The sequence below is a fragment of the Canis lupus genome, chromosome 22 (genome assembly GCF_048164855.1).
Source record: "Canis lupus baileyi chromosome 22, mCanLup2.hap1, whole genome shotgun sequence".
NCBI classification, from domain to species: Eukaryota; Metazoa; Chordata; class Mammalia; order Carnivora; family Canidae; genus Canis; species Canis lupus.
Genome location: NC_132859.1, coordinates 34,849,777 through 34,993,955, shown reverse-complemented (window position 1 = coordinate 34,993,955; position 144,179 = coordinate 34,849,777). Strand labels below are relative to the sequence as shown.

At 38.2% G+C, this 144,179-nt stretch overlaps 1 long non-coding RNA gene across 1 annotated transcript; it reads right to left on the bottom strand.

Moving 5' to 3' along the window:
• Positions 1-42,635: 42,635 nt before the first annotated feature.
• On the bottom strand, positions 42,636-133,324 carry LOC140614478 (uncharacterized). The gene is made up of 4 exons (XR_012015333.1): positions 133,201-133,324; positions 128,837-129,077; positions 74,682-74,786; positions 42,636-43,430 (listed from the first exon to the last, which is right to left on the bottom strand). It is a non-coding gene; the product is annotated as an uncharacterized lncRNA (long non-coding RNA).
• Positions 133,325-144,179: the final 10,855 nt, after the last annotated feature.

Sequence of the window (144,179 nt, the reverse complement as noted above, 5' to 3'; positions counted from 1 at the left end):
TACTGTTGACAGAAGGACTCTATTATTCAAGTAGACTGCTTGAAGATCCTCACAACATGGTGCTGGCTTCTCCCAAAAGGAAGGAAAAGACAGAATGTCTTTTATCATCTGTCTTTGGAAGTCACACGCCATTATCCCATTGGTTCTAGAAGGCCGTGCCACTCAGTGTGGAAGGAAATTACATAATAGCAGGAATACCAGGGGGGCAAAGATTATTGAAGGCCATCTTGGAGAATGGGTACAATATCAACAACTAACTTCCATATGCATGTATTTTGTGGTCATCGAACACTTCTGTGGGTTACTATTTCATCTACAATTTCCAAGATTACAAATGTATCCTTGTTTAGAGAAGTATTTTCTAGGGATGCCTGGGGTGGCTCAGGGGTTAAGCGTCTGCCTTCAGCCCAGGGCGTGATCCTGGAGTCCCGGGATCGAGTTCCACATCAGGCTCCCTGCATGTAGCCTACTTCTCCTCTGCCTATGTCTCTGCCTCTCTCTCTATGTGTGTCTCTCATGAATAAATAAATAAAATCTTAAAGAAAAAAGAAAAGTAACTTTTAGATTAGAATTTAGGAAGACACTGACCTAAAGCTTTGTATGTACAAACACAGCAATAAAAATGGGACAAGTTGCTTACATTTAATAACTCTGAACAACCGATTTGAATACACACATGGCTAAAATAAATTTTCTCCCTTGTCCCAAACATTTATATTTATATTTACACACCTTTCATTTTGTTTCTTATATTAGTGTGTGTGTGTGTGTGTGTGTGTGTGGCAAGGGTTGGTATATAGAGACTTAAAATCATGGGTTCTGGTTTCATCTTGCTACTTGAGTTTGAGTCCTTATGGGAACTAGAGATCCCACTTCGACTTTTGTAACCTCTTCTTTGTCATTCAAAGTATGGTCCAAACAACTGCAATAGCACCATCACCTAGAGAATTTATTAATATTACAAATTGATGGGCTTTTACTTCAGACCCACTGAATCAGGATACACATTTTAACAAGATGTTCAGTGATTTGTGTAGGGAGTGCTTATCCAGGAACTACTTCACAGACTGTGAAGGCTGTTCTGTCAATTTTTTTTGCCTCTCTGAAGAAAAACACCTATCAGGATTCTCTACATAGCAGATGTTTCAGAACACTGCTGATTGAGTGACATCATTATGACTTCCCCTGCTGGGTAGCCTTTGTCTCTGGTTTTCCCAGTGAAAGAGGAGTAACTCATTGCACATTACCTCTGTAAAATGTAAATGTGCACATAAACAGAACAGAATGTGGGAAACATATTTTTTCATTTTTGTTTTGCTCTCTTCTAATGTACTAAGTACAAAGACATTGGGCTCATAATTAATGTCATGGTGAAAATCTTCCCACTTTTCAAAAGATAAAATTGCAATTCTCACTGGATAATGTAGATTCCCCAGCTCCCATAATGAACTGGGGCAAATTGTCACTTACTTCATTACTTCAGTCCAGGTATCTCCTCAGCAAAATATGGGTCATAGCTCAGTAGTTTTTCATATTTGCAGTCAGTAAAATGTACAGATTTTAAGTGTACAATATGAAGAGTTTTTACATATGTATATACCTGTGTAACTACCACACCAATTAAAATATGGGACTTGTCCACCACCCACAAGTTCCTTTAGCCCCCTTTCATTCAACCCTACCTTCTAGAAAGGATGGATAGTGAGGAGTTTTCAAGATGATATTCAGAAAATTTGAGCTAGAAGGAGACTATTTTATAGTCCAAAGACTGAAATATACCTGAGGTCTCATAGCTAGGGTGGCAGTGCTGAAAATTGATTCTAGGATAGTGAATCTTTCATAGTTTTCTGTAAGTTAAGGTATAATGTGAAAGAGTATATACGTGTGACTTTCATCACCATAAATTATTGTTGCCTGTTGTTAAATTTTATATAGATGGAATTAATCCACTTGTGGCCTTTGACTCTGGCAGCTTTCACTCAACATAATGGTTCACGGATGCATGCATGTTGTTGCACATGGGGTAGTTCTCACAGGACTGTGTTGAAACATAAATGAAACATAGGGAGAAGTACATGTTTCCCTACTTTAAATTTGAAAATCAACTGAGGACATTTGGAGGCCCTAAAATTTCCATCTTTCTCTCCCAGAAACTAGGAGTGAAGGGATAGAATGTCCTCTCCCATTAGATGACCTACTTCAAATTCTGCTGTCTTTACTCAGATTTGCTGATATGTTCCTGAGATTACTACTGCAAATAAAAGGGACTCAGTTCTCCTTCAATCAGATCATGATAACTGATAATCTTTTAGGTATTCTTTCAACCTGGGGAAAATGCTTGGCACTGATAACCACCAGTTCCATTGGGAATTTTCTGGGAAAGCAATGAGCACCTGGAAAAGTCTCCTCCATCTGCCCACTGTCACTATGGCGACATGTAGTTATAACTGCCCCAAATGAGAATGCCTCTCTCTATCAATACAATACAGTTATGCTACTTCGAAACCATTCATTTTCAACAGGATTGCTCAGCATAGACTGACAGAAGAATTATGTCTCAGCCATAATAACGATGAAAGGTAATTATGTGAGTCCTACCAACACTTTGACATTGAGATGAAGTTTTGTCTATGAGATCATTAAGCTGTGATCCAGCGGGAATCAGGAATAATTGTCCTGGCCAAGATTCCATGGCCAATGCGAAGCAGATAATTGAGGCAATTATTTGGCAAATTCAAACCCAAAAGTATACTAGAGTAATAACACTGTTCAACACTAATGGTGCTCTCAAGTAAGATAACCATAATTATGTGTCCCTGCAGCAACAATGCTTAAACATTTTTCCCCACCCGTCTTAACTTCAGGTATTTATGAGAATGCTCATTTTCTGAGAGCTTCCAACATTGAGTAGCCACTTCAAATGCAGTTTTAGGGATGATTTTTAGGTATATAAAGATTGAAACCTAGTGTCTTTATCATTTATACATTTTTAGACATCTAGTGGATTCTAAAGAAAATTGGTGAAATATTATTCCTGATGTTGAAGCCAAGGCAATATGTCCAAAGGAAAATATCTTTTGATTATGTCTTACTGTTAATATAGTAGATGGCTAGTTTAGAGCTGGCACTACTAAGGTTAAATGTATTGAACAGGATTATAGCAATAACAAGATATAAAATTCATTTCAAAGTGGCATATGTCATGAAAAGTTTAGAGGTAGGTACTGCTGGATGCTAATGACATGTTTTGATCTGTGTTATCACAAATTTGTCTCCTTCCTCTGTGATGGCTTTATTTTTCCCCATTTGTGTTAAGATGCAATTGATATATACATTTAAAGGTTCATAATGTGACAATTTGATATATGTATATGTTGCAAAGTAATCACCATAATAAGATTAGTTAACACATCTGTTAACTCACAAAATTACCCATTTTATGTGTGTGTGATAAGAACTTTTAGGATTTAATGTTTTAGCAACTTTCAGGTACACAATACAGGATTGTTTTTGATGGCTTTATTTTCAGGTCAAATCTCTCTAAGTGGCAAAGACAGAAATAGCAGACCTACCCTTGCTTTCTCTTAACTTAGCAACCCCAATGGAGCATTAGAACCTATTCCTGATGGTTCCAGCAAGAGTCTCAGGATAATCCAGGTGGTCCGAGAAGGTCACACATCCATCCCGGAAGGAAAAGAGAGAGTCTATTACTGTTTATGACCACCTGAAACACATCCAGTGAAACAACTTTACAAATACATCTCAAAGAAAACTAAAACATAGAGTCATTGTGTTTAATGGAATGTTATTAATAAAACACATAATAATAATCCAACAAATAATTATGATATGACCACAGGCCACTGTTAAGTTTTTTTTTAAGTTAAAAAATAAACAAATGGGGGGGGCACAGGATGGGATGAGTACTGGGTATTATACTATATGTTGGCAAATAGAACTCCAATAAAAAAATACAAAAATGAATAAAATAAAATGCTGTGTGTTACAAAAAAAGATCAATCAATCAACAATAATGACTTCTGACTCCTACCATCTGACAGTTTATGATCTAGCAGAGAGTCAGGACTTAAAATAAATGTGAAATTAGGGAATATAAGACAATATACAACCCTATGCAATTTTGGAGAATTTAGATTATCATAGGTATGGAAATTTATTGAAATGAGAGGTAAAATATACTTGCTCTACCTCCCAGTAGTTCTAACTCCTAAGAGTTACTAAAGAGTAATAAAATAATATATTCACAAAAAGACTGTGAAAAGAATACTTATAGTGGCTTTGTTTGTGGAACAAGAGATAAATGGATAAGTTGTGGTATATCCATACAATGGAATACTACTCTATGATAAAGAAAAGAATGATCTATTAACATAGATGAATATCAAAAATATTCTTAGACAGGGATGCCTGGTGGCTCAGCAGTTGAGCATCTGCCTTCAGCTCAGGGTGTGATCCCAGGGTTGGGAGGTCGAGTCTTGCATCGGGCTTCCCTCAAGAAGCCTGCTTCTCCCTCTGCCTATGTCTCAGCCTCTCATTCTATGTGTCTTTCATGAATAAATGAATAAAATATTTAAAAAAATATATTCTTAGACAAAGAAACAAGGCAAAACACAGTATACCATTATGATTCCCTTTAAATGAAATACTAGAATAGGCACTAGAGTGACAGAAAAGAGATCACTGGTTACTTGGGGTCGAGTGTGAGAGATTAACCTCAAAGGGACATAACGAAACATTTGGAATGATAAAAATATTCTATGTCTTAATTAGTTACGTGGGTATAAATATATGCAAAAAAATTCATCAAACTGTATACTCAAAATGAAGGCATTTAGCTCATTTAAATTATGTTTCAATAAGTTGATTATAAAGCAGTTAAGAGGGGTTCATTAAGGCAATGGGTCAGTGTTAATAATCAAGGAGGTAGTAGATGAAGATTTTATTATTAAAAATAGTCATAAATTATACAGTGTGTATGTGTGTGTGAGAGAGATTATTACATTGCCTAACATAATGTGATGAAAAGAACCTGGGCACTGAGTCCAGACACATCTACTTCTACATGTCCTCTTTGCCATCAGCTGTCAGGAAGCTGATCCCAGTTCCATCACCTGAAAAACTGGCCACACCTACCACCTTGGAATATTAAAAGATATTAAATGTGAAGATTAAATGAAATTAAAAGGATCTGATGTAAAAGAATAAAATCTATTTGATGCATCAAAATTATAGAACCAGGAATATAATAAAGAATAGTGAAATATGGATGGAAGATAGATTGATTTTAACTTGGCAAGAGGTTTCGCCAAGAATAAGGAGGCAATCCTGTGCCCAGAAGTACTATAGGAATTTACATACTTCACAGAAATTCTTTATTCAGAAAAATAAGGAAGAAAAGGGGCTACAGAATAATTTTAGTGCTTTGACCACAGGAGTAGGCAATGTTATATCAGGGCCATGTGAGCCAGATACTCACAAAGATTAAGGGATTCATTTCCTACTCCTCATTACCATGATTATAATAATATCATACCTGAGATAAACAGTGAGTAAATGTCTACTGCAAAGTGAGGTATCAGAGGGGTCGCCTTGAGTTTGTAAATGAAAGAAAGTATACTGAGCCTGCACTTTGGGGAATGCCTTGGTACCACTTGATCTGCAACATCTCCACATAATTTGATGAGTCTCTGTAGATAAATTAAATGCTCTCTAGGTACCAATCATGGAATTCCCCCTTGCATAAACCCGCAGCTTTAGGACCTCCGGTAAACTAGTTAGAAGTGCAGGCTCTCAGGCTCCACACAAAATCTGCTAAATCAGGATCTGCATTTTAACAAGATCCCCAAGTGATTCCTGTGCACACCAAAGTTTGAGACTAAACAGCCTACTCCCTTGCTTCATGAAAGGAAATCTAGGACAAGAAAAGAAAGCTTATTTTCCTGGTACGAGACTTATTCTGAGGCCTGGAATTGCTAACTCAGAAGCTCCTGGAGACAGGCTACCAGGATCCTACTAAGAAAGAGAGAAAAATCAGAAGCAATAATGTAGACAATGGTATTAAGGAAATCAGAAGGATGACATATGCCAAAATGCTCAGCCTCAATAGTATTCAAAGACCTCAGTATTTAAACGACATTGAAATATTACTGCTTACCATCAGATTGACAACATTTAAGAGAATGATATTAGATTATTGGTAAAGCTATGGGGAAACTGAAGCTTTCTATTTACATTGCCGATGAAAGGGAAGAGCATTTATTTATTCATTTTGAAGAACATTCTGGCATTAGGTATTAGGTGAACAATGAGTATCCCCTATGATCAGACCATTGCATCCTCAGTGGGTATCCAGGGAAACTCTTGCACACATGCCCAAGGAGAGTTATGTAAGGTTTGTTGCATGAGGCTACTACAGCATTGTTAAAAACGAGAAAATATGGGAACAATCTAAGTGATATCCAAAAGAAGAGTGTTTAAAACAAAATATGTTATTCCAATACTCTGAAATACTAAAATACCTGTTAAAATGAATAAGTAATTATATGTAGATTCACACAGGAATATTTCCAAGACATATCACCAACTTAACAAATTCAGTTGAAGAATATAAAAGATGTGATACAATTTCTCGTTTTAAAAGAAAACATGTATAAAAAACCCTCTATATTTCTATAGATGCCTCCTTATGTACACTATACATATTTATTGGGCAAGCACACAGACAAATGACCAGAATATACCCAAAATCTTTTAAAGTTGTTATCTCTGGAAAGGAAGCTGGATCACCATATGATGGGATAGGGGAATTTGAAGTGTGTGTGTGTGTTTGTGTATTATTTTATTTTTGTTAGTGAATATAATAAATAAAAGAAAATAACCTGAAAGAGAACTATTTATATAAACCTAATGAGTTACTTTGTAATTTTCACTAAAACATCCGTAGAAAATAACATTTTTCTCTGGAACTGACCTTTATATTCGATGTGAAAAATACAGTCTATAGAATTATCACTCTTTTATAGGATGTTGTCTAGGTTTTCTAACTGAAAAGATCTTTTAGCCTCTTTACACATAAAAATTAAAACTCTTGAAAAACGTTTTACTATAAAATCCTTGGCATTTTCAGAGTGACTTGTAATCAGTTATTGGTTATTTCCTTCCAGAAAAAGACTATTAAAACACTTTGAATAATATATAAGATTAAATTTTATCTTAATCAGAAATTTTAACATTTCCCAGAAAATATAACATTTGCATAAATTGTTATAATATTTTGTTAAGTATGTTTCTATTTATAACTCTTATTACTACATCCATCTCCTCCCTATACCTAGGCCCACATAACCTGCCTTCGCTCCTATTTTTGCACACATAAACTTATTTAATTCTTACTACAACTCTATGATGCACTATTATTACCCCCAATTATATATAAGAAGCAGAGATTCATTGGGTTAAGTAACTTGCTCAAAACAAGATTTTATATACCAAATATCTCAGTTTCCAAATTAGTTATGACTATTATATACCCCCAGTATACATTTTATGAGAACTTCACTTATTCTACATCGTCACCAAGATTCTGCATTATTTTTTTCATTTATAAAATATTTTTGTGCTTATATAGTGGCTTTACATTGTGGTTTTAATTTTCATGTCCCCAGGGCCTAAAAAATTGAGCACCTTCTCGTATGTTTATTGGCCATTTAAAGAATATCTTTTGTTAACTGCCTGTTCACATCATTTGCCCTTTTTCTAGTATTTTAAGTGGTAATTTTATCTGGGGAAGATTTGGGACTCAGATTCCCCAAAAAGTTTCCATTAGCAACATCCTTTCCTTAATTAATCATCTACCTCCATTGATTTACAAAGTGCCTGACTCTCCTACAAAGAGATTTGAACCCTGGGAATTTCAAGAAAAAAAAATTCCCTTCCTTCAAAAAGCCCAATAAAATAAGCAGAAACAAACAACTTAAAACCCAACAAAAATGCAATCCATGGTTATTTTATTGATTTTTATTGATACTTTCCACTCACTGTTATGGAAGAAAGATAACTTTCTCAATAGGAAATTTTCTTGACTTCCTAATGCTTGAAAAACACCACATCAATGAGTGGTACAATGTCTCAAGGCTTTGATTTCATTTTGCTTCATGATGGGTGATATGGTTCATAATTTTAATATTCTAGGTCATAATTTCTCAGCAATCCAGACTCCCAAATATTCTCAAATATAATACTTTAAGGATCCCAAATTAACTATAATTAATACAACCAATAATGAAACCATACATTCTGATGAAAGGATTATAAGAACGAGTGTGGAGATAAAGGCAGAATTATTCTGAAATAATTTACCAAGGCCATGAAGATCTATAAGATCTTTGTCAGATTTTTTAAAATTTTTATTTATTTATGATAGTCACAGAAAGAGAGAGAGAGAGAGAGGCAGAGACACCGGCAGAGAGAGAAGCAGGCTCCATGCACCGGGAGCCCGCTGTGGGATTCGATCTCGGGTCTCCAGGATCGCGCCCAGGGCCAAAGGCAGGTGTTAAACCACTGCGCCACCCAGGGATCCCTCTTTGTCAGATTTTATATGTAAAAGTCTGTCCTTTCAGAAGCACAGGAAATAGTGGTTTTTGAGAAATTTAAAGTATATTTGCTTGCCCATTGAAGTGGCCAAAATATATCTAGTGATAGTTCTTTTCGTTTTTTTTTTTTCTTAAAAAAGAAAATCCCCAATTCTTTTCAAAGAGCCATTAACATTTCAAATCTTATCTCTCTGTTGAGTATTAGAAGGGCATTCACAATTAAGTCATAAACTTTCAGGAAGCTTCTTTTTCTCACTCCAATCTGATTGTTTTGTGTATAACTGGAAAAAAAATCACTTAAAAATATAACCAAAGCCTGAGGAAAATTCTCATTAGTACACAAGGGTACTAGTGTATACTAGTTATTTCATTCTCGGTTGGAGTATTTTAAACTAATTTGTGCAGAACTATTTTTTGTTTCCCTAAAGAGTTTTCCTAATTAAAATTTTCTGGGGAAAGAGGCCCTTCCGTTGACACAATTCAAATATTGCAGGAAACTTTGGTGTCACCTTGATTCTCAAAAATGATAGAAAAGATGAAGTGAGGCAAAAGTAAGTAATTAGGGCTCAAAACGAGGTTCCTTCACCTTTATCTCAGCTTCAACTAGAAGTGCAGACATGTGGTTACTGAAATAAGCCAGTATTAAATTAACATCCCATTTTTAAATCATTTTTGACATTTAGGTAATTTCCCTATCTTATTTTTATACAAAGATGCAATACCACATAATATATTTTCAAATATTTGGCTTCCAAATGCTCTCAACTAAAAGAATGAGCCTATTTCTACTGGAAATTAGGAACCAATCGTTTTCTAGAAAGCAAATTACTCCGTCTGACTGATTTCAGCTTCACAAGATGCTTTACCAAGTCTCAAGTCTCTGAAGACAATGTCAAGTTAAAACAAAGGCAATTAGATCAGATCTAGATCTATTTTATGGCTAAATTTCCAATTCCAAAAGGTGAGGCTCAAGAATACAGACATGTCTATTGTGTTCTGTTTGATTTTTGTTAGTTTGTTTGATGAAGAATAACTTTGACAAGTCTAAGAATGGAATCCCCTCTCAGCTAGAAATCAAAGGTAATTTATATCAGGGAATGAACTCCGGTCCAGCAATCATTAAGCAGCTGGATGGTCTTTGGAAAGACACTTCATGTTGCTGGGCTTTAATTTCAGCATCTATGAAATAAGCCTCTGAACTCTACAATTTATATCATCCCTTCTAGCCCTGATTTTCTGTGACAATACTTAAAAATCCCTTTAAGCTAAAATAATTTATATTTTAGTACTGATCCCATAAGAGACCAATCAGTACAGTACCATCATAACTAATAAAACGAAGACAAAACAATAGCAGTCTGGTGAAGTAATCATGATAATAACTATTTCAGATTTGAATCACGCTGTGCAATTTACAAAGAGCTTTCATGCTTATCATATCAGTGCCATTTCTCAGCTCCCTAAGACTCCCTAACTTGCAAGTTGTAATTCCAGAACAAATCATTTGGTTCAAGAAGCAGGGAGTTCTAAACTCAAAGGAAAAAAGATCAGACTTGTGGTCGCCTTAAGTGGAGGTGAGGATGGGGGAACTGGAGGAAGATGGTCGAAAGGTACAAACTTCCAATTATAAGATAAATAAGTACTGGGGATGAAATATACAACATGATGACATTGCTAACAGTGCTGTAATGATGTATGGGAAATTTGTTACGAGAATAAATCCTAAGAATTCTCAACACAAGAAGAGTTTTTTCCTTCCCAATCTTTCTCTCTTATTTTTATTGTATCCGTATGAAAAGATGGATGTTAGCTGAGCGTATTGTGGTGATCATTTCATAATATATGTGAATAGAACCATCATGCTGTGTACTTTAAACATATATAGTGAGGTGTCAATTGTTTCTTAATAAAACCTGGAGGAAAAAAAGAAACAGAATATAATCCATATTTTGCCATCTTTACAGTCATTTTGAAGGAGTGTGTAGAATTGGCTATCAATGTCAAACTTCAACATTAAAGTAGGTTTTTTTTAAATACTAATGACTCATTCTTTCCCTCCTGATGACATGGTACTCGACACATAAGAAAGCAGATCCTAGAACTGAAATGATATGTTTTCCTAGAACTACAACCAAATAAGTACTCCTCCTCCATCTCTCTTTTCTTAGACTTTCGGGGAGAACCAAATGATATCATAGTCAAAGAATGAGCTCAAGAAATGGTCATGCTTCAGATCAACTATTTACTATGAGTGTGGTTAGGTAGTTACATAAGCTCTCTGTGTACAGAGAGAATAATAATTCACCTCAAAAGAATTAACAAAATGAATGCATGTGAATGTGTGTGCATTTCAGAGCCAGCATACATTAAGCAGTCCCTGTATATTGGTTTCCTACCTTCTCCCTAAGAAGCATGACGGAATTTCAACTTTTAAATGCCTCACATCCCTGAGAAGAAGAAAAGCATAAATCCAGTTCAAAACCCAGGCCCATCTTTACAAACTGGATGACCTTGGGGGAAATTACATAAGCCCTCTGAACATTAGTTCTCACTATGTGTGAGTGTGTGTGTATGTGTGTGTGTGTGTGTGTGTGTGTGTCTATCTACCAAAAAGATTTATTCTAAAAATTATAGTCTATTCTGCTATAATGCTTCTTTTTAAAATGGGAATTAGCTGATATGTGATTATTAAATAGAGGAATTATGCCAGTGTGATTCAGAAGTCAGGTTGTTTCACAGACCTTTTTTCCTGGTCACATGCTGTTTTGCACCAAGCGACTATAGCTATATGCCAAGTCCACCCACACGCTAAATACAGCAAGTGGCCCAGGAATAGAGTAGTATACATTAAGCTCATTGGCCTCTATATTCCACTTCTTGGTGTAGTTTATCCAAGTTTTCTGTTTGAGGGTGTTTATTGAACAATTTTCTCTGATCTTTGACCTAAACTCAGCAGCTGCAGCTCTTCTTTATACCTTTTTACATAAATCTATCTTGACCATTCTTAAAAAAGATGAAGATTGATAGTGCTTTTGTTATAAAGTTGAATAGGTTCTAAGTGGTCTTCCCAAAGTGTATTTTCCCATTATTTTGTTATTTCTAAAGTACAATCTTATAAAATGTGTTTTTTAATTTTAATTTTTAAGTCACATTATAAAGATACTAGTAAAACAGATAACATATATAAAATACCTAGCCCAGTACTCAGCAGATAGATTTTAAATATCAGATCCCTACTCATTTGAGATGGTAGTATTTCCTTTCAAAAGACAGAGAAATGGGCAGCCCAGGTGGCTCAGCAGTTTAGTGCTGCCTTCAGCCTAGGGCCTGGTCCTAGAGACCCAAGATCAAGTCCCACATCAGGTTCCCTGCATGGAGCCTGCTCTTCTCTTTCTGCCTGTGTCTCTGCCTCTCTCTCTACCTCTCTGTGTCTCTCATGAATAAATAAATAAAATGCCCTGGGAATTATTCATGGCTCAATGTAAGGAAATCACAAGGATCAGACTAAGAGGGAGAAAAAAAAGGTATATCCAAGGGTTACATTGCACCTCATGTAATTTTTCAATCCATTTGATTCCTCCCAACCAATAAGAGATTCCTCTAGACACCTATGATTTTTCATGCGGCATTAGTAGTTTTATTCAAAGCTCTCCTAAAAATTAAAATGATTAAGAGGTGCCTGTGCTTTTGTAAAGCTCTTATGGAAGCCTCTTTCTTAACACTATTCCTGAGACCACACACACATCATGTAGCAAATGATAAAGGGTGGCTGACAGAGAGGTATTTGGAGCAGTAATCAGCAGAGGTCATTGGACTCCAACTTGTGTCTGGAGAGGCAGAAGCCCAAACTAGGTCATTGGATTTGGCCTCTAATGGAATTCCTGCTACCTTATTCCTTTTTCATTGGAAACCATCCTCCAGTTCATGAAACTCAGATGTCAAAAATCAAACCCGAGTTGGCAATGTAAACCTTCCAATTCAAACTAAAACTCTTGAACATTGGGCATTTAGTTAGTGTTAAAGCAGAAGACCAACTGGATAGTGTAACTCATTCAGCCAGGCAGAGCTGCTGCATTTTCCAAATGTCACACCATACTTCCCCAGCCAGTTACTTCCTTGAGCCCACTTACCCAACTGAAAATGCAAAGGAAATTTTGGGCATGTCAAATTTGCTCCCTAAGCAAAATCAAGGATTGTTTTTCATCAAAAGAATATAGCTAGCACAGAGTCTTAAACATAGTAGGTGCTTAGTAAATGGGAACTAACTTTTGCTCCCTTGCCATGGGCCAAAAAAAACAACAACCATACAAATCTCTTCTAGTTATAATGCTGGTTTCCCTCAAGACAAAAGCAAAGAGAGAATTTAAAACTCAGGTAATCGCCCATTTGATTTCTCATAGGATATAAAATTTTACATTCAATTTGGGTCTCTACTGGCTATATTAAAGCATGCTTTTCTCTGAACACTCTTCCAAAATGTCAGGGACTGGACACAGGGTTTTTCAAAAACTGACTATTTTTAACTTCCTTTCTTTCTTTTTATCTCTCCAAATAGTGCTATTCACTTTGCCCAGCAATTTTCTTAATAAATGCCCCTAAGTTCCCATGTACCAAAGATATGAATGTGAATCAGGCAATTATGTCTGCCCACTATATTCACAGCCACAAAATGACCATAGAATTATTAGCAAAAAGGAGACTAGAATGAAAATTAGGTAGGGTTACTGCCCTGACACACGAGTGGCCTTACAGGCAAATGTTCACACATTCGTACAATAAATGCTTATTATGAAGGGTGCCTGGGTGGTGCAGTCAGTTAAGCATCCTTAGCTCAGGTTGTGATCTTAGAGATATAGCCTCGAATCAGGCTCCACTCTCAGGGTAGAGTCTGCTTAAGACTCTCTCTTCCTCTGCACCCCTCAAATTGAGTACATAAGTCTTTTTTTTTAAATTATTATCATGGGCCCCTTATATACTTGGCACCAGAGAAATAATGGTGAACAAAAAGTAGACATGGTCCTTGTTCTAATATGTATTACTGCTGAGTAGAGAAAACCGATAGTAATCAAGCAATCACATAAATGGATAAATAAACTAAGACAAATTCAGTGAAATAAATGGAGTACAGTTCTATTAGAGTATATAATAAAGGAGTCTGATTAATATCAGAAGAGAATTAGGAAGCACTTTTCTGAAAAAGTAACTTGTACTGAGATCCATACAATGAGCAGGACAATCCAGGCAGGAGGCTGTAAAATGGAGAGAAGTGATGATCATACAGAATTTGCAGAAAGCATGCAAGGTTTCATAGGTCATGTTGAAGATTTTGGTCCTTATTTTCAGAGTTAGGATGAAAGAAGCAATGCTTTGAAGAATGGGAAAGCTTCGAAGGAGAAAACCCAGAGATTATGCAAAAAACATCCAGATTGTAGGCTATTACTATAATCTTAGCAAAAAATGATGATATTTTTCCCTGGGATAATAGCAGTGGACATTGACAGACGTTGATATATACAAGAAATGCCCTGGAGGTAACAATCTGCAGGACATGGGAAAAGATTGATTGTGTTAGGTAAGAGAGATCAGGAAGGGAGAGGAAGATGTCAAGGAGGACTGCTAGTTTTCTGATGTGTTCAGCTTATTCTGTTATCAGAGGAATTCTGAACAATGACCAGGTTTGAGAAGTGGTGCCCCAGAGTTTGGTTTTAGGCTTGTTAAACACCACAGAGTAATCCAGATGAAGAAATTGAGCAGGCAATTGGGACATATGAGTCTGGGCGTCAGAGGAGAATTCTGCACTGTGATTATTTGGAAGTCGGATTATTGGTGATAATGGATGTAACAAGGACTGATACTACCACCCAGGAAAGGTTACGATATAAGAAGAGAAAAGGACCCAAAACTCAGCTTTGAGGAAATTCAATATTCAAAGGCCCAGACAAAGAAAATGAGCTAAAGGAAGGAGTGACCAGAGAGAGGCAGAAAATTAGGTGAACCAGTGTCTAGAAAAATGGAGGACAAGATGGCTTTAAAAAGGAAATCTACAAAGCCAAAAGCAGCTACCAAGCCAAAAACATGATGACTGACAAAAATGTTATCTGGATAAAGTGACATGCAAATTATCAATGACTTTCAAGACTCTGCTGTTCTGCAAAGCTGTGAGCTAAGAGTCAGGTGAGATGTTGAGAAATAAGTGAGGAATAAGAGAATGGAGATGACTTTTGAGAAACATGGCTTTGAAGGGAGATAACACAGAGTTATGGAAGAAGAATGACATTTATGGTGGGATTTGTCTTCTAAGATGTTTTAAGTCCTAGGTAAGCAAAGTATGAATGGGAAGTATCTGGTAGGAAGAGGAATGAGTGAATACACAAAAGAGAAAAGGAATATACAAAAGATGGTATGTGGCTCCTGAGAAGGTATAGGGGGAGACACAGGTAAAGAGACTGGATTCACATAAGGCCCTTTCTCTAATGTAGCAGATGAGAATTAGGGCAAAATAGCATAATTGGAAGCAGTCTGTTTTGCCGATGTGATGGCCAGAAGATAAGGGTGCCCATAACATGGCTTCATATTTCAATGGCCGTAGGAAATGAACTCAGTCCTTAAGCATGGTGGGTAGAGATAGTGGAGGTGGAGATTTGAGGATACGTGGGCAGTTTTGAAACATGTGGACTGAGACGGTTAGAAAAATGGTAGACAGTGTTTAAAGCACATGTGATGTTGATGATCATGAATTGTCAGTGATACCAACCTACGCTGGCTTCCCCCAGCAGCACCCAATTGCTCAGCAAACTTAAAGACAGTGCATTGGAAGATTCTTTTTGGGATGGGGTTTTGCCAGACGGATACTATCTAAGGACAGAGGATAAGGGACTTTAATATGGTATTAAGGAAAGCTGGGATGGTCATCCCATTTTTTTCTTCTCAACATATGGTTGAGATAATCATATGATCAAAGAATAATGTGAAGCAAGCCCTCAGCCTACCGTTGCCAGGTTTTGATGGGTTAGATAAATGAAAGAATTTACTTCATTTCTGTTAGAATTCCCCTGTAAGAACTCAGCCCAGTCTCTATTTGGAGCTTTGCAGTTTTCTCCAATCTTTCAGTTGTCTTCTGTTAACACTGAGATTTCTATGTGTGATGAGCATTGGGAGGTGATTTTTTTTACCAGCCACACACCAAGATGACTCTAAATACCCTCTCATTCTTCTCTGGTTTACACTAATAATAGCTTCCAAGTAGGGAATGTGCCAATCATTTCACATGTATTATTTCATCACCATTATTCAGACACAGAAATTGAATCTCAAAAGATGAAGCAGTTTGTTCAAGGACACACAACTAGTAAATGTCAGAGTAAGAGTGGCAACCAGGCCATTCTCTCAGGAGTATACTACTCTGTCTCCCTTACTAAATATTTACAGATAAATAGAATCTCAATTGGACAAACTCATAATATACTTCTACTCTCCTGGCGCAATGTTTGAATATGCTAAGTAGAGTTTTCCTCTTGGCCACAGAAGACCACTATTAAAATGATAATCACTTAGTACAGTGTTTCCCACAGTGTGATGCAAAGACCGCATTGGCATCACCTGCAATACAGTTGAGGCTACCAGGCCTTTAAGTTTCTCTCCCCCCCCAAATCCTACCATCACCTCCTATCAAAATTCAGTTTCAGGAGGCTGAAGTAGAGGCTGGTCATTCACAGTTTCAATAAACTTTCACTTACTGAGTTTTCTTTTGTATATTGAGGTTAAGCCGTCTTTTGCACACTGAAGTTTGAAAATCATTGACTTAGCAGAACTCAGTCCTTGCCAATGGAACTTGTAAGAGTACTACATTTGGGTACCTTTATTAGTAAAGGTCATTTCTAAACCACAAATCTGAAGACATAAAACACAAACAGGTTGATCTGACAGGGTAAAGGAGTCCAGAGATTAGTATTTGAGGAGGAGGCCTAAGTTATGTTGTTTGTTTTGTATTGTTTTGTTGGGATGGCAGAGTAAAACAAGCTTTGCCTTTTAGTGATTTTTGTCTATTCATTCCCCTCTTCCCCCCAACATTTCTTGAGAAAGCCAGATTTAGCCACCTGTGTTTACTGGTAAATTGCTTCTGCCGCTTGTTGGAAAACCCCCTTAGAAACCAGGGGATGGCAATGGCCTCTGCAAATGATTACAGATAGCTAAGATTCCATCCCGAGGGCAAATGCCAAGAATCGTGACCAAGAGCAACATTCTTAACCACAGGGGAGTCTTCCCACTGTGCTCACGTATAGTTTCCAAAATGCATCATTATGTCTCCAGAGCAGCCACAAATGCTGAACCCAAGGCATATTCTGCTACAGCAAAAGTGCCTCCCTGGCTGTGATGAGGGAGAAAGTTCCCCTTCTTCCTTGACCTTTGTTCCATTAAACTACCAAGGTCACTTGGAATTTCTCCAGTTACTTCTTATTTTTTTAAAGCGTCTACAAAATACTTTGCAAAATGATCCCTGAGTGGTGCGAGAATGTGAAAGGGTATGTCTCAGTTCCTGGTGCAAAGAGATAATGAAGCCAGAGGGGCAAGAGGACCAGACCCGATTTTCAAGAAGTCCATGTATAGGCCTAGGATTCACTAAACACTTTGACAAGCATTGGTATAATCACCCACCAGTTTTGATGCAGTTGCCCTAAGAGCTTTACCACCAACCAGAGAATGACTTGGCCTGGAGATTTAAGAGTCATCCTGAGGGCTTCCCCCCATCCAGAGCCCACACTTCTCCCTGTATGAACTGGATATTCCCTCTTGATGATTGGCAGAGCCCAAAGAGCTCAACAAAAGCACTGACCCATATAGACCTTGTCAGTCAAGTTAGACAGGCATACATGGTCCTGGAGACCTCTGGGTGGGGAGAGAGGTAGAGGTAAACTTAATGTTGCTTTGACCAGCAATGCTATGCCCCATTTGGATGCCCCTGTAGCATATTAACTAACAAGAGTCCAAGCTGTCAGCTTCCTCATGGGTGAATTGCCATCCTTTTAGTATGTGGAAGGGCCCTTTTTTCATTTGAGCCTTTGAACCTTAAAAAAATTTCATTACTCTTAAGAACCTAAGTGTTTAGACCAGGACCTCTCTCTTCCCCCCATGTATGAAATTTAATCCAACTCCACAAAAATATATTGATTTCTTACTCTGGCCATATAGTGGGAATATTCTGATTTTCAAAACACTGTGTGCCCCCAAAATCACTTGGAAGTTTTGTTAAAACACAAAGTGCTGGGTTCTACTCCTAGAGTTTCTGATTCAGAAGGTGTGGAGTGAGACCCAGAAATGGCATTCTTAACAAGTTTCCAGTGAATGCTAACGCTGCTGGTCTAGGAACCACAGTTTGAGATCTACCATCATAGAAGGCTAAAATATAGCTCTCGGTTCAAAAGGTTTAGTATAAAATACAGTTAATATGAATACAAGGTAATTTGTATACCTGGCAGGTAATTAGTGTTCAATAAATAGCTGCTGAATTGATGAATAAATAAATGAATGAAAAAATGGAATGGAGACAGTATGCCAGGACAAGGAATAGGGGAATTTATTCTGGTTACAGGGCTTGCCATTTGAAGAAGCATCAAGCAAGGACCTAGTGGCATTGTGCTTTGAAGGTCAAATGGGATTTATAGAGAGAAATGGTTGACTGGAGGAATTTACAAGCTAAGAGGACAGCATGGTAAAGGCACAGAGATGGGAATGGAGCTGTGCATGGTGGGGAGTGGTGTGGAGGTGGGTATGTGTGACATTTCATACGCCCGCACTCAAGCCTTGACCTCCAGCAGAAGCCACTTTGCTACTGACTGATTCTCCTTCCTCTACCACCTAGAAAGAATCTACTTCTCCTTTTATTATTTCTTTCTCCTCTACCCTCAGTGTTCTCTCCTCTTTAGGAAATCTGAATATCCCTTATCTAAAGAGCTTTTGGGTCTGGGGCAGGTGTTTTGGGGGCCACCGTGCATCCATTTAGCCCATCTCTTATTTTGGGGCAGCTATAGTACAGGTACATGCATATGACCAAGACCCACATCAACCATGCTCTATAGCTTCTCTCTACCTTTCTATCTAAGAACTTTCAACATTGAGAAACTGTGTCATCCCATATGTGGGATCAGTCAGAAGGGTAGTGCAGTTTATATATTTGGGGCCATTACTAAACAGTGGGGGAGAGGATTCAGTGGATGCTTCACCCAGCATCTTGTCCTTTGGAGGTGGGTTCCCCAGAGGGTCTGCCATGGTCTTCAACCTAATTGCCACAGTGATAACCATGTCAAGAACACAAACTTTATTCATTATTGTTGTTGTTATTAGCTTATCCTCCCCTCTCTCACTCTACCTCTACCTCAACTCCATTTCCTAGGATCACCTCCTAAATAAACTACTTGCATTGTATCTTTGTTTCAGGAACCCAAACTGATATCTGCTCAAGGCAAACACACAGCACTGTCCTAGCTATGCTTTCTGCAAATGCTTGTCTGAAGAGGCAGTGTAATTTCAAGAGCAATGACCTTCCCTTTGGCAATGATGAATTTGCAGAAGACATATTAGTTTCCCATGAGACCACAAAGGCATTTACATCACTAAAGACAAAAAAGACTGTTCAGTTTGAATGAAAAATTTACTTACTTCACATTGACTCTTGATTTTTGTGACTTTAGTCTTACAGTTTCAAATGAGAGTCCTCTCCAGGATAATCCAGATGTTCAAAACCCCATCATCCCTCAAAGACATCCCAAATGATGTAAAACTTATGATGTTATAACTTAGGACATTAGAAAGTGAGGTACAAAGTACCTACTTTGCATCTGAAGTGGCAACCTTATGAACCTGAGGGACAGGACACATCGCCAACCATAGGGAAGCTCCAGAATCAGAAAGTCAACCATGTCTTCAGCTGGGTAGGGGAGGGGGCTAGAAACAACTAAAAGGATTACAGGAAAAGCTCTCAAAGCTTCATCTAGGATTAGTTCCAAGCATCTGATTTAAACTGGAAACCTGATTTTGTGAACTCTATCTGGATTTTTGTGGGGTTTTTGGAGGGTTTTTTTTTTGTGGGGTTTTTTAGGTTTTTGTTTTTTTACAGAAGCACAAGCATATTTAGCAGCAAGCAAATTCCCCAATTCCCTTTCAAGAGGATGATAGCAGAGGCTTTTAATGGAGGGAAAATGAATGGTCACCAGCATGAATAGTTCATCATTCACTCCCCAGGCACCAGGAGATCAGCATATACAAATTACACTGATGTGGTGCCAAGAGGAGGCTGCCCAGAGTTTTCCAGGTAGGAGGTTCCGGAAAAGCACTTGAAATTCCAACCACCACATGATATGATTTGAAGACAGCTGGAAACCTCCATAGGCATTTGAGGATCTGAAAAAGCACTCTGAATTTCAGGTGTCTTTACTTTTTGCTAAAATCGCTGAAGATACACACTGGGGAATAACTGTATACTCTTTCAGCCCACATTCTGATCTGAATCAATTAGTGAAGTTGTTCCCTTCTCGTTAAAATTCTCAGAACTCTCCCTGCCCTCGAAAAAAATTTTTTTAAATCCTTTTACTATGGGGTAGTATATGGTACAAATAAAAGACAATAAATCATAAGGTAAGAGAGTGAAAACTAGAATAGGTGGAAAAGAAGGTCACAAAAGAATCTTCCTTTGTCCTAAATAAAGAGCTCAGTTATCTCAACATAAATAATTTATCCCCTGACCCCTCTCCTTTATTATTTGCAGAGAACCTAATATTTCATAGCATAGTTTCACACACATTACACCAATTGATCCTGATATCTACCCACTAAAAATGGACAGGACAGATGTCTTCAACCCTATTTTAGGGATAATGGAATCATGTTTCAAAGAGTGAAATTACTTGCCCGAAGTCTTAGGGCTGATTAGTAACTTGGGACTGGAATCCAGGACTTGGGACTCTCAGTCTAGTGCTTTCTCTGCTACACCGCCTTTCCCAAGCCAAATGACAGATGGGCCTTCAACAATTTCCCTAGAAAATTGCCCTCATTTGTGGGTAAGACATGTCTCAAAGTGAGCTCTGTAGTCTGTTGTATGTTGATCTATCCTCTGAGAACCATATCTTGTTCAGACCACCTAGGCTTGAATCCTAGATCCTCCATTTGCTAGTTGCATGGCTTTGGGAAAGTTACGTACCATTGCTGAGTCATGCTTTTTCTATCTTTTAAACCAGAATAAATACAGTCCTTTCCTGATGAGATGAGAAAATAAAGTAAAAAATTCAAGTAAGTCATCTTAACACAGACCTTGGGATTTCGTTGGTGCCATAAAAATGAGTTGCTATGATGAAGGTAATAACACTGATGGTGATTGTTATTATAAAACCCAACAGGAGCCAGTGAATTAGGCACCGTCTGTGAATTAGGCAAACTCTTATTTTGGCAACACATGCCTCTCTTTTGGGTTACCTTTTATATGCACGTATTTATTCAAACTTTATGTAATGCAGGTTTTATGGAAAAGGAAAACATAGGTAGATGTGAGTTGCTATGGAATTAGTTTTGGGGGATATGTCAGTCCTGTAGATTTTTATTATCTTATTAAACAAATACACAAAAATACCACTATCTATATTTCAATGTTGATAGTATGTAGTCAATTAAGGGTGTTAATTCACCCAGTGTTTCAGGTCCGAAATATTACAATTAGAATGAAAAAGTACAAGATCAGATCAACATAATTTAATATATTTTAAAGAATATACAAAGAATTATACAGGGACACCTAGGTGGCTCAGTTGGTTGAATGTCTGCCTTTGGCTCAGATCATGATCTCAGGGTCCTGGATCCAGGCCCACCTCAGACTCCCTGTTCAGTGGGGATCCTGATTCTCCCTCTCCCTCTGCCCTTCCCCCCGCTTATGCTTTCTCTCTCATGCACTCTCTCTCAAATAAATAAAGTATTTTAAAAAACAATTACATAAGATATATGTATAAAGGTATATATTTATAGAGAATAATAGTATTAAGCACAATAAATTATTCTCAAAAAACTTGAAATTTAATCCTTGGGTATATCTCAGTCCTAATTCAACGGTCATATCACTGATGTTGAGTCTTTTCATCCATCTCAGTGATGTTATGACCAAGAATGTACTTTTACAGTCGAGTGGGCTCATATATGGCTAAAAATTTGCCCTCCATGTCAAAACAATTATGTGAATTCTGAGATTCAAAACTCTCATTTCTAAAATTCCAAGGACATTGCACTTTTTTCTGTGAGCATGGCATGCTTGGATCAGGCTCTTTGAATATAGAGGCTTAATAGTTTAGCCTAAAGCAGCTACAGAAACAGAAATCTGTGAGTTAATATTTGTAAAGTACTTTGAAGTGTGGTTGGCAAATAGTAAATGCTATATAAGTGTTTGTTAAATAAATAAATCTCTTTGGAAACAATGACTGCCTTTTCAACAAACTGCTATTTAACTCTTCAAAATTCTACAATTTGTTTACCCTGAGACAATTTGCCAAAGAAAATGAGGACAGCCTCTATCCTGCACTTTGTTGAACATGTTAACAGTTTTTCATGGCCTCCTGCATTTTCAACTCCAGTGTATCATATCGGTGACAACATTCAACTTTATAAAGTCCTAGGAAATCTACCAAATTTGGATTTTGGCAGCTCTTATATTCCAAAATGTTAATGTCTGAAGGCTTGGCTTACTTAGTTAACCATTTCAATGAATGTTTGCAATACATATGTTTAGCCATTTCACACACCGAAATAAATTAAATCTAGATACTTTGCTCTGTAGAAAATGGTATGGTTACCTCTCCAGCATTCATTTTATGCCATCCCCATTGCGTAGCAGAATGTGATTTTTCCAGAAGACTAACCCATCGCTAGCTCCAGAATGTATCCTAATGGGTCTAAGCCAATTAAGAGAATCTCATGCCTCTTGCCAAAGTGATTGAATTCAGAGAAGATAAGAGAGAGGATGAAAACTTTTGTTCAAATAATTGTAGGAAGCCATGCTCTTCCCACCCCTGATGTAAACATAGAAGCATATATTCTGAGTTCTTGCTGGTGGCCATCTTGTGATCATAAGGAAGCCAGGCTGGGTATGAACTCAAAACATAGAGAATTTCTGAGAAACAGATGCAAGACCTCAGTTTAACTAAGGGCTAACTCCACTCTGGAGACCTTAATTTAACCAAAGCCTGCTCCACTTTGGAATTTTAGATTAGTGAAACATAAATCTAATTTGTGAATTGGTGTGAACTGGGTGCATTTCAGTATTCAGATTTCGACAACAGAAATGATGAATTGGCTAAATTGAAGTAATAAAGGACCGTGATGAGGGTTCTTTTATCCATGACTGGAAAAGTGATAATCCTTTTTATTTAGATTCTTCAAAAAGTGAGTAAATCATGAACAAAGGAATAAGGCATGCAGAGAAATATCATCTAGTCTTTGGTGATTTCCATCATCACATCACTCTGACTTGCCAAAGTGATAACTGATAAAATGGTAGCTACACCATTTTACATCAGTAATTCCTTTTACATCAGTAATATCAGTAATATCTACTAAATACCTCTGTTTTATGCTGAAAGAATATACAAATTCTGTATTACCAGAAGGGTAGGTCCCATCGATTTATGTGTGCCAGTTTGTTAGCTTAAAATTTTCACTCCAGTACCACTTTAGTGATATTCCCATGTTAGAGGTATTCTGAACTAAATAGAGCTATGCTTTCTGCCCCTGCCTCGGTGCAATTGCTTCACTAATGGGGATACATTAAAATTCAAAAGGGAGAGTAATTTGCATAAAACCACCAAGATAGTGGCAGTACAATGATAAAAGTTCAAAACTCTGCTTTCTTTACCCAGTGCTCTGTGCATACGCAATGAAAATAGAAATATATTGTTTCAGTTAACTATTGCTATGTAATGAATCACTTAAAAATTCAATTTCTTAAAATAATTATTTATTCTCATAAATCTGTGGGTTTGCTGGGATGCCTCTACCTCAGGAGGCAGATGTGTAGGCCTGCTCCACTTGTCTCTTACCTTCCTTGTGTTCTTCTCATGGAGATGGCAGGGGTGCAAAAGAGATCACCCAAGTGTACAGGTATATTTAAAGCCCCTCCTTATGTTGCATGAGGCAACTTCCCATTGGCCAAGACAAGTCACATGATCAAGTTCAAAGTCAAGGAGAAGGAATTGTAAAGTTACAGGCAACCTGGAAAAAAATGAGATAACTGAATCTACTACAAATGTAAATAGACTGAAGAGTATTAAGTAAAAAATAAAAAAAAAAAATGTACTTCCTAAAGTCAACCAAACACAAAATGTTTGCTATGAAGAGAAAAGCGGTCATTGTAGCTGTGGGTAATGAGTGCAAAGCAAAAACCTCATCTGAATCAAGTTCATTTATTTAACTTGAGATGAGGATTAATGCTATAAATTTCTCATTAAATATTTAATAACAGCTCTCTCATCCAGGTAAATTAGTCTGTATATCACTAATGCCAATAAAACTCCAACCAGGCCCTAATTTGAAAGGTATAGATTTGAACACAAACTTGTGTAAAAATAGGAGGCTTTACCAAAGGCAGATAAGCAAAATGTCCTTTTCTCCAATCTTTAAGTCATACTGCAAGCAGAGTTTCAGATTTTATCAAGACCACTGAATTTACTGTGGGTCAGAAATAACATGGTACTTATGTTGCCCACATTTCCAAAATGCCACCCATTTCTAATACTCTAAGTAGTACCAGTCCTCAGGAAGAAAGGGTTTATGACAGGAATATTCAAAGAACAAATGGCCAGCCTCAAAAATTTTGGTTAAGAGAAATGCAGTGGGGTCAAAGAAAGGAGGAGCAACAGGAATATAAGCTGAGGTCATATGAAATATAAATTCCTCAAAGTGAGAACTACAAAAGCAACAGGCAGATCAGCAGTAGGGTGGTGCTCCTGGGCTACTCAGTACATAGCAGGGGGTTTTGAAGGGAGTACCTCTCGCCCCATGATCAATGGAAACTCTACCAGGAGCTGATGTAGAAAGAAACAATGATCATTTATCAGTTTTCCCACCATGGACAAGTAACATAGAGTACAAGTCACATGGTAAAATTAGAATCTGGATTCAAGTCTGGAGGCTACTACAGGAACAAGTCTTAACCCCCACTGCTTCACTAGCTGTGAGGATTCCTGCAACCCACTTAGATTAACCAATGTAAGCCTTAGTTTGTCATCTGTAAAATGGAGAAATTAATAATACCTATCCCTTGGTGTTGTCCAGACAGCTAAATGGAGGTAATGTACATCAAGCAACTAGCAAGATGCCTAGCAAGTAGCAAAGGTTCTTATAGGAAGGAAACTTTATCATGCTGGGAAGACCCAATAATATCCAGTTCAAGATCCTCATGGTCATGATAGTGGATCACTAAAGGTCAGAGACAGAAAGTGGTGCCATAAACCACTTCATTTATTAATAACTGGGCTAGAATGAGATTATTATTTTCAACTGGTTTCTTTTTGTTTTTCCTTTTATGCTAAATCAATGATTTTCAGCTTAAGGTTCCAGATCTGTAAAAGAGAAAAAGCACAGGCTTATAAGGTAGTTTCAGTATTTCTGGAAATCTGGAATTTGGGAATTTACTCATAAGCTATGGAAGAAAAATTTTAAAATTGACTTTCTTTGTTTTATATAAGCTCAGGATAGTACCATGGATGCTCTCATGCTGCCCAGAAGTCTGAAAAGATTCTTAAAAGATTCCAGAAACTATTGCAATATAACAAACTACCTCATCATAGGATTTTCTGGGACATGGACCTGACTCTGACCCAAGTCCAGAAGACATCCTATCTAAATAGAACCTACTCACTCAGACCCAAATGCAGAGAGACAGCTAAAATAAAGTTACCCATAACAATGAATGGTGTTTACTGCTATATTCTTACTTAATTTCATTATGTAGTAGCATTATAACAGAAGTAATGAGTTCTGCATTTTCATAATATTATGATAAACTTGGATAATTGGTCTAAATCTGGATTTATGCATTTAAAAACCAGTAATAACACAAATGGAACTAATTAAAAAGGATGCAGTTTAGTTAAAAAAAATCTTTCAAAATACAAGTCTTTGGTAGCATTAAAAAGAAAAAAAAATCCTGAAATTACTGTACTATATCAAGCTACTTCTTGCCACAAATTTACATTTTAGGGCTACAATTTTAAGATTTCAAAAGTGAACAGATCTCCAGGAACGAATACCTAAATTTGTCTTTTCCAGATTTGCTAAATTCATTTTTTATTCCAGTGTGGCAAAACTTATGAATCTCTTCTTGGAAGCCATTTGGCCTTACCTGACTTGCTTTCTTGTAGGATTCATAAAGAAGTACTAGGGAACCTTCGACAGATGAATGGATTAAGAAGATGTGGTATATTTATATACAATGGAATATTACTCAGCCATCAGAAGATATGAATACCCACCATTTGCTTCGAGGTGGACAAAACTGGAGGGTATTACGCTGAATGAAATCAATCAATTGGAGAAGGACAATCATCATATGGTTTTATTCATACGTGGAATATAAGAAATAGTGAAAGGGATTATAGGGGAAAGGAGGGGAACTGAGTGGGAAAAAATAGAGAGGGAGACAAACCATGAGACACTTCTCACTCTGGGAAACAAACAAAGGGTTGCCGAAGGGGAGGTGGGTGGGAGGGATGGGGTAACTGGGTGACAGGCAATGAGGAGGATGCTGATGGGATGAGCACTGGGTGTTATACTATATGCTGGCAAATTGAATTTCAATTTTAAAAAAGTTTTAAAAAAAAGCACTAGGGAAGAGACATTGTGCCAATAAAAAGAAAATGTAGTAATCTGTTAAATATGAACCTCATAGGAAAACTGAAATAAACTAAAAAACCAAAAAATGAATCAAATTGCCTACCTTTTATCTAAAAGCTGCATGTCTCATGGAAAATCGAAGTTTCTGACAACATATTGGAGATTAGGAGTTACTACTCAACATATATGGTCAACTCTGTCATTTTTTCAGAAGAAAAGCTCTACATATTTGTTTGGCTGTGAGCAAACACAAGTTTTGTAGATTTTGACCATTTCAAATGTTCTACATTTTCTGTAACTTTCCTCTCAACTTCTGATAGTTCACAGTAGACTTCTTTCTGAATTTCAAGACTTGTATCCAAAACCCCAAATCCCAAGAATATCCTACAACGAGTACCCAAGAAATGCTCCAAAGCATTTCCTTTAAAATGAGTTATTCCTTAGTATGCAAATGATGCAAAGGAAGGGAATTTACATTCAATAGGCATTTATTGTATTCCACACATCATCTTCTGCACATTAGATATAGTATTTCAATATCTATCATCCATGATATTACTCTACTCCCTTTCAAGAAAGAAACTGGGGGATCCCTGGGTGGCTCAGCAGTTTAGTGCCTGCCTTTGGCCCAGGGTGCGATCCTGGAGACCCAGGATGGAGTCCCACATCAGCTCTCAGCATGGAGCCTGCTTCTCCCTCTGCCTGTGTCTCTGCCCCCACCCCTCTCTCTATCATGAATAAATAAATAAAATCTTTAAAAAAAAAGAAGGAAACTGAAGCTTAAAGAGACTGATTAGTCTAAGGGTAAGAGCAACTAGATGGCATACTAAAACAACCTGCCACAAGAGAAGAGACTCAAATTTGGCTGCATTATCCTCACTTAATTGGATGCAAAATTGCACTCAGTACACATGTCCAATGTATGAGACAAGTGACAGAAGCCCAACTTAAACTAATCCGAACAAAATAGGAGAATTTATTTAACTCCATAAACAAAGCCTAAGAGGGCAGAATTGGGACTGGCTTTTAGGAAGACCGGAATAAAGGTCGTGAACAAAGTTAAAACTCCTTTTCTCCTCTCTACACTGGTTTCTCCAGAGGGTGAAGGGCATGGTTCCAGGAACATCACTCTCAGATATAACAGTCTTGCAATATAAGAATCATATTTAATTCATCTCACTTAATATTCACAATGGCCCTATCAAATAGGCACTATTGGTATGTCTGTCTTCAAAAAAAAGATGTATTTCTTTTTTTATTTTAGAGAGAGCGAGAGGGTGAGCATGTATGAGCCAGCCAGGGAGGGGCATGGGAGAAAGAGAGAATCTCAAGTAGACCCCCACTAAGTGGGGAGCCTGATCTCAAGACCCTGAGATCCTGACACAGGCTGAAACCAAGAGTGCTCAACCAACGGAGCCACCCTGGCACCCAACTATCTCTATCATATAGAAGGAAAAAATCTTGGAAAGGTTAAGTGACATGCCCAACGTCATCTAGCTGGGATTTCAATCTATGTCTGTTCAGTATTAAAGTTGATGTGCTTATCCACAAACAAATCTACAAACGCTTTTGCAGGACTCAAAACTGAAGAGCCGGGGGGGAAAGAAAACAGTAGAAGTAAATCTGGTTCTTCTTTTCCCTTTTCTCCAGTTACTATCTCCCTATTGCCTACAATCTTCTCCTCACCCTCTGCCATGTCTTTCTTTTAGGAATAAAGAAAAAGTCACTGAGATATTTTTCAAAAGTAAATTGCTAATAACTACAGACAATCAATTAACTCAAAACCTAAACACTACAAAAGGTAAGTGAGGGTTAATCAGCATTAATTCCTATTCAGTTATGGCCCATTTCAGTTGATGTTTATGAAGCAAGAGGGCAAAGAGGTGCCCGAGATAATTGCTCTGAAATATAATATCCAGATGATCAGCATCATAAAAGGCAGAATTCTTTTACAGAAATTAGTAGTTGCAGATCCTACATATTTCAGAATGTTGCAAGGAAATCTAAACCAAGCAGAGACTAGGGGAGCTCATCAACATCACTGAGTTCATGGACAGGATGGTTTGAACCTCAGAATAATTACAAACGGAGGTTTCCTTACTTTGGACAGGAAGCCCTGTGCAGAAATGGGGGCAGAGAGAGAACAGTTGGTGACTCAAGCTCTGCCCTCAACAATTTGATTCATTTTCATCATTCATCTGTTTGGTTTTAGTGTCTTTGAGCCTAAAATTGTGCATTATGTTGTGCACTGAACCACTTTTTCCTGGTATATGCTACAGTCCAGGGTTGAGACTGTGGTATTACTGCCAAAAGACATATCTTAATTCTACTTAGTCTAATCTAAAGAGATGCTGAGCATGTCTTTTGGCAACTCCAATCAATCTGGGCAGGAAAAACTCTACATGCAACTCAGCACTCTATCTGCATAGAAGAGGTTTTATACCAGCAGAAGCCCGCTCCACAGCTCGTCATTCCACAGTTTAGTGTTTTACCCCATTATTTTTATAAGACCAGGTATGACATGATCCTACTAGAGTCTTCATGTTTAATTAGCTATGTCGTGTCCTTCAAACCAGATATGGAAATCATCTTGAGCCACATTGCATACATCATAATCTTGTCACTTTGTCCTTTTGGTCCTCTCTTCCACTGTCTCCCTAAACTTGTCTATGATGAAATTGGGGTTAGCTTCTCTTAAACAATCTTCTCCAATGTTATTTGAGTATTTTTCACAGTTCTTTTGTTTTGTTTTGTTTCACAGTTATTGAAGCAACCTCAACACAAGCATCAAATTTAACGCAAAGCATGGGACCTTTCAATGATACACCTCAGTGTGCCCAACGGTTTTATACCAGCCTATAACCCAGCAGACTGATTAATCAGTCTCTAAGGCAACTTCCAATTGTAACATTCTATAATGTCATGGACACTACAGCAGTGACATTAAACATGTAGCATATGTCAGAAGAGGCTTGCTGCCATAAGTAGCAGTTAAAGGACTAGAACATGAGCAAGACTTTACAGAGTCCTACATACGGGGCCAAATTGTTTCAGCTTTCCCAGTCTCAAATAACTACGTGATTCCAGTAGTAGCAATCAAAGGAAAGACATGGAGGTCTATGGCCCAGACATATATAACAAAACTCATATGTCTCTTGTGGCATTGAGATGATTTGGAGACTGATAGAAAAATGCCTAGGGTCCCAAGTAGTTTTCTGTATTCATATATAATATGAAGGGAGTTCACCTATATGGACTTTCCTTGCAATACATTGATAACCATGACTATCACTTTACTGAACTTTCTTGTTTTACTTCAGATAGTGAAGATGATGTTGGGGTTAGGATTGGAGGGTGGTGAGATGCTTTTGAAAAACAGCTAAGGACAAATAAACGCAAATCAATGCACTTCCTAAAAGGGCATGCCCCTCTACAATGCACTCATGGAAAGCTATTCTTTGGTATACATTTTTAATGCCAGTTTATTAACTACATTTTCTTTAAAAAGACTCATCTCTTTATATTGCATTTTATATTTATAAACAAAACAAGAAAAAAACACGTAAAAAGAACCAACTTGATTATCCAACTTAATGAGCCATCCAGGTTAGCAGGCTTCCCCATGAAATACTTTGGGCTTTCTCCAAAAACCAAAATGACCCACAAAGTCTTATGACCATGGAAAATGTTTATACACTGTGCCAACATCTTTGGGTAAAATTCTAAAAGAGAAGTTTCAAAGATGTTTTCATCTGTGATAACATCGGTTGCAACTAATTTATGGTCTCTCAAGATAAATATTTTGAAGGTGTCAATACTCATTAAGAAGTATAACTTAGAGCTTGTATGTTGTATGTTTATTATTTTTTATTTAGGCAAGGCCTATACTATTTATTCATCTTTACCACACTTTGTTTCAGAAATAACTGAAAAGGGCTTATAAGAAGAAATTACACAAGAGATAGCAAAAATTAAAAGTGAAGGGAGAAGAGAATCAAAAAGAAAAACACATCAGAGACATAAACAAGGAAGAGGAAAGGAATTTAAAATGCACAGCATAGTGTGAGCCTGTGACCCACAATGTGGCTGGCAGCCAATGGGAAAAGGAAAACCAGGTCAGCTACACAATTCACAGTGTTCAGAAGAGAGGAAGCAAACCAACTGCTTGGGAAGAATTGTGTAATTTAGAGAGTTTCCTTTTTTCCCATTAGCCCAAAGGCTGGGCCAGTCAAGCTTTTCCTCAGAAAACAGTTTTGAATCAATTCTATGTCACAGGTGACCAAGTGAATGAGGCCTCAAATTCTGCTCCTTATTGAATTACTCTATGGAATATGGGCATAATATTCATACCTTTAAAAATATTGAAGTATGTATAACAAGAATCTTGCCTTTATCAAAATAAGATTTTAAAATAAAATGTATGGTTTAGAATGGCATTAATTCCTACAAAGGAAAAATATATATATTTGTAAATGCTTCTTAAAGCTATTTAATTATTTTCAGTGCTGTATAGGATTGTTCTGTAATAAGTAATCACAATTTAAGAAATGTTATCACAAAATGTCTTTTATCAGAATAATTGATATGTCTCCTCTTTATGAAACATATTTAGCGGGGAAGCCCCCGTGGCTCAGCAGTTTAGCGCCTCCTTCAGGCCCTGGGCTTGATCCTGGAGACCGGGGACCGAGTCCCATGTCGGGCTCCCTGCAGGGAATCTGCTTCTCCCTCTGCCTGTGTCTCTGCCTCTCTCTGTGTCTGTCTCTCATGAATAAATAAATAAAATCTTAAAAAAAAAAGAAACATATTTAGCTAGTTGATGTTTTAGTGATGACAGTATCTTCTCACATTTCTCTGAAATTATTTATTATACTCACATACAAGTTTGAAGAGGCTTATACAAGGATCATTTTTGCATACTACCTACAATAATGGAAAATTGGAAGTAGTATTCCGATGCCTTCAACAAGATAATGGTTAGATAAGGTGTGGCACATTTTAGAATATGATACATGTATTTAAAATAACAAGGTAGAGTTAAATTGACTCATGAGAAAATTCTAAAACTTGTGTTTCTTTCTCTGTGTGCTCTATTAATTCTGAACATTTGTGTTCATTCTTCCATTTGTTGGTTGTGCTGGCTTTCTTTCATGATGTTAGCTTTTCCAAACTATTTAGTGATTCTTGGTAGTACCCGCATTCTTGACTTTGAGATGCTTTATTAGCCTTCCTATGAGTACTGGATTTATCATTGTTCATTGTGAGGAAAGAAGAATGTGCTGCCTGGTAGGGAAGACTTGCCATTTGTCTTTTTATCTTTGGGACCCTCTCCTCCATGAGATGTCAGCAGCTACCCTGGACACTGGCCTTTCTCTCAGGCCCAAGTGGCCCTACTTATCACTTCTACTAGTAACCATACATTTCTGCCATCTTCTGTTTGACAAGATTTGGAGGAGGGAATAACACTGGGCCTCCTGGCTTCTCCACCTGTGGCACCCCACACAGTCATTCTGAGGATCATTCCTGCGCCTCTCTTCCTTCTCCTCTATCTACCTCTCCTGACTTTGAACCTCTCTTGAAACTGATCCTGCACTCTGTTGATGTTGTATTCCATAGATTTCCCATTTCAATCCAATCCTCTATCTAAAGGATTCCTTCTGATTTCCATCATTGTTATGGATTTGTTTTTAAATACTATGTTTCATGTCATTTTTAGGAATTTGGAGTGGGAATGGGAGACAGGTGTGTGTGCTCAGCTCATTCTCATAATCCAATCTCCACAGGTGGATTGTGGAAACACTGTGTTCAGTCTTCTCCTGCACTCACCTACATAAAAATACAATTGGGATTTCCATGAGGATTAGGTTGGCAGAACAGACTTAATTAAGGAGAATTTACATTCTTACAATAGTAATTTCCCCAATACATGAACAGACATTTCTTTGTCTATATATATATATTTTTATATAGAATGTTATTCTGTTCACATAAGTCTTAGAAACTTATTATTTATTCCTAGGTAGTTTACGCTTTTGTTGCTATTGTGAATGGTATCTCCTTTTCCATTAAAATTTCTAACCAGTTCCTGCTGGTATATTAAGAAAGCTATTGATTTTTATATATTCATTTTGTAACTGACCACCTTGCTCAGCATTTTTATTTTTTTTAATAGTTTTTCAATAGATTCTCTTAGGCTTGCCAGGGAGATAATCATAAGACAATGTGCTACCAGTATTTTCACTTCAATATTGTTTGTAATGGAAAAAAAGTAGAAAATAATATGAATCTCCATCAATAGAGAAATAAGAAATAGAATAAGTTATAATGCATAGTGATGATAGAGCACATGTAACCTTTGAAAATAAACATATCTAGAAAGAAATCCACATATGAAAAAAGAAAAAAGAATATAAGATAGCATAAATATTTGATCGAATTTCCTCATTCCTACAAAAAACTCCTTGTGTATTTTTGGGTATAGAAAGTAAGGGAGGGAAGGAGGGAGGATAGAGAGAGAATGAAAGAAAGAGACAAGAAGATAGAAAAAAAAACTAAATGTTTAAAATAGCTGTCTCCAAGTGGGGTGCCTTGGTGTGGGTTTTTTCCTTCTTTTTTTTTAAATTGTATTTATTTTTTCACTAGAGACAGAGAGAGAAAGGCAGAGACACAGGCAGAGGGAGAAGCAGGCTCCCCACAGGGAGTCCAATACAGGACTGAATCCCAGGACCTTGGTATCGCAACCCGAGCCAAAGGCAGAAAGTCCACCACTGAGCCACCTAGGCGTCCCAAGGGTATTTTTCCTTCTTCTGAAAGACCCGTAATGACAACATATTACTTTTGTATAAAAGTTATTTTCAAATGCACATTACTAGTGGCTCATTATCATTCACAACATTTTCTGAGGTGAGCTACACTCTTCAGCTGACCAGCCACCCTGTTCTAGCCTACATAGAGGCAGGATCTGTGAAAAGATGAATGAGTAAGCTAGCCAAATGTGGCTCTTCTGTTGAAGTGGAGAACATAAGAGAGAATGGTAATGGGAGATTCTCAGAGTCATAAAAGGGAAGAGCTAAACAGAGTGTAAGTTGAGGAATCAGTTTGTGAAGTCTTACTGTAAAGTCACATCCAATATGAAATAAGTCCAGCTAGGTTGATTAAGCTAAGGGAATCTTAAAATCCAAAAAATGCCAAGTATGTTTCACTTAAATTATTTATGCCATGTCAACACAGTCTGGTGCAAGTCTTAAAATAAAATTTTGATGGAAGAATATAACTAATTGTAAACTCTAGGATATTAGTTTATGTAAAGTTCTCTGCTTTTAGAAATGAGCCAGATAATATGAGTAAACATACCCCTAAAAGGTATTATTCATACACTGGATATTAATCTTTATCTATGCCTACAATTCTATAACATAAATATGAAAAGATCTCAGATAATCAAATATTTGCCGTTATTAGAGTTAAACTTAAAAGATCACAAAATCACAGACTCTCATGATTAGAAAGTGCTTATTGCTGTTGGATGTAGTCAAAGCCAGGTAAAGTTAGCATCTTTCTATAAGACCCTCACATATTGGGGATCCCTGGGTGGCTCAGCAGTTTAGAGCCTGCCTTCAGCCCAGGGCGTGATCCTGGAGTCCCAGGATTGAGTCCCGCATAGGGCTCCCTGCATGGAACTTGCTTCTCCCTCTGCCTGTGTCTCTGTCTGTCTCTCTGTCTGCCTCTTTCTCTGTCTCATGAATAAATAAATAAAAATCTTTAAAAAAAAAAAAAAAAGACCCTCACATATGGTCATTTAGAGAAAGTCAAAATCTTTGCCATGGTAGAAAAAGTACTTTTTTGTCAATATAAGGAATGTCAATAAGTATGCTGTAAGGAAAAAGAAGACATTCATTGATTGCACTGTCACAAGGGCTTTATATACAACACCTCATTGCATCTTTACAATAGACCTCTAAGGTACGGATCATTATATCTGCCTACAAAAAGAAAAGTTGGCAATAAGAAAGGATAGAGCATGGGGATTTTTTTTTAATTGCCCTTTTATGTGATTCTGTTTCTGCTGCAAAAGGAAAAGTGGGTAGGCAACCAACAGGGCTAAATAAATAACATTGAGGAAACAAGTCCATGATGACTCCAGCCAGACAAGTTTACTAATGGTCCCGGGCATTTGCCTGCCAGACTTTATCTTTGTATCATGTTGTTATTAAGTACTTTAGGAATGGCCATTTACTACTTCTCTAGAAATCTAAATTTCACCAAAGATTTCAGTTACAGTTCAATCTCACCTCTAGCCTATTGATCTTTTTCTTTGTAGTAGCAGTTCCCACATAAGGGTAACTTGACATCTGACTAAAGACCTTGTATAAGATACAAACCCCATTGACTGCCTACCTCTCAAACTATGCTACCATGACCAGGAGCTGACCAGTCACTCATTCTGGAAATGTTAACCCTCCCCATGGGTTACTGCCATGCATTTGGCCCAAGTGGCAACAACCCTGGAGTTTCTGGCTCTCCACCATTTTTGGACTTATGTGAAACCCCACTCTGGAGATGAGAAGAGCTGCCATTCCAAGAAGATACCAAAGGGGTCACATTATGCAATTCAGGAGCATGGGGAAGTTAACTTTCCATGAGATGAATTTGAACCAATGAGAAACAGAGGAGATGGGTAAATAAGCTTCACCTCCTTTATGTCTCTTATAGACTTTCCTGAGCCAGACTTTCTCCAAACTAAATAATTTTTCGCCTTTCTCTTTACCTCACTCTCCCACCCTAGACTATATCTCCTTAATAAAGTACTTGAACCCTTGCCTCAAGCCTTTTAGAACTCAGGCTATGACAGACTCACAGACAGGATGGGATACATGTCTTTCTGGACCACCAGTCATTTGTTCCATCTAGTGTAGAACATTATTGTTTTAGCTCCACTGGTGAAACTTGCATAAGGTATACATAATGAGTACATATTTTCAGGCCACTTTTGGGGAAGATTTAATTTTGTTTGTGGACATCTCAACAGCATAAATCATTAAACTGGATATAAATATTTACCTATAAAAATCTAAAACTATTCTATAATATGAAAAATCAATAAAGCATATAATAATACTTCGCTGCAGAGGCAACATTAAAATCTTCCTGCATGTGTATCACTTGCTGACATGCTGACATTTACACTAATCCATGGGTACCACCTTACTTCATTGAATCAGGATTCAGAAGCACTCTGAGCCCCTAGGGTTACTTGTTAATATCAGCCATCAGAACGCATTAACTAACTTTTGACAGTAGGTATATAGAATTTGGAAGCTATAGAAATCTACTAAAAAAGTAAATTTGCCATGGATAATGACTAATAGTCAAATAATCATAAAAATGACCATAGTCAGAGAAAATGTGACAAGGGTGGAAAAGTTCAATCAAATTAGGCAAAAATTATTTTTAGTTGGTTGGCTTTAGGATGAATTTTGTGTCTTGTGTGACATTTGCCTGAGCTCTTCTTACACCTAGAACCAATCTCCTTTACCTTCCTGAGTTCCATTGCCCTATGACCTGTTGCCATGCTTTTGTCCATGCTTTCCCATCTGCCTGACATCCTTCCTTATCTGGTGGTCTTCTGCCTTCTTCTAACTTAGTTCCTGTGTTACCTCCTTTAAGGGTCTTTTTGCACCACTAGACAGAGATTGACACACTATATCCCATGGGCCAAATCTGGTTATTGCGTAGCCCATGATCTAAGAATGATTTCTACAGTTGAATATTTATAATCAATCTAACAATAAGGAATACTAACTTTGAATCCTAATTAAGTGAAATGTTATTCAACCTTAACAAAACAAAACAAAATGGTAAAAGAATTCCATTCTCCTCATTAAAAAATCTGCAATTAAAAAAAATTGTATGTGATTATTATTAATGATTTTCGAAATACCTCAATAAAAATTACGGACATTTCTTTTCTCTCATTGTATAAATACCTATATAAGATCTTGATTTTGTCTCTCGACCTACAAAGCCAAATATATTTACTATCTTTATAGAGAAAAATCTGTCAACCCCTGCACTAGAGTCATGGAGCCCAAGGCAGCCAGAAAAATTTCCTAAACAATGTGCAGAGAAGGGAAAGGACTTGCCCTTCCCATTTCCCAGCAGCATTAGGCCTGCCCCCCAATCCTCTGGGCTGTGCTCTACTCTTCCCCAAGTCACAGCTCAACAGACATTTGTTAAGTGACTGGAAAGAAGCAGGATTTCTCAGAGAACCTATACATCAGTGTGCCCAATCTCCATCAAATATACCTTTCCCCTCCTGCCTTTTGCTCCTTGTTTAATTTAATGGAAATCCAATGCCTGGATGAAATTCAAACTCCACTGTCTCCAGCAAGTGCTCGAGGATGTTATGTGAGAAGCAGCTGTAAAGACCGAGTGTGATCAGTTAAATGTGAGCAGAGCTGAAAGCCTGGAAAGAATTCTATAGCCTAATAATGGTTTATTAAAAAGCCCTGGCAAGGCTGCCCTGGATTGACAGTTGGCCCTCACCTTTCTCTTCCTTTTGAAACAGCTCAGTAAAGCCAATCTGCCTCTGCCAGAGACCTGCCATTCCACACTGCAGAACTTCACCAGGGCACAGTGTTTACACTAGAATTCGATTCATCATATTTACAAAAAGGTCAGACACAACTGAACAGCCTGCCTGGAGATTTTATTTAAATCTACTGTATTTTTTTAAAGGCTTAAAAAAAAACAAAAACATTCAGCCTGTGCTTGGAATGAAGGAACCATTTGATTTGGGTGATTTGTGTTTCAAAGGTCATCAGCTATAAGAAACTCAGAGCCTGGGATGAGAGGAGTTGAGAGCTGACAAACAGTGGGACAATTTTCCCTCTGTGTTCACGAAGGCTTATTCAAAGGCATTGTTTGTACACGCTTCCAGAATATCCACCTTTTTAGCAGTTGTGTTTGGGGAAATTAGAATCCCAGTTTGTCTTAATGAATCAATTCAAGTCCAAAGAAATTAGGTAGGCAGGTAGGTAGGTAGGTATATCAACAGATAGATAAAAGGACAGATAGGCAGGTGGTAAATGATAGATAATTGATATAGCTGAAAAAACATGACTCTAAGCAATTGCTTGATGATATGGGTTATATATTATCCTAAGTTCAGAGAAAGGATATACAGACACACACTCTGTGCTTAATTTATGGGGAATTCTTTTTTACAAAGAATTTTCATATTACATTATTGGTTGACTAAGGGGTTCTTTGTCTATATTCCTAACTGCATTCATGTGACACGCAACTTATTATTCATTGTTGCCTGCAGTAGGAACTTGTGAGGGCAAAGGCATGGTGGTCATGTTTGTTGGAATTATTTCTTGAAACAGTGTCTTTCCTTCCAATCCATTCAGGTAAATTCTGCACAGACAAATGAAGCTCTCAATTAGCCACAAAAAATATTCCTAGTGTTGATTTGAAAACAAAATCAAAGATCCAGGAAACTTTTGACATTTTAAGAAATAAAGAATCCTATCTTAAGAATGAAAGAAACATGTATTTCACTAATGTGTCAAAGGAAGAATGAGGTACCTGTAGAACTGACATAAGTTGGAGAAAGGGGGTAAAACAAGAGGAAGGAAAAACAAGAGTATATCTCTCATTTAGCATTTTCCAGCATTTTCTAGGATCCATATCTAATACACTTTTGTTTTCAGAATAGCATTGCGGCAGGCAGAAGTCCAAATCAGTGCAGAGGCCAAACTTTACCTTTAGACTTCAGACAATCTGGGCTTGAATCCCAATTCTGCTACCATGTCATTCTCTGAACCTCAGCTTCCACAAGTATAGTGTGATTCTAACTGTGACCTGCCTCATTTGTTTATTGTGACGATTAAGTGAGATAATCTGTGTAAACATTTCACCAAGGTGCCTGAGTTTAATAAACCCTCTACAAAATCTAATGAGATAGAAAGCAAGTGCAAGTTCACACAGGTGCTGTTGGGACTTTGACCTTCCCCATATGATCTTATCTTCACTTAGAATCACGAAACTAAAGAGGCCTCGTGATTCTTAAATTTGACTTCACATCTGAATCATCTGCATAACTTTCTATTTTAAAAATCTAGATTTTTAAACCCTTCCAAACATCTATCCCATTAAATCCTCTGGTATGGATTCCTGACATTGGCATGTTTAAAAAAATAGCTCCCAGGTGATACTGGTAAACATCCATGTATGTGACCTTCTGATATAATCTAACTTCCCATCCCTTCTTCAAAATCCATGCTCTAATACCTTCAGGGTCCTGCAGTGCTCTCAGGTAGACAGAATTTTCTCCAGTGTCATTTCAATAGTTGGATAGTGTTTTCTATAGGGCCCCAAAATCTTATAATTTCTACACCTTCATCTTTATTAGTAGGGAACAACTTTTCTTATGTAATAACTTCTCCAAAATCTTATGGAAGCCATTTACCAATCCTGCTGTACGTTTTTTGTCTTCTCTGTCTTCTTCAAATATTTCTCCTAGGACACAGTTTTTAAACCATCTCAACATCATTTTCCTCCCCATTTTAAACACTAGCTCAATCATAATATTCCCCTTAAAAATCATACTAGAACATAATAGATATTCTACATGGCCTCATTAGCATAAATAATCACTTTCGTGATCTCTCACTAAGCAGTCTGTTTTGTTAGTTTCTATCATTTAGTTACCTCATATTGTTCAGGCTGTGGTCCATTTCAACCACTGATGTTCTTCAGAAACTGCTAGTAAACCAAATCTTCCTTATTTTTACATCCATGTTTAACTATCTTAGGAAAATTAAAGACCGTGTATTCATCACTCCTAAAATTCTTTTTGGAGATTTTGGAATCATCATTCCAATTTGTTGGGGCAAAAAGTAGAATTTTTATTAGAATCAATATATGTGTCATTCTTCCTTGCTTTGCATCATCTCATTTAGCCTTTGGGAAAAAAAAAACAAAAAACTAGTACCAAGTGTTGAATCCTGTGGAAGTCCACTAGAGATCTCCAGATGGGTGAACATAAGTCCACAAAACTAGCTACAAGTGATGCCACTGAATGCTTTCCGGACCTCAAGAACAATTGTAGTTGGAGAGCTCCTTGGATCTACCATCCTCATAAAGGTATCTATAAAGGAACTAAAGATAGCTTGAGCTATCTTCCTTTTAATGAAATACACAGGTGGCTATGGATCCTTGCCTTTTCTAAACATACATAAACAATTTAATGATCTATTTCAGAATGTTGCATGGTTGTAAATGTCAAGATTGCCAGTTTATATCAACCAGAAGCTAGCCTTTGTGAGAATAATGGAATTATTTGACTGTCTCCGTTTTTCTGGAACTTATTTATGAGCCCTCAGAGGTTATTGACAATGATGCTGAGACTCAGAAATCACATTTCTAAGTTTTGTTAGCATTTATAAGTTTTGTTAGAGGCTTGGTTCTTTTCTCAGATGCTTGAATTCTTTTAAATTTACTGAATCTTCTTTTACTCACTTGTCATATTTCTTCAGCCACACTATGCTTTATTTTGATTTTAGTTTTCCTCTGTTCAGTCAGAGAATGCTTTCCATTTCAAGACAATGGAAACAAAAATATAAATTGTGGATTCTCTCTTCTTTTCATCATGTTAACACAAATCTTTCATTCAGGTTGCAGGCTTGATACTTCCCCCGATGTAGGGACTTATAAAGATCAATGAAACAGCTTTCTGAGCCACTGTACTTCAGGGAATGTTCCTCCACACATAATCTTCACTGAACTTTGCCCTGCTTTCACAGGCAGCCTTGACCATTTGACATTTGAGGACAGATAATTCTTTGTTAGAGGGTAGAGGGAATGTCCTATACATAGGATATTCAGCAGCATCCCTGGCCTCTGTCCACTAGATGCCAGTAGCATGCACCTCCTACCCCTCAGTTACCATAATTTGAAAGTATCTTCAGATATTGCCCCTAGTTGACATTCTAGTTTTTGGAAATTTTCAAAATCATATATCAAAACTGTTAGATTATACTTAACCTTCCTTGATGCCTGTTGGCATCTCTAGACTAGTTCATACTTATATTTGCTTTTAATACTTCCATGCAGTTGGATTGCAGGTGGCCATACCAGGAAACTTCCATGGAGGACCCAAACTCCCAAGTTTATAGTTCTTAGAAATTCTTTTTCACATCTGACATCTCCCTTATTTCATTTACAAATCTGCCATTTTTTAATCCATCAAAGAAAAGGTGAACACCTTTCTTCCCTCAGGGCTTCTCAGATTACAAAATTCAGACTTAAAATAGTGAAATCATGAGATAATATTCTGATGTTCTTGCTGCTTCTAATTCCAATACCTATGCTTATTCTGGGAATGGAAGAAACCAACCAGTTTGCTTTGGGCTATTCTTTGCAGCCCTTTCCAAGAAATACTTATTTATACCAGAGATAATCTTTTTCCCTTGTTTATTTCTAGCTACTTTCCAACAAAGTCCCCACCCCCTTAACTAGTGTACACTAGATGTACTTTTAGTGATGTGTCCTTGTAATAAAGTCATCTGAGCAAAACGCAGAGGGGAGAAAACTTTCAAATCTTTTGAGAAAAAAGAAAACAATCCACAAGAAGAAAGGCAACACTGTTCTTTTAGAAATAGCCTGCTGTGGTAAAAGAAATGCACAGAAAAGGACAATTGTCTGATTCAAAGGGAATGTAAAAGTCAGAATTCCTGCCAATATAGAAGGACAGAAGTGCAAACACTAAAAAGGCAAAGTCTCTGTCTATGCACAAAGAATTTCTTGTCTCACTCTGCTCGGAAACACAAGACAATGGATATTTTGCACATATTTCCCACCTAAAGCTAATGGCTCTCTAATATTAATTTGAATTTATGTTCCCAACACAAGTTCTTTCCAAGAGATTCTTGGGAAGCTTCCTGGGACAACATCCCCTCACCCCCTAGAGACATCTACCAGTAGTGTTCGACATCTGCCAGTAGTTAGTGAACCAAAGGTTTTCAGATTTCAGTGTGCTTAAGGATCAACAGGAGAGGGGTGCTGGTGGCTCAATCAGTTAACTATCTACCTTTGGCTCAGGTCATGATCTCAGGATCCTAGGATCAAGTCAGGTGTGTGAGCAGGGAGCCTTCTTCTCCTCTGCCCCTCCCCTACTTGTGCGTGTTGTGCGTGTGTGTGTGTTCTCTCTCTCTCACTTGCTCTATCTCTCTCTCTCTCAAATAAATAAATGAAATCTTAAAAAAAAAAAAAAGAATCAATAGGAGAGCTTATTTCAAAATGTAGCATCTTGGCACCTGCCCACTAGAGATTCATCATGTGGGCTGGGGCCCAGAAATTCAAACTTCTTTAATAAGTAACACAGGTGGTTCTGATGCATAGCTGAAAAACACCATCCCAGGTGGGCCAGAGTGAAATTGGAAAAACCCTGATACTGGAGCCTGGTCATGTGGGTGCAAGATGTGTTTTATCATGGCATTCAATACTTCTCTCCTCCAGGAAAGAATTGGCAGATAAGCAATAGAAAATAGTGTTACAAGAGCTTGTATGCAAACTGTTCCAAAAAGAGAAGAAACATTATAAATGACTTGTTATTCACCAAAAGAAATGTGTCTAGAAAAAATATGCTGTTAGACTGTTAAGCTTAATTTTCTGTATAAATTAAGATTTCTTTCCTCTAAGAAAAATTAGGCCACAAGTACATATTTCGTCTCCCTTAATAAACCATGAAGTTTGCATATGTGGGTGAATGTGCAAATGCCTCACCAATATTCTCCATAAAAGCTGTTCATCTGTGAGCCCAATGAGACAGCCAAGCCCTTGCAGACCTAAGCTGGGACCTAGCTGTCTGACCCAAGGATGGCTGTGCTCCTAATCGATGATCGAGAACAGTCCCCTGCCACTTCTGCTTCTGTGTCTAGGCAAGACAAACTGCAGGTTGTCCACCAGCTGACTTTCATTTCTCTATAAACCTTATTTTTAAGTCTGAGAGACATCCTACACAAGCAAAATTTCTCTTTTCCAAGGTATGTGGAGCAGATGGCATTTAGTGGAGGTCATAATAACATCATCACTATTTGAACCCAAACTGACATTGCTTTTACTCTTGTTCTACCAAAATAAACAAGAGAACACAAATGAGATTTTTTTCTTTTATTAATAAATAATATACAGGAACAAAAGCCCACAGCTTGTAAGTACTCAGATGCATGAATTTTCACAAAGTTGAACACACTTCTCTAACCATCCTCCAGACCTAGATACAAAATTATCACAGAATCCCACAAATCTCCTCCCATATTTTGTCAGTCAATTCATCTTCCAGGATAGGGGTAAAGGTGTGATTTTTCCTTATTTAGGGCCCTTATTAAATGTAGTAATGTTTTTTTACAGATTTTATTTATTTATTTGAGAGAGAGAGTGAGAAAGAGCATGTTTGGGGAGGAGGGGCAAAGGCAGAGGGAGAAGCAGACTCCCTGCTACACAGGGAGCCCAATGTGGGGCTCGACCCCAGGACTCCGGGATGACCTGAGTGAGCTGAAGGTAGACTCTTAACTGAGTCACCGAGGCACTCTTAAATGAAGTAATATTGTATGTGCTCTTTTGTGTCCGGTATCTCTCAAAACAAGTATTTTAATATATGAATGCCCCCTGTTCTCCTGAGATACGGGCATTTATCAAACATCTGTAAGAATCCTTAAAAAGTATTCAATGGAGCAAAGTAATTAATTGATCTCCTGGGAAAACTCAAATCAAGCAGCAGCCCATAGCATGAAATGAGCAGATATTCACCATAGAAATCACTGCTCTCTTCCCATCAGACAAAAAATTCATACAAAATGCCTACTGTGTGCTCCCCACTGGGTTGCCAGATCCACTTTAACTCTGTGAGGCAGGAAGTCATGGCCCATCCAGAAAGCTCTCAGAATGTACCTGGAGAGTTAAGACACAAAAGAAAGAAAGAAAACTCAAGATGTATGCATATATTTACAGTACTGTGCTGTGTGTTTTAGACAATTAGAGAGAATAATGATTAGGTGCTACCTGAGTTACAGATACTAATTTCTCGAGTGACAGGCAGTAACTGCAAAGTGAGTTATGGAAGAAGGAGCCCCATGCATGGTTGTCACTAAGGGAAGGGCTCACAGGAGAGATGACATTGTGTCCTTTTTATTGCAGATATGGCTACAAAATTTGTGTTATTAATGTCACTAGGGTAGGAGCAGGCAGCTCTGGAGGGAGATAAGGACTAAGCCAAGGTGGGGAAAAAAAAAAAAAAACAGGTAACCTGGAAATAGGACCCTATTCATCAAAAAACAGAGACATCAGTGTTTAAGAATCAGTGATGGTTTGCCTCTGAAGCACTTTTCCCTCCTCAGGGAAACTCAGCACCTTTTTATGGAATCACCGTTACTTGAGCCAAGGATAGAGATTCCATAATTGAATTTCATGTCTTAGCAATAGTACTCGCTGCCAGATAAGAATTTGCCCTATATAGTACCAAAGATTTCCTTCGGAGTTGGCAATAGGCAAAAAAAAAAAATTAAAAATAAAATAAAATAAACTATCATTGATTGGGTGGCAGGAAGCCTTCTGTATATATGTTAGCTATAATCTTCACCACATCCTAAAAGGCAAATTTATCAAAACAAAGATTCAGAGGGCTCCAACTCATTTCATAGAATTGAGTAGCTTGTAAGGGGAATCGCCTGGATTTGATCCCAGGTCTATCTAGATACAGAAATAACCTAGAGCAGAGAGTAATCCCTTTTAGTTGGAGTGCTGCTATTGATCACAATGGCCCAATATAATCGATGAGCATGTGGTATTTTCTATCCTATAAATTCTTTCTTTGGATTGCTCTCAATAGTCTCACAAGTAGATTTGTCTGCATCTGACCCTCACAATGACCATACTGAGTAAGCAAAACCAATCTTAGCCTATGTCACAGGGGGGCTCAGCTAGATTGTAAGTGGGAGGCCACAACTGAAGGCCAAATCTTCTGATTCCATTATCAGTATTGTTTCCACAGAAGAGAAATGTGCAACGTTAGTACTTCTGTATGGATGCGGAAGATAAGACACAATATGGTCTTGAGGCCAGGGGTGAAATAAAAATCCATGATATATTTACTGATAAAGTATCTTTGTAACACTATAGCTCAGAATGCCCTTCTTAAAAGAGACCTAGAGAGGGGATAAGACTCAAACAGTCCTGATGATTATTTATTTCATCACCATCCCAGCCTTGTTCAGCAGCATAGAAACTTCTACAGAAATGGCTTTGCCTGCATCTGTCTGAGAATAAGAGAAGCAGAGGAAGGTTAAACATGCAAATGATGCTACAAAATTCATGACTGTGGTTGCATCTGATTCCCAGCCCGCAGCTCTAGGGGGGCACCTGGCCACCCTGGATAATGGAAAGTAAGCATGAGAAGAAGCTGGCAGGCTGTCCCAGAAAATATGCCACCCTTGGGCACCCTGCCTGAGAAGGAATCCGGCAACACAGCCAGATGATTTAAATGCTTAGCTGCTAACCTCAGCCTGAAGGAGCTTTGTGTTGGCAGCCTTCACTAAGAATCTCAGGCTTAGCAAATGAGCCCAGGCATCCCATACCACTAAGAGTCACAGGAAAAGAGCTTCTTAGGATAGTCTAGGCCAGACAAGCCCCTCCACCTCAGAGACACACATGAAAACAGTTTCCCCCGCAAGTGAGATGAGTTGTCATCAAAGTCAAATAAACATACGTCCTTGAGGATTCTCAGCCCCCCCGCCCCCCTGCCAACCTGCTTTCTCTACTTGCTGCTAAAGGTCTCCCTAGATTCCCAGGATGGCTTTTGACCTTGTCTGTGCATGTACCTCCTCCCTTTGGTGTGTTTTACATACCAAGGGCCAACAGGTGTCTTTAGGACTACTCTCAGGCTACTGGAAGGGAGAGCCTGAAGCACCTCAAAATTCATTTGCCCCCTTTAAGAGCCCTTAATCAATGCCTAAGATGTATCAGTGTATGAAAGACCCACCCCATTTGCCCCAGCCCCAGAACAAGTCTGTTTGTACCTAGGATGCCACAAAAATTTCTATTGAACAGTTCTTTTGCCTTCTTTTTTAAGTTTGTATGTAAATTCCATTTAGTTGACACACTGCTATATTAGTTTCAGGTGTACTATATAGTGATTCAACACTTCCATACAATACCTGGTGCTCATCACAACAAGCGCACTCTTGAATCCCCCTCACCTATTTCCCCCATCCTCCTCCCCTCTGGTTTGTTCTCTATAGTTAATAGTCCATTTCCTGGCTTGCTTCTCTCTCTTTTTTTCCCTCTTTGCTCATTTGTTTTGTTTCTTAAATTCCACATACGAGTGAAATCAAATGGTATTTGTCTCTGACTGACTTGACATAGCATAATGCTCTAGCTCCATCCACATCATTGCAGATGGCAAGATTTCATTCTTTTTTCATTCTTTTTTATGGCTGAGTAAATTCCTGTGTATGTGTGTGTGTGTGCATGTATGTGTATCACATCTGGTTTATTCCTTCATCAGTCGATGGACACTTGAGCTGTTTCCATAATTTGGTTATTGTATTCATTGTTATAAATATCAGAGTGCATATGTCCCTTGAATCAGTATTTCGTATCCTCTGGGTAAATATCTAGTAGTGCAATGCTTGATGGGAAGGTCGTTCTATTTTTAACGTTTTGAGGAAGTTTCATACTGTTCTTGAGTGGCTGCACCAGCTTGCATTCCCACCAACAGTGTAAGAGCCTTCCCCTTTCTCCACATCTTCTCTAACACTTGTTTCTTGTGTTGTTGATTTTAGCCATTCTGACAAGTGTGAGGTGGTATCTCATCATAGTTTTGATTTGTATTTCCCTAATGATCAATGATATTGAGCATCTTTTCATGTGTCTGTTGGCCACCTGGATGTCTTCTATGTCTTCTATTCACGTCTTCTCCCCATTTTTTAATTGGATTATTGATTTTGGGGGTGTTGAGTTTTATAAGCTCTTTATATATTTTGGATACTAATCCTTTATCAGGTCATTTGCAAATATCTTCTCCCATTCTGTAGGTTGCCTTTCAATTTCATTGTTTCCTTTACTGTGCAAAAGCCTTTTTTTTTTTTTTTTTTTTTGATGAAGTCCTAACAATTTATTTTTGTTTCCCTTGTCTCAGGAAACATATCTAGAAAGAAGTTGCTATGGCCAATGTCAAAGAGGTTACTGCCTGTGTAAACCATTTTTATGGTTTCATGTTTCACATTTAGAATTTATTTTTATGTTTGGTATAAGAAAGTGGTCTAGTTTCATTCTTCTGTGTGTGACTATCCAGTTTTCCCAACACCATTTGTTGAAGAGACTCTCTTTTTGCCATCAGATATTTTTTCCTGCTTTGTTGCAGATTAATTGACCATATAGTTGTGAGTCTGTTTCTGGGTTTTCTATCTGTCCTTTTGTTCTATGTGTCTGTTTTTGTGCCAGTACCTTACTGTTCTGATCACTACAGCTTTGCAATATAACTTGAAGTCCAGAATTGTGATGCCTCCATCTTTTCTTTTCTTTATCAAGGTTGCTTTGGCCAGAAAAGGCCCTGAATAATTAGCCTTCTTAAAACCTAGGCTCAGGAGACAGCTGGAGAAGAGAGAAAAGGCCACTCCTCTTAACATACCCCTTTTCTCTTGAGAAGCCAACCTGCAATAAATGTCTGTCTTCTTCAGTTACATAAAACAGAAGTCTAGTGTGCATGGGGCACATTAATGTATGCACAGAATTACTGGGGAGAGTTCTGGACATCCAATGTGTACCTGCAATTCTAAGGTGCAGACTGGCTAGTCGGAAATGCCTCATTGTAGAATAAGTGTTTGGAGAGGAGTAAAATTTTGAATATTTGTGTCTGAGCATGCAAAGAGAATCTGAAAGCTCCTATGCACTGGAAAAAAAGGTCTGAGCAGCTGAAGATAAAAGAAAGGTGTGGCTGAGGCAACAAATAAGGCTGAAAGTTCAGGAAACATGGGCCTCTTTCTCCTACAGCAATGGTTCTTCAGGTGTGGTTTCCAGTCCACCAGCATCAGCAACCCCTGTGAGCTTGTTAGAAACATAAATACCCAGGTACCTCTTAATATGGGCCCAGCAGTCTGTGTTTTACAAGTCCTCTGGTGACTCTGATGATGTTAAACTTGAGAGTCACTAGTCTAAGGCACAGCTCACATAGAAACCCTGCCACCACCAAAGAGGAACTGTTGCCATTCCACAAACACTATGTGCTATGGGGTACAAAAATGGTTTAGCCTTTTGAAGCTTATACCCATCTGGCAGAGCTTGTTCTTGGGGTCTTTTTTCACTGTAGCTTTAAGGCCTTACAGAGAAAGGTCAAAGTTCTCACCTCCAAACATATCAGTCCCTAGTGTGAGCATAAGGGATGTGGTGGTCCCAGTCTCTGCCTCATGGGTGCATGTTAGCTGGAGTTTGCCCCTCCTATAAACACATTTCCCTATTGGTTGGAAAAGTCTTCCAGTGATAACATGCTTCCTGTTTGGAAGAGAAACCTCTTCACCTAATTCCAGGTCCTGTCCTTGTTAACTTATCTCTCAGAAATTGTCAAGAGATAGGATGAAGGTAAGAGGCGGCGATTCAAGAAGGAGATTCATAGTCATGGACACAGGCCAGACTCCACTCCCTAGTGGAGAATCTTTGCTAACTTTAGGTACAGGAATGAGGCAGTGGCTGCCAGCAAAAGGTTCATTTATCTGGAATACCTGGACTACAGTCACCCTTGCAGGGTCCTACAAAAATCCCAAGAGATCCAAAGGTAGGAACCAATTTATGTAGAAGCTCCAAATGTTTGTACCAATCTACCATGGGAAGCATTCAAAAGGATGCAAAATGAAGCTGAAATAAGGAAGATAAATAGAAGAGTGAAAAGTTAAGAGTGATGTGCTGTAAGTGAAAGTACTACAAGACTTCATGGACATGAGCAACCTCTCTGGACTTCCCTTCTTCCCCTTCTTTAAAATGAATGAGTCAACAGGATGACCACTAAGACTAATTCCAGTTCTATAACTGTAGTCAGTGCCTTTCTTCTCTTAGCTGTGCTGGGTCCCCGTGGGTCTAAGCACCACTTGCTAATCTCTGGGTACATTTTCCTGCTGCCCTTCCCAGGGGCAAACTTCTCCAAATTTAAAAAAAAAAAAAAAGAGTCTCCCAAAGTTTCTGTTCTTGGGTTGGGTATATAATTGATGTCTACAAGGAGAGTAGCCAAGGTAAGCATATTTGGGGGAAAAAGCATTTCAGCAGTGGAGGAGGGCATAAAATAGATATCAGTGAATATTAAGACAAAAATAAAGTTTAATAAGTATTAAGATAAATGTCCTCTTTCTTTTCTCTTAATATGTATCCATACCCTTTAGTTTTTAATGCCTGGCTCTTCTTTAACCTGCTGTTTATTAAACTCTGATTTCAGACTTTGCATATTCCTCATTTGCATGAATAAATCCTTCCAACAACCAGATGAGTCAGATACCATAATTATCTCCATCTTACCATCAGGAAACTGAGGGTTAGGGACATTAACACTCCCAAAATGGCATACAGAGTGAGGGGCAGAGTTGGAACCTAAATCCAAGAGGAGCTGGGTCCAGAGGCAGCATATAACCCTCCAGGATGCTTCATCTCTCAAGTTCCCCTTATAAACTGTTGGGATAAGAATGAACTTTAGGACACTTCATAAAGGTTTATCTGTTTTTTAAAGTGAGCCTGACTGGCTGTCCCACATTTTCTTAGGCAGAGCAGTGGACCTGACACTGAATCTCAATAGCTAGCTGAAGAGCACTCATTGTCCCCAACAAGGGATCAATGTGAATGAAGACAATCCCAAGACATCAGGGTCTCATCAGCAAAGCCTGAGTATTACTCCAGATCCCATGCTGAAAACGCTGTGTGACCTTGGGAAAGTCACTGGATGCCTTCAGGCTTTCATCTGTCTCTAAAGTAGGGGGAGAGTCCTTTCCACCCGCCCCCCCCAAAAAAAAAATCTGGGGACATTTTCACATCACCTGAATCTTCAAGGAGATCTGCTGACTTCCAGCCCAGCTCCTTTTTATGTGCAGAACAAATACGGTAGTAAAGTTAGACAAGTAATCAGATCTTAAAAGTTGGCTTCTGGAAATTGTGACCTACAACATCTAAGTCTTCTATCAACCTTACATTTCTACATTTACATCACATGTATTGGTCACTGTGGGGTTTTTTCCTTCCTTCCCATGAGTTAGAACATTGTAAAAACACATTGACTAGTTATTTTGGAAATTAAGAGCCTTTGCTTTAACATAGAGCAGTTATCTTAACTCACACTCTGGGATCTAGCCTGCTCACATTATTGCTCCAAGTCTCATCATTTCACTAGAGTTTGCTTTTTCTCGTCTAAACCTTCAATAGAAGAGACCTGATCCTGGGGTCACCCCCTTTGCCCCTCACTGTTTTCTTCTCCACCTTTCTAGAAACACATGCTTCAGAACAGGGTAACTAATCATTTATCTCTCCTCTACTTTGAGGCATGCCGACTAGCTTTCTGGGCTGCCTGTATTTCCAAACTTTGTTGTTGTTTTTAATTTTCCTTTTTAGACTTGGTGAGTCGCAGATGAAAAGGAGTGGCAGAGAGGCAATCAGAGTTACTCTGGCATTTGAACTGCAACAAGGAAATGACAGTGTCGGTGCCCCCACTGGGAATAGATTTGCTCTTCCTATCTTTTCCCAGTAAGTTCAAACAGAAACCCAGAATATGTAAAATGACATCTCTGCTGGGAACTTGTAATGAGTCTCTCTCTCTTCCCTATCCTGAAGTGCCCAAGTTGTGGTTCAATTTAGTTGTCAAGTCATGTCAAGATTAATAACCCTTTAGAAGAGTAATCATCTTACCCAACTAACTGAATGAATCTCCCTCAGTGGGAATTCTGACTCTTGTAACCAAATCATAGTCTTAGGAATCATGGACCTGGAAAGAACCTTCTGAGCCATTCTAGGTCATCTTCATGTCTAGGTAAAACCAAGTTCAAAATAAAGAGAACAATGTGATCTGTACCTAAAACAGCCAAAGACTCACTAATCTTTTTCAGTCACACAGTACTTAAATCAAGAGACAAACAGGAAAATTAACTCATACTCTTCAGAGGGAAAGAGTAAAAGAAATGGTTTTAACTATCAGATTTTCAACATAATTTAAACTGTAAGTGAAATGTAGACTTTAATTCATTAAGAATCTTAAAAAAAACATGAACTAATATGTTGACAAGAAATTGCTGAAATAAAGGGTGGGCATTTCTAAAATAAGTATACTGTTGGCATGGATAAGCACGGCATTCAGAGCAACTAATTCAAACTGCCAGAATTATACTAAAATAACTCTGCACATTAACAAAGAAAATTCTAAAATTAATTTATATATTGTGTTACTCAGGAATCTTATTTGCAAGGATTACATTCTGGCTGATTTAATCAGAAAATGAATGAATTGAAATTATATCAGCTACGTGCAGAGTTGAGTCACTAGGAAGGTTGGAAATTGGTCAGGAACCAGGGATACTAGACCACACCCCAACTGGGGCCAGAGTTATACCACAGACTTATCCAGTGGGGACTCTGCTTCTGATGTCCCTGAAAACCAGGCAAAATAATTTACAAAAATGTCTACCAATGACCCCAGACCCCAGATGTTGCTCTTGTATCTGTTAGCACCAATTTTCCCAGAAATGTACATTGCTACTACCACTATTCCTATTTCTTTGCATTTCTAGCTCCCAATTTATATACTTAGGTGGATGTACTGATTTGGATCAAGTGCCTATAAGAGAGGTGACAAAGGTATCTATCCCTTTCTATTTCCAGGATGTTAATGGGGCTCTGCCAATACTCAGGGTAGGGTGATGGGAGAGACCAAATTATGCTACTAAACAAACCACCCCAAAAAACTCAGTGGCTTAAATGAAAATTTTTTTTGTTTCTTTTTCTTTCCTTTTCTTTTTTTTCCCCTTAGTCGTCCTTCATATCTTGCCACCTGAGACCTCTTCTCATTCTCACTCAAGGACCTAGGCTAACAGGACAGCCTCTATGTGGAAAGCTGTAGGTCATCATGACAAAGGGAGAGTGTGGTGAAACACATACCAGTACATAAAGCTTCTAACTGGAAGTGACACGTCATCCCTGCTTAAACTTTAGTGGCCAAAGCAAGCTACATGGCCACACCCAAACTCAGGAGAAAGTGGGATGTAGGGAAATACAATTCTGTGTGTTCAGAAAAAGATCCAGAAATACCTGACAGACAACACTATGAATAGCATATTGATGAGCTGCCATATATATAAAGGGGAATTCAAACACTAGGCCGTCAGAAACTGACAAGCATCTCTTATATATCAATGGTAATTAACATTCATTGAGCTGTTATTACCATGTTCCAGGCACCAATGTTACTGAATTGCCTTATATACTTTATCTCATTGAGTTGACTCTGGGACTGAGCTTTTAGCATTATTCTCATTGATGAAGAAACTGAGTTTCAAGAGATTATGCAACTGGCTCAAGGTCATACTAGGGAATAGAGAGTTAAGAGTTCAACTTAGAATTATCAACAACTATGAAAAAACGGGGAAAAAAAATCAGAGTTTTTCCTGAATGGACAAGAGCCGCACCAAGCGCAAAGAGATGGCTGAGGGTTCTTAGGGCAAGTAAAGTGTTATCTCCCTCAGCTTTCGACTTCTGTTGCTCTTATTTTTTCCATTCCCCTGTCTTCTATTCTTGCCTCTGGCTCTCACTAAGCCTGTGAGCCTATCCCAAGTCTCCTTCACAGAGGCTCTGATCATAAATTGTGGAGGGAGAGACGACTGTACCAGAAGCAAAAGCTCTGGGCTCTGATATCAGGCTTTGGACTGGAAGCAGTTCGCAGCCACTCTGCACTTCAGTCTTCTCAACCGTAAAATGGTTAACAGTAATCTTAAATTATAGGATTGTGGTAGAAATAAGTTCAAAGTAGTAATTTTTAAAAGACAAAATTACATATGTAGAATATTATTAGTAGGAAGATGATCTGATAAAGAATGTCTGCTGTAATAAGATATATCTGAAAAAAATTTCAAAATCCAAAAGGATGAACAGCAGAAGAAATTCCTAGCCAATAGGTAGATACTTGGGTGAATTATCTTTTTCAAACTTTTTCTGGAATAACATCAGGCTAGTGCCCACTTGCAAGGCTTGTCTTGCTCTCCCAATATACTAGGTATGTATATATATCACATACCTAGTATGTGAGAGCCTCTTTAGCATCCTCCTTCCAAAATACAGATCGCCCCTGCTTTTTGAAAGTAGTGTTTCTGGGTGCCTGGGTGGCTCAGTGGATTGACTGTCCAGCTTTTGATTTCAGCTCAGATCATGATCTCAGGGTCATGAGATGAGCCCTATGTGGGACCCTTCGTTTCCATGCCCAGCGTGGAGATTCTGCTTGAGATTCTCTCTCCCCCTCCTTCTAACATGCCCCCTCCCTGCCCCGCATGCATGCATTTTCTCTCTCTCTCTCTCTTGCTCAAGAAAAAAAAAAAAAAGTAGAGTGTTCCTATGAAAAGTTTCATAAGCAGAAATGGCTTTAAGCAAAGAGTATATATACCCTCTTGGAAAAAGGTATAACAGATTTTTCATAAACGTGAAGTGACAGTACTGTGAGCTTTCAGGGAGTGTGTGGGGGGTTGGGGGGTATCTGTAAATCGAATTCTTTAAGCCTTTCCTTTTCAGATTCTCTGATGCATTCCAGGAAGCAGTGTGTACCAAAAATGAGGTTATATCTTATTCATTTCATTGATAATGAACAATCATCACATGTCCCTCTTAGACAATATATTCTTAAAATGATTCTGTTCATTTGGGGTATGTCATTGTGAAGTTAGGATTTCTACATTCTTTTACTTTTATCAGGTTAAGTGGATAGGAGAGGTCAATGTGGAATAAAAGTGAAAGCACAGCTAATCAGAGGGAAAAGTGATGCTAATAATCGGAGAAAATGTCAGGGCCAACTAAAAGTTTCCATTAAAACATCTCCCATTACAATTTATCCTATGAGTGCTATGGTTGAAAGTGCCCTGGTCACTCCTTTGAGCATTTTCCGTTAATTAAGATAGTTTTCCATTGTGTCGATTAGAGTAGAACCGATTGCTTCTAAGCATTCACATCCACAGCAGGTCTAAATTAATGATACGTTGTTTTTTTTTCAAAGCTGCTTTGTGCAAGGCAAACCCAGTGGTAGCAGATGGACATTTTCTATTGCAAAGAGAGCTGTGTATTTATTATAAAATATGGTTTCTGTTGCTTAAGACACAGTGTATTTTATGCTTCCTTTACAAAAAAAAAAGTAAAAGTATTCATTCTCTGTCACATATCTGAAAATTATCTTTGTTAGCATAAATAATAGAAAAATAAGAAAAGGAAAGACCCACATGGGAATAGTCTGCAGCTTTCCATTATTGTTGCATAAATTACCCATTTTTGTTTCTTAGGCTGCATTTTTTTTCTAAGTACCATTAGTTTCCTGAGACACTGAATACCCTTCAGCACTACACCACATCTCTGCCAGATTTTAATCCTATCTTAAGCAAAACACATTGAAGAAGGTTAAATTGCTTTATTTTACAAACCAAACATAAGTGATTACTGGATCTCAATATTAGGTTGTATTCTACTTCCCCGACCCTTTGGCCTAGATCACTGTCAGATGCCTATAACTAATTTCTTTGTGGTTTAACTAGAACTTCTGGTCTTCAAATATCAAATTTTTGATTTTGTTTTGTAGGACTTAGGGACCTATTTTAGCCTCAATTGTTTACAAAAACACCTGTCAACTTGTCAATGGTAAACTGGAGGCATTATTCAATTCTTCATTGATGAATTCTCACATCAAGAAACTGATGAAGAAAGGGCATAATTTTTAGAATGAGTTCCTCCAGATTTCACCTAAATATCTGCAAAGAGAGTAGCATGAAATCCTCTATCTCCGCTCCCACATAGATGTATGGGCTCAAAAATAAAACACAATTTCCCAGGTAAATATTCATAACCTGAAAATTGTGAAGACAGTATTGTTACTCCAAAGAATGTCTCTTGTCTATCCGTATGGTTTGCTGTGGTTGTGCCCTTGGAATGTGTACATCTGCTCTGCAACCTCCCTTCTCTGGCCTTCTCAGTGTGTATTTCTGTGGAGGAAAAAACCATCAGAGGAAAGGTCTCACTTGCACATTTCTCTATTGTCATTTTATCTTGGTGTTACTTTCCCTCCCCTACTCCTCTATAACTTCTTTCTGTAACTAAACAGACTTTCAAACCAGAACATTCTATTTCTTACCTTTGTATTTATGTTTCTGGCTCTTAGTCTAGAAAGTAGAGAATGGTTTATGTTTTTCTTTGGGAAAAAAAAAAAGAAGAAAGAAATGTAGTCACTTTCACATATATGATTTAGAAAAGTATTTCTTTCCCAGAAGCCCTTAATACAAAAGAAAAAGAGAGAGAGAGAGAGAGAGAAAAAAAAAAAAACAAAACTCCTCCCTCTACTAAAAGGCTCCCTAGGAGGGAATGCAATCAGCCACATTTAGTTCCTTGAGAGAGAGAAAGATCAGGCAATCATCATGTACCACTTGCTGGGAGAATCTGGGAAATGAGGGCCATTTACACATATTTGGTTAATTAAAAAGTTAGTGTTGTATGTTACTGAATCTATAAGACTATATATTTTCTTTTTCTGCATTTTTAATATATGCTCTTGTACTGAATTTTCATAATTCAGTGCTATACAAAAGCAATAGTACGAAACTTCTTTTAAAAGATTTTATTTATTTATTCATGAGAGACACATAGAGAGAGAGAGGCAGAGACACAGGCAGAGGGAGAAGCAGGCTCCATGCAGGGAGCCCGACCTGGGACTCGATCCCGGGTCTTCAGGATCAGGCCCTGGGCTGAAGGAGGCGCTAAACTGCTGAGCCACCCGGGCTGCCCACAAACTACTTTTAAATATCCCCAACTTCACAAAAAAATAACATACATACATACATACATACATACATAAATAAACATCCCCAACTCTAAACCCTAATGCTATTTCCCCCCTGTGAAGTAACACTGTAAAAATGTGTAATTCAGGTTTTACAGGGCATATTTTTACTAGAAAAAACAATATAAATCAGCTTCTCATTAAGGTGATATACATTCCACATTATGACTTCTAATTATCAACACTAACTCCAACTATGACTCATCATTTCCATGAGTTTTAGGACAAGAAAGCAAGAAAGTCAGAGAAGAATTTTATAATCAGTGTTTGGGTAATAGCAGATTGGCCCATTCTACCGGGATTAGAGAAATCCCTGACATCTTCTCTGCCTTTTTTTTTATGAGAATTAATACACTGTTTTGTTGTCTCAGCCACTTTAAGTATGGAATTCCTATTACTTATAACAAATAGCATCCAAATATAAAATATAGCATTCTTAATTGAAAGCACCAGAACCCAATTCCGGGTCGCTTATCCAAGAGAAGGTATATCAGACAGATACCTGAGGGATCACAGGACATTATTAAAATCTGACAGAACAGGCCTGGAAACTAGCAGAAATCTAGGAGGTAATAGAGGGCTATGATTTACAAAGCCATAAGAGTGCCATAACAGACTTTATAGTCTCAAGTGGCTCCCTCCTCATTCCTGTTTCCCTAACCCAAGATTCAATATCTAGTTGCCCATACTTAGATCACATTCTACCACTAGAGTATGCAGAGAACAGGAAGGAGTGAAATGATTGGCTCCCTTCATTTTCATACTGGGAAATGAGAAGCTCCACTCCAAAAAGATGCAAGACAGGTAAACTCCCAAAGGAACTGGAACATGAAGACAAGTGAGGATGGATTCTGGACAAATTAAAATGACAAATGATCTAGGAAAAAAGCATGAGCTTTGAAGTTAGACTCTACTTATTAAGTATATGACCTTGAGCAAATTACATCCTATCTTCAAATTTAGATTTTTAAATCTATAGGATGATAATGAGTATGATGATGAACATAACATCTGCTTTGTAGATTTCTTCCAAAGACCAGATAAAATAATGTGTACAAAAACCTTAAGCATAGAAATCATGACAAAATAAAGACCATCAGCAGCAATAGCTGCATCATTCTATTTTTCTAGAAGACATTCTTGAAAATGTTATCCTCTAGAACCACCTATTCCCTGATTATCAGATTATTCTTTTAAAACTCATGACTTCAATAGCAACATTCTAGAGGATGTTCTGGGTGACAAACCAATCAAAAACCTTAATCCAAATACTCAGTCTAAGAAGGTGAAACCTCCTTATGCTTGGGAATCAAGTATCAAATACACTGTGGGTCCCTCCCTGCTGAACTGAAGGTGCGTCTGCACGATGGACCTCAGGAAAGGTAGAAGTGCAACTAACAAGATTGGGCAAGATTTTGGAGCTCAGACTCACTCATCATCTCAATCCATTCCAACCCTCAAGGATGGCTTCTTCACATGATACCTGGGACCCTTGCATCTACGGTGATTTCACTTGTAAGGCAGCAGCTTTGTCCCTAACTCCAGCTATGTGTTTGGGTGGGGAGGCTGTAGGTAGGATTTCTGGGCTCTCACTGGCACAGCAGACTGCTCCAGAGCTGGGGGAAATGGGAACCTCAGAAGGCATTGACACCAACCCAGAGTTTCTAATGGATAACACAACTTCCTAAGGTATTAAAGTTCATGACTTAGAGGTGCTTCACCGACATCTATCAACCATTTGTAATCTGTAGGGAAACTCCTAGGTTTTTAGCTTCCAAACAGCATGGTAGGTATAAGCCTAGATTTCAGAGTCAGAGAGCTCGATTCTGATTTAGTTCCATTCCTCTTACGAAGTTTGACAGAAATTACTGACCTTCATGTGAAATCTTGTCTTGGCATAAGGGAAGTAGCTGCCCAGCAAAGGACATTTTCCAGACTCTCTTGCACCCCAAGTAGGGTCATCTAATTCTCACCAATGACATGCAGTTGGCTAAGAATCTTCAGAAGCAAGTTGCCTTCTTCATTCTGTCTTCCTCAGCAGCAATGGCGAGAGAGGAATTAGAGTCCTAGGTGGCGGCAGAGCCTGGATCACTATATGGAGTGATGCTTTCCTCTAATCAAAAATATCTGCTCTGGGCTGTGATGTTGAAGCCACATACACTTTGCAGGTCATTTCTTAGCACTGCCTATACTAGCCTAATTAATACATAAGTGCTATGTAAGCATTTACTGCACATATGAATACATTTTCTCCCAATTTACTTTTTCTATGCAGAGTTCTCATAAAGATATTCTCCTATAATAAATAGTTTGCTATACTGCTTTGCTGTTTATGCTTAGAGTGCTTTTTCCATGTTTCTATATTCTTGTAACAGAATTTAATAATTCTAGAAACTTCTGAATGGAATATTCCATGATTGACTTAATCATTTATTTATTGGTGGATTTTTAAATTTTTTTCATATCTTCCCCCTTTCAATTTAATCCTGCAATCAATAACTGTAGTTGAAAATAAATCTTAATGTGATATATTTTCTAATAATCTCTTGGTGACTGTACATCTTTTAACCAGAGCATGGTTTCAGTATCATACTTGAACAATCTGTTTGCTTGGTGTCTTTTCCACCTTAAGCCTCATTGGATGAAGAAACAAAAAGCAGTCCTCAGCATCTGTTAAGCTAACTTTTCTGTGTGACTAGCTGGACCAATCCAGACCATGCTCCATGTAATTCTGTCAGATAAGTGCACGTACATCCAAACTTAGTTTCTGACAATCAAGAATAAAACTCAGCTCTAGGGACTCCAGAGAAAGGTTAGGCCAGATGTATATAATGCATAAATTTAAGTGGTACTCAGCTCCATCAATTCACAAACCATATAAGAACTTATTCAACCACTAAGCAAAACTGTATCTGGAGACCCTACCATAGACATTTCATGCCATTGAGGCTTTATGAGCTCACCAAATGGACCATGAAAAACTTTAAGAACTGTGAATACACTTATTAAAGCAAGTGAGGAGAAACATTTTGTGATGTTGCAACCATTATTTTTCCAATTTACCTAATATGCAACATTTGGGAATTCCCAATGCTACAATGGGCTCACTCTTTAATTATGGATAATCCAACAGATTGTTGTAGATATTTTCTGACCCTTTGAAAAGGCACTAAGATACCTCAATGTTTTGTTTCCAACGAGGGAAGCAGATTAAATAAATAGCTTCAGACCAATTTTATTGATGAAACCAGGGACTGGGACTTCTGGGCACACTATTTTTTTTTTTTTTTCCCAAAAGGTAACTGCCAAGCTCAGAAGTCACCAATCTGTGCCTCAAAATTCTTTTTTTTTTTTAATTTTTTATTTATTTATGATAGTCACACAGAGAGAGAGAGAGAGGCAGAGACACAGGCTCCCTGCACCGGGAGCCCGACGTGGGATTCGATCCCGGGTCTCCAGGATCACGCCCTGGGCCAAAGGCAGGCGCTAAACCGCTGTGCCACCCAGGGATCCCTGTGCCTCAAAATTCTTATACTGTTTATGTATAGATAATACAAATTAAACCAAAGCAAGTGGTAGATTTATCTCCTCTTTTCTGTTTATTCCATTGTCAATCTCCTTCTTTCTTGTTTAACTTATTGTCTGATGAAATTTTTTAAGTGATCTGAGAGACAGTAACTAGTTAATGGGGAAACTGAAAAAAAGCGAGAGCTAATTAAAAATCAGTTGCCTGGGAAAGTCTCAGCAAGGTGGTAACTTATGAGCTGATGTCTACATGATAAGAAGGAGCCAGCCATGTGTCTGGAATATTCAGCAGCCAATTTGAAGGCATAACTTGGAGTGTTTAAGGCAAAGAAGGCCTTTGCGGCTATAAGCATGGTAAGCAAGAAGAGAGTAATGGGGAGTTGGAGAGTGGTCTGGGACATCCAGAACAGTGTTAGAAGCTCAGCTCTTAATCTGAGTACAATTGACAACTCATCTGGAGCATTTTTAAAAAGATCGTGGCATGATCTATTTTACATTTTAAAAGATCACTGTTGCATAAAAAACTGTGGAGAAAGAAGAGTCCTATGAAAGCCAGTCAGGAGGCTACTGCAACAAGTGAAGAAAGAGCTAATGACAGCTTGAAATAGTGTGATAGCTCTTGAAATAGGGGGAAGTGGATGGATTTCAGATATGCTTTGGAGTTAGAGGCAAAAGAAACTTTGTGAAATTGCCTATGGGTAAGTAATGAGGAATGACTATTGGGCTGTAGGACATAAACAGATTTACAGTACAGTAAACATAAACAGTACTCTACACCAAGAGAGAGGACCAGAGGGATGAGAGAAGAGAAATTCCATCAGAAGTTCTGACTTAGTGATGTTAAATTTTAAGGGCTTATTAGTCAATAAAGTATGCAACAGGTAGTTCATAAATGAATCTGGAATTTGAGAGAGGTTAGGCTTGATGTAAAGAATATATACATTTAAAGTAATAAGACTCAATGAGGCCATCTAAGAATAGAGACCAAGAAGGATAGAGAACCCATAATTGCTATGGGGCATTCCTAAAGAAAAGAAAATGGAGACAGAAAAGGAAAGTCAATATGGAGGTCAGAGGAGTAAAAAATAACCCAGTGCCTGGTGTCATCAAAACCAAGAAAACAAAATGTGTTACGAAGTCAGAGCCAACTGTGTCCAAATCCAGTGAGAGGTTGAGAAAGGTCCAGATAGCCAATGCCCCCTGGATTTGGCAATACAAAGGTAATCATGACCTACACAAAAACAGCTTCAGAAGACTGGAAAAAAAAGAACTCAGTTGAAGTCAGGTAAGGAGGCTGGGGTGGGAGGAAAAGAGAACAATGGCAATATTAACTCAATAAGTTTTTCTGTGAAGGAGCACTAAAAGGGGGTGGTGGGTAGAGGAGGGCGGTAGTCTACAGGTGTCTTTGTCATTGATACTAGTTGGAGGTGGGAAAGCATGTTCGAATACCCATAGGTAGAAGTCATTACAGTGGGGGATACTGCTTATGAGGAGGACAGGAAGGTAGAGCTAAGGAAGTGACTCATTAAGAATGTGACAGAAATGGAACCCAAAGGACAGTGGAAGAATTGTCCTTTGAGAGGATCAGGAATGTTTATCTTCTGTAACAGAAGAAGAGAAAGAATGGTCCCAACTTCAGAGACGTGGAATACCAGTGGAGTGAGTCAGCTTATAAAATGGGACGGCCTGGGGCAGCTGGGTGGCTCAGTGGTTGAACCTTTGGCTTTAGCTCAGGTCGTGATCCTGTGATCCTGGGATCAAGTCCTTCATCAGTCTCCCCCCAGGGAGCCTGCTTCTCCCTCTGCCTCTGTCCCTGCCTCTCTCCCTGTGTCTCTCATGAATACGTAAATAAAATCTTTAATTTATTTTAAATAAAATAAAATGAGATGCTCCGAGGTATTGAGGTGAGGGTTCAGAGACTTTGCTACTGGAATTCAGAGGCTTTGCTCAGTCTCCAGCAGATACGACTTTTCACCACATTTCTGAACACTATCATCCTTTCCCCTCACCAAGTTTCCACTTTCTACTACAATTTCTCATTACCTTTAAAAGTATAATTCAACGCCCCTCTTCAAGCAATTTTTGCCTACACAAATTTCTCCTTTCTCTGAATTCTAAAAGTCCTATACAGTCTACATTTGGCAATTTATTATGTACTATTTTGGTCTCTAAATGTTTGCCTTAGGCCTTTTTTGCAACTGGGATCCCAGCTCCATAAGACTGTGATTATGTGTTTTTGTTTTTGTTTTTGTTTTTAAAGATATCTGGTTTCTTGTGGTGTCTAAATACAAGTGGATGCTGTCTTGTCTTCAAACTATCTGATTGCTTATGAAGTGTAGCAAAGGTAAACTGAGTCATCAGGATAGAAGTGACAGAACAAACAGTCTTTCCAAGGAATATTCATCATCACCACATCATTAATCCCAAACTCTAGTTAATTTAGGGTGAATTAAATTCCTCAGGGATGTATGTGGTATGAGTAACAGAGTTGCCACAACCATTTCTACTGCTAGCTCTTTCTATATTTCCAGCCAAGGCCAACTCTGCCTGAGAACCCTGAGATGGGACTGTTCATTCTAAAATCATCAGTCATTTATTGAGGAAAGGTTATAATACTCATTATTGAAGGTCATGGTTATTAACTCAAGTTTTGCAGAGGTATCTATCACCCTTATTCAATTCACATAACAGATAGGATAAACTAGTATAAAGATGCCTACAGCTCATAGTTCCTATATTTCCAAATGAAAAGCTCTCTGATTAAAAAACTTAAAAAAAAATTACACATTATTGTCATTTCCAATGAAGAAAACAGAATTTATTTTCTCAGGATCTTCAACTATATTGCTATTAGATTATGAATGTTCTCTTATAATTTGCATTGTTAAATTGGGATGTAAGGTATTGGGATCTAAGGTATGAAGCTGGGATGTACTAAAACCACAGCTCCCTATGTCATCTCCAAGCTATCCTTCATGACTGGTCATTTCCCAGTTGGATTTAAAGCATGTCAATGTCATCTAGATCTATGACAGTGCTGGGGATGATTAGTTATAGGAAATCATTTGGGCACTCATTTGGCTCTGGTAAGGATAGAGGCAAGAAAGATGGAGGGCGTGGATTCTTACTAGCCAGCTCCAAATCTGTTATCCCAAAAAACAAGGAGCAAAAATTTAAAATAAATAAAAAGCTGGTGTATCAAGTAATTACAGCTGGATGGCATTTTGTTTATTATAACATAAAATGCCAGCCAGAAATCCAATCCCTGACCTGTTTTCCACCACCACCCGCCACCACCACCACTTGTTCCTTTCTCTTATTTGTATTGGTTGGACTCTTTCAGTTGTTGGTGTTTAAATCAAACTTTACAAGTGTGAACTACCAATCAGTACATACTAGATGCGTTGGTGCATCCACAGGATGAGGAGGGACAAGAAAATGGTAAGAAAGACTGGAAAGAGGGACAAAGTGATATGACAATCATTTTAGAAGTCATTAACTCTAATATAGAAAACAAAGGCTATCACACAGAATGCTCTACAGAACATAAAGCTAATGGGGTAAAAGCTATTACTCCTTGTAGTGATTTTTTTTTACTGTTTTACTAAATGTTTTAGTAATTTTTCATCACTGGGGAATATTACTTCATATGAACAAAATATAATTAACTTTTAAGCCCTGATGAAGAAGGTATATTTAATGCTCTTGAAGCTATCCTAGTCTAAAATGTCTTCTTTTTTTAATACCTTTTAAAAAATATTTTATTTATTCATGAGAGAGAGAGAGAGAGAGAGACAGGCAGAGGGAGAAGCAGGCTTCATGCAGGGAACCTGATGTAGGACTCGATCCAGGGACTCCAGGATCAGGCCCTGGGCTAAAGGCAGCGCTAAACCGCTGAGCCACCCAGACGTCCTTAAAATGTCTTCTTGATTCTTCTTAAATTAATTATCATCTCTCCTTTACTTTTACTCCTCTTCCCTAACCATAATTCCACCCAGTCCCTTTCAAATCAACTGGGGGTAAAAAATCAGAAATTTTCTCTTCAGGGAACTCGTCTCCAGGGGAAATGATAAAATTTTGTGCCATTTGGAATTTACAACTAATTATTTTGTTCTCTGAAAACAGATTGGAGTTGTCTAAAGAGTCTATCTAGGAAAGAAAATCTCCTCTTCTTTGAATTTCTTTGTAGATGTGAAGATGAGAAAGGTTCCCTTTAATGCAATTTATAAGCAGTCATTTCACTGAAGGTGCAGGAGTACATTTCTAAATTGGTTTAGGATCATTGCATCTTATATCTGCTCTAATTCCCTTAGAGACACAATTTCCAATTAACATTGGAAAGCTTGACAAATAGAAAAGGAACATTCCTTCCGTGATGAGCAATACCTTTCTGATGCTTTCCCTTGGCCTGAAGTGCCCTCCCTGCCTTAGTCCATCTCTCTGTGTGAGATTCAGTTGATCCACCCAGCTAGAGTCAGGCTTCCTGGGAAAACTCCCCAGACCCATTCATGCAGGGCTAATAACCCACTTTTTTGTGCCATTGGTGGACTTGATACACATCTGCATGAGCTGCCCTTACCATGTACAGTGCCATTATTACTTTGCTGGTCAAAACTCCCCAACTCTGCCATAAGCAACTTGAGAACAGGGAGGAACAGGGAAGAGAACAGTATTTCTCTTCACATACTCATTGCACAGAGCAGGTGTTTGACAAATATCTGCTGAATGAATGATTCTCCACTCCACTAAGTACAATGTGGTCTTGGATGAGTTACGTAGTCTCTCTGTGCCTCAGTTTCCTCATATGTGGCTAATAACATAAACCTTATTGCTTTGTGGGCATGATCAGAGAGACTATGCAAAATGTCAGCATGTCTGGCTCTTAGAAGAAGTTTGTGGCAGAATGCTGACCACCTACTCCCAAACCATCCCTCTTGCTAATAAATACTGGATGTTACTCTGCTATGGGGCAGCAATGTGTTTTGAGAAGGTGAATCCATCCCTCACACTCAAACAAAGGAATTCTCTTGACAATGATAGGTTTAAGGGTGGGCCTAACACTTGGTCCCACTTCATGCAACTTAAGGGGATTCTGCTAGGAGTTTCTTGGATTTTCCTTTTTTGTAAAAACAGAGTCGGGAAGAAAAAAGACTGCCCCCTTTTCCTTCCATGGACATTGTTTTATGAGGTGTGACCTCCATCCCATTACCATGAGGGTAAAGCTAAGAGAATTACAGAGAAGCCAACTCAAGGAACTTGACAGATTTGAGTTGCTGTATTAACAACCCTGAAACCATCTCTCTGTAGACAATTTAGTACAAGAGAAAATTAAATGTCCCGTTGTTAAGCCACTTTAATTGACTATTCTATTACTTGAAAGGGAAAAAATCCTAAATGATAGGATGCTTAACAAATCCTAGCTATTCATTATTATTATTAATAATTTCAGCCCAGTACTAATGCTTCTGAAGAATTTCTTCTACAACAAGGAAGTAGGCTTTTGCTGGAAATTATACCATACTTTCCCTAGTGTTATTTACAAAATAGTAATGCCATAAGTCAAGGTTTTCTTATCCATTTAAAAAAATAGGTTAAAAGGTACTGGTACCCACTGCCTGACTCACTTCCGTACTACCTCTCTAAAACCCCACGGAAACATAGTGCAAATAAAGATTGGTCTGGCTTATAATTTCCTTCAATGTTGAACTTATTTTATGGGACTTAGTAGAGAACAGGTAGGTTATGCCCTGTGTCAAAGCTAACTCAGAGGATGAACTCTGACTGAATCAACTCAGTCAGCAAACTCTTCTTCATTCTCTCCTCAAGTGGGCTTTGCCCCCTCCACCTACCCTAGATCTCAGCAACTTACAGCCCATAGTAAACAGTTAGTAGGTTAGCAATAGAAACAGTTAGGATGAGTTGATGTCTGCTTTTTGGGACAATGTCTTAAATTCTTATATTCTTCTTCACATATATTGGCATCTCTTGTTCTCTAACACTCTAAATAAGTTGTTAAAGTTTCAGACTCCTTCAGAGATTCCCAGACTTTCAGGTACCTAGAATGTTATCCCAGGTCTACTCCTCTTCCCTACAACACCTGCCATAATACATCAAAGACCTCCAATAGGAATATATATACAAGTTCATATATATATAAACTTGTATACATTATATATATTATATATACAATTGTTGTACACGTTGAATATCTTTATTATGATAAATAACAAAAATGAAGATTTTGAGGGTGAAAGGGAATGGTATTCTCCACCGCACACATACCCCACAGAGCAGTCATCCTAACAGAAGACAAATGGCATACTCAGAACCAGACATGGAAGGAAGATGTGGAGGATTTATAAGAGGCTAGGACAAACGTGTAAGAGAAGAGTAACACTAAGGGATAAGGCAGTAACTAGAATCAATAGCAGCCAAGTCATTACCACCTCAAGACAGAAAAAAATGGAGGGGGGAATTAAATACCAAATACACTTCACTGCCCTTGAAGTGATCATCAGCTGATGGACACAGCCAGCCCAAGGAAATTTTTCGTGGAAGGATTTAATGCCTGGACCTCTCCTTCTCTTTTCTAATCTTGGTCTAAGCCTCCACATTGACCAAATCCAATCAGAATTCAGAGGCTATGGCAATGCTATGATGCAATCTATACATATCAGCCTATGGGAAGAGAAGAGTGGATAATAGATCGGAAGAGGCATAGCCTGAGTCCAAAGCAGGGTTACTATGAGAAGAAAGAGACTGAGTCAGAGCTGCTGAATTTTGGAAAATATATTTCATTATACATATCCTGGCAAGGTCTAAGGGCAGTGAGATAAAAGGAAAAGCCGAATCAAAACCCTTTTACCTTTCATTTATATTTGCTTCAATATCAAGTCTCCAGATTTTAGGCCAATTATTAGTCCTCTAAACATTAATAAAAGTTTGGATTTGAGTGAGAGATGCTGACAAAACACAATGAGAGGTAGAAAAATTGGAGGAAAATTAGACGTCAATTTCTCTCACACTCCCACTGTGGCAGTTGCAATAACTTTGAAAAAGATGTTCCTTGATCTAAGCTGTGGAAACATTTTTAAAGGACTCTGTCTTAACTTGTCCTCTACTAGATATTGACCTGGCTGTTCACAAAGCAATGCACATCACTTTATAGAAAATCCACGTCTACCTGTATAAGGAGGGCATTATTCATTTCTGCCTCTTTATTTATCTACCTAAGTTTTTTAGTAACTTCTTACAAAGAAAGTTATTAGTTTCTTTTTCCTCAACATATGCCACTGAGTATAAGTGGGCTTTAGTACTTACACCATTCAAATATATTTTGTATATTCTTAATTAATTTTTACTTAGTCAAGTAAAAACCAATTTTCCTTTCAGAAAAAAAATGAGACTTGACATATTTAAGTCTAAATCTATGCCCCCTCCTCCCTGAAAAACTCCAATCCTTCTATCACCAAACATCACAGTTTGTGGCATACCTCCTTCCAGATCATTTGCCTATGCTTTTAAATATACATCTACAACTATATATTTATAAAAATAGACTTCATGGAAATTACATAGTATTACATAGAGTTTTACTGTGCATATAATTTTGCAACTTCTTTCTTTTATCTCAATAATATATATCAGATATGTATTGATGTTACTTTACATAGATTTGGTACATTCCTTTTAATATTAACATAAATTTACCATAGTTTATTTAAACATCCACCCATTGATGAGTATTTAAGTTAATTTGGGGGAAGGAATATAAACAATGCTACAGTGACTTTTTATACATGTGTTCTTGATTACAAGTGCATTCATTTTTGTAGGGCAATTAGAAAAGCATGAGACTGCCCAACCATAGCTAGGAGTGCTAAATGGTCTCTGAAGATGGTTTCACATACTGCTCCTCACATCAACAGGTAGAGTCTAATTTCCCATCTTCTTGAAAATGAACAGAACCAATTTATTTGATCAACAAAATGCAGTGAAAGCTGTGTTGAATTTCTGAAGCCAGGTCATAAGAAGCCTTGCAGTTTCCACCTGGGGGAAGCCAGCCACTGACTGTGTCAGAAACATGACTACCTTGAAACCCTCATGCTGTGAGGAAGCTTAAGTTAATCATTTGGAAATGCCATATTAGGAGAGAGAGAGAAAAACCAGTCAACTCACATCTGCTCTAGATATTTAAGTTGAGGTACTGTACATGCCATGAATGAAAAAGCCAACCTGGATGTCTAGTTCAGATGATTTTTTGGGTAACTACAACCCTAGCTGTCCTCTGACTGCAACCACATGAAAGATCCCAATGAGAACAACCCAGCTAAGCCCAGTTCCTCCACAGAAGCCATAGGAAATTAATTTTTTAACCACTAAATTTTGAGGGTTTTTTAATGTAGCTATAAATAACTAGAACAAAAATGTATGCTAATTTTCATTGCTAATCAGTGTTTCCCAGTGAGCCCTCCCAAGAAAGCTGTATCATTTACTTACTCTCCTACCACTACTATATGAAAATTCCTATGTACTTACAACTTAGTTCTTTACAGTAAGAAAACTTAAAAAGGGTATTTTTTCTGGCTGACCTTTTACTTTGACTCTAAAGCCAAAAAAAACACGTTCGTGTTTTCCATTTGTAATAAAGAGATTTTGCTGTTCTTGTGCTCCACATACAGACAGACAGGGTCAGACAGACTCTTCTTCCTTTCTTAAATAAATGAGTGAAAGATCTTTTTTTTTTTACTCAAAAGTGTGAAAATGGCTCAAATGGTAATTGTAATATCTGGTTATCTGGTATCACATTTGCAGACCATGATATTTAAAAGCAATGTTTGAAAAATGATTCTGGATTGTGTCCTAGTGGTCAATCTAAGGCTAATCCCAGGTCCACACATGCCTGGAGGGAGCTCATCCCAATGCCAACGTGGTTCTAAATATATAACGCTTTTCCTTTCATCTCTCCAATCCAATTAAATACTAGCAACGTAACCTCTGTCAGAAAATGACTGTAGAGAATTGGGTCAAAGCACCTCGGTGAGAACCTCTTCTGGGCCAATCAGAGGGTCAGTCCAATTATTTTCAGTGATTTGGAGGGTGACAGAAAGTCTATCCTTCAATTCTATCATTTAACTACTAGCAGCTAGACAGTCTCGGTGCTAAGCCTATAGAATATGATGTTCCCAGCATGGACAAAGTATGCACCTATCAGTGATCCTGGCCAGAAGTACCTGTCCTTTCTATGTCATCCTCCTTTATGCACCCAAAGAAATCCATCACTCAGCTTCTCCAGTCTTTTCCATAAAATAATCCCCCAAATGGCATTGTTTTATTACAAATGTAGTGCATTGTCATTTTAGAAAGAGATACAATGCCAAATCATCAAATCCTTCCCTCTTTGTTCCCCTTCCCCAGTCAGAGCACTTTTGGTAGTACGGTCATTTTTCTTCCAGAAACATTCCTATGCATCATTGCACTGTTATTCCTACTACTGTTGTTGTACAAATATGGAATCATAATACTATTTTGCAACCACAATTGTTTACTTAAATCATGTATCATGGACTCTTGCCACAGGCACAGCAGCTTGCTGACCTTGTTTGTCCTTTCTAAACAACTACATGGGATTCCACCATCTTGTTTCTTTCTGGTGGGAATTATGAAGAATTATTGGAGAAAAGCAGATTCTTACCTTTTTATGCCAATGTCTCATTTCAAAATAGAATCAGTAAGGGTTGGACAGCAAAGTAGAACAATAAATAAATTTGGAAATGGAAGAAAAGAAGCAATGGCAAAGCAGCTGGGGGGCACAGACTCTGTGTGAGTCTTGTGGTTGCTGATCAGGTCAGGAAGGAAAAAGAAAGAATGGCATTGTCAATACTGATCATGTCACATTAGCATCAACGTGTTTTAGCTGGAACTTGAGAATACTCATATAGCCATCTTTTCTTTTAGACTATGGCAGGCTATTATTTAAAGGAATATGATAAAACCCCATTAAAGAACAGGAATTATTATATGTCCTCTTTCTGATATACACTGTACATTGAACTACATTCTCCAAAATTGAATTGAATTCAAATCCTTGTGATTAGAAGACCTACAAGTAAAACATCTATTGGGTTTCACTGACATCACCATTATTAAAAAATACTAATAGGTATTAAATAGGTATTAAAATATAAATAAATACTTAGTATAACTAAAATATTAATAGGTATTAGTATTAAAAATACTAATAGGTAAATTCACCTCTCAGCATTACAAAATCATCTAAAAAAAGTATTCAACCTCTGAAAGACTTTTACTTAATACAACTGGTATTACTAACAAAACAACAAAATAGCACCATGGTTTTCAACTGAGAGTCTTTGAGCCAATGAGTATGGACAGATTTCTAACGGTTGGAATTTTTTAGTTATCATGAGAGAAGCAATCAATTATAACCACAGATTATCTAAGAAACATCCCATGAGTACATTTGGGACCTATTCCAGAATCAGCTTGACTATTTCAGTAAACCAAAAATAATTCACTGACTCTTAAAAAATATCTGGCTCTTCAAGTCAAATTAATCCCAATCCAAGTGCAGCAGAAGGATAATGGGAGCTCCAACATCCCTGAATATGTATTTTCTACCAAAAACAAACACAGTGAACATTGACTCTGTCCCTCTAGCACTCATCTAGCAACCTTCACTGTCCGAAAAGTAGACAAGAGCCAGAAAGGAGATGAAAAACAAAACAAAACAAAACAAAAAACCCTCTGAGCATCCAAAAGAGCTGCCATAAAATCAAAACATTAAATGCTGTGCAATTTATTCAGGGGGCACCAGAGCCTTCAGGCAAAATTGTACAGTTTGGAGCCAATTTTTAAAGGCTTGCTTATCTGGCTTTCTCAATTCACACTAGATTAGACATGGCAATTAAGAGGAAGTGGAAAAGACTGACTACTAATGATAGGCTGACATTAGTGAGAAATACAAGAAAGAAATACCACCACCAACAAAAAACATGAAGGAAGACATATTAATTCAAAATCCTTTCAGCTTGAGGTCATGTAGTACAGACACAAATGGCCTCAGAGGCCCCATAGCCTGGAGAAAAGTGAGTTCATATTTCTCTTCACTATACTCTCTGTAAGGAGGCTGAAACTGTAGAACTAATTTTTAAAAGATTTTTACTTAAATGTCATATTGTGTGTGTGTGTGTGTGTGTGTGTGTGTGTGTGTGTGTGTTAGTGCTGAAGTTTCATTAGGGTGCAACCCCATGTGATATCTCATGAGGTGCTAACTTTCCATATTCTCATTTATTTGAAAAAGGAATGAAGGAGCTTTCATATACAGGGAGAGGTAACCTAGTGATGCATCCTCCAAGTACTCTACTAGCCTGTTGTATAAATTGCTTGTCTACATACCAGTGTCTCTCCTTGTCAACTGAAATAAGGGCCTTGCCCACCCACTCCCTTAAAATGTGTATGGAGCACTGAGTAGATCCACTGAAGATACCAAAACAAGATCTTTCTCACAAAGGTTAATTGGCATGACACATAAGCTTATGTATACACTGCTTTTCATAGAAGGATAAATCTTGGAAAAAGAGTAGGAGTATAATTTAAGAAGCATCTAGTCCAAGAGTTCCTGTATTGTGTTCCAAAGAGCCCTCAATTCAAAAGAGATATTTCAGAGACCACTTTAGGGAGTAGAAAAGACCAGGCAGATTGAGGGGGGCGCCAGACCCCTATACACCTTTGCCAAAGCAGCCCTACTTTCATCTGTCTGTCTTGATGGTCTATAAAAATCTTCTTTAATAGAGGATTCTAAAGCCAAAACAAAAGTTTCAAATCAGTAATTATGACCTAGCTATAATTAGTGGTAAATAAATATCAACAAATGTCTATATTAGGAAAGTAAATGAGATTTGTAAGTAATACCATTTGTTTACATTTAAGACATAGATGTTCATTAAAGTCTACACATTTTTAAAGAATAAATGGAGATTTAAGGATAAGTTACACATAATTGAGTGAGTTCCCATCTGGGGGATAAAATGAGGTAAGGATTGGTGAAGAAAGGGAGGATGAAATGAAATAAAATTTAGGGAAAAAAAAAAGAACTCTTGTTGTATCAGTTAGGAAGGATGTTGGATTTGAGCTTGATGTTGAGGAGAATAACTGCAATGACTTCTAATGCTTTGATAAAACCTCAGATGTGAAGCCTTCTGGCCAAATGTGCAAGATTTCATACCGTTGGAGCAATCACCGTATCCCTGGGGACTGCAGCTTTCTATAAGTTTGTTGTGACTGAACCAAGGAAGAAGGCATATGCAGATTTCTACAGCAATTATGATTCATGAAAGATCTTGAGGAGATGAAGAAGGCTGGCATCTTGAAGAGTGCAAAGTGACTTGGGAATGTATAGAATTTATTTGGGTTGAATTCCATGGATGTTTGTCAGTCCCCTGTGTTCCTGAACTATGAAACATGAACATTAGGCTCTAGAATGATAAATTCTTGATAAACAAACAACAAACAAATACTATGGGCAGTAAAAAAATAAAAATAAAAAATAAAACAAAAGGAACTCAAGTGGATGGTGAGGATCATATGAAATGAAGAGTATAAACTCTGAAACTAAGATTTAAAAAAAGATAAAATAAACTTCTTACTCTAGTTCCAAAAGAAAGAGTAAAACATCCTTTAACTACACACAGTTTCCAGGTAGCGATGCAGCCTCATTTTGAGCATTTTCAACCACAGTGACTCACACAGGCCAGAGTTGTGACCTGGGACCTTTTCATCCTTAGAAAATTCCTCCATATTCCAATTCTTTGCAATTTCAGTCATTGACAAGGATTTTGAGGTCTGAAGAAAATATCATATTAGGTTGAAAACCAAATGTACTCTTTAGCAAAACATTATATCACAGCTTTAAAAAAATGACTATATAAATAGATGTGTGAAACCATGTTGGACTTACAACCCACTGAGACCAACTCAGTGCCAATTCATATATGATTTATATCAGGGAAATAGGGGTATCATGGGTCTTGGAAACATATGAACTGTAATGATAAAGTGAAACTGATGTTCAAGGGGTATAAAAACAACAAAAGCTGTACATATATTTCTGAAAAACAGAACTCCATGGAATTTTCTAGGCTTTGTGATATAAAGAGAGAGCAAAAGTAGAAATGCAGCAAACTATACCAGTCAAAAGTTTTCCTTATGCCTAACTATGGTAGACCCATCTAATTTTGTAAATATATATATTGATATAAATATACTTATATTATCTATTATATATATTATTAAATAATGCCTCTATTTTCAGAGATGAGTCTCTAAAATATCATTTTATAACTTTCCAATGAATTAAACAAAGAAGAAAGAACAATACTCCCCTAAAACTGTCTTCCCAGTTTAAAATATCATTCAAAATTTTAGATGTAAAGTGTTAAAACTGAAAACCATTCAGTAATTGTATTCTCATATTTTTGCTTAGATCATCTTGAATGAAATTGTGACAAATAAAGACAATCAAAATCATCTCATTATACCCAAGAATATTTTACATTAAGTCCCTGGGAACTTGTGAATAAATCATCATTGTTGTTTCTTTATCTTTCTTCTGTTATTTATAGCGTAGGTGTTTTTTTCTTTGCTTTGTTTTGCTTTATTTCCTATTTTCTTACCAGATTAGTCAAAGGAAACATACAGGTCATTTATATCCTTAGTTAGATTTTTGTCTAATCCCTTTACTTAGGAGATTTGCCCTTTCTTTCCTTGTGTATTATTTGTTACAAATTAAAGTATAAAATCTCCCTAATCACTTCCACCATTTCCTGCTTGTGTTCTTGGGGATTTTGATACCAGTGGAGATCGCTGACCCAAGGAAACCTCAGTACTTACATCTCCATTAAGATATTTTCTCAAATATCAAGATATTTTGTTATAGTTTAAGATCTTGACAAAATTGCATATTTCACAGTGCAAAATAGAATCTAACAGTACTCATCAAAGGCTGAGGATTTCCAGTTTTCTCAATGAAAGGACTTTTCAGAGCTGAGATACCAACCAAAGTGAATCCATTACAATATTTTGGGGGCTAAAAATAAAGGTTATCACATTTGCATGTCTTTCCTTCTCAGTGTACAAATCCTTCACAGCTGTAATCTATTTCCTTCATCTTTATGTGGTTTTATATAATCTGTGTTTACTCTCATTTAGTAAATCTTATTTAACACTGGAAAACTAGAATATAAAAAGACATTGTATATATTTTTCTTTAAAATATAATAATCCTGGGACAGCCCAGGTGGCTCAGCAGTTTAGTGCTGCCTTTGGCCTAGGGCCTGATCCTGGAGACCTAGGATTGAGTCCCATGTCGGGCTCCCTGCATGGAGCCTGCTTCTCCCTCTGCCTGTGTCTCTGCCTCTCTCTCTCTCTCTCTCTCTGTCTCTCATGAATAAATAAATAAAATCTTAATATATATATATAATAATCCTTATGGATAGCCCCAGGATTGACCTTGTGAAGTTCTCTGTGAAATCAAGCTCCACCAGTCTTACAACTCTTTGAATACTTTCACTTATTATGCTGGAAAGGCCAGATAATGCAGAATTAACTTTCATAAATTTCATAAATCTGAGCTTTACTTAATTACTGAATTCCCAGGTTATTGTCTATTTGTAAAATAAGTTTATCACAAATCAGTTTTGAGACGAGGTACAGTGATAGCAGTCCAAAATTGAGTTTATGAGGAAAATATAGGTGTTCAGGGTGTGCTTAAATGGGTAGGTCTGGAAAGCAAAAACAGTAGACTCTTAGATTGTCCATGTGATGAAGATAAAGACCATAGCTAATTTATTATCATTGTATTCCCAGAACTGAGAACAGTGACTAACACATAGTAGATGCTCAAAAAATTTAAATTTGTTTATGAGCCATAAAACAGAGTATACGGCATTCTGTTCAGAATGAGAGGTGAAAATTATTACCATCCTACCTAGAATGAGTTTAATATACTTGAACGACAAAATAACATTAAGTGGTGATTAATTGGCTCCACCAGTTAACCTGGCAAAGACAGGACTAATTAGGGTTTGAGGAGAAAATCACTGGAATACACTGTTACATTTGGAAGAGGAAAACACTTAGAATGCCTTTCCAGCTCTTTGAAAGAATGGTGGGATGGTGAGAGGGTGGGTGGGAATGCAAAAATATAAAATCAGGAATGAGTATGTGTCAAAAGGATAGGACACCAACCTAAAGAAATGTAGAAGGGTGACATTAGAGGGTGGTGGAAGTCCTATCGGAAAAGAAAGCTGGGGCTCTGTGTGCGTGCACACATGCATGCACTTGCTCTTGGGTAGAAGGGGCCAGGCAGGGCCTAACTGGCAATCTAGAGAGTTCAGCTTTAGCCCTAAGACCTGAGTGTATGTAAGAGGCTTCCAAGCAGGAAAATGACAGATGAAAATAAGCTTTAAGCAAAATTAATTTAATAGAATGACAAATGGATTCTAGAAGTGGCTAAAGGAGTACAGGGCTCGGATCGTAATAAGAACCTATTGAGTACTTACCCAGTTGATGCATGAAGCCAAGGAGATCCCCTCTGAGCAATACTGATTGGCCATTAAATATCTATAGGCTCTTTGAATCAGTGCTTTTTCTTCAAGGAATGAATCCTATGGGCAAAAAATGAAGAAGTAAGCAAGCATTTACCTACCAGTCTGTGAATTCCAGTATTCTTTGAACAATGGAAAAAGAAATTATGGAAAATTATACAAATGCAGAAAATGATATATATCCACAATAACAAGTAGTAATTAAAATTATTTTTATGAAATAATAATCAAGTTATAAAATTCTAAAGTTGAGGACTGGGGTAAGTAAAAATCAGAATGGAAGGCAGATGCATCATAATTTCTCATGTGTTTACTTTTTTTCCTATGGCAATTAGCAGGAAAAAAAAAAGAAAGTGCTGGGCCTTGGTAGCTCAAGCCCAATTCCAAGAGACATGTGCATTGATGTAAGAGATTGTGCTACAAAAATTATTTTATCTTCAAGGGGAGGTTTAAAAAGCAAAAAGAAGAGAAAATACATGGAAAACTAAAGACTGAAATCTTGGAAAGAGCCCAAAGTTAGAGAAAAGAAGAAGCTGAATGAATGGAGAAAGGTATTTTTACTTTAAAAATAGAATGATGGAAGGAAGAGTTGAGGCACCTGGATAGCTCTGTTGGTTAAGCGTCTGCTTTTGGCACAGGTCATGGTCTCAGGGTCCTGGGGTCAAGCCCCACACTGGACTCCTGCTCAGCAGGGAATCTGTTTCTCCCTCTTCCTCTGCAGCGCCCCCCGCCCAACTCATGCTCTCCCTCTTTCTCTCTCACAAATAAATCAATACAATATTTTGAAAAAAGGAATGATGAAGAGATGCTGAGAGACACAAGAATTTAAAGGAACAAGAGGTAGACAACAGAACCAATACTATAGAAAGAAGTATGCAAATTAAAGAAAAAACCTCTAGATTTGAAGTCATCAGTCTTTTATGAGGTCAAAGGATCTTAATGAATATAATTTTTATGAAGCAGGAAGACCACAATTTCACATTTTTCAGCAAAGGTCAGTGGTTTAAAAAAAAATCTATATACTGCCTACTAGAGACTCTCTCCACATCTAAAGACACACACCCAGTGAAAGTAAAACGATGGAGAAAGATATTCCATACAAATGGAAATGAAAAGAAAGCTGGTACAGCAATACTCATATCAGACAAAATAGACTTTAAAACAAAGACTGTAACAAAAGACAAAGAAGGGCAATGCATAATTATAAAGAGGTCAATCAAAGAAGATATAACATTTATAAATGTTTCTGTACCCAACATGAGAGAACCTAAATATATAAAGCAAATAATACAGACATAAAGGGAGAAATTCACAGCAATACAATAATAGTAAGGGACTTTAACACTCCACTTATATTAATGGAGAGATCATCCAGACAGAAAATCAATAAGGAAACATTGGCCTTAAGTGACACATTAGACCAGATCGACTTAATAGATATATAGAGAACACTTCATCCAAAAACTTTGGAATACACATTCTTTTCAAGTGTGCACGGAACATTCTGCAGGACAGATCAGGTCACATATTAGGCCACAAAACAAGTCCCAATAAATTCAAGAAGATTGAAATTAAATTAAGATCTTTTTTGACCATACTGGCATGAAACTAGAAATCAATACAAGAAGAAAGCTGGACAAAAGCCACAAACACATGAGGATTAGGTTATATATTCCTAGACTACCAGTGGTTTAACAAAGAAACCAAAGAGAAAATTTTAAAAAGAAATACTTTGAAAAAATGAAAATTGAAACACAAAATCTCTGGGACACAGCAAAAGCAATTCTAATAAGGAAAGTCATAGCAATATGAGCCTATCTCAAGACACAAGAAAAATTCCAAGTAAACAATCCAACATTATACCTAAAGAAACTAGAAAAAAGAACAAAAACTATGTTGGTAGAAGGAAGGAAATAATACAGATCAGAGCAGAAATAAATGAAATGGAGATGAAAAACAGTAGAAATGATCAATGAAACTAAAAGCTAGTTCTTTAAGAAGATAAACAAAATTGATAAACTTCTAGATAGACTCATCAAGAAAAAAAGAGGGCCCCAATCAATAAAATTGGAAATGGAAGAGGAAATGATACAACTGAAACCACAGAAATACAAGGATCATAAGAGAATCCTATATTTATACACTAACAAATGGAAAAATCTAGATGAAACAGATAAATACTAGAAACACACAATATTCTAAAACTGAATCACAAAGAAACAGAAAACCTAAATAGACTGATTGCAAGTAATGAAATTGAATTAGTAATTCAAGAACTACCAAAAATCAAGTTAAACTTTCAGAGATAAATTCTTCCAAACATTCCAAGAGTTAGTACCTATCCTCTACTTATTCCAAGAAACTGAATAGGAAGGAAAGCTTCCAAACTCATTTTATAAAACAGCATTTTCATAAATGATATCAATACCAGACAAAAACACCATGCATGTGCAAGCATGCACACAATCTCACACACACACAAATTATAGGCCAATACCCTGGATGAACATAGATGCAAAAGTCCTCAACAAAAATATTAGCAAACCAAATTCAACAATACTTTAAGAGAGTCATTAACCATGACCAAGTGGAATTTATTCCAGGGATTCAAAGATATTTCAACATCCATAAATTAATCAATATGATACACCAGATTTACAAAAAAAAATAAAAAATAAAAATCATATGATTATCTCAGTAGATGCAGAAAAAGCATTTGACAAAATTCAACATCCATTTATGATAAAAAAAAAACTCTCAACACAGTGTATATAGAAGGAATGTACCTCAACATAATAAAGGCCATGTATGACAAACTCACAGCTAACACCATATTCAATGGTCAAAAGCTAAATAAAAGCTTTTTGTCGAAGATCAAGAACAAAGACAAGAATGCTAATTCTCACCACTTTTATCCACCATAGTATTGAAAGTCCTAGTCACAAAATTAGGGGGAAAAAAAGGAATAGGCATCCAAATTGGAAAGGAAGAAATAAAGCTGTCATTATTTGAAGAAGACATGATACTATATATTAAAAACCCTAAAGACTCTATAGAGAAATGATTAGAACTGAGAAATGAACTCAGCAAAGACACAGATACAAAATTAATATACAGAATTATTATTGAATAATTATTGCACAAACAATGAGCTATCAGGAAGAGATATTAAGAAAATAATCCCATTTATAATTGCATAAAATACCTAGGAATAAAGTTAACCAAGGATGTGAAAGGACTGTACTCTGAAAACTATAAGGAAGTAGTTAAAGAAATTGAAGATGACACAAAGACAGGCTTACCTTGGAGATATTGCAAATTTGGTTCCAGATACCACAATAAAGCAAATATCACAATAAAGCTAGTCAAATGAGTTTTTGGATTCCCATTCTCAATGCATTTAAAAGTAAGTTTATACTACAGTGTAATCTATAAAGTGTACAGTAGTATTATGCCTAAAAAAGCAATGTACTTATTTTAATAAAAAATATTTTATCATGGCACCTGGGTGGCTCAGTCAGTTGAATGTCTGACTCTTGGTTTCAGCTCAGGTCATGATCTCAGGATCATGGGATTGAGCCCCATATTAAGCTCCATGCTCAGCGTGAAGTCTGCTTGAGATTCTCTCTGTTCCTCTCCCTCTGTCTCTCCCCCTCCTCTCCCTCTCTCCCTCAAATTAATAAATCTTTAAAAAATATTTTACCACTAAAAATGCTAACCATCATCTGAGCTTTCAGCAAATTGTAATTACTGATCATAAACCATCATAACAAATACAATAAGAAGAAAAGTTTGAAATATTGCAAGAATTACAAAAATGTGACACAGAGACATGAAAGAAGCAAATGCTATTGGGAAAATGGTGCTGATGAACTCACTCAATACAGAGTTTGCCACAAACCTTCAACTTTTAAAAAACACAATTATATGGGAAGTGCAAAATGATAAAGTCAATAAAATGAGGTATGCCTATAAATAGAAAAATAGTCCATGTCCATGGATTGGAAAATTTTACATCATTAAAATGTCCATACTACCCAAAGCAATCTACAGATTTGGTGCAATCTCCATCAAAATATGAATGGCATATTTTCACAGAACTAGAACAAAGAATCCTAAAATTAATATAGAACTACAAAGACCCCTAATAGCTAAAGCGATTTTGAGAAAGAAGAACAGAGCTAGAGGTATTACATATCTTAGTTTCAAACTATATCACAAAAAAATGTAGTAACCAAAAGGCTATGATACTGACACAAAAATAGATACATAGATAAAAGAGCTCAGAAATAAATCCATACATATATGGTCAATTCATCTATGACAAAGGAGGCAACAGTATGCAATGGGGAAGACAGTCTCTTCAATAAACGGTTCTGGGAAAATTGAACAGCTGCATGCTGAAGAATGAAACTGGACCATTCTCTTATACCATATGCAAAAACACATTCAAAATGGATTAAAGACTTGGAATGCAGGACCTGAAACCATAAAACTCCCATAAGAAAGCATAGGCAATATTTTTTTGACATCAGTCTTAACAATATATTTTGGATCAGTCTCCTCAGGCAAGATCAATAAAAGCTAAAATAAACAAATCACATCAACCTAAAGCTTTTGTACAGTGAAGAAAATAATCAACAAAATGAAAAGGAGAAATAGTGATTGGGGAAGATATTGCATATCACACATGCAGTAAGGGACTGGTATCTAAAATATAAAGAACTTACACAACCAAATAACCTGATTGATTGATTGATTGATTGATTGATTGATTGATGAGAGTAAGATGGGGGAGACAGAGATAGAGGAAGAGGAAGAATCTCCAGCAGTCTCTCCCTGAGTGCGGAGCCAGACATGGAGCTCTTCCTCACAATCCTCAGATCATGATTTGAGCTGAAAAGAAGAGTCAAACACCTAATGACTAAGGGAACCAGGTGCCCCTAAACAACCTGATTTAAAAATGGGCAGAGAACTTGAATTATTTTTCTAAGTAAGACATACAAAGGCCAAGAGGCGCATGAAAATATGTTCAACATCATCAATCAACAGGGAAATGCAAAAACCGCAATGAGATATCATGTCACATCTGTTAGAATGGCTAAAATGAGAAAGACAAGAAATCACAAGTGTCGGCAAGGACATAGAGAAAAGGGAAGCCTTGTACAGTTGTACAGGTGGTAATATAAATTGGTCAAGCCTTTATGGAAAATAGTACGGAGGTTCTCAAAACATTAAAAATAGAATGACTAGATAGATCCAGCAACTCCACTTCTGGGCATTTATCCAAAGAAAACAAAAATACCAATTGAGGAGATATATGCACTCCTGTTTTAATTTCAGCATTATTTACAATAGCCAGAATATGGAAGTAACCTAAGTGTCTATGAATAGATGAATGGGTAAGATATATATATATATTTACACACATACACATACACAGAGGCAACAAAATATTACTCAGCTATAAAAAAAGAATGAAATCTTGCCATTTGCAACACATGGCTGGACTATAGGTTATGATGTGAAGTAAGAGAAGTCAAACAGTGAGAGGCAAACACCATATGATTTCACTTGTATGTGGAATCAAAGAAAAAAATGAACAAGCAGAACAAAACAGTCTCATAGATATAGGAAACTGTTGCTTAGCAGAGTGGGGATGGGGTTAGGTTGCAGGCAAAATAGGTGAAGGGGATTAAGAGGTACAAACTCCCATTTATAAAATAAATAAGTTAAGGAATACAATGTATAGCATAGGGAATATAGTCAGTAATATTGTAATAGGTTTTTATGGTGACAGGAGGTGACTACATTTATAAAGATCACTTGAAATATATAAAAGATCAAATCACCACAGTGTGTGACTAAACTAATAGAATACTGTATGTCAACTATACTTTAATTAAAAAAAGAAAAGAAATAAATGTAGAAGAAAGGGGAACCACACTTGAGCTGCTGTAGGTAGAAGGATGCCAGCAGGTAACAATGACTATAAAATTTCATGGCCCTGATGGTGAGGGACACTTGGAAGTTGTCCTGAAAGTACCATCATGTCATCCTACCAGACTTTAGCATCAGAAAATAAAACTGCAATCATATTAGGCCAGAAGAACTGAGGATTAGTTAGATGTCTTTTTTTTTTTCTTTTTTTTTTTTTTTTATGATAGTCACAGAGAGAGAGGGAGAGGTAGAGACATAGGCAGGGGGAGAAGCAGGCTCCATGCACCGGGAGCCCGACATGGGATTCGATCCCGGGTCTCCAGGATCGCACCCTGCGCCAAAGGCAGGCGCCAAACCGCTGCGCCACCCAGGGATCCCCGGTTAGATGTCTTAGAAATGAGGAAACTGAACTCTGTTGGGGAAAAATGGGGGGACACCTGGGTGGCTCAGTGGTTGTGCAGCTGCGTTTGGCCCAGGGTGTGATACTGGAGTCCTGGGATCGAGTCCCACATAGGGCTCCCTGCATGGAGCCTGTTTCTCTCTGTGTGTCTCTCGTGAATAAATAAATAAATTTTTCTTGTGAAAAAAAAATCTGTAAGAAAAAAATGGAAAAAAAAACAACTTTGCCCAATGAGGGGATCCTGGATAACATTTTTAGCTGTAAGGATCCATAATTTTCTGTGTGAATTTCAAGAGAAGTCACAGAGTATTTTACAGAAGGGTTCTCAACCAGGGTATGATTTTGTCTGCCAGGGAACATCTGGCACACTCTACAGAGTATTAGCTGTCACAACTGGCAGGTAAGGTGCTATTGACATCTTGGGAGTATAGTTTAGGAATGCTGTTAAACTTCCTGTGATGCACAGGATAGCTTCCCCACCACAAAAAAAAAAAAAAAAAAAAAAAAAAAAAAAAAAAAAAAAATTCCAGCGCCAAATACCCATAGTAACAAGATGAAGAAACTGTTCTGGAGTATTATGCAAATACTCCATAATAATATTGCAAATACAATCCATAATAAAATTTGATTTCCAATTTTAATCCAAATAATTGCAAGGCTAATCTAAAGCTAGTTTGACTTTGACATTAGTCCATCATTTTAGTAGACCTACTTCTTTGAAATCTCATTTTGTCTACATCTGGAATTTCAAATGTCTAGAGTGAAGTCCTATGGAGAAAGACAAGCTTCCCAATAAAGTATGTATTAATGGAAGCAAGGCCTCCCCAGGAGTTTGGCTTATACTTACAAATGCATTCACCATTGAAAATTGAGATTTACCAAGGACAAAAGTCACTGCACAAATCAATAATCCCCTGGGGTAAAAAATGCTCAGCTCTACGTGAAGGTTCTGTTTTCACCTTAGGATTCATAATTATTTGCCATGTTGATAATCTCTGCAGGGAAGGAATAGGGGGACAAAATCTGTTGTGTCAAAAGGAGTCATAGAATTTTCTGGCTGACTAAAACAACACAGAGGTGGAAGCAGAAGTAGAAGTCTGTTTTGCTGATAGAGATAGAGGACAGGAGATTACAAAGGGCATGTCATCCTCAATAAAAGTCTAGGTGGATTAGACTTCATGGCTGTTTTCTTGAAAATGTCTTCCTGTTCTTCTTAATACTCTTATTATTACTGTCAGCATGCTGGGGATAATTTTATTTTTCCTCTTTTCATTTTGCATTTTTAGCTGCAAGAAAAGACACTGTTATCATAATAATTCTGACAGGAGTATACATTTAAATACCACATTGGGGTTTACATGCATTTATATTCACAGGGCATGTCCACATATATATTTAAAGGGGTGAGTAACCTGACACTATGTTGGTTTTGCAACATTTCATTCTTTTCTGTTAATAATTTCAGGGAAAAAAAACCCTGAGATCTACTAAATACTCTGATTTGGGCTTCAAAGGCACCCAGGGATGCCTGGGTGGCTCAGCGGTTAAGCATCTGCCTTCGGCTCAGGGCATGATCCTGGAGTCCCGGGATCAAGTCCCGCAATGGGCTCCCTGCATGGATCCTGTTTCTCCCTCTGCCTATGTCTCTACCTCTCTCTCTGTGTCCCTCATGAATAAATAAATATATAAAAAAGACACTTAACAGAAAATTTAATTATGATTTCACTAAATGCTTGCTTAAGATGTACACTTTATTGTTCTACGTTCCCATAGATTTTTCAAGTCTCATCCCTTTATTAAATTAGGCCATCAGCCATACCTAAAGTAATTTTACTCAGGTAACATTTAATGATGTTACCTATGTTTTCATAAGACCACTAGAACAACCAGTTGTCAAGAAATCTTTCCCTTTGTCACCCAATATCCTTCTTCCACACTGATGTCCACCTGGTAAGTTCATCTCTGTGCTTAGCTTCAAGATTTATTTACAGGTGAATAATATGCAAGACTGGCCCAGGTTATAAAATGGTAGTTTTTCCTATTCAATTTTAAAACCCATATGTGATTATAGAATACCTGTGTAAATAGGTTTACTGAAGAAAGACAAGAAAAATGAAGAGAACAGGAAGGGAAAGGAAGGAGCTCTTAAGGATGAATTAGGAGAGCATCGCTTGTTACTGAAATACCTCTAATTGCTTGAAATTTAGGACAATTCTGAAAACTCACTTATTTTCTAAATAAGGACAATGGTGTAAAACAAAGCAGAAAAAATGGGAATTGAGAGCTGTGAAGAAAGTCACACAAAAAAATTAGTTCACAAAAGGTATAATCTCCAGAGTATAAGTTGATGAGGATGCAAAGAAAGCATGTTGAGCTCATATTCTGTAAGAGATACTTAATTGGTTTAAGGAAAAAATGAAATTCAGTGGAAACTTCTCTAATCTTGACCCAAAAAAGGTGTTGGGGTAGGTAGGAGAGCTCATTAACAGAATTGCAAGGAGCTTGAGTAAAGAGTGAACCAATGTTGAGGAAAAATGTTAATATTAATGAAGTCAAACGCAATTTTAGTGTTTTAAAATGTTTTTCATTCCTTCATATTTTCAAATCATTTCATTATTTATTAACCACTATAAAAAGATGTATTTCAGGATGATAAATACATGATTTGATCCTACTTCTCCCTCTGCCTTTGTCTCTGCCTCTCTCTCTGTGTCCCTCATGAATAAATAAATATATAAAAAATACACAACAGAAAATTTAATTATGATTAACCTGATAATATCTTAATCATTGCTTTGAATTATGTCCAAAACCTGATTTCACCTTAATTATTCAAGCATCTATGTTGCAATCACAGCTCAGAATCGTGTCACCATGTCACTTTGTAGTGTTCCTAACTGAATTTTCATAATCAGGCCATGTCAAATTTCTTACAACATAAATTATTATCACTCATGAGGTTTTTTACCCAAAGCTCTAAATTGGGGATTCAAAATGGATGGTGACTTCACCATGTAATCCAAGATGATTTCTTCAATTCCTTGAGCCACTTTGAATTTACAGTCAAACTCAGTGTCTGAGATAACTATCTTACCAGGTGCCTATTACTATCTTACTTCCTGCTTCCTTGAGTCTTCTCAGATTTACTCTTGTTATATTTAAGCGTCCAAACTGCCTCATATAGAAAGTAAGTAAAATAAATGCTGTTTGATATTTTCAAGGAAGCAACTGTACTCAGATTAACATGCCTAAGTGATGAATAAATCAGACATAATCAATATTTCCATTCATATTGATGCAAATGAGTTATGCAGATTAATAAACCCACAGGTTCAGGATTCAAAAGAAATGGGTGACACTTAAAAATATAATGCCCCAAAAGTCTAGAAACATCAGTAGTAATTGAAATGATGACCCAAAGCAATAATATTTTAATTATCTGGACTTGTATTATTTCCTTCTGCACAAAACATTAAAACTCAAACTAGGTAAGCATGGGAAGCCTAGTGAAAAATTCATGCGCTGCTTAAATTATTTTGCAGGACAGTGGATTCTAAACTGTATTTGCAAGTTTCTACATGTTCACATACAGTAGGATTTCACAGACTCAACTACTTGATTGTGAAAGACATACCTCAATTAGCAAAAGCCTATATATTGTAAAGATACTTAAATGAGTGCACCCAAGTATATATAGTAACTACAACCAGAATAACAATGAGCTTTTAGAAGTCCCAAAGGAAACCTATTTTTAATGATGAGGAGAGAAAGATTTGCTATTAGCATATTCATTATGTGTATGCAAATCGATGATTCCAACAGCTGCTTAAGAGTGTTAAAAAACAATTTGTTCTATTAAGCAGTTTAAACATTCTTCTTAAAATCCTGTTTACCTGTTTAATTTGCTGAACAATGTCTTTCTTCAGAGGACTGGGGGTGGGGTGGGAAGAAAGATTCAGATTGTCTTCCCTCCTGTCATTTCTCCTCTGGTGAGATTCTTAAGCAAAAAGTGAGAGGCGGAGGCCATGGTTTAATGTTAATATTTTGGTGACTTTCTATATTCTTTAATTAAGTGCTGCAGCATTTTGCGTTTCTGGCAGGGATAAATTTTGCAGCGGTAAAGATCATTTTTCTGCACAGCGTCATCTCTTTTCTCGTCATGAATCCTCCAGTGAAGCTCAGAGTAAAAAGGTTGGAGAATGTAAAACAAAGTAAAAAAAAAAAAAAAAAAAAAAAAAATTTTCTCAAGGCTGCCGGGGAAACAATCAACGATGACCTTCCTCCTGGCACCTGATCAGTTCAGGTCTCAAACTGCATGCTGGGAGAGTCCTGAAGGCTTCGAGGTCTGTCCCCTACTCTGGGATTGCAATTCCGAGAGCCTTTCATTTTATTCTTAAGCAAACATAAGTGAGAGTCTTGCACAGACGTCCCAGCTGTAGGCCTCAGTATTTGCTCTGCCTTCGCTCATTTCCCTGCTCCCCTCCCTGCAGGAAAACCAGGGCAAATCATCCCTTCTGCCGGTTCCTGTCAACCTATGAAAATAAGCCAGTGAAGTCTCCTTCAGGACCCTGATTTCAATCCTTGAGCCCATATCCCACACCTATTCCCTTGCTCTACCTGCAGCCCTTTGATCTAGACCAGGGCTCTCCAGACTTCACTGTTCACTTGAATCATTCAGAGGGCCTTGTCAAAATGCAGGTTTTGAATCAGGAGGATGAGACCTGCCATTCTGCATTTGTAACAACTTCCCAGGCAAGGCAGCTGGTTGCTGGACCCCACCCAAGCAGCAAAGGGGTCAAAGCTGAACATCAAGTCCCTGATTTTACCTCTAGGCGCAGTAATGAGAACAGTAAAAATACTACTAGCAGCTAACACATATGTGAACTACATATCTAACACTGAATTTGCTATTTTCTCCTCAAATGTGGCAATCAGAGGTAAAAACAGATGAAATAATACTACAAAACCCACACAACTAAGGACGGGGTCAAGATGCAAACAGAAGCAGTCCAGCCACAGATCTGCTACACTGTGGATCCAGACATGCCCAAATGGGAGACTTTCTGGCTTTCCTTTCAGCCTCTGGGCTTCAGCTTTCAGGCAGGTTTTCTGTTTCCCTTGTGCTTCGGGACCTACCATCAGCTAGTTCCATGGCAAAAGGTATCTATTCGGGTTTCCGGAACTACTGCACCAACTACTCCAAGGAGATGAGGAAATAACAAAGAAGAAAAGTTTCAGATTCACTTCGGTTTAGACTGAGACATTTTGTAAACTTTAAGAATCCCAAACATGTACTTTCACCAGCACTAATCAGACATAAATGACCTAAAGGTAATCAACAACCTCGTGGTTTCTGCCCTAAAGCTACATCCAATAAGTCTGGGATTTATTGGATGATGTACCGTAGGATCCCAACATGTCCAGTTGCCGGCAGAGTCCTTTAATGGCATTGACAGTTGTGAGGGCCCAAGAGAAGACACTAGCAGAATGATTATGTCACCTAATCTGTGTTATTAAAGGAGTCATCAGTGATACTTAGGTGGACAGGATGACCTATGGCAGATGCATAAATACCGTGACACAAGAGTAAATAGCACTGGTCAACAGTCCCCAAGACACAGAGGATGTACATCCTATCACATCCACTTGTGATCAGGCTGGGGAGGCCAATGTCCATGGTCTAAATGCTGATGCTAGGATGTAGATTGAAGCTATACAATGCAGAGACTGTATTCTTTTTTAAAGAAATCATAACTAAGGAATCCTAACACTTGCCCCATAAGATACTCTGTGATCCTGAGTATTTCTGTGATGATGGAGGAATATCCTCCTCAAAATCTCCAGGGCAAGATACTTCAGGTACTGGCATATGTGCAACAGAGTTTTTAAGAATACTTCCTGTACAAGACCAAAGAGGTCTCTTGTTTTGGTATAAAAATAGTCAGCAAAAATGTTTCCTGCATTCTTTTTCTACAGGCCCCTCTGCCTATTGTCCCTATTCAAAACGACGATGTTTACTGTCTCACACCTGTTCCTGGCGTCTCCAGTGGAGAGCCACACTATTTTTTATGCCCAGAGAAACATGTCTGCCAATCTCAACTTTGACCAAGCTTCTCCATTGCTGGTTGAAAAGGACTGCTACCTCATGAACCTGAAGACTCGACTTTTCAGTTTGAAATTTCTATTGCCCCTGAAATTTTCCAATGGTTCATGTTCTTAAAAAAAAAAAAAAAAAAAAATCCCAAGACTGATACTGTGTTTTGATGATATCCTAGTGTGAAAGCAATGTAGAGGGAACTGAAGGAAACAATTTAAACAGCTCACAGTGTTTCCAGCTCTCAGAAAGAAGAAAACCAAAGAGATAAAGGAGGAAGGGGAAGATGAATAGGATTTTCTAGAGCTGTTTCCTTAGACGATACTGATATTGGAACAAATCTTCTAACATATGTTCAGTTTGTTCTTTTACTCAGTAAATATTTACTGAAGACACTCCCCATAAGGGACAGTTTCAGGTGCTAAGGATACTGCAATGAACAAGGCAGACATGATTCTTGCCCTCAGAATATGTACAGAATAGCAATTCATGCAACCTATCTTCAATGTATGATGAAACCACTTCAAATTTTCTTTTAAGTCAATTTAGTTTTTTGTAGAATTTTTCTTTTCTGCCACCATTTTCTTTTCTGAGAAGTTGTTCTGTAGATCCAAAAGTCTAGCAAATATTGAATAGTACATTTGCATGAAAGCATTCTTATTAAACCTATCCTATGGGGGGTTGGTAATTAGCAGAGAAACAGGCTGGGAATCCTTGAATTTGGCAAGGCAGAATTAGAATAGAAAAGCCAAAAACAGAAAATGGGCCAAAGTTATATATTTAAAACAAGAGCAACAATAAAGGCTAATTATAGCATATTATATACAATATTTTTAACTCCCATAACAACCCTTGTGCAAGTACATTTATTAAAACCACTTTTCCAGCAATACAAAATGATACTTAGAGAGGGTGAACAATTTGCCCATGGTAGTAAAACAAAAGCCAAGGCCTAGATCAAACCCAAGGGATCTAGGCCAAAGACAAAGCTCTCAAATGTCATGATATGCCAGCCTCTCAGAACCTGGCCTGTGGTGAGAGAAAAATAGAACATGGGACAAAGTCATCTCTAAGCCAATTAAAAGAAGATGCCAAATTCAAGAATGATTGAGGATAATAAATCAAATATGAAAAGCTCATTTAAAATTATAGATGATGGGGGTTGGAAAAGCAGTGAGATGAATAGCAAGCCAAAAGGTCCAGACAAACTTTCTTGGTTCACATTCTCTGATAGGGTCCCTTCAGAAATCTATGGTGTCAACCTTGAGCGTGTGCTCCAAATAATCTCCAAAGCTGTGCATTTCTGCCCCAGCATCTAATAATTCCATAATTTCTTACCACAAATGTTTGGCTGTTTGATAGTGTCACGGACCTTAGTCACAAAGTACTTTAGCACTGTGGTAGCCACCACTTTTCCCACAAGGTCACCTACCAAATACAGTGGAACACAAACGGACTTTTCTGTTGTGAAAGTTGAGAGGGTCCCTGATACACTCTACAATTGTTTTTTAAATCTCTACCAATCATCAGTCTATAATAATGGGTTGGCAGGATTCCTCCTTTTTTTTAATATAATTTATTTTTTATTGGTGTTCAATTTTCCAACATATAGAATAACACCCAGTGCTCAACCCATCAAGTGCCCACCTCAGTGCCCGTCACCCAGTCACCCCCACCCCCCGCCCACCTCCCCTTCCACCACCCCTAGTTCGTTTCCCAGAGTTAGGAGCCTTTCATGTTCTGTCTCCCTTTCTGATATTTCCACTAATTTTCTCTCATCCTTAATTATGTGACAGCATGTGTAGGTCTGAGGACTTTCCCAGGTAATTTGGATACAGCAATTGTCCATGAACTTGGGAGAGAAATATAACCCTAAATCATTTAGGGCACTTCCTCTAGCAACTTTAATACACAGATACCTCCCTGATATCTTTTTTGGTTGAGCAAATTATATAGATAACTGTTTGGGATTTCAGAGAAGACTTAAATTATCTGTGGAATGGGTGACCAATAGTGGAATTTACTGAGAAATTCAGGAAAATTTATAAAGCATCAACATGAGTTATCTGTCTATAAGGATGCCTGCCATAGAAGAATCACATCATTCCAGAAAACATTATCCTGGTCATATTAGATGCTGCATATCCAGAAAGAGACCACACAAAAACATTGACAGACAACAAGGTTCTCTCATTAGAAATTTAATTAACCCCATTTTTCTGATTCCAAACCCCTTACTCTCAGCCTTTATATTGGACTGAACAGTCTGATCTGACAAAGTGAGAAATCTAGGCTATATCCTATAGATATAAGTGAGTAAGCAGTATTTTAAAATAAAGGATAAAATGATGGACCTGAGGGGCACCTGGGTTGTTCAGTGGTTGAGCATCTGCCTTTAGCTCAGGTCATAATCTCAGGGTCCTGGGATTGAGCCCCACATCAGGCTCCCTGGAGGGAGCCTGGTTCTCCCTCTGCCTAGGTTTCTGCCTCTCTCTCTCTCTGTCTCTCATGAATAAATAAATAAATAAAATATTTTTTTAAAAACGATGGAGTTGATCTTAAGTAAATGTGTAACTCTAGAAGTAGAGAAGATCGCTGAAGGGGAGAAGGGAACAGAGACAAGATTTGGACAATTGCAAAGATACAATATCTATAGTTGTTTTATAGTTTAGGTTTTCCTACCAGTTTGTTCTCAGCCCAAGTCCTTCTCTACCTAGACTCCTGAAAACTCTGTCTTTTCATCACTTTCAACCAGTTTCTACCTAGCCTCAGATCAGCCTGTCAACATTCTCCCCATCACTCAGATGCAGGTCTTTCTTCTGGTGGTCTAGCCTTAGGGCAAAGGGCAACCATACTCTTATCAGGTATTGCAGTTATCATGGCTGTATAACACGCTATGTCAAATCTGTTATCCCTCATGATTCTGTGGGTCAGGAATGTGGGCAGGGGTTGGCTAGCCATTCTGTTCCTTGGAATACTGACAGGGGTCACTCAGGAGGTGGTTATGTTGGTCTGGAGGATCCAAAATGGTTTCACGTACTGAATGTGTGCCTTGGCAAGGATGGCTGGAAGACTGGACTCAGCTAGGACTACTGGCAGGCACCTCTAATGTGGCTTTTCCAACATGGCACTTCTCCTGGCCATACGTCTACCACGGCAACTGGCTTTCCCCAGAACACATGTCCCATCAGACTCAGGCAGAAGCTGCATGGCCTTTGGGCGTTTTCTGATCTAGGTTTGGAAACTATGCAGTGTTACTTCTGTAATATTTTAATAGCTAAAAGTGAGTCATATGCCAGCTTAGATTTGAGGGAAAAAGAAATAGATAACATCTTTTGATGGGTGATTGGCAAGGTCACATTGTACAAGAGCTAGTGAGATGGCAGATAATATTGTGACTGCCTTTGGAAAATACCTTCTGCCACAAAAACAAAGAATTGAAGCCAGACAGACCTGAGTTCAAATCCTACCTCTTCTTCCTCATTGTACAACTCTTAGAAAGTTACATAATATAACAGTTTTTGTCTTGTTCTATGAAGCAGTATTTAGAAAATGCTATTTCTTGTAGTCAGAATATAGAAATAAATGAGAAAATATATACAAAGCAGCCTGACTGTAGTAAATGCTCAAATGTGCATATTTTTCACTCCTCCCTCCAGAGCCTGTAACACTGCAAGCCACAATCCTAAATAATTCTTAGAGAACAGAAGTCTTCACTGCTTTCATACATCTACTAATTCTTAATAGCTGATTCATTTCTACTCCTTTCTCTTTTTTTATTTCACTTGCTTTTTCTACACATTGTTTACAGCACCTCATCACCCAGAATGGTGACAAATGGATCATTCACTACAAATCAGCCCACACAAACACATCCATTTCCTCAGAATATTATCAGTAATCTTGGGCCAATGGGAAAAAATAATATTCAAAAGCTTATCTACAGAATAAGGAATCTATTTATCCCCTGACAAGGAGCAAAACTGCAGATCAGCCCCTGTCTAACTCATCACAAATTCTAAATATACAGGTGCATATTCCAAAAGTATATATAATGACATTAGTTTGTGGTAAAATGACAAATTCCACTTTTATTACTGAATGTAGGGGCACCCGGGTGGCTCAGTGGTTGCACATCTGCCTTTGGCTCAGGCTGTGATCCTGGGTCCTGGGATCGAGTCCGCATCGGGCTCCATGCAGGGAGCCTGCTTCTCCCTCTGCCTATGTCTCTACTTTTCTCTGTGAATGTAATAATTGAATTAGAGTGTAAGATTCTATATAAAATTTCAAATCCAGGCCTTAAAAAGCACTGACAGTAAACTTGTCAGTGTAGGTCTATGAATCATTTACAATAAGAGAACCATACTTACTCATTTCTATTGTATACTGACAAAGTGCTTTAATTCTTCCTCCCTTCCAATCTTTCTTCTTTCTTTCACTTTTCTTGCTTGTGACCATACGCCTCATTGTTAACAGTGTATTTGTATTCACTCATTCTCTAGAGCGCATAAAATTATGATGAAACACAAAATCTGGGCCAGCCCAACATGGGGCAACCCTAGACTGATTTTTTTCTTTTATTTGAATAAGAAAGCAAGGAGCGCTGATGGAAGTAGGTCTCCTGTAGCTCAGCTCTCTAAATGTTCTGCAACATGGTAGGAAACCTGAGTAAAATGATGCAGATCAATACAACCATCCTAGGAAGGTGTTGTGATGTTTTCCTGCTGTCACCCATGAAACAAGCTTAAGATCATTGATGATTCTTTGTGCTGGAGGCACGAAGCTGCATTCAGTTACTTTGAAGAAACCATAGAAAACCCGCTAGGACAGTGGGCCTGAGATATCTTGAGCCTCATTCTTCACAAAACAGCATGGGCTCTGAACACCAATCAGATCAAAAGATGACTTCCCCAGTGGGGAGTCTCAAGCCCAGAAATGCTCAATGCAAACACGAATAACACCGAACAGTGCTCTCTGGGCCACAGGCCACGAAGAGTCACATAAACATACACAGCCTACGTCATCTTTGCCTTTTTCTTCTAAGAGAGGCAAAGATAACCACGCTACTTTCAATGGCTTGTCTGCATTTTGTCCCATCAGAGTGTGCTGGCAGTCCTGTTTGAGCTGAAATGCTGTGGCCTCAGACAGAAACCAGGAATAATTGGAAGCTAATTTACCATGGAAATCTTAATGATATTTGAAATCACAGATGAGTGCTTTAGGGAGATAACAGGAGGAACATTCAGAGCAGGCAGCAGGCACATCACCGACAATCATAGTTTCTTTCCTCATGAGCTACAACTAGCCCCCGTCATTCTCTCTACATCAGGCAGAGATCTTCTGTGCCCAAACTTTTTGCAAAAAAGATTGATGTTATTTTTTTAGACTAAGTTTATTTTAATTATGCCTGCATCTGGAAAAGGAATTTTATTGTAGTGAAAAACAGGGACACTTCTCTACCTTTTGTTCACTAGATCTGGCCTATACTCATTTGTTCACCCAGAAGTGGGTTCAAATGGCTCTCTTGTCTGCTTTTACATTTCACAGACTCATAGGTTTAGAGGGGCCTCAAGAGCTGGGCTGGTACAAACATGACCCCCTGGCAGCTTCGTTGGTTTTCGTTCCCTCACCTAACAGCATGCCACAGAGGCAGGTCTGGAACTGCTCGAGGCTATCCCGAGGAGGAGCAAAACGGAGACCAGATCCCAATCTACCGGTTTCCTCCCAGCCCACCCAGATCCTCCATCATAATGGCTCCATATTATATCCATTCAGTGTGAAATCTGGAACCATCTTTTTCTTCTTAGTTTGTTTTAATATCATATCCCAGCACTGGAAGAAGAGCAAATCACATCAACATTTGGTGTTAAACCTCAAAAATTCCTTTCATTAGCCTTTCTAAAACACTACTCTCTCCTTCTCTGCCCTTCTCTCATTCCATGAAAAAAAAAAAAATTAGCAACAGGGGCTTCGCTTTATCATGCCAGCTTGGAAGAGGTCCAGATATGAGTTTCTGAGACAGTTTATGCTATATGATTTCTATTTTTTTGTTAAGTAGAAGCTAAGATGCTAAAAAAGTATTAATTGGTGATACAAAAGAGAGAATTTATTCGCCTTGGCAGTATTCTCAAGTGGTTAAGAGTTTAGGCCTTGAACTTGGCCTGCCTGAATTCAAATCAGGATTCTCCTACTTCCTAGTCATTGACCAACTATTTCACCTGACTTCTCTCAGTTTCCTTATTTCTAAAATCGGGATAATAACATTGCCTTGTGGGGCTATTGAGAGCGTTGAATGGGAATGTGTATAAAATCTTGTCAGAGTGAGGGCACATGTGCTCAATATTTTTTTTTATTTGAAGTGAATGCACAGTGCCTTTTACTGTATATGACAAATATGTGGGCATAGTACACAGGATTTGAGAACAGAAAATGAAGCTCCTCAGTTCCTAAATACTAAGAAAATGTGTGTGTTGTAATTAAAAGGGCAAAGTGGAGAGGAGTTTAAGCAGGTGATGAATGCAAGAATGAGGCCTGACCTCCATTGTGCTCAGCCAGATACATCATGGGCCTCTGTCACATGTCACCATTGAACTGGTACCCCTAGTCTCTCCTGGAGGAGATACATGACCCACAAAAGGGACACATGAAAATACTACCCCAGAAATGCACCAAAGCCTTCAAAGGGTCAGAACCAAATCCCCTGGAACATAGTCCATTACAAGAGAAATTCTGGCCAGTCACAGACTCTCAAAGAGGGATGTTCATGCAACAGAAACTTGGTTCATTCTCCTACTTAGATTCAACACGGGGTCTCACAACCACCAAGGGCTTCCTGAAAGGGGCCTGAGATTTCACATTTCATCTACTCTCATCTGTGAAGTCAGTCTTCCAGGTGTGGCATTGTGGGAGGGGGAATGGAGCAAAGGGGTCTTCTCCTTAACTTCCCGAATGGGAGAGAGGAAGGATAAATTTTACCTTAACATTAAAGATTTTAAAAATATATCAAAGACAATCAGGGAAAATTCCTATGCAGTGATGCAAGATCTTAATCTACATTTAAGTTTCTTTGCCACTTTATCTGAGTCAAAAAAAATTAGAAGAAAATAAAAATAACCCTTAACTTAGCATTCTTGTCTAGGCAATTAATGAGTATGTAGACACCTATAGAAGCTGACTTTGCTTTTGCCCCATCTACAAACAAGTGATTCATTTATATAATTTTTCTTTTCTATGGTGACCAAGAGGACATCATTACACTCTACCTACTAGAATATAAGCATCCAGATGTTTCTCACATTCATGCTAGCTAACAACTACAGCAGGAAAGAACAAAAGACAAATTATTTGCTCTATTTATATTTCTACTTTTAAAGCTAATCCTAAACCTACCAAACTACCTTTATTACAAGCCTTTTGAATATGAAAAATTATATTTTCCAACATTAGAGCTTGCAAACCAACATGATTGATTATTTCCAAGTGGTCATAATATTAGGGGTAAAAATAGGCTTTAATTTGACAAATAATTAGCTTTGCATTCAGAAATGGATAACGTAGCACCACGCTAAAAGACAAAAGTGCTCTTTTTTCTTTTCCTGCTGTGGATATTAGGAATACTTCTTTAGTCATATACAACAATGCACAAATCACTTATTTTATTACTTCTCCAAGAGAGAGAGTCTCAATTATTGAAAATCTCTTGAGCTAAGAATGTGCCTACTTAATTGGTAATTCAGAACTGAATCTATTTTCCTGAATGTTAAGGTTGGGAGTGCTTCTGAAGACCAAACTCCTTTTTTACCTTTCAATATCCTTCCTGATATGGCCTCTGCTTCCCTTTCCAGTCTCATACCTTACATTTCTGCTTCTTGTTTTTCCTGCTTTGCCATCTGAGCTTTGTTTTGGGTTCTGGGGACAAGTAATGCTCACTTCCACCATGAGACAAATGCACTTACTCTTTCCTTTCTAAATCAGTTACCTCCACCACAGACATCATTGATGTCTGTGAAATCTTCCCTTAGCCTCCAGACCAATGGTCTTTGTTTTATACCATTGCACAAATATATATATATATCACTCATATTTATTTGTATCATTATTTCATTATCTCCTTCATAAAGCTTTATGAGAAAATGGATTTTGACTATTTAACATTTTATTTTAGATGAGGCATCTAACATGGTGCTTAATATACATAATAGAAAGTCAATAACTACTTGTTGAAGGAATAAATATATTTCTTTTGGAGGGAAACCCATCAATAGTCTCACATTTTTCCAGATAGGAAGTCAACCAACCAATGCCATTCTAGGTATATCTACCTTAGCAAAAAATGAACAGACTACAAATTAATATCTATTAAGTCCTGTGAAGTAATATATCATGTCCACTCAATTTCATCTTTTCTGCTAAATGTATCTTTTGTTTAATGATGCAGATTTGATGGGGACACGGGATCAGGGTTCTTAAGTAGCCTATTTCATGGCAGTACCCTATAGAATTAGTTCTTCTGTAGGTTAACTTCTGTAATAATGTTACCATAAGATAGAATGTGATGCTGAGATGGATAGAGATGAACCACTTTATATATTCACTGGTTCTCATGGCACTATTTTGACTCTGAAGAATTCTTAGTGCAAAATCCAACAGAGCCCTAGGGAAAAAAAGAGGCATTCTGTCTTCTAAAACTATCTCTTCAATCCCATGGCTCCTGAAGAAACGTTTACAAGTAGTAAAAATAGTAAAAAGTAAAAACTCTTGGTCCACCATTTTTGGTAGACCTGCCTCTTCACGCAACAGCAGAATGCATGAAAAACCTGTATTAAACTCACCTCACATCCACACAACATTTTTCCCATTGTCTTTTTTAAAAGATTTTTATTTATTCATTCATGACAGACACAGAGAGAGAGAGAGAGAGAGGCAGAGACACAGGCAGAGGAAGAAGCAGGCTCCATGCAGAAGCCTGACATGGGACTCAATCCTGCGTCTCCAGGATCACGCCCAGGGCCAAAGGCAGGTGCCAAACCACTGAGCCACCCAGGGATCCCCTCCCATTGTCTTAAAATAGCTTTCAAACTCTTCTGACTCTTTTCTCCTACCACAAAACAAGACTATCATGCACTAACCTTAAAGGACTATTTCTAAAGCACAATGAATCAACAGAACTGAGAAATTACATATATATGTTATTAAAGAAATGTCGAAAATGATTAAGAAGGAATTTATTTCAGCTTCACAAATCTTTGCAGCTCTCAACATTATGGAAAAGTTAGCAGAAATAAAATACCTCGTGACATCTCTCAGAAAATAAAAGAGAAGAATATAAATTTCAGAGAAATAAGAAAGTGTCACCAAGAAAAATGTAGAGCAAAAGATTTAAAATAAAACTTCTGAAACTTAAACCTTTTGTATGCCTTGGTAACAGTAATGATAATATTCAAAATGATTAATAATAGAGTTAGTACTCAAATAATTGGAGTACCAAGCAAGGGATTCATGGATAATGTCATGTAATAGTAGAGCCACCACTTAATCTAGGACAGAATGCCTCTTTTTAAAAGTAAAGTCTATTATGGAATCAATCCCATGTCTTCTCAAGACAATTGTCCTTTCCTCTTTTTATTCTCAGCTTTCTTTATTGAAAACAATGCAAAAATGAAGGAGCACACTATTAGATTTTGTTTTCGTTTTTCTTTGTTGAATATGTTGTCTCCCCCTGGTTAATATATAATTTAGTCCAAACCTTCACATAGACATAATTTTCAAAGTTTTCATTTCCAAATATATATAGTTTGGGCAGGAAATTTAGTCATAGGTTTGAAATTCTGAACTATAATAGCTGTCAAGCTGACCGACCAATTGGGCCAGTAAATTTGGCCCCATATTTACCTAATGGTGCAGAATCATCAGCAATCACAGAGGATTATCTGTTTCCTGAAAACAAGTTATGCAAGCATGAATATGCCCATTATGCATGTGTAAAAGATTTACATCGAATCTAGTATTCCCAAACCTAACACAGAGGTTGTTTGTCAAGTTCCAACCTTATACTTGAATTAAATTTTCTCTCATTTGGTTATAATCAAATTCCCCCTAAATACAGGGAGAGGGCTTGATTTCCAGGTTAAGAAGAGGCCTATCTTCTTGGGAGAGTCTCCTTATCCTTCATGAGAGGATTGTTTGTTTGTTTGTTTGTTTGTTTGTTTTTAAGATTTTATTTATTACTCATGAGAGACACAGAGTGAGAGGCAGAGACATAGGCAGAAAGAGAAGCAGGCTCCCTGCAGGGAGCTCAATTTTAACTCAATCCCAGGACCCTGTGATCACACCCTGAGCCAAAAGCAGATGCTCAACCACTAAGCCACCCAGGCATCCCTCATGAGAGGCTCTTGATGAGCTAACTCATATGTTTAAAGCTCTCAGGAAGGGAGGAAAGAAACATTTAAAAGGTTAAAAGGAAATCCCATGACCTGAAATGAAACAGATGGAAACTCAAATACACGAGAAGAAATGAAGAACCAGAAATGTAAGTAAATATAAAATACTTTAAAAGCATATTTTTTTCACATTTCTTCTCTTAACTTATTTAAAAGACATAAGATCCTATAAAGCAACAAATACAATACTGTATTGTCCAATTGATAACAATACATGTAATATATGTAACAATAATAGCACAAAGAAGAGGGAAATAATAGAGATACATTGGAGCAGTTTCTGTATTTTATCAAAATTAAGTTAATACTAACCTTTAGGAGATTGTGATAAATTAAGATGCATTTGATAATTTCTAGAGAAGCCTTTGAGAGAATTGTTTTAAATAGCGTTAAAAATCAAGAGAATTTAAAATGGTACACTAAAAATATTTTCTTTTTTAAAAATTTTATTTATTTATTCATAAGAGACACACAGAGAGAGTGGCAGAGACATGCAGAGGGAGAAGCAGGCTCCCTGCAGGAAGCCCAATAGGGAACTTGATCCCAGGACCCAGGATCACGACCTGAGCCGAAGGCAGACACTCAACCACTGAGTCACCCAGGTGCCCCTAAAAATATTTTCTTTAAAAAATAAGTCAATAAATGAACAGAGAAATACGGAAGTAGGCAATTCAACAGTGATAGTTGGAGATTTCAATATCTAGGAACCAATAATAGAACCACTTTACAAGAAATCAGCAAGGGTACAGAAGACTTGAACAACACTATCAACCAACTCAAATTAGCTAACTTATGTAGAACATTCCACCCAACCAATGCAGAATGCATGGTTTTTTCAAGTGCACATGGATCATTTTCCAGGATAAAACCACATGGTAGGCTATAAAACAAATCTCAATAAAAGACTGAAATCAAACAAACTGTGTTTTCAGCCACAGTGGAATTAATTTGGAAATCAAAACAGAAAGAAATCTGGGAAATACCCAAATACTTGAGAATTAAACAACACACTTTCAAATTAAAAGGGAAAAAAAAAAGAAAAGAAATAAAACTAAAAGTTAGCTCTTTGAAAAGATCAACAAAATTGACAAATCTTAACCAGACTAACCAGTAAAAAGTGGGTGGGTGGAGGACACAAGCTACCAAATTCAAGTAATAGAAGAAATCAAGGTAAACTCAAAAATATTTTGCATTGAATGAAAACCAAACACAACATACCAAAATTTTTGGCATGCAGCTAAGGCAGTATTTAGAGAGAGATTTGCAGCTGTAAAGGCATATATCAAAAAAGAGAAAAGCTCTCAAACCAATCACCTATTCTTTAAATGACTAGTAAAAGAAGAGTAAACTAAATCCAAACTAAACAGCAGAAACGAAATGACAAAGATCAGAAGTCAATGAAATGAAAATAAAAATGAGAGGAAAAAAAGCAATAAAACTAAAAGTTGATTCTCTTTCAAAAGATCAACAAAACTGACAATCTTTAATTGAACCAACTGAGGGAAAAAAGAGTGAAAATACAAGTTACCCAATTTAGGAATGAAAGAAGAAACATCACTAACATAGCTACAGAAGCTTAAGAGATTATAAGATAATTATAAACAACTATGCCAATAAAATAAAATAAATGAGATGAAATGGACAAGTTTGTAGAAAAAATAGACCACATATTTAAATAGATATTACATAAAAAATAAACAAATGAGCAATACATATGTGAAAATATATTCAGTTTCATTAGTCATTTGGGAAATAAAAATTAATTAAAATACAATTAAAATCACATTGAGATATTAGCACCTACTAGAATGGCTGTCATTAGAAAAAAAAAGTCCAAAGTATAGGCAAAGATGTAGAGAAACTGGAACCTTTCTTTATTATTAGTGGGAAGGTAAAATGATAAGCCACATTGCAAAACAGTTTGACAGTTTCTTATGAAGTTAAACATTGACTTACCGTATGACCCAGCAATTTCACTTCTTGGAACCCATCCAAGAGAAATGAAAACATGTCCACACAACCCTTTGTAAGTGAATGTTGATAGCAGTATTATTTTAAAATAGCCAAAACAGGAAACTATCCAAATGTCCATCAAATGATGAATAAATAAAAGTGGTACATCCATACAAAGTAATATTATTCAGCAATAAAAAGAACAAAGTACTGATACATGCTACAGCTTAGATGAATCCCCAAAACATTATAATTTTTAACAAAAGTCTGACCCAAAAGACTACATATAATTTCGTTTATATGAAATATCCAGAAAAGATAAATTTGAAGAGAAAGAAAGCATCACAATGATTTCCTAGATCAGGTGTCTGCAAATGGTCTGAAAATAATCAGAAGACATTTTGAGGTACCACAAATGTTCTAGAGCTAGAATGTGACAACGTTCATATAACAGCAAAGTTTTTAAAAAATCATTGAACTTAGGGGTGCCTGGGTGACTCAACAGGTTAAGCATCTCCCTTCAGCTCAGGTCATGATCCCAGAGTCATGGGATGGAACCCCACCTTGGACTCCCTGCTCTACAGGGAGTTTGCTTCTCCCTCTGCCCTCACCCTCGCTTATGTTCTCTCTCTCTCAAATAAATAAAAACTTTTTAAAAATAATTTAATTAAATTACACATTTACAATGGGGAAAATTGTATAGCATATAAATTATTTCTCAATAAAGCCATGTTTATTTTAATAGCGAATAAATAATATGAAAAAGGGAACACAAATGGCTCTGTTTGGATGAAAATGCCTGATTTCTTCATAAAGCATTATATATTAAAAGCATAATGAGATACAGTTTTTACAATTCAGGTACTAAAAAATGTTTATGATACACCCAACCGATAATGATATGGACAATAGGCACTCTTATTTATGGCTGGGAGGAATATTAATCTGCTATCTCCTCTACAGGGAGCAATTTTGCTTTATCTATCAGAATTGAAAATTACATGTTCCTTGACTCAGTAATTACATTCCTACTCCCATTAATGCCAAGTGATGAATTTACATTATATTTGCTACAAGTAAAAGATTGCAAACAATCCAAAAGTCCATCAATAGAAGACTAAGATAAATTGTAATAGAACCAATGAGGGGAATCTAATGCAGTTTTAGAAATAAAGAGCTCTCTGGCCTATTAGGAAAACATCTGCACTCTCAAGTGCAAAAAAGTAAAAGCAGAGAAATGTGTATACAGTATGTTGCCGTTGTGAAGTATGAGCAAATATAGTAATATATAGTAAAGACATTAAAGATATGTTCTGTGCTTGCTTTCTGGGAGTAGAGGTGAGTTCCTTAAAAAAATAGGGAAGTGATAAAAGTTTACCTTCTTTGTCTACTCTTTCGTACTTTTTCAATTTGACATCATGTGCAAAAATTCAAAATCAGTAATGCCATGTAAATTATCTCTAAAAGAGGGCTTTGAGTAAGCTTAAGAGGGATATAGAGAGAAAGTACTGGGCTCATACTAAACGAAATTATCTTTCCATCTGGTTATAAATCAAAAACATTGACTCATTCATTAATATAATGGTTACAAATTCTTGTTTGTTGCTATAGCAATAACTATAATTTTGACTTTAAAATGTTTTATTTGGGAGAAATTTCTACTTAATTACTAGGAATGTTATTTAATTTGAAGTTGATATTTTGCATAGTATAAACTTTTAAAAAATCAAACATGGCATTTGAAAGTGAATTTCTTTTTAAGTTGAAGATTTATTTTCCTATAATCTATGATTTTAAAAAATCAGAATATTATTTTAAAATGCTGGAAGCTTAGACAATAATTATACTAAAACCTAAAAATTAGTCTTTGACACAAACTTTGAGAGCAGATATAAATGATTTCTGCCAATAGGATTAATGGTAATTCAGCATAGTTGGAACAAGGATTTCCCCCTGGATAATCTCATTCAGACACATGTTCCTTTTCAAACTTCATTACACATAAATATTTCAAGGTTCTTAAGCTTTTTTTTAGTTATCCTTTATTTCTCACCCAAGATTTTTTACTTTGGTTCCCATGCTGTCCCTTCTATCAACTTTATTTCCTCATAGCTTGAAATTTTCTGATTTGCTTAACAAAACTCCAACATTGCAATACCAACAAGCTGAAGAATGTCAGAGAAAATAAAATGCCAAAACTCACACAGAGGAGACAGGAAGACAGCTGATATCACCATCTCTCCAAAGGGCCTTTTCTACCACAAAGGTCCCCATTGTCTCCTAAAGATTTAAAACTAACCATTGACTCTGAGCCTCAAACGTTTTTCCCTTTTAAATACAGCCAAATTCACTTGGAATTTTCTCCCGTGCCATTTAGCAAACATTAGTCAAGGGGTCTATCTGTCAGAGATAGTCTATTTCGCATTAAATATGAGAAAACAAGTAAGTTCCAGTCCCAACCCGCCAGGAACTTAGAGTCCAATAGGGAAGTCAAACATGTACACACATAATTATAATAAATTGCCATTTGGGCAGTAACAGAAATGTGTACATGGTAGAGGGCATGCAAATAAGGTGATTAATTCTGGAAGCAGAGGGAAGGTGCTTGCATAGAACTGATGATGTGTGAATAGGTTTTAAAAGGATGAGTTAGAAATGTGTTAGATGCTCGATACAGAAAAACACTGTTGGCAGCAAGTGGGAAACTGTGAAGCAGTATGATGTGTCAGGGGAAATACTCAAGTAGTGATGCACTGATGAAAAATAAACATGGGGGGGGTGAAAGTTACAATGACAGGCATGAGAATGGGGGGTTGACCCCCACTAGGTTTCTCCTTCTTTACCTCTAATGTTGTGTTTCAGAGCCAGGAGAATTGTACAGAACTTGGAGAGATTCAGATGTTATATTTATAGGTAGCTGATAGGCTATACATCAATATACAAACATTCCTTGCAGCTTTGTCTGCAGTGGCAAAGGACAGAAACAAACTACATGTTCGTAATTTGGCATCTGATTAAATAAATCATGATAGCTTTATAAAATCTGGTACCATGAAGTTAATCTTTTTTAATAAGGCCCTGCTCCATGTATTAAAGTCGATCTTGGGACACCTGGGTGGTTGAGCATCTGCCTTTGTCTCAGGGTGTGATCCTGGAGTCCAGGGATCAAGTCCCACATCGAGCTCTCAGTATGGAGCCTGCTTCTCCTCCCTCTGCCTATGTCTCTGCTTCTCTCTCATTGTGTCTCTTGTGAATAAATAAATAAAATATTTATAAATAAATAAATAAATAAATAAATAAATAAATAAATAAAGTGGATCTCATTCCAGTATAAAATACTCAGTGGAAAACAAAAAAAAACAAGAGGCTGATCAGATATATACTGCCTTTTATGTGGTATTTTAAAATATATACATACTACCAGACTACGATCTTCTAAGCATGTAACACTACCATTAAAAAAAAAAAAAAAAAAAAAAAAAAAAAAAAAAAAACCGCCCAGAAATTCATTCTTTTCCACTAGTCCCTTTCTTTCATCTGTGGAAACAAGCAAGATAATACTAATCAGAACAGTGGGAGGAGGAGAGGTAAAGCAGTTAAGAATCATATTCAGGGGCACCTGCATGGCTCAGGCAGTTAAGTGTCCAACTCAGTTTCCGCTCAGGTTATGATCTCAGGGTCTTGGGATAGAGCTCTGCAACAGGCTCCATGCTTAGTGAGGAGTCAGCTTGAGGATTTCTCTCCCTCTCCCTCTTCCCCCACTCATACTCTCTCTCTTGCTCTTTCTCTAAAATAATTAAATCCAATCTTAAAAAAATTCATACTCATTTGTGGATTGTCTTACAGAATTAAATATGGTCAAAAAAAGGTACTACATACAGGGTCGCCTGGGTGGCTCAGTCAGTAAAGCATCTGCCTTCAGCTCAGATCATGATCTCAAAGTCCTGAGATGGAGCCCCACATCAGGCACCCTGCTCATTGGGGAGTCTGCTTCTCCCTCTGCATGCTTCTCCCTCTGCTTATACACTCTCTATCTCTCTCTGACAAATAAATAAATAAAATCTTTTTAAAAATGCTACATATAACACTTCAGTTAGAGGTTGCACCAGTACACTGTACTTTTGATCAACAAATAAAATCTTATTTTTACTTCCTAGGTATACAAATGATTGTAGTGATGTTGGGTAGAGGCATGGGGAATGTCAAGCAGGAAAACAGTATGTCTGCTGCAACATGGACACTCAGTCCTCCAAATATAAATCTAACATCAGGGAAGCAAGTAGTTCTATTTAACAAAAGCCTGAAGTTAATGGAGGACAAATTGAATAATATAGACATTTTTATAGATGCAGCAAGATGCTGTTGTCCTATAGACGTAGACTGTGTCACAGTTATTTCTGTCTTGGCCGGTGTCATTTTAAATTTTGTGCTGGCAAAACATCCTAAAATTTGATGTATGTCATGTACTGAAAAGCTTGAGTCTACTACGTAAAATTCGTCCTCCTTGGGATGCCTGGGTGGCTCAGTGGTTGAGCGTCTGCCTTTGGCCCAGGGTGTGATCCTGGAGACCCGGGATCGAGTCCCACATTGGGCTCCCTGCATGGAGCCTGCTTCTCCCTCTGCCTGTGTCTCTGCCTCTCTCTCTCTGTGTCTCTCAAGAATAAATACATAAAATCTTTAAAGAAAAAAAAAACTTCATCCTAGCTTTCAACACTAACACTTTTAGACATTTGACCTATCCTAAATTCATCATGAATATATCTGTACATATCCATAGAAATAAGATGAATTTAAAGGAGAAAAAAAAATGTGTTATGGGTGCAAGGACAGGACCTGATCACATAATACCCAGAAGTAATCTGCAAGTGCACCGAATTCAGTGTCCAGAGCTCTGTAATCTGCTCTGAAGGAACCACAAAATGAAATATATTGTGCCCATCTCATTATATTCCATTCCTTAAAACACTGTTGTAAATGCTCTAAAGAGTTATGGGCCAACACAACCTGGTCAGTTCCCCCTGTGTGCTTTGAGGCTGGAGAGCTAGGCTCTGTAGATGCGGAGAGGCGGAGCAGTGACAGAGGACACCGCCTCTGTCTTGGCCTCCAGGGCTCTTCCCACAGCTGTCAGGATGCCAGCTGTATCTGTCTAATCTCTAGCAGAATCTGTGTCTGCAGTTCCTCCTTCTATAGAAATCCCAGGTGCTAATGACCTCACTCTTTTTGATTAGTTTCTTTCATTTCCAGGTTTCAGGTAACATCGGGCATTTTTCCTGCTTTCACTCCTTTAAATATCAGCTCTTGCCCAAGTGGACACCAGCATCCAGGAGGAGTCTAAAGACCACTCATTTGTCTATTTGTGCCTCCCGCCTTCTAATGGATTCCTCATTATAGACCTCAGTTTACTCTCTGAATCGATTTCTGTTCATCTCCTTAGGTTGAAGATTCAACTGGCTGCCTCCCAGAGGTCTAGTTCTTACCTCTTCTGAGGTCAGGTGTGATCTGAACTCAGAAAGGTCGGGGCCTTGGTCTGCATGTCCCCAAGGCCACACACACTTGATTTTTTTCCATGTAGACAATCCTTTTTCACTTGTTCAGCATTTTAGCCATATAAGAATGAGATACCATTAGACCTTGAGCTTCTGGTTTGCTGTTTTAGTTTTAAACTTATCTGATCATCCTCATATCTCAGTCCAAGCTGTTCATAAAGATACAAAAGGGGGCTTTAGGTGTCTGCCTTTGATGGGTTCCCCAGAAGGCAGTCTCTGAGACACAGACAGCATGATGGGTGTTTATTACAGAATAATAATCAGAATCAGCACCTATGGAAGGGAAGGAAGGAACAGGATTGGCCAGAGGGAGAAGCTGGGGTGTGATGCCGTCCCAGTGAAGGGCTCTGTCAACTGAAGCCAGTGGGAATTCTGGAACTGGGAGGGCTCCTGAGAGTTGTTGTGACTGGTGTGAGTGGAGGGAGCCTTTACACTCCTGCCTTGGTCAGTAATTTGAAAGAGAGTTGCCCAAACAGAGCTGAAGGACATCTCTGAGCAGTGCTAGTGGCAGCTGGGAGAATAAGTTCTTCGTTCCCAAAGAGAGGTCTGAGCAATAGCACGGTGTCTGAAACAGGCCATTCTGGCCCATCCCACTTCCCTCGATTCCCCATCTATCTCTTTCATTTCCGAACTCTGTCGCTTTCTCTCTTCTGGTTACAGACTCCCATATGTGTCCCGGCCTCCTTCATGTCTGGGAATTATCCACCCACCCCTAACCCACACATGCTCTGCCTTTGACTTCTTAGACCTTGGCACTCATCTCAGCTTTGCCATCCTGGGATCCTTTTTCTTTCTTGAGACTACAGGACACCCTCCTGCCAAAAGGGAAATTAGGTTGTGGATTCTGTGGATCAGGTAAGCCAAATTGTGGAAAGTAAAATACCTCCTTCACTGAGAAAAATAACCAGTCACTGAAAATAGGCTACTTCTTTCACTACATTTGGGGCTTAGATAGAGTAAAAGAAGAAAGGCAAAGGTCACTTTGGGGTTTTTAAAGTTCTTGGTACATAGCTCACACCATGAGACCTACAATTTGGAGATTCTGAATATCAAATATTCCAAGAGCAAAACATCATTTAGGGACAATCTTGAAAATCTGAAAATAAGTTATCAAGGGATGATTACCCAAGATGAGAGACTTCACTGCAAGCCCAGGCAAAGAAAGCCTCCAGAAATGTATCTTTGCTTTTGAAAAGTCATCCACTACTCTCTGTTACTATTTATCCTCAAATTTACTGACATAGGTTCAGTGTTTCAGCAAGTGTAATTTTCTAGAAAAATGATGTGGCCACAGCTATCACAAACTCCATGTACTAGCTGGAAAGGGATCTAAACATGGCTCTGATGGGTTCAACAGTGCATCAGTCTAGAAGTCAGAGATGAACTACTATTATTTGGACTTAACTGTAGGAAAAGCTAGGAAAGCTTTTACAGTAAGACTGTAAAACTGTAAAGCTACTGTATTAGAATGTAATAGACTTGAGGCATTTTTGTATAATACCAAACACTTGCCAAGCAGCAATAGCATTGTACTATCAGAGCAAATCTAAATATTGATGATCACGGTGATCATTTTAAATCCTCCCCCCAAAATCACTATTTTTAATTATGTTTTTAACAAAGGAAAAAAAATTTAAATTTTTAAATCCTTCTTTGGAGGGGTTAGAATAAAAGAAAATTTAAAACAAGAGACAACTCTTAAAGGACAACTAAAAAAAACGAATTTTGGGTGGAGGCTAGGAAAATAAAGCATTCTGGGTTGTGAGCAATGTGTGCCAGATGCAAGTTAGACAAAGGTCTAGTGCTCCCCAAAGGAGATTCACTCCAAAGCCAGAGAGGGTGTGGACCCAGTCCTGTTGCAGGTAGCATGAAAGGGAGCTCATATGTGACCAGCTTGCCTTTGGACTCCGTTCAGAAATGCTCTCTTGCAGTAACACAGGGGCATCCAGGCAGTCCCCAAGTTGACCAGGCACTGACATAGAAGCGATGAGAATCATTGGTGGTCATGCACTTACTAAACAGGAATTAGCAGCCATATCTGGATCATGAAGCAGGCTTCTCAAACTAATTGAAATTTTGGTGGGAAAGGGTGTGATCAGGGATGAGAAATACTCCCACACACTTACACACCCCATTTTTCATGCTCAAATGTACTCTAAGCTCAGATGCTTTTCCAAGGTTTCTTGGGTCTTTGCTCTACCTCAAGGAAGCCCCTCTTCCCACTTCGGGCAAGGAGAATGGCCTCAATCAAGAAGAATGAGAAATTAGGGGTGCTGCGATTCTATAAAGGTAGTATTTGAATTGCTTTAATCTGCACTGATTTTCCAGTTCTAACAAATGCTTCTCCAGAGGACACATCTACACTGGCCACTATAGGCTCATTGTCCTACCTGTTCAGGGGACTACTTTCTACAAACCTTTGGAATCAATACCCTGATTGTAATCCCCACTGCCACAACCACAGGGCAGGCTGCCACTAAGCTTCCGCTGAAATTAATGCTCAGCTCTGTCCCTGGTAACAATTCTTTATGCTTTTCCCAATGCCTTCTAGATGAAATCCAAACTCAATTATAGGACACAAGAAGCTTTCCCTTGAGTTTGTGCTGAATTGTTGCACTTACATGTTGGTTTTTCCATTTACTTGTGAATTTCCTAGGGAAAACACCCTCACCTTTATTCCTTTTAATCTCAAGGCCCTAACTCCTGAAACACTGAGTAGCTGCCTAAATTAACGCCCACAGAACAACTGGCAATCAGTCCAAGTTTCTGTGAATCCTGGACAAGGTGCTGAACCTTAGGTATAACGTGGTCCATTTTAGCCTCTGGAGACAGCAAGTTCTTTAACCTCACTGTAAAATGTCTTGGCATTTACCTATCTGATAAGGTTCTTATGAGGACTAAATGAGATCATATGTGTAGAAGGCCTAGATCACTATTGAGCACATAGTTTTTATTCAGTAAGTGTGTAGTCCATTTGTTTCCTTCTCTTGGCCTCAGTTTATAATTTGTAAAATTAAAAAATTATACTAGGCGATTTCTATCTCAAAATGTCCCTTCTACCTCATAATGAGATTTTAGCACACAATTATCAGTCATCGATAGGGGGGGAATGAAAATCAGTAAAGATACAGAAGAGTTGGACAACACAACAAAGTTTGAATACATCCCGTGAGATGTCTGTGACCTGAGTACCATCTGTAGACTACTGCCCCCAACAACTGTAGAGTACACATTCCAAGTGCATATGGAAAATTATCCAAACTGACCCCATGGTGAGCTACAAATAGTATGATACATAACAATAGAAAATGAATAAAATATGGCCACATCCACCAAAATGGATGAGTCCTTTAGACACTAAGCTGATGAAAAAAAGCCAGATATTCATATAAAGTTAACAAAAACAGGCAAAATTTGTTTCTAGCATTGGCAGTCAGGATAATAGTTACCTGGAAAAAGAAGGCATGAGAAAGGTTTCTGGGGTTCTGTTTCTTGATCTGGAAAGTGGTTAAATGAGTATGTTCACTTTGTATTAATTCATCAGGGTGTAAAAAGATGATGTGTCAATAAAAGTTTATTAATAACTGCCCTCCCCCCAAAAAACAGTATGGCTAACATGCCCAGCTAGATAGCGGTGAAGCTGGGATTAGAATCCAGTATGTAGTCCCTCAGCATCCTCATGGTTATACCTCAGCCCTATGCATATTCTGGTTTTTTTTTTTTAAGATTTTATTTATTTATTAATGAAAGAGAAGGGGAGGGAGAGAGAGAGAGAGAGGCAGAGAAAGAAGCAGGCTCCATGCAGGAAGCCTGATGTGGGACTCCATCCTGGGATGCCAGGATCATGCCCTGGGCCAAAGGCAAGGCGCTAAACCACTGAGCCACCCAGGGATCCCCCCCATGCATATTCTGAAAGCTCTTCTCAGCCTCTCAGGTTTCCTCCCCTACTCTAGGAGGCACCTTTCTCAAGGAGGAAAGAAGGCATCAATTTGAGGCTCATGTCCCTATGCCCCCTTTCAATTTAGGGCTTTATCTCTTTATGACCTCTGAAAAAGAACTGACTTGTGTTTCTTACTTCCAACAGATTATTCTATCAATATTTTATCCAGTCTGCAACAATGTGTTCTACCATCATAAGAAGTGACAAGAAGAGGCACCTAGGTGGCTCAGTCGGTCAGTTAAACATCCGACTGTTGATTTCAGCTCAGGCCATGATCTCAGGGTGGTGAGATTGAGCCCTGCGTCAGGCTCTGCACTGGGCATAGAGCCTGTTCACGATTCTTTCTCCCTCTGCCCCTCTCCCCACTGAAAAAAAAAAAAAAAAAAAAAAGAAATGACAAGAAAACTTATTTCATCTTTCTTATCCAGAGTTACACCATTATTTTATGAATTATTCAACAAACACTAATCGGACATCCTCTACAATACCGGCACTATTCTAAAACACAATTCCTATGACATTTGCATCAACAAAATTAAAATAATAATTGCATCTTCTTCATTGAGATTAAATTAGATAATGAATATAGTATGCACAACTTAATGCTTATTATATAGAAAGTGTGAAATATATTTTAGCCATTATTTGTGCGTTTTATAACTTCGACATCCTCATTAGTGTTCCCAGCTCAAGAGGAGAAAATTGGACTCCATTTCAATCATCTGCTGTACATACACACAAAATAAAAGGAAAGAGAGGAATGAGGAAGATATTTTGAATTTGGACCATTTGGAGTACAGAAACCATCAAAGCAATAAGGCATCCTAATTCTACTCGTAACAAATGATCCAGCTAAAAGCCCGTGAAGACCCTTGTCCCTACCTCCCTGCAACTCTGCAGAAATCATGGAAGGCAGAGCAGTGTCTCTGATTTCATGGGATGTAGGGCCACTTAATGATGACAAATTAAGAAACCCGGTGGGGTGGTTCCTCCAGCACCTCCAGCTATGAATTATAAACATGCTGCTCTAAAAGGGCAATGCCCTGACTTGCCTTAATTAGATCACAGCCTTCCCTCCTTTATTACCTCAACAGCTTGCACTTTCTTTGCAGCCAGGCTGACCCCAGGGCACCTTTGTTTTATGTTAAAAAATAACTTTGCAAAGCTGGAGCGTGTGGCCATGTTAACTCTAGAATTCAAAAGGGCTTTCCCCACCTGCCCGCACGGCCTGCTGTTACAGGACCAGAACACAGGGCTGGGGCTTCCCTTTTCCTAACAGCCACCGCATATCCCCATGAGGCAACATGTCAGCACAGAAGTTTCTGCAGGCTAAAAATACATGACCAGGTTTTCAAAATAGCACAAAGAAAGCTTTCCACAGCAACCTGTTCTATTTGATTCACCTAGGAAAACATATCCATGCGGTGATTCTTCCCACAGCCTCTGGTTCACACAGAGGGCCAGTTCTTTGAATCAAATTTCTGAGCTCTGAAAGACACTACCAGCATAATAAGGTTAAAGGGAAACCTAGAGAATTATCTACCAGACATTAGCGAGCAGTTTTCCAAAAATATGTATTACAAATACTCTAGAGAGAACAATAAATTTGCATTTATTTCCTCTATCTTTGTAAATGGTCTCTGCTCTACCGACATCCATTACTCACCACATCACGGAGACAAAAAAGACCTAATTATGGTCTGCTGCTTCTCCAGAGAAAGATTCTCCCGTGAAAGCCAAAATGACAACAACAAAACAGAAGAAAGATCAAAAAAGCTGAAATTCTTTTAAACCATACAAAATCTGGGATAGGGCACCTGGGTTGCTCAGTGGTTAAGTGTCTGCCTTTGGCTCAGGTCATGATCCCGGGGTCCTGGGATCAAGTCCCACATGGGGCTCCTGGCAGGGAGCCTGCTTCTCCCTCTGCCTATGTCTCTGCCCCTCTCTCTGTGTGTCTCTCGTGAATAAATAAATTAAAAAAAATCTGGGATAATTTGCTGCTGTCATTATGAGAGATGTATTACTGTGCCAAAAATATCTTTTTGGGATGATGGATGTTATTTGTCATGATCTGATTCAAGAGGCAACAGAATGGACCACGTCCGGGATATCCACCACCACAAGCCTAGAGTCCCAGGCTGGATCTGAGATTCTGGGAGGTTCACTGGGCAAGTAGAGGACAAGGCTGGTGTGGTCTAATACTTTCGCAAGTTCCTTGGCAGCAAGAACTGGGCTTTGACAGTGCTGCATTCCTGACATCTATACAATGGCCAGCTCAGAGCCCCTAATGTATGGTTTTGGTTTGGTTTGTTTTTGTTTTAAAGATTTTATTATTTATTTGACAGAGAGAGAGAGAGAGGGAGAAGGAGCACAAGCCAGGGGAGCAGCAGAGGGAGAGGAGAAGCAGTCTATAGGAAGCCCAACGTGGGGCTCCATCCCAGGACCGTGGGATCATGACCTTGGCCAAAGATAGGCGCTTAATCAATTAAGCACCCCTAATGTATGGATTTTGAGCTAAGAATTAATGAATGGGGGCAAGTACTACTGCCTGAGAGACAGGCAGATTATAATATCTAAAGCAGTTTCTCAGCTGTGAAAAACAAAACAAAACACACCATTGTTTTCATTTACATTGCACATGATATTCTGAATACTACAGCACTACCTCTGACACTTCTGATACCAGATGTAGGAATTTTTCCCACACCAGCCATTTCTGTGACACCTGCTGGTTGTCTGAAAGCTGAACTCAATCCTCACACTGTGTATCTAGAGACAGGATTAAATCCCACAGGTTAAGCTCTTGCTCCTACAAGATTCCCCCTCCCCCACTTCAGACACTAGTTTCAAGTTCAGGTTGTCACTTGTGCTTCAGAGCAAAGGGCCAGAGATCAGAGGTTACCATGATGCCCTACTCTGGTTTGATTGCTTTGCTAAAGTGGCTCATAGAACTTAAGACTTTATTTACAAGATTACCCATTTGTTATAAAACAAAAAAACTAGGAAGAACCAGGTGGAAGACATTCATAAGGTAAGGTAGGTGGGAAGGGGTGTGGGGCTTCCATGCTTTCTGGGGTGACACTCTTCCTCATCTTCCAAAGGAAGTTCTCCAAACCCTGACCTTTGGGGGTTTATGGCAGCTTCATCAAGTAGACATCAATTGATCAAATCATTGGCCATTGGTGAGTGAACCCGGTCACTAGTCCCTCTCCCTGATCTTGAGGTCAGACATGGGGCTGAAAGTTGCAAACTTCTAATCACATGGATGGTTTCGCTGGTAACCAGCCCCCATTTTTAGGCTACCTAGGTAGGGGCTTTCCAAAAGTTGGCTTATTAACATAACAAAAGACAACTTGCTTGCTCTTATCACTCTCATCACAATTAGGAAATTCTAAGAGCTCTGTACTAGGAACTTTCAGAAGGAAGACAAAATATATATTTCTTATTATAAATCACTATATCACAGTCACTATTAACATTTGGCTAGAGGGGATCCCTGGGTGGCGCAGCGGTTTAGCGCCTGCCTTTGGCCCAGGGCGCGATCCTAGAGACCCAGGATCGAATCCCACGTCGGGCTCCTGGTTCGTGGAGCCTGCTTCTCCCTCTGCCTATGTCTTTGCCTCTCTCTCTGTGTGTGTGACTATCATAAAAAAATAAAAAAAATAAAATAAAAAACATTTGGCTAGATAATTCTTTGTTGTCTCGGGCTATCCTGTGTATTGTAGGATGTTTCATAGCACCCCTGGACTGTGCCCTCCTACCCCAATCAAAAACGACAGTCAAAAATGTCTCCTGATATAAAGGAAGAGGGTCAAAGATCTAGGGAGATCCTCATCAGAGAGGTTTGACAGCAGGAACCTTGGCAAGGTGGCTGAGGTTTAGGGACAAATTCTAGTCTCCAGAAAAGACTTGAGAAGTATATTAGCATCCTACCTATTCATTGAAAGTGGTCTAACCCACAGTGGTTTGAACAATAAAAGATAACTTATTAGAATAGTACCTAAAAAATGCAGCGATAGCTAACTTCAGGTATAGCAGGATCTAGGAGCTCAAACACTCTCATCAAAACTCAGTTTGTCTCCATTATTAGACTCTGCTTTCCTGTGTGATGGTACAGTGCTTATCACTCCAGATCTACCTCTTACCAGCTCCGAAACCAACCCTGACAGGAAGAGAGCTTCTCCTTCACAATGGTTCTAATAAAGAAAAAAAGAATTCTCACAGCTGAGTCTTTTTGGACCAATTGGGTCATGTGTGTATCTGTGACTAATCAAAATCAGAAAATTAAGCAGTTGTGAAACATGCCAAGAGGCTGGATCTAAGTCTTGTGGCACTGTTGGATAGGGAAGCAAGGAATAGGACAGTTTCACCCGAAGTACTTAGATTTACATGAGGGGCGGGGGGGTGGGTACAGAATAGTTACCTAAAGAAATTCAACCTGGTAATATCAAAAAGGTGCAGTAGTAGGCACTGGGTAGGTAAAAGAGCATAAATACTGAATCAGAAAACAAAGTAAGGGGATCCCTGGGTGGCTCAGCAGTTTGGCGCCTGCCTTCCACCCAGGGCATGATCCTGGAGTCCCGGGATCAAATCCCACGTCAGGCTTCCTGCATGGAGCCTGCTCCTCCCTCTGCCTGTGTCTCTGCCTCTTTCTCTCTCTGTCTCTCACGAATAAATAAATAAAATCTAAGAAAAAAAAGAAAAGAAAAGAAGAAAAGAAAAGAAAAGAAAAGAAAAAAGAAAAGAAAAGAAAAGAAAAGAAAAGAAAAGAAAAGAAAAGAAAACAAAGCATGGGCTCCTGGGCTAGTATAAATACAGAGACCCAGTGCTGGCTCGGTCTACAAGCTGCTCAGGGTACTATTTATAAGTATTTTGTCTGAAACTTCCTTTTCTAGATCAGTGAGTATTTATTAAACATGAAGAGATTTGTACATTCAAATAGCAACATTTAATCTCCCCCTTCCTGGCTCTATTTGCATACCTTTGCTTTCTTTCTTGCCCTTTCTAAAGATCCCCTTTGGTAAATTCAAACTTGAGACAGTTCCCCCCAAGCTTGATTGCAGACACTTTCTATTTTGTGCTACTCACAGACACTGAATTATGGAGTGAGATCTCCTACCTGTCAAGGCCAGGTTGAGGACAGGGAAGGGAGACTTGTAATATCTTGCCCTTGTAGGAGGAGGACAAAATTTCTTCCTACTCTAGCTAGGGAGCAATTTACATCTAGAAATGGAACAATGACCCCTAATAATGTTTAGAAATTGTGGTCTCCCTGACATGACCACAGGTGCTATTTTTACTTGCTTAAATGCTAATCCCTTTTATAAATCTTACTGAACATTTCTCTGCAGACTCTATCTCATCCTATCAGTCTCAGATGACAAGTTCTATGGAATAGGAGAAGTCCAGCGCATGCCCCTTATAATTTTACAGGCTTTTAATCTCATTGTGTGACAACCTGCAGAAGTTCACGTGGAAATGTCAGGAGACTGGTCTGTTTTCATAAATTTAAGTCGGTTATTCGTAAACTGGAAGTTCTTTGAGGACAGTCACTTTTATTTGTTGAAGGCAACTTCAGTGTGTGGAGGGACAAGGCTTGTGCTAACAGTAGTCTACATTGGTGTCTGTCCATTGAAAGATTTGTCTGACTTTAAAGACTAGAATCTTGAATCCCCGGTGTTGAGCAAGATCAGTATCTGTGATAAGACTTGGAAGAGATTCTTTAAATGTATGCATTCCTGGATGATAAAAGTAGACTTATTAATTTGTGAGCATGACAGCATTCAGTGAATTCTAAGACCAGTCCAGGTTGCTCCTGTATTAGGGACCTGATAACAACCCTGAACTGTCATGATAATTGTCTGGTTTGGATTCTTCTTCTGTTTTCAGGCTTGCTAACCCTCACTAACATAGCAAATAAAGCCTTGTCCTGCTCTCTTCTATAGGAAGCCACTACAGGGCAGTGTACTGTGAAGACTTCAGATCTGTAGAATCTCACAAACCTAGTTTTGAGTCTTGTTCTGCTTCTTACAATTTTGAGACCTGGCGCTCATTTCACATCTTTTTTCTTATCTCTCATCTGCAGGCACACCTATTTGACAGCATTGTGCTAAGGTTTACTTACGGGGCACACGTAATGTTTGGCACAGAGTAGGAGCTCTACTCATGGTGGCTATTGTATTATTTCAGGGCCTTTGCTTACTGATTGAAAATAATCCTTGGTTTCTGCATCGGCAAGCATATAGCATTCTTTTTTCAGAGTGATCTTTGCGTCTCCAACACTCCAAGTGAACTGCTGGCCACCTCCTTTACGTGTTGACTAAGGAAAAAGCCAGGGTCTCCCTGTTTGGTCTGTGGCCATGTCCAGCAGAGCACTCCCTCCCATGCCCAGGATGGCTCCTGACTTTGGGCAATATAGTGCTGCTATCTGAGTAATACCACAAAGCACCCCATAAGAAGAGCACGCCAGAGACATAACAATCATTCCACACATGATATGGTATTGGCTCTGTGATTGTTTAATGTGATACTAAGAATTGGTTATGTACATGCATATCTCATAGAACAGATGATTTTTTTAAAGTAAGGGCAACCTCCACTAGGAATTGAGCTCCATTTGATACAGAGCATCCCTCACTACTGAGCAATACACATTTGCCAAGACCTGTTCAGCCCATTTTCTTTTTCTCATTTCTTTACTCTCCAGGTCATGTGTTAAAGGAATGCTATCACTTGCCCACCAAGTGAATAGAATCAGCTTACAAACAATCTCCAGTAAAAAGGATCTAGACAAAGCTATCATTCTTTAGGGGCTGTTTGCATATCTTCATTATGCATACTTGGAATTTTTAGCATCTGATTATGTGGCTTGTTTTCATGGGTGATCACCCTCATCTTTCATGTGTATATTCAACTCTAAGCTTACTCCTTAGGGTTTTATGCTCTGTCATAGACCTCATCTTCGGAAATTTCTAAGCAATTAATTTCTTTAACAAACATATATTGAGCATTCCCTATGGGTAAGACTCTGCTAAGTGCTGAGGATACATATCAAATGAACCATTGCTGGAATGCAATGCAGAATACAATAGTTAATATAATAAATGCATGAGCTATAAGCTGTGGCACCATACAAACATCATATCTAATCAGAAACTGAACCTTGGGGTGCGAGGGTAGCTCAGTCGGCTAGGTGTGTAACTATTGATTTCCACTCAGGTCATGATCTGGGGTCATGGGATGGGGTCATTTCTAGCTCTGTGCTCAGCAGGAAACCTGCTTCCCCTCTTCCTCTGCCCCTCCCCCTGTTCACATGCACTCTCTCTCTCTCTGTCAAATAAATTAAATAAAATTTAAAAAAAGAAAGAAACCAAATCTTGTGGGCCTCTCATGTCTGCTCTGATGCTGATACTGACATACCTACATAAAGGCAGGGGGCATGACCTCAGACACTGCACTCCAGACAGATATGACCTTACAGGCACAAGATTACATTCATGGCCAGAGAGCTGAATGAGAAAATGGGGAGCATGTTCTCAGGGATTCAGCTGCTAAAGGAATCAGAAAGGATAATCACACAGGGGTCAAAGGGTTGATTACATATTTCTTTGCTCATCTAGATCTTAGTTTCAAGGTTGTCACAAATGATTCTTCATATGTGAAATAAATTTATGACCATTGCATTCATGATCACTCCTGGATAATTCTGTGGCAGGCACAAGAGACTGAGTTATAAAAATAACCTGACTTTGCCCTTTACCAACTTTCCCCATCCTTTGATTTCACACCATTATTATCTTTGATGTTGTGTTGGTTATTCTTGTTAATAATTATTGTGTTGCCTTTCTTTTTCTTAAGGAGTGAGAATGTGTCTTCTGTTTTCCTGCTTTGCAACAACTCCTTACAGCGTATTAAGTACTAAGTTAAATTGATGGAGGAACTGAGTCAAGGAGTTTTTTGGAAATTTTATGTTTAGGAATTCTTAAGTAAGCTGAAAGTGTAAGAAACCCTGAGACTAACCTAGAAAAAGACATAATCCTTAAATTGACCACAGTTGAACCTCTACCAGGACTGTTTTTATAAACAGTAAAAATCTCAGATAACACAATTAAGGGCTCAAAGCTATTTGTCATTATCTTTGATGGAGGTATGCAATCTTCTGGTTCTAAGCAGAATTTAAGAAGAAGGTACCAGCAAGATTTATAGAAGGCAAGATACCTTCCTGTATACCAACAGAGTCTGTCTTTTTTATGTCCCATCTAGAATGGAAATAGCTATGGCATGACTTTGCTTCTATTTAACTCCAGAGCCTTGAATGTGTCACCCTTGACCCCAAATTTTGGGACACTGTCCACTAAAGTCCAAAAGGTAGGTTTTGAACAGGTTAGCCCACCCTCAAAAATCTTTATTATTTTTGTTATTTTTGAGATAAGGACTTGAGTATAGAAAGCTTTTTTAGGACATAAAGGGAACACCATCAGGGAGGAGGAGAGAGATGGTAGGGGGAGTGAAGGCAGCCAATAAAAGTGTTACAGAGCCAGTTACCACAGTGGCAACCAAAATTTAATCCTCTGGAGAAAGTGGGAAATGTTGTACAATTCATACAGAAGAATTTTCTCACTGTAAGTGTTATGTGTTGATTTATGTCCCCCCAAAAAATATATTGAAGTCCTTACACCCAGGACCTCAGAATGTAAACTTATTTGTAAATAGGGTCATTGCAAATGTAATTAGTTCAGTAAAGATATGGTCATCCTGGAATAAGGTAGGCCTTGAATCCAATATGACTGGTACCATTATAAGAAGATGATGTGAAGATAAGAGGGAAGAATATCATGTGAAGATGGAGACAGAGCTGGACTCATACAGCTCCAAGCTAAGAAACACCAATGATCATTGGTGACAGTACAAGCTAGGGTGAGGCAAGGAAGGGTTCTAGCCAGAGTCTTAGAGAGAGCGTGGTCCTGGTAACACCTTGGTTTTGCACTTCTGATCTCCAGAAGTGTGGAAGAACACGTTTCTGTATTTTGTTAGAGAAGTTCTAAGAAACTAACACTCAGAGGTATGGGGGATATTTATACGCCATCATCAGGCATCGCTTGAAGGGTGCTCAATCAGTGTCTGATGACAAGTTGTTAGCCTATCTTTATTTTTACACAGGCAGAGCAGCAGCTTTCTGGGGTTCCAGAAAAATCCTCAGGCATAGAGATCTAGTTACTGGCACTGGAAGTCCAGTGAACATCCTAAAATGTGGCAGGCCTCCACTCCCTCATTTTACCTGGAAGATAAAAGTCCAGCTCCCCAGGTTGGTGGCAGAAGAAGAAGACAGATTTAAAACCTGAGAAGGACTCAGTGCATTCTTGTTGGTTTGAAGATACAGGGGGCACTTGTCTCCATAAGCAATGAGTGGTCCCCTTCCTCCTGCAAGCTTCCAACCCTCTTCCAACCAACAAAACACTGGCTTCTGCTAACAACCTGAATGAACTTAGAAGTGGAATTCCTCCCCTCAAGCCTCCAGATAAATGCCAGTTGGCCTTGACTTTGGCCTTCTGAGACCTATTAAGGCCACTAAGTTTTGATGTGGTTTGCATACATAATAGATACATGAAACAAGGCCTTTTATGCCCTTTCTTTACAGCTAAACACTTCTCTGGATTGGTCCTGTTATATATATTATCTCTAACCTCACAACAACATTGAAAAGTGGCTCCTGTATAATTATCCCCATTTTGCCAATAAGAAATTTGACTTTCACATAGGTTGAGCAACTCATGTATATTTACCATCAATGTCCCATTTCTACTCCCACCTTTTAATGATAAAACACTACTCAAATCTCTACTTTTAAAAAGTCATTTTCTAATTCATGCCAAGTAAAAAAACTGGTGGGGCGCTGACATGGGTTGGGCTTCTTGCCCCAGGGAAAAGGAAGTGTCACTGTTGTATGGCTTAGATAGGCATATGACCAGAAGCATGTTGACCTCTCCAGGAAATCAGTGGGTAGCAGATGCCCTATAGGGAAGCAAAGGTCTACCTACAACTCACCATATGTCAAGCAGTGACAGGTCAGCATTTGTCTAAGAGGTAAGCATTCTCAGAGTTGTCACCTGGGAGCATATGGCAATTGGGATAGAAAAAAAAGTGCCCCACTAACAGGTCAGGTGTTAAATATCAGTTGCCAAAAATATATATTGTTTATGACAGCTTTTAATTTCTGAAGAAACGTGGAGAGGCATTTTTCCCCTATGCAACTTTGTGGAACTAGAGTTACATTCAATAAGCTGCAACAACTCTATACAGCAAAATGCCCAGCAGTAGTGGGATTGTTCCATGCTCCTAAAAATATGGCCCCAAATTATTATGAAGCCATTAAGTATTATCAACCAGACAACCAAATAGAAAAATGGACCAAAGGTGGTACACCTTTATGGCTCAGTTGGTTAAGGGTCTGGATTATAATTTCAGCTCAAGTCATGATCTCATGGGTCATGGGGTTGCACTGGGTTCCATGCTCAGCAGGGAGTCCAATTTCCTTGAGGTTCTCTCCCTCTGCCCCTCCCCCTGCTTGTACTCTCTCTCTTTCAAACAAATAAATAAATACTTAAAAAGAAAGTAGGAAGAAAGAAAGAAATGGACAAGAGATTAGAACAGACACTTCAAAAAAGTAGGTATCCAAGTGGCCATTAAGTATGAAATGGTATCAGCTTCATTAGGCATCAGGGAAATACAAACTGAAACTCCAAAGAGATGCCATTGACAATCCAACCAAATGCCTAAAATAAGAAAAACCAACAATATCAATTATTAACCAGAAACTGGAAATTTCAAGTGCTACCATTGGAAGGAGTATAAATTGGAACTTTAGGAAAATCTTTAGTGGTATTTACTAAAGCTGAACGTAGCCTTACTATATGTCTAATAATTACACTGTCAGGTATACCCAACAGAAAAGTGCGTATATGTTCTCAAATGACATGTAAAAGAGTGTTCATATATATATAGATTATGATGCAGTGCTTGAAAACTGACACTCCTCATATGAGACCCAATTGATAGCTTGTTGGTTACTATCAGGTTTTAACACATGCTCTGTATTGTAGTGTAACTGAGAACTCCAGCTATGAGTCAGGCAGATAGGGATTAAAATACTGGCCCTACCATTTTATTAGCTATGTGACTGTGGACACTTTTACATCCATTTTCCTGTCTTTAAAATGGAGGCCATAACAATACCAATTTCATTAAACTGTAATAAGAATTCACAATGTTAGTGCAAATATAGCAGTTAGAACAATGCACACAGTAAATGCTCCATAAGTGAGATGCCATGTATCAAGCTATCTCTCTTTCCCTACCTATGTATCTGTGTGCTCAGGTATGTTTTATACATATTCAGGTAGGTTTGGCTAGAGGTGAACTGAATTCATTACGACCATTTCAGTTAATGGACAGGTAAGCATCCAGTGATACTGTAAAAATCAAATCTGTTATTTGATAAACATTGACATTAATAGGTGAAAAGGGAATAACTTTATAAGGATGTATGTGTTTCTGAGCATGTATCTTTTTAACTTTTAAAATTAAGATTAGAATGTTGATAGTGTGCTTAATTAAACACATAGGATTTGGAACTCAATATAGTATATAAAATAATTATATTAATTGCATGCATAATATGAACATTTGTTTCATCAACATTTTCATTTATTTTCAGATTTACTAACTTAACCAAAGTTTTAAAAGTTTGAAGGAGAACAAAAGTTATATGATAACCTTGAGGTCATAAGTCCAGAAGTCAAATAGATTACAGAAGTGACACAAAAGTTGGTGGTCCGAAAGATGGGTAGATAGCACTAAAGAAATAGAAGAAAAAATTGGAAGGAAAAATAAAAGAGTAAAATACTTGCATAAATCCAACAGAAACACTAAATATCAATGATCAAGTTACAATGATATGGAAAACATAATTCTTTTTTTTTTGCTTGCTTCAACGATGAATCCCGTATATGCCTTATTCCCTCTGATAAAATCTGCCTTTGATATTCATTTTCTAGCTCTTGAGCCTTTCCAGTGACTACCAGAGTGGCACAGACAGGTTTTTGATAGAATGAATTTGCACCTTCCAAGATAATGTTAATATTTTGCTCTCTCAGGAATCCCAGCACTGAAAAAAGAAAGTCCCCAGATGACAGCTATGTGCCAGCCTCAGGAACAAGTCCTAGATAGAGCAAGAGGTTCTGGGACTCAGCACAGACTTCTCTGGAGAAAATGGAGTCAAGAGGTTGCTGATGTGCAGGGCTGTGTGGAGAAGAGCTTTATACATCAGGCAGAGACTGGGGTCGGGGCAAGAAGAACAGACTTAATGACAGTGAAAGATTAAACTAAGCAACAGGAAAGATGGAGAAATTATTGAAACACAACCAAAAAAAAATGCAATCGTATTACACAAGTTGGCTCAGCTGGGAATAATATTTACATAGATATAATAACGGAGGCACAGTATTGATTTAATACAGCATTATGACATGACTATACTGCATTAGCAGAGTCAAGGAGGAAGGAATAGTGTGATAGGAACAGAGGACATGAATGTGTCAGTCAAGGTTAGGATATGTGGGTAAGAAAACAAAACTCTCTTAGTAGAATCAAAAGGTAGCAGTATAATTATATTACATATGGAGGTAAATATCCACCTCCCCCCCCCCAAAAAAAAATCTGAAAGTTGATAGAGGTGAGAATGGCAAGATTTGAGGGTCTTTATCATTATTAGATTTGCAGTATTATTTAATTTCAAAACTACATACCTATTCTATTTGGATTTTTTTAAAAAACACTAAATGAATAAGAGGTTAATCTTTGGACTCACTGAGTCTTGATTCTGAAAAGAACTACATAGCTAGTAATGTTTATAACAAAATATAGCAATGCATACATTAAGCGTGCTAATATATTATAAATAACTATTTGGCTCCACTGAATGGCTTATGTGATATTTATAAAAGTGTGGTCCCCAGACGGGTCCTCAATTACTCAAAGCCTGACAGAATTAAGATACAAGAAAAGGGTTACAACATCATTATATTTCTATAGTTTTTATGTAGGGACTAATGCTAAATTCAAAATTTAAGAATATAATGGCACTTGGTAATACTATTTGATAGAATTGTTGTATTATGTTTGTTTTCCCAGAGTAGCCCCTGGGTTCTTGGCCATTGTTAACAATTGTGACTTTAGTTGAATGTCCTATGAGATTGGCAAACCCTGTGGCTCTCTCCCAGACACCCTGAGAATAGATAGAATAGATTTTATCTATTTCACTTGCAGCCTGTTGGCACAACTGCTGAAACTTCCCTGACGAAATGAGGCCAAACCAGGTCCTTCAGGGGCTGCAGGCTGCTGAGACATGCCCATTACACCTCCTCCTGCTGGCCACTGTGTCCAGGGAGCATGGAAAAGAACATGAATGAGAAGGCAATGAAAACTTGCTTTGGTTTCTCTCATTCCTTGTGTGCTCACATTATGGAAGAAAAGGAACCTACATTTAGTTAAAACAAGGCATTTAGCAATAACCAAACTTAAATGGCAGTATTTGGGATCAGCAAGAAAAAAAATCAGAAACAAAAATTGCAGAGTATGAGAAAAAACATACAGAGGAAAGTAAAATAAGCATGAGCCTAGGGCATGTATTGTTTTTAGCTCCCCAGTATCTATCTATTCTCCTCCACCAAACCCAGCTCCAGGGCAGGATCTGATGGGTCAAACCAATCATAGACATTGCACCTCCTTTGTCAAAAGTCATTTACCAGATAGACCAAACCAATCCTTTTCTTTTTTCCCCTTCTTAAAAAAATTTCAGATTTACTGAGGTATAACTTACAAATAAAATTGTAAGAGATTTAACACATACATTGTGGTGATTTGACTTTACACACACAAACACACACACATACACATACACGTTGTGGGAGGATTTCTCCCATCTAGTTAATTAACACATCCATCACCTCACCTACTTCTCTCTTTTTTTTCTTGGTGAGAATATTTAAGTTCTGCTCTCTTAACAGATTTCAGTTATGTAAAACAGCATCTCTAACCTCCTTTCACAAGATTTTACATGAGATTCTCAGACCTTATTTATCTTATAGCTACAAGTTTGAACTCTTTCTCCTAGCTTCTTATTTCCCGACCTCTGGCAACTACTTGTCTTCTCTGTTTGGGAGTTTGACTTTTGTTTTTCTTTTTTAGATTTCCTAAGTGATACTATGTGGTATTTGTCCTTGCCTGTCTGGTTTACTTCACTTAGCATAGTGTCCACAAGGTCCATCCATGTTGTTACAAATTGTAAGATGGCCTTCTTTTTCATGGCTAAATCGTATTCCACTGTGTATATATACCACATCTTCTTTATCCACCTATCCATTGATGGTCACTTAGGTTGTTTCCATATATTGGCTATTGCTAAGTAGGTATTTATCTTTGCTCTGGGGCAGTCCAGTCTGTATAGTACTCAGAAAATCTGCTCAGTAATTATGGAAAACCACAGTCTCCCGGTTGCCATCTCATGACCATTAGGCATCAGAAAGATAACTTAGGAAAGCAAGGTGTAGAGAATCACAAAATAAGCAACCATGTTTAAGAGCTGCCTCATCTCTAAACTTTTTGGGAGTGTGAGCCAATAAATCCCTTCTACTGTTGAAGCCTAGTTGACTCCCATTTTCTTTTACTTGCAACCACAAGCTTCTGACACAATACACAATGGATAGGATGTATGAAGAAGCCAAAGAGTGATAGAGTTTTGGGCACTGGGACAGAGAATTGAATGCATCTTAAAATAATACCATTCAAACAGAGTCCCGAAGACAAAGAAAAAATTCAGTGCTGGAAACTAGAAGATAATTGCTTAATTATAGTTTGGGGACAGCATTTGTAAAGGGGAACATTTCACCCCAGTGGGACTGCAGAGAAGGAAATTACTGATTGTTCTCAAACTGGTAAAAGTCGAAATCCCTTGTCTAAGGATTATTGTTCTCTGTGATAGCTCCATAATATTCTGTTAACTTGCATATATATATATATGGCATGTTTTTTCTGGGAGCCCTAGAGAAAATAAATAAGGACAGGGAGATGAAAAATTGGCAATTTAATGAAAGAAAGCATATATTTTCATACATATATACATATCATGGACATGGCAAAATCTTATATTTGCAATAGTGATTTTAAATGTTAAAGCTTGAACTTTCAGATAAATAATATAACAGAAATTTCTGCTGTGTGGTTCTGAGCAACTCCCCCCACTCCAGTCTCCTTTCTGTCCAGATAGAAGTTGGGTCAAATCATGGTTTGGGTTTTTGCAGTCTTCCTTCCCTTAGCCATACCCCCACTGACTTGGCACCATAAGGATTCCATTGGCTGGCAGATAAGTCTTCTGTGGTAAGAGGACTCTTGATTTGCGTGTTAAAATTACACCTAACAGGTTGCTTTTAACTTGCAAGTCAATACTGAATTATCCTTTTTCTCTTAGATTTCTGAGTCAATGGCCACATAAAGAATATAGCTCTTAAATTCACCCAAACACATGGGTTCAGAACTCCTTGAACATTAAGTGCTTAAAAAAAACCAGTTTCTAGACAGAATAGACCTGATATGGAATTGTGACACGTGAAAGGTAAAAGAATAAAGGAATGACTGCATTGTGTTAAGTCTAAGATGTACATTTTTTTCTCATTTTAGATCTTAGGAACTGGGCTACATCTGACAAGTGGCCAGGCTACTGGGTTTGTTTGTTTGTTTGTTTGTTTGTTTGTTTTCCTAAGATTTCATTTACCTATTCATGAGAGACACAGAGAGAAACGCAGAGACACAGGCAGAGGGAGCAGCAGGCTCCCTGCAGGGAGCCTGATGCGGGACACAATCCCAGGATCATGACACTCAACCACTGAGCCACCCAGGTGTCCCCAGGCTACTGTTCTACTTGCCTGCATGTGTGTAACCCTCATCATAGATGTTCATAGATGTCCATAATGTTGCAACTTCAGCTAGTATGTGAATTGTTGGCCTTTTATGTGTTGAGTTTAAGCACCATTTAAAAATGATAACAAAATACCATCCCTGGTGTCTTTCTTCTGTGTGTCCTAATCTCCTCTTACAAGGACACTGATTAGATTGGAGTAAGACCCACTCTAAAGACCTCATTTAACTTAATCACCTCTTTCAAGGCCCTATCTCCAAATGTAGTCACATTCTGGGGTACTGAGCCTGAGTACTTCAACACACGAGTTTTGAGACACAAGACACACAAGTCATTCCATAACACAGGGATAAAAAATTCTAAGATGTTAAAGCTTTATATGGTGATCCATCAGTTTTTCCTCCCTAAGTATAGATAAAATAATGAGATATTTTAGGATGAGTGGCATCTGTGCAGATTATTTCTTTATTCCTCTCAGCAGCCAATCTAACCTACTCTCTGATAAACCACAGATCCCACATTTCCCTGCCTCATGGCTCCCCAGTAGGCTCTGCTGATGGGAGACCCAATAAGGAGCCTAGAAGGTGGGAAAGGGGAAGAAAGGACTTATTTTCTGTGTCTAGCTCCTGTCAGCTTTGTTCCAATAATGGAGGGCTGCTATAGCTTCAGACTCAAGATTCTTTTGGCAGTTCCAGAACCAGCCATAGAATAGTCTTCTAAGAGATGACCACCCATGCCCACATCAGCCACACTGTAGGCCCCAGAGGTTCAAGCACCAGCCACACAGCACCAAGCCCCCAGATTCGGTGGACCCATTTCTTTTTATTCCCTACCATGGTAACTGTTTACTACAGTGTCCATATCATGGGAACCCTCCATCCACTTTTTGTACTTGTAACCTCCAACACCTGCATTACCAGTTCCTGTATTAAATTGCCTCAATCAGAAATACTTGGTATGATTCATCTTTCCCTATATAGAACCTGACTAATATAATGTCTTCTATTAGATAAAACATAGTACCTGAAAATATTTAAGTATATCTAAATGTTCTGTTTATCTTTATCCGTATGGTTCCTATAAACCACTTTATGTAGATATTTTACCTCAATTATCCACTTCTTCAATTTGGAGCTTTAAAGGTTATTTTCCATATACTCTATTTAGTCTTTACAGATTCATGATAACAAATTAATTAGCTCTATACTATCGTTGAAGCTTCTGACACCTGCATGCACTCAAAGCTTTATCTATAAAAGGTAACCATACCTAAAGGGGTATATACACAGGTTCCCTAAGGGCAAAATACATCTATATTTTGTAACCCTATTGAAAATAAGTTTTGATGGTAGTGGAAGAGATAATTTTGAAAATGTTTATGATAAAATATTTTCATGCATGTACATTGTCCTGGATAAATTCATATGTAACCAAGGATAAGAGAACTTCCTAGATTTGTTATTTCTCCCTCAGAAAGTTCTTCACATGTGAGTTCTGGCCTTTTTCCCTAGAAATCTCTAGATTTCATGTCTAGTACAAGTAAAGCCACTACAGATCTCTGTGGCTTTAAAGGAAACCACTCTATAGCTCTGACCTCAATCATCTTATCTGAGAAAAACAAAGGGCTTGAACAAGATCAGTAATTCCAACCCTAATAAGCATTAAAGACACATTTCCTCACTTCTCTCTCATAAACCCCATATTAAAAAAATGTTTCTCCACCAACAAGACTGCATTTAAGCTTGGATTTCATAATATCTATTCATCACAGACATACAGAATTTTCAATTGGATATTTTGATTTTCAAATTTCTTTTTACTTTTAAAACTTACTTCCACATTTTTAAAATGTGGAATATAATTTAGTAGCCCCCATAATTATGTTTATGAACCTCTATAGGTATTCCAGTTTCAGAACCACTGTTCCCAGTGAAATCCATTTGCACTTGCAGTCTAAATTCTGCACTCTTAGGTAAAGTCCACAGTTTGTGTCAGTAAAACAGTCCCTTAACCAGAATCTTCATCCAAATATACATAACAGGAACTGAAATAGTGTGGAACCAAATAGGCATATGTTTGTTTCCTTCGGGATCACTTTATCAAGCACTCCCATAGAAAATAAGGCTGGTTTTAACCCCATAAGATTCAATCATGCTTGTAAAGACAAAGTTTTGAGATTTTATATATTCAAATAATCACAACGTTGAAAGGAACCTCAGCTAATCAGTTCAATTGGATCCTGAATTTCAGGCCTTTGTTTATGATGGTCCTGCCCAATATTTGTCCAAGCTCTGCTTGAATAAATTAAGCTGATGGGGAGGTTCACAATGTTGTATGATTTAAACCACACAGACATCAGTACCCGACATATTTCCCATGGACTGAAACCAAAGACCCACACTTCCTTTACATATTCCATTACTGACACAGAGAAGGTACAATCTCCAATGCTCAAGGAAAACTCAGATCTGTCCAAGTGGCATTTCCTGTATGGTTTTGCTTTCACTCACCTGCATGAAATGGAAACTGTCACACCCTATGTTTATCTGCACGGGCAAAGCAGAGACACTTAATGCAATCACCTGGATAATTCCAGTCAATGGCAAAATGCAGTAACTGAAGTAAAAGGGGATTCAGGGTTATCTAAGTCATGCAGACTGGCATTTGTTTTGGTCAAGTTGAAATAAATTGAAATACTTAATCTGTATATGCAATCTCTCTCCCATATGCCATGTCCATTAGAAAGAACATTTATGCTTCTTGTAGCTGGTTTTTCCTTTTTTCACAGCTTATATTTTTAGAATGGATTTGTATCACCCATTATTCAAGTAATTATCAGTTTCTAGCAGATTTGTTGATTTTCTTAATTAAACTTAGCTAACAAATCATTAAAAAAAAGAAAGAAAAATGCAACAGTGTTTCCTAGCGTGATTAGTTAACTATTCCTTATTTTATTCTGTACCTCCTAGACTAGAAAGTAAATTGTGCATAAAACAACACTTCTAATTTTACTACTGTCATCTTAGGCTCATGGTTCCAAGTTGCAAAGAAAAAAAATATCTTAGAACACTGTTATTTATTGAGAAAAACATAACCAGCTTGTGTCTTGAGGCAGATGATAAAAGGAAACTATAAAAGAGAAACAACTTTGGAAGTTTCACAAAAGGAAAATGCAGACTTCCAGAGACACCTCAAATCATTTTCTGGAGGTGAAATTTGTTATAATGAATGTAGGAATTTTTTTTAAATCCCATCTTGCTGCCTCACTCATTTTCTGATTTGAAATTGAACAGTTACAGTTCAAATAAATGGTCTCTCTCAAAAAACAAATAATAAATAAGTAATAAAAATAGTCTCTCTCTTCTCTGTTTATATGACAAAATGCTATGTCCTTTCACATTTTCCTAATCAAGTAATTCTCTAGTTTGTCATATCTCACAAAGAAATCTATTTTATTCACTACCACTGATAGGAATCTGATCCAGGCCCTGAATGTCTAGCTATGGACAATCATGACAACCTCCACACTGGCATCCCTGCTTCTATTCTCCTTCTGAATCCAGTACAGCACTGCGGACAGTGAACAAGAGCACAGACTTGAGCCAGATGGCCTAGGTTCAAATCTCAGCTCCAGCTGTGTGACCTCAGGCGAGTTACTTTACTCCCGTTTTTTATCTCAAAAAATACCTAATGGATCCCAGAACTCTTTATACCCTGCTCTGCTCTGTAGCTCCCACATCAACTGACTCCCAGTAGGTTCAGCCAGTAGGTGGCATTAATGAGTAGAGGGTTAGAGGAAAGAAAAAGCTAGAAAACCTCTTTCCCCACCTTTCCTCCTAGGACAGGCTTTCTGCAATGTCTTCTCTTCCTCCACAGCTCCAGCTCTCTCAGGATTAGCCTGCTAAGGTGATGCCTGGGTGGCTCAGTGGTTGAGTGTCTGCCTTTGGCTCAGGTCATGATCCTAGGGTCTTGGAATCGAGTCCTTCATCAGGCTTCCTGCAGGTAGTCTGCTTCTCCCTCTGCCTATGTCTTTGCTTCTCTTGTTGTATCTCTCATGAATAAATAAAATCTAAAAAAAAAAAAAGCTAAGCCTGCTAGGATTACAACCTTGACTGTGACCCAGTGACCATTCCCCACTGGCCTCTTGCAACACTGCCTCCTCTCATCATTCTTCCAGCCCAGATGTGATAGCAGCTTCCTGATGCTATGAACCTAAGGTGTTTCAATGTCCCTTTTTGACATCTATCAATTCCATCACCTGTGTAGTAACCCCCTCTGTTTTACATATTCAGGATAGGGTTTTGCTGGTCAGTCCCAGTTAAACCCTGAGTGATCCAGTACCTCACAGTGTTATCGAAAGGTTTAAATGAGTTAATATATAAAAAAACACTGAGAACACTACTAAGAACTTGATAAATACTAGTGATTATTAAATATTTTTACATACTATTGCTCCACTAAGTAATGAGAAATCCCTTGAGCTTTATTCTTATGAGTGCACAATTGAGTTCACATTAATATTAATACTCAGATTCCATAAGCTTAGTTAGTTCACCTGTAGGAACTCAGAATCCAAAAAAAAAAAAAGATCCTATTCCTTGGTATTTCTGAAGTCCCCAAAGGTGACTCACAGATACTCATAAACAAGGTGACTCTTTCTTTGTAAAATGCATAATTTAGCACAACACCTAACACTCATATCATGAGTTCCCTAGGGCTGCCATGACAAAGCACAACAAACCCAGTGGCTCAACACAACAGAAATTTATTCATTCAGAGTTCTGAGAGCTGGGAGAGTCTAATATCAAGCAGGCCTACACTCCCTCTGAAGACTCTAGGGAAGAATCTTTCCTTGCCTCTTCCTAGCTTCTGGTGGCTGCCAATAATCCTCAGTGGCAGTCCTTACATCCATTGGCCCACCAGTGCCTCACTCCAATGTCCTTGTGTATGTCTCCAAATCCCACTCTACTTATAAAGATATCAGTTAGTGGATTAGGGCCCATCTAGTCTTAACCTGATTATACTTACAATAACCCTATTTTCAAATAAGGTCACACTCAAAGGTACCTAGCATTGGGACTCCATTATATCTTTCTGGGGACTACAATTTGACCCCTAACATATATATGTAGCTGTAGGCACATGCATCTTTCCTGTGTTATGCTAGTTAATTATAAAATGCCTGAAGTGTTATTTATCCTCATTTTAGAAAGGGGAGGCTGACATAACAGAAGTTAAGGTATCTATCCAAAGTGCAACCAGCAATAGTATACTGCAAAATTAGAACCTGAATTCAGGGTTTCTGGAGCCCACTCCTTTTCAAGTGTACCATTTAACCCTTGAATTCAGTGAGAACACTGATCTTTGTACTTAGTGAGATTTAAATTCTTTCATATTCTACGAAACCCTATACTGCCTTTCCAGATTTAGTCAAGCAGCCAAGTGAAGGTCTGGAAGGTCAAGTATATCCTGTATGAGTTAGCTGTTGTTGCATAGCAACCATAACCTCATGCTCCAGATGCGTTTGTGCCTGGGGTCAACGGGAGTCATCTGTGCAGATCTGCTGCCTATGAATGGGATCATTCATATTTCTGGGTTTGGCTGGCTGTTGACTGATCTAATCTAGACTCAACCAATCTAAGCCACCACTGCTGCATATGTCCTTCATCCTTCCCCTGAGACCAAGAAGCCAGCCTGGACTTGTTTCCATAGTGTTGGGAGAGGTCCAAGAAAAAAGGTATGCCCCAATGTACCAGGCCCCAAGTCAAGCCTCTTCTGCTAGCATTGGCTGCTAATATCCCTTTGGCGAAAGCAAGTTTCATGGTTGACCTCAGTGGCAAGGAGCAGGGCAGGTTATGCTGCCCGTATCGGGATGGAACTGCAAAATAATATGGCAAAAGGCATGGATAAAGGGAAGGGTGAAGAATTGGAGCCCTCCCTGCAATTTGCTTGGCCTCCTTAGAGTTAACTATGGTGAGTGGTTTCCTTCTCCCAGCTGGCACCAGTCCCACAGAGCCACTGAATATCTAAAGTTTATTGCCTCTCCTCTTCACCCAATAAGTGATCTTCCTGCAGTCCCTCAATAAATTTTGGAAGTTCTTATAATTCTGTGGCTGGCTTTCACATAAGGCTTGAGCCTATTCAAAAGGAAAGGGTCATCATTTTAGAAATATGGAAGTACTTGAAGAATGAAGAAACATATAAATTTTTTTACTGCAGCAGACGGAATCATTTACATTGAATCGTATTTCTCTCTCCCTCTCCTCGTTCCAATATTCTTCTTCATATTTCAGCAAAAGGTTTACTTTTTCATTTTGACACTGTGATTCACCTCCTTTTCAATAGTTTATATCTAAAGAAAGCATATTTGAGAAATCTCAGTAACAGATTCTCTTTGTTTTTTAAAAAAAAAAGGGGGGGTGGGGCTTACCAGTATTCCAAGTGTATTCATATGCTGAGTTTTCCTCAGCAAACACTTTTTTCCCCCATTTTACTCCATTGCATCTATGTTCATTCACGATTATATTCAAAAGTTCTCAAATATAGTTGGTCTTCAATAAACATTTGTTGAATAAATAAATGAATGAGTTAACATATGCCTGAACATGCATTAATTCTCAACCAACAATGCCCATAGAGGAAAGGTGATTATTGTTTCTGTAATTTGTGAACAAAATTACTTCCATCCCAACTGTGCTGCAGGAACTCCGTGTGCAGGAACCACAAGGAATATGTGGCTTGAACTGAACTTGTCATTTCATCTCCTATTTGGCTCAATACAAGAATAAGTTTTCAGCTCTTCTCCCACTCAGGAAGTTACATACCCAATCCCCTCCACTACCACAGTATGGTAAAGAACACATACATGGCCTAGAGCCGTACAGACTGGTGAGGCAGGGCAGGCAATCATCTTTTCAGAGCACTCTACAGGGCACAATCTTTCTCAGAATATTCATTCAATTACACATTTGGTTGACAAATATTTTTGATAGCCTAATATTTGCCAAGTATATGTGCCAAGCCTAAAATGACAAGAAGAAAACATGCCAAAAAAAAAAAAAAAAAAGAAGAAAATTTAAAAGAAAGAGAAAAAGAAAATCCAGTCCTCTCCTCTAGGAGTTTATAGGCTTCTGTGGGCATATAGTCATTGCCTAATCACACAGATAAATATAAAATCCAACCTTGATAACCGCTTTGAGAGACAGCTCCATTGTGATGTTAGTGCATACAACATAGTGGTTTGACCTAGTTAGAGAGGACAGAGGATAAGTAGGAATTAACGGAGGAAATCAAAGTGTGGGGCAAAGGGTATTTATTCTATGCCAAAGGAAAAGCAAGTGCAAAAAAACAGTGCAATAGGAAGAAGCAAAGCATATCTATTTGAAGAATTAGAAAAGGACTGGTGGATTGATTACTGTAAGAGCTCCAGGGTCCACACCTTCCTGTAGCCACACCCTTTGATAGTACCCTCCCATACCCACACCCACACCCACACCCACACACCAATCCTGAGCTGGCTCTGCAGTTGCTTGTAGTGAAAGTGGCAGTTCCAAGTTGGGTGGGCCTCAAGATACCTTGGACACTGCTGCTTGCTCTCTCAGACTGTCAGTCTATCATGAAAACAAACCTGAGCTAACCTGCTAGAGGAGGAGAGACCACATGGAACAAACCTGTATCATCCCAGCCAGGGCTATTCTTTTTTTTTTTTTTTAAGATTTTATTTATTTATTTATGAGAGACACAGAGAGAGGAGAAGAGATGTAGGCAGAGGGAGAAGCAGGCTCCCTACCGGCAGCCTGATGTGAGACTGGATCCCAGGACCCCAGGATCACATCCTGAGGCAAAGGCAGTATGAGCCACCCAGGTACCCCAGCCAGGGCTATTCAACCAGCTATCCCTCTGATGACCCAAGCACAGAAGCAGAATAAGCAAGGAGAGCATTAACAAAGCCCAACTCAGATCAGCAGAACCACCAAGCTGATCCATGGCTCGTGAGAAATGCTAAATAGTATGGTTTTAAGACACTAAGTTTGAGGGTAGTCTGTTATGCTATCTGATAAAAACAAAAAATTCATGTGTCTGGATTACAGAAAGCAAGGGGGACTGTTGTGCTAGACAAAGCAGGAGAAATAGGTAGAAAACAGACAATATAGAGTCTTATATATACGTAATAGTGGACACTTGTATCTCACCTGCCCCAGCTCATTTTCATCCTTCTTAAAGCAAAAGCTCCGGGTTTCCCGCAGGTATCTGCGCTTCCCCCACTCTCTATCTACGTGGCTTCTGTGAAGCAGAATCTAGGTAAAGCATGTCATCCAGCCTTTGGCGGGCCAATCAATAGAACCTGTTCCCCTGGCCTCAGTAATTGGTTCAGGAGAGAACACGTGACCCACCAGTCCAATCAGAACAAATCCAAGGATTCTGGTTAAGAGTGCTGGCCTAATAGAGCACCTGGGTGGCTCAATCGGTTAAGTGTCCCAGGGTCCCCTGCTCAGCAGGGAGCCTGCTTCTCCCTCTCCTCTCTGCACCTGCTCTCTCTCTCTCTCTCAAATAAATAAAATCTTTCAAAAAAGAAAAAAGACTGCTGAGATAAGGGTTTCTCCTCACAGTACATAAAGTAGAGTTGCTGGCAGTTGTGTTGTGGCCAAGAAAGAGAGATCACTTGAAAAGAATCAACGTGGAGGAAGTAAAGCTGGTGTAGAGAAAAAGCAGATCTTTTATTAAATTTTTAAAGTCCTGAGCCTGGATTTTGGATAGAATTATCCAATAACATTTCTTTTTTTTTTTTTTTTTTATTGAAGTCAGCTTGAATTAGGCTGCTTATTACTTATAATCAAAAGAGTCTGGGGGCACCTGGGTGGCTCAGCGGTTGAGTGTCTGCCTTCAGCTTAGGGCGTGATCCCGGAGTTACAAAGATCGAGTCCCATATCCGGCTCCCTGCGTGGAGCCTGCTTCTCTCTCTGCCTCTCTCTCTGCCTCTCTCTCTCTCTCTCTCTCTGTGTGTGTGTATGTGTGTGACTCTTATGAATAAATATTTTTTTTTAAAAAAAAGACCTTCCATTTCTTTAAAAAAAAAAAAAAAGTCTGAATCCACATCAGGTACTTTTGTCTTTATCCTAGGAACACTAAGGAGACCTTGAAGGGTTTTAAGCAGGAGATGAAGGAGTAAATTTGCACTTCAGAAGCCCCTTTGGCTGCTGTGTGGGAATAGATTAGAGAAGCTCTAGGCTGAATGGTAGAGAGGGGTTAAGATGGTTTTGCAGGAGTCCAGGTGAGAGCAGATGGTCACTTGGACTACAGTCAGGTAAAAAGAAGGTCCACTTTGAGCGATGACTTAACAGAAATAAAAGGCATACTGAAGGAAAGGAACATTCCAGGAGTATCAATTCTGCTTCTGTGCCTGCAAACCAAGACATGCAGTCCATCCACAGACTCAAGAGAGGCCACACTGCTGGCAATGCTGTCCAACACTGTTGGGTGGCCCTTGCTCACTCCTTAACTCTCTAATTTCACTTTTCCTTACACCTCTAGCTTTGAATAAGCTTCTTCTCTCACTTAACAGTGGCATAATCCCCCAGACTCCTGTCCGCCCCCCTTTTGTAAATTTAAAGGCCTTCAGCATTACACTTGGCTCTTAACTCTCCCTAGTTTTGGTGCCAGATATTTACATCTTCTGTATCAAAATTTTACATCACCATACTAAGACTAATTCTAGGAAATAACAAATTTGGCTAAGAGCAAATGTGGTTGGTTCATCAGAGCATTTTGGTAAGAGTGAAAACTTCCACCAATAAGGGAACTATTATATGAGTATGGTAATATGTGATAGTGCACAAACTTTAAAGTGACCACTGTAAAAATATTGTAGGAAGATAAATTCATTTAAAGCAATATGTGTTTTATGCTCAATATATTTACATCTAGATAAAAAATACATAAAACCTAAGTGAATGCACATTAAATGATTGTAGTTGCATTTTAAAATGTTTGCATGACTGGAATAACTTTTTCCCTCTGATTTCTAAACTTTCTCATATTTTATTTCACTTTTTAAAATTTGGGGAAAAAAGATAAAGAAGGAATAGTGCAATCTAACCCTCCAATTAGTCCTATTGGTTGGTAATCTGTCCAACTCGTTTTATAAAGATATATTGAATTTAGACATCACATTACACTTGCTACAAATGCTGTGCCCACTTTATGGATTTGGGAAGCAGTATCCTGGGAGAGTAATGTTAATGGAAATGTTAGAAAGGTCCATAATGCCATATCTGCAATTCTGAGATCCAAAAAGCTATAAAAAACTAAAAGCTTTTTGTAGGGCATTTGATGGCAAAACCTGACCTGACATGAGGCTACTTTTACCACTTAGTGAGAATATGCATCCATTTCTTTGCAGAAAGATGAGTGTGTGTCATTACAATGTTCTTTCCAGTCCCTAATGTGTTATATGATAGGTAATATATGCACCATATTACTTTTCTAAAATCCAAAAGTTCTTTTTTTAAAATATTTTATTTATTCATGAGAGGCACACAGAGAGAGGTAGAGACATAGGCAGAGGGAGAAGATATGGGACTTGATCCCAGGACCCCAGGATCACGACCTGAACCAAAGACAGACGTTCAACTACTGAGCCACCCAGGCATCCCTAAAATCCAAAAGTTCTGATATACCTCCAGCCTCAGGGTTTCCTATAAAAAATGATGGGACGTATTATTCTTCAGGTTCAATGGTATGGAAATAATAATCACTCTCCTAATCATAATATAACTATAGTGTCCAGAGCTTCTATTTTGACATATACTATGTGCCAGATGACTCTTCTTTCATGTTGACTTCTCCATATACTCTTTTTTTTTTAAGATTTATTTATTCATTTGACAGAGAGAGAGAGAGAGAGAGAGCATGGGTGGAGAGGGAGAGAAAGAATCTCAGGCACATTTCCCACTGACCGTGGAGCCCGACGTAGGGCTTGATCTCACAACCCTGAGATCATGACCTGAGCAGAAACCAAGAGCCAGACACTTAGCCAACTGAGACACCCAGGGCCCCTTTTTTAGTGTACCCTTAATTCATTTCATTCTCACACAACATTATGAGTAAGCCTTTATGATCTCAGCTCTGTAGCTGAAGAAAGTGATATTCAGAAAAAAATGACCTGACCACAGTAACACAATGGCCAGTAGTGAAGTTGACCTTCCTGAGCTTTCTCTGGGCTACCTTAGCGATAAAGATTACTTTATTTTCCAATGAATTCTGCTGCTATGATTAACTATACTTCCATACCCACCACTCCTCACTTAGACCAATTCCATTCCTGTATCTCCTCTCTGTCCAGTAGCCCTGATTTAGATCAGGCAATTGATTCACCTCATAAATTGGCCACTCTTTAAAACAATTAATGTTAAATATTCTGGTTCTTTCTGCTCTGCTGGGAAAGAAAACCATGATTTCCAAAGCAATTTCCACATGTCAGACACACTGTTTGCCATACAATATCTACTTTCATCTTCCCAACAGGGATTGAATTCAATTTTATTATTTAAGTTTTCAGGTGAAAATACCATCCTCACCATGAGAATGATCTCAAAGTCATTCCAAAAGGAACTACTATTTATTGAGTGACAACATCACATAGGCAGTGTTTATCAAAATAATTCATGGATGAACATCATCCCAGTCACAGAGAGATCCCTAGCCCCTCTCTAGACCAACCTAATCAAAATATCTAGAGGTGGTACCCTAGAATCTGTCCCTAAGAAGCTTCCCCAAGAGGAAAAAATAAGACAAGATGAAATCAGAGAGGGAGACAAACCAGAAGAGATTCTTAATCATAGGTAACAAGCTGAGCATTGTTGGAGGGAAGAGGGGTGGGGTGATGGGCATTAAGGAAGGCACATGATGTAATGAGCACTGGGCATAATATAAGACTGATGAATCCTTGACCTCCACCTCTAACACCAATAATACATTATATGTTAATTAATTGAATTTAAATTAAAAATATATTACAAAAATAAATTCCAGAAAAAAAAAACAAAAAAAAGAAGCTTCCCTCAGAGAATTCTGACACTAGAAAATTTGAGCCTTGCCCCAGAGAATAGGTGTGGGCTTTGAAACTGAAGCACTCCCCAACAGACAAATCCAGACTCCATCTCACAACAGCTGTGTGACCCTGGCTGAGTTTCTTCCCCTCTTTGAGCCTATTTCCCTATGTTTAAGGTGATGCTACTCACCTTCTTCACCTCATAAATTGTGGAGAGTAAATAAAGCACCATATATGATGTTTGTAGCATGTGATAAGATAGATATTTAATAGGTGATACTGAAAAACATAAATAGAATTAATAGATAAAAGAATGAACAAACTGAAATCTGTTTGACTCTTCTGTTGCATTTCACTAACTATGCTACTTTTCCTGAGTCTTTCTTTTTGTAAAATTCCCAGTATTTGTTGACTTAACTTGGAGAAGGCAAACTTAGAGACTCATTATCTCTCTTGTACATTTAATGCTCTTTTATTTGAGCTTGGATCTCAGTTCACACAAAAACATTATCAAGTGAGATCAAAGAGGATGTTTGCAGGCACTGATGGTGCAAGCCAGCACTTCGAAGCCTTGCTCATAGTGTTGGAGACACTCACAAGAAAACCCTGAAGCTAGCCCAACCTCAGTCTCACCTGTTTATAATGTAACTTGGTGTTTATAATGTAACCTTTGAGCATAAAATGGCTTTGTCGTAACAAAAGATGCAAAACCCTCAGACTGAGGTAGCCTCTGTTTTAATATATCCTTGGTCGAAAAAATGCCAAATTCTGGGCCCTAGGTAATTGTTTCTATGGCTGACTTTGACCATTTTTTTTAAATCCTTTTGGCTACTTTTAGAAATAGTCTGTTCCAAAATGCTTTACACTTAATTCTCGTGGTAGAGAAATATTGCATCCCATTCATTCATCTTTGTTATATAAAATGAGCTAATATTATGATCCCATTTTCCAGATAGGAGAATTGAGGTAGTATCTCAAGACTAAATCCTCTATGAGTCTACAGGCCTCATAAACTTGATTCCTGAACCATCTATGCATATATAAGCATTAGTGTTTTATTTGTTTATTTTGTTTTGTTTTTTTAATAAAATTGATAAATTTATATTACTTAGAAATGTTTTAACTCATTTTTTAGACTGCAGATTTTGTCAGGATACAATTTTATTCCTTTTATTATTGAAATGGTAAATGCCTCCACTTGTATGTTCAGAGGTTGGAGCTAAAAGTCCCTATGGGTAGACCTAATTCCATACACAACCTATGAATAATGATTCTCAGAAATTCAGGCTGCAACTATGACGAGAAGCTAGTATTTCAGATCCTCTGCCCCTGCCTTGGTCTCTAGATCACACCTCTGAGACTGCTTCTCAGAGCCTTCTTTTTTTATTATGTCGATACAGTATGCATAACAAATACCTCTGAAAATAATATGGAGGACATTTAAAGAAGTTGAAGAAAGAGTTTGATCTGTTTTATTTAGAAGACTGAGTGATAATGCTTTTCTAAAGAAAGCACAGGTACGGAGTCTAAAGCCTGGATTTGAACAGCAGCACCTACCTACTTCCTGCATCCACCGATTGCATAACACTGAGCAACTCTTATTCACCCCCTCATTAAAAACAAGAGGCCCTAAATGGACTCCCTTGTGTTAAGCATCACATCACCAAACTGGACCTTAACTATATTGCAGTTTCAGCTTTCCCACGAATGTAATCTTTTTTTTTTAAGATTTATTTTTCTTTTTGTTTATCTCAAGAGAGAGTAGGAAGGAGGAGAAAAGGTGGGGGGGGAGGGGCAGAGGGAGAAGAGTGAGAGAGAGCATCTCAAGTAGACTCTGAGCTGAGCGCAGAGTCTGACCTGGGGCTCCATCTCACAACCCTGAGTTCATGACCTAGGCCAAAATCAAGTCAGATGCTTAACTGACTGAGCTATTCAGGCACCCCCCACACCACAAATGGAATCATGTCAATCAGAAATCACCTGATCAGCACTAGGTAGGCCATCTGACTGAGAAGCCCCACTATTTCCTAAAGGAAAATAACTTTGCAAAAACCAACCTGCCTTTTTTGCCAGTATAACTTCCTTGTTCCTGCTGACTTCTGCCTATAAATCTTCATTTTGTATATAGCTCCTCATAGCCCTTTTTGTATGTATTGGAATGGATGCTGCCCAATTCAAGGAGATTTTTGCTCAAATAAACTCTTAAAATTTTTAATATGCCTCAGTTTATCTTTTAACACCCTCAATGGAATAAGTATTATCTTCATCAAAGGCTTCCTGGAAGGAACATATAAGACAGTGAATATATGCTATATATTGGCATATGGTGTGCACTACGTATGTTTGTTTATTTTGTTTCTGAGTCCTTTTCTTTCGTTGGTTTGCAACCTGATGTCCCCAGCCTACAGACTACTGAGGAATGTGCTGGCTAAGAGCCTGGGCCATGACCTTGAGTGACCCTTACATCCATCTCTGCCCCTTTCTTGCTGTGTGGTTTTGGATAAATTAACTCACCTCTCTTTGCTTCAGTTCCTTGACCTGGAAATTAGAGAAATAATAGTAACTACTATTGTTAAAAGAAGTCAATGAATTAGTATGTGTAATGCACTTAGCACAGCACAGCACAAACAAGTACATTAGTATTAGCTATCATCATCATCATCATTATCACTCTCCAGATTGAACCTTTTTATACTTTTAAAAATTGCATTTAGCTCAATAGACCACTACTGTGATATTTAATAAACTATTGCTTCAGTGGACCTTTGTTTCAAAAATTTCCCCTCCCCCCACAAAAGATTTTAAATTAGAGTTGTAAATTACCCATTGAAAAAATATACTTGACTATTTATAAACTCCAAAGCAATTCAGGACATTTTTTACAAATCCGTCCCCTTCATTCAAATTTCCAACCCCCAGAGTACAGACTGTGTTTAAAACAACACAATAGGGATGTCTGGGTGGCTCGGTGGTTGAACGTCTGCTTTCAGCTCAGGGCATGATCCTGGGGTTCTGGGATCGAGTCCTACATTGAGTTCCTCACAGGGAGCCTGCTTCTCCCTCTGCTTATGTCTCTGCCTCTCTTTCTGTGCCTCTCATGAATAAATAAATAAAATCTTTAAAAATAAGTTATTAAAAAAATAAAACAGGGGATCCCTGGGTGGCTCAGTGGTTCAGTGCCTGCCTTCGGCCCAGGGCGTGATCCTGGAGACCTGGGATCGAGTCCCACGTCGGGCTCCCTGCATGTAGCCTGCTTCTTCCTCTGCCTGTGTCTCTGCCTCTCTCTGTGTGTGTCTCTCATGAATAAATAAATAAAATCTTTAAAAAAATAAAAAATAAAAAATAAAACAACACAATATAAAACAAAGGTATTTTGACACTAATGCTTAGCAGTGTCATGGAGAAAATGGGAAAACTTTCTGTTTGGTCAATACCTTCAAGATCAAAGACAATCTGCAGATTTCTGAATTCTCCTACCATAATCTCAGGGCTAATAAAATCATTTCTTTCTGTGGGGATTGTGCCTTGAGTAAAGATTTAAAAGGCACTGGGGCTTTGCATAGCTCAACCTGTTTGCCCTTTATGAACACTGATTTCATTTTTGATAAGCAGGAAAAGAGATGCAAAGTTCATGTTTTTACAAAAGCCTAAACCAGAAAAAAACAAACAAAAAGGCTAAACCCACATCTGGGCCTGAAGTGGTCTTCCTCTGTCATAACTATCTGGGGTTTCAGCAGTTTTCTCATGGCTTGGTATCTAGGAGGTTATATATGTGAAGGGAGGGGCAATGCCCGGCAGACCTGTGGGAGCAGGTGTCACTTGGATGCCAGGGCCCCAGACAAAGTGTCCAACAACTCTTGCTGCGAGGGTCTGGCCCCACCCATGCTCTCTCCCTATTTCTTAACTCAGAGGGATCAGTTCTGTCTTAAATTCTGAGAATGTCCCAGCATCTTTCCAATCCATTCCTTTTCTTAAGTTTAAACAATGTTCATTTCTCTTGGTAGCAACAAACATAATGTTAACAAGTATATTCATTGAGCACTTGGTGTAAGTCTCACCGTTCTTCTAATCTCTTCATTTCCACAACATAACACTATTTAACCAACCATTTTATAGATAGGAAAACCAAGGCAGAGGGAAGTTATGTTACTTTCCTTCTTTTTTTAATATTTTATTTGAATTCAATTTGCCAACATATGGTATAACACCCAGTGCTCATCTCTATGTTACTCTCCTAAAGTCACAGAGCTAATTGGTGTAAAAGCTGTACTTGAACCCAGGTAGACTAGTTCAAATGGGCAAATGATAAGTTCCCAGGTCGCACCCCTTTAGAAATTGTGTCTGGGCAAAAAAGCAGTTTTAGCACTTACTATGCCTAGAACGACAGGGGAAATGAAAACAATCAAGACAAGAATGCCATTCCACGTCTCACTTAAGCAAGGCTGAAAAGATGTTATTTCCATTGCTTAAAAAACAAAAATAAGAACGAGACCAGTGCTTTTCAGATAAGTGAAAATATCCAGGTCCACAGACATCATTCAAGCAGAAATTAAATGCAGCCAGCTTTCCACTAGCAGAAGCACAGGGAATGCACCCGAAAGAATAGGAGGTTCAACATTCCCTTTATGGCAGTGAAAACAGAAAGCAGGTAAGAACATAAGCTGCATCTTCACCTCCACGCCATATTCACCCCTCACTCCTGGAGGACAGCTCCAGTCTCCTGAGTCACACCTCCCCTCCCTTTCCATTTCCTCACTGCTTTGACATTCCAACTTGCTGCTACATTTTCTATTTCTGAGCGTCTCTTTTCCCTAATGAATCCAGGCCCCAGGTCACCTCTGAGGGATGCACATGCACTTGCAGAGGCTGGGAATGGAGGTCCCCCAGGCAGAGCTTCTACACAGAGAGAGTAAAAGCGTGAAGCATGAACGTATCTATCACTTACTGTGTGCATCCCATGTGCGGGAGGCTGGACCACGCTTTTTACTGTGCCATCACATCTCAGCGACCCACCACCCCCATCCTGTCAGGTAGTGTTATTTCCCTCCTTTTAGAAATGCAAAAGCTGAGAATAAAAGAGATGTAAGTAATTGGCCCAAGGGTGTGTTAGCCAAGATTTCTTTGAATGTAGGCCACAGAAACCACTTTGGCCAATAAGCAGAAAGGGGGCTCTGTTGACAGGATGTTAGTAACTCCTTGCACTCAAAGACCCAGGAAACAAGACAAGAACAAGACAACTCTCAGCATCAGGAATTACACAAACGTCTCGTTCAATATTGCCAGTGGATAAATGAGCTCTACCATTTTTGTCAGGCCTTACCCAAGACTCAGATGCTAGGAGAATCATGGTCCTAGCACGGCTAGGAATGGGCAGCACACCTAGGTTTATATTTCCATCAAGAGATATTGCAAAGAGGGAAAGATAAGGAGGATATGGAAAAAAATACAATCCATATCTTTGATATTCCAAAGTGGCAGAAACAGGATTGAAACCCAGGTGCTTCTGATAGGAAAGTCAGAGCACTTTTCTCGATGTTTGTGGAGGAGATGGGAGGTGGGTTAAGATAGCTGATAAGAGTGGCTTGGGGTTCAACATCTTTAACTAAACTGACAAGGACCACAGCCCCAGTGCTGGACACAGAGGAGGAGCTTGATAAGTTCTTGCTGCATAAATAAACCAAAAAGATGCATAAGAGAGCCAGGGAAGCTGACATTCTGATTCTCATTCCCCTACTTCCCACCCTTGGGGGAATCGGCACCTGTTTGTCATCCTTAAAGCTTATCTATCTGAAACATTCATTGATCAAGGCTCTGAGTGGAATTAGAAACCTGAGCCCTTCTTTTCTTTATGAAACCAAGACATCATCAGCCTAGCCTCCATGGAACTAGACAGCAAGCCCCTGTCTGATATATGTGCATCCAGGCAGACACACACAAAGGAATCTTCTTTGATGGAGGAAAGGAAGGTAAACCACAGTGCCCACATACTGCCTCCCTGCTTTCAGAGGAAGCTGGATGTTTCTTAGAAGAAAGGACTGTGAAGCCCGCATGGTATACTCTCTTCCTAATTCAAAATCTCAGAGCCTGAAAGACTCAGATCTAAAGGGATGTGCTGTTTTAGTGAAACAGAGAAGAAAGGAAGATCATATAATTGGGGGTCAGGAGGAGAATACCTTCTCAAGATGCCAGTTTTCTCTGTTGGAGCTTCCTTGGCTCTGGAGATCTAGGAGGGGACTTTTTATCTCTAAAGAACTACTTGGGCTTAATGTAAAAAAAAAAAAAAAAGTCAACACTGGGGAGCCATACCTCTTCTGTTGACCTCATTGATCCTGTGACCAGTGGCATCCACAGGACCATACATCACTGGAGTTAGAGCAATTTGATGTTCCTTTAGGTTCAAAATAAGACCTCAGCTAGGAGATTGAGAGACTGAGAAAACCAATGAACCAAGTTCATTTCTGTCATTTGCAAGGTCAAGTTTCACCAGTGAGAGCCCAAAATAGTTCGTTGCTGAAAGAATAAAGAAGCTCCTAAAATGAACAAAGATGAGGGAGACCCCAGAAATCACTAGCCCCTGTCAAAGAAGCTGAATGTTTCCCTAGGTGAAAACAGATTTTTTTTTGAAGGGCCAACCGCATTCTTGTAAGAAGAAACTCAAAGCAAAACTCATATGAAATATTTTGTTTTTATAACTACCATTCAAAGCTTAATACACTTGTTTTGAGTCCTTAACACAGGGCTTAGAAGAAACAATCTCGACTTCCTTTTTCTTGTGAATTAAAAAATATATTATGATGGCTCACGGAACAGAGAAAAGACAACAGTGCTCCATAATGTAGTGCTTGAAATACACCTCCTTCAGCCTCAGACACATTGCAAGTTCCCCAGCTGTTTTCTAATAATGAGAACTATAGGTAGGGAGAATCTATCACTTGGATGATCCAAAGATCATTACTGTTTTTTCAGCAGCCTGCTTTAAAATACGATCACAGCACAAGGGCTGTGCCGATAGAATAAGTGCCATAGACACAATAATTAAGCCCCATTATGGTCCAATTAGGGAAAAACGGAAGAACTTCTCACTGTTCCATGGTTCAGGAGATGCTCAACTTCTTACCCCCT